At 41.0% G+C, this 121,896-nt stretch overlaps 4 protein-coding genes across 14 annotated transcripts in view; 3 read left to right on the forward strand and 1 right to left on the reverse strand.

Moving 5' to 3' along the window:
- The window catches only part of LOC129168651 (roundabout homolog 1-like), a 174,540-nt gene extending 143,698 nt beyond the window's left edge, over positions 1 to 30,842 (reverse strand). For 2 of the 3 annotated variants that reach the window (XM_054754142.1, XM_054754140.1), the window contains exons 1-3: positions 30,673 to 30,842; positions 27,618 to 28,139; positions 27,417 to 27,537 (exon numbers count right to left, since the gene is read on the reverse strand). In XM_054754142.1, coding sequence (XP_054610117.1) covers positions 27,417 to 27,427 — 11 coding nt within the window. In that variant the 5' untranslated portion in view covers positions 27,428 to 27,537; positions 27,618 to 28,139; positions 30,673 to 30,842. Of the gene's footprint in view, positions 1 to 7,488; positions 7,613 to 7,730; positions 7,749 to 27,416; positions 27,538 to 27,617; positions 28,140 to 30,672 lie in introns of those variants that run through there. The other variant, XM_054754141.1, reaches the window with a different exon arrangement.
- Positions 16,089 to 25,781, forward strand: ppm1db (protein phosphatase, Mg2+/Mn2+ dependent, 1Db). Its single transcript, XM_054754144.1, has 7 exons — positions 16,089 to 16,745; positions 18,613 to 18,841; positions 20,766 to 20,890; positions 20,964 to 21,145; positions 21,223 to 21,450; positions 21,551 to 21,638; positions 23,013 to 25,781. The coding sequence occupies exons 1-6, from the start codon at positions 16,232 to 16,234 to the stop codon at positions 21,632 to 21,634; spliced, it is 1,362 nt and encodes a 453-aa protein (XP_054610119.1). The 5' UTR covers positions 16,089 to 16,231; the 3' UTR covers positions 21,635 to 21,638; positions 23,013 to 25,781.
- Positions 30,843 to 46,422: 15,580 nt separating the features above from the next.
- On the forward strand, positions 46,423 to 55,330 carry LOC129169590 (T-box transcription factor TBX3-like). Of its 3 annotated transcripts, none has more exons than XM_054756151.1 (8): positions 46,423 to 46,537; positions 46,784 to 47,136; positions 48,376 to 48,643; positions 48,714 to 48,860; positions 49,005 to 49,099; positions 49,159 to 49,304; positions 51,189 to 51,625; positions 52,703 to 55,330. In XM_054756151.1, exons 1-8 carry the CDS (start codon positions 46,505 to 46,507, stop codon positions 53,099 to 53,101), a joined length of 1,878 nt encoding a protein of 625 aa, XP_054612126.1. In that variant the 5' UTR covers positions 46,423 to 46,504; the 3' UTR covers positions 53,102 to 55,330. The 3 variants fall into 3 exon arrangements, with proteins under 3 accessions (XP_054612126.1, XP_054612127.1, XP_054612128.1); XM_054756152.1 differs by having other exon boundaries at positions 46,431 to 46,537; positions 49,005 to 49,081; XM_054756153.1 differs by lacking the exon at positions 46,423 to 46,537 and having other exon boundaries at positions 46,661 to 47,136.
- A 1,697-nt stretch (positions 55,331 to 57,027) lies between these two features.
- On the forward strand, positions 57,028 to 115,162 carry LOC129168714 (acetyl-CoA carboxylase). Of its 7 annotated transcripts, none has more exons than XM_054754294.1 (54): positions 57,029 to 57,221; positions 59,591 to 59,852; positions 65,713 to 65,845; positions 65,930 to 66,068; positions 66,695 to 66,804; positions 66,871 to 66,952; positions 67,038 to 67,136; positions 68,327 to 68,433; positions 68,511 to 68,621; positions 68,687 to 68,896; positions 69,560 to 69,730; positions 70,630 to 70,791; positions 70,855 to 71,018; positions 71,790 to 71,940; positions 72,148 to 72,251; positions 72,790 to 73,017; positions 73,096 to 73,246; positions 73,314 to 73,448; positions 74,217 to 74,363; positions 74,444 to 74,632; positions 75,884 to 75,984; positions 76,088 to 76,176; positions 77,631 to 77,755; positions 77,862 to 77,975; positions 78,711 to 78,824; positions 78,892 to 78,981; positions 79,082 to 79,200; positions 83,079 to 83,102; positions 83,444 to 83,545; positions 85,529 to 85,672; positions 85,752 to 85,962; positions 87,100 to 87,156; positions 87,410 to 87,454; positions 90,401 to 90,442; positions 91,738 to 91,953; positions 93,059 to 93,214; positions 93,297 to 93,521; positions 97,211 to 97,366; positions 97,442 to 97,588; positions 97,682 to 97,951; positions 98,486 to 98,583; positions 98,702 to 98,822; positions 98,939 to 99,049; positions 101,727 to 101,870; positions 102,898 to 103,018; positions 104,701 to 104,797; positions 104,878 to 104,974; positions 105,053 to 105,188; positions 105,635 to 105,812; positions 105,871 to 105,983; positions 107,558 to 107,712; positions 108,064 to 108,234; positions 109,966 to 110,102; positions 110,181 to 115,162. In XM_054754294.1, the coding sequence occupies exons 1-54, from the start codon at positions 57,131 to 57,133 to the stop codon at positions 110,305 to 110,307; spliced, it is 7,299 nt and encodes a 2,432-aa protein (XP_054610269.1). In that variant the 5' UTR covers positions 57,029 to 57,130; the 3' UTR covers positions 110,308 to 115,162. The 7 variants fall into 7 exon arrangements, with proteins under 7 accessions (XP_054610271.1, XP_054610269.1, XP_054610270.1 ...); XM_054754295.1 differs by having other exon boundaries at positions 83,444 to 83,515; XM_054754296.1 differs by lacking the exon at positions 87,410 to 87,454 and having other exon boundaries at positions 57,028 to 57,221.
- Positions 115,163 to 121,896: the final 6,734 nt, after the last annotated feature.

The following is a 121,896-nucleotide window of genomic DNA, read 5'->3' on the forward strand; positions in this document are numbered from 1 at the left end:
AGAACGACCACCTCCAGTGGAGCTGCAATATGCTCAATCAAGACAATTCTAAATCTTCTCATGATTGCGTTCTACAGTCGTACTGTACAATCTGCGTGCATCAAAAACTCTGCTTTTACAAAAATAACATCACTTTTTCCGCTGACTTTGTTTATCGCGGTTAGTTGGTTTCGTGGTTAAGTGAATTTCAGCCAAGTAGGATTCCTTATTTATAAATGCAATATTTTCATAGTTAGAGCATAGAAAACCTTTTCTAAATACGCTTTTTAACGTGATTAGAGTCCTCTGGACATGGAATAACACCCCTATAGTCACCTTTACACTCCTATTACACAATATAGTAGACATAATAAGAGAAAATAAGACATAAGACATCAAAAACATGTTTTGGACCATATTAATACGCTTTTTAACATCATTAGAGCCCTCTAGACATGAAATAACACCCCTATAGTCACCTTTACACTCCTATTAGCCAATATAGTAGACATAATGTCATGTACTGTGTTGCTGCTATGGCTGACATCTCTTGCAGTGCACTGCTGACCCAGCTGGGGCGGAGCTACCGGCACACACCTGCAGCCAATTACTCACCCGATCCACTTAAGCATGACTGAGAGGAACACACGTTGCCAGATTGTTCCTTGCTCCTCGCGTATTCTCCTTCCCTGCTTGGCTTACTCCAGCAGCGGATTGGGGCACTACCTGCTTAGGAAACTACCTGCGAAGGATACTATCTGCTAAGGATACTACCTGCGAAGGATACTATCTGCTAAGGATACTACCTTCTAAGGATACTACCTGCTAAGGAAACTACCTGCGAAGGATACTATCTGCTAAGGATACTACCTGCTAAGGAAACTACCTGCTAAGGAAACTACCTGCGAAGGATACTACCTTCTAAGGATACTATCTGCTAAGGATACTACCTGCTAAGGAAACTACCTGCTAAGGATACTACCTGCGAAGGATACTACCTTCTAAGGATACTATCTGCTAAGGATACTACCTGCTAAGGATACTACCTGCGAAGGATACTACCTGCTAAGGATACTACCCGCTAGTTTTTCTGCAGCGCCTTGTGTTTGGCCTGCTTGGATTTCAGCAATGCCTTTAGTTTTTCCTGCTAGCTTGTGCGCAGCGCTTTAGTTTACCTTTTAGCCTCCTGGCACTTTTCCTACTTGCCTTTTCAGTAGAGTGTTGTGTTTTCCTTTCTGGCTCAGGCCCTGTGTACTTTTGTTCTGGACTCTGACTGGTTTTGTATTTCTGTACATCTTTTTTACTTCTCAAGAGTTTTTGTATCAAACCTTTTTGGCCTATCTGTGTTGTCTCTGCATCCTGGGATCAAAATTCAGCTTGTGTCGAGTCGTGACACATAAGATGAGAAAATAAAACATAAATAAGACTTGTGCAAAAAAGTGCTCCTCCCATACCGTGTGGAAGTGGTAAAGCTTTAGAAGAAATAAATTCGAGGCTAACTGGTTAGCTCGCTAGTCTCGAGTACCTGCAGAATAAAAGCTGTGCAATGTGGTGTAAATCAAGAATAACAGGAGCTAAAAGGTGACTACAGGGCTGCTATTTCATTTCTTCAGGGCTCTAATAATGTTTAAAAAGTCATAAATGGCTTTTCTGTGCTCTTGCTACAAAAATATTCCATTTATTAATGTTGAAACCTATCTTGCAGAAATTTGACTCGGTGGGCTCTGGAACCACTTAGCCACCATAAACGAGGGACGACTGTATGATGGGAAGTTAGGCTCCCTTTTTTTGTTGCTAAAGTTGAATTTTTACCAAAATACAGGCTGCCCTCACCAGTTTTCGCTTTGAGTTGTACGGCTTCACTCTATCACCCTTTTTCAAAAATGTATTCATTTATAAATCATGCTGTTTGGTGGTTGAATAGGGCTTCTATTAGTCAAGAACATGCATATTCAAGCTAATGTTACGTATTTTTAGCCTCAATTAAACACTGTCAAGCTTTAAATGGCTAATTAAAGCAAAATCCAAATATAAGGCATTCAGATGATGCATTCGGAGGTTGTGATATGTAGTGTTGTACACTGGTCACGAGGTCTGCTACTGTAATGTTGGCTGAGACACACAAGCACCAGAACAACAGGCTTTTATTGCAGCTTTGACAACAGGCACAATAATTCCCAAACACAAGCTACTGTTGTGGCCGCAACCCACGCCAAGCTAAAACTCAACTCTGAAGGCCCGACGTCACTTCCTGTCTGTGCCACTGGAACCCATTTACAGTAACACACACGAGTACAAGTCTTATTTATGTCTTATTTTCTCTTATTATGTCTCCTATATTGGGTAATATGAGTGTAAAGGTGAGTATAGGGGTGTTATTTCATGTCTAGAGGGCTCTAATAATGTTAAAAAGTGTATTTAGAAGGTAGTAAACAGGTTTTCTATGCTCTAACTACCAAAATATTCCATTTATGAATAAGGAATCCTACTTTGCAGAAATTCACTTACCACAGTTGGGTGTGGAACCAATACCGCTAATAAAAGAGGGATTCCCGTGTTGTGCCTGTTGTGAGATCATTGAAACCTGCAATAGAAGCCTGTTTTTCCCCCCATCAGGTCTGGTGCTTGTGTGTCTCACCCAGCATTATACAGTATCTTTGAATGCCTCATGTTTGCACTTTATTTCATTTAGCCATTTATGTGCTTCATTTAGGCAACACGTACGTAGTTTGCTTCAATATGCAGGTTTTTATTAATAACAGACCGTAGTCAAGCACAAAACAGCATCATTTATTCATATATTTTGGAACGCTTTGACACTCTGTAGCTTAGCAACCCAAGTATGAGAAGTATTATAGCAGAATTTTTGACAGCTTATATTATTTCTTATTGGATTTTGCAGGTGTACCCGACGAAGGGGGCAGTGAGCATTCCCACCAGGCACACTTCAACCCCCCACCCCGCTGAGAGATAACAAAATATCTGTTAGACTGATCTTCTCGTGCGCTGAACCGAGGGCAGAGTCTTCAGATCAAAGGAGACGGGAGAGCTGATTTCCTTCCTTCCTCCGACTGCTGTGGAATAATCACAGCTCCCATCTAACATATTGTCAATAAGAAAGAGCAGGAGCTCCCCTTGTGCCGCCCCACACACATCACAATACTCCAGCAGGCGACAGAGCGTGACCGGAATGGGCTTTCGGGAGCGCCCCCAACCCCCCTCTATGACCTGTGCAACATCTTTTCTCGCTTCCTTTTGTAGATAAACGAATGCACGGAGCACGCTCGCCTTACATAAGGACATTGGTGGCACGCCGTAGCACCTGTGGCGTTATTGATGCACCACTCAACTCAGCCTGTGGCATTTACTGAAAATTCAGCCGCTACGTTTTTCTTCAACTTTGAACCCTTACATAAGGCTGATCCAGCTACTCAGAACTACTGCTAATTGTTGAAATACTGTGCCGCCTGTGAGTCAGTGAGGAAACGGTAGCTCTTTCTTTGGCAGGAGCCGATCAAAGCTATCATTGCACTTACAACGAGCTTGTCAACCCGCTGGACATCGCAGGAGGTCATTCTATACATAACAGTACAACAACATAACAGTAACAACAAATAACACTTTACTAACAACACTAATCTCATCACACAGCAACTTAACACTCATAATAAAATAAATATACAAACATATATCAATATGACTTTATTATTTTAAAAAAACAACCAACATTTTCAAGTTTTCCCATAAGGCATTGCGTCTGAGCAACACACTCACTGGGGCGCTGCAATGACGTCAGCTTCCTTCTGGGCTTTGGGCTCCAAGTCCTCTAGCACAGGACAGAGGCAGCATTGCAACACCATTCACTATTTTCTATGCTCCTCCAATGAAATGGTTTCCTCAAATGAAATGCATTATGGGAACACTCGTATTGGTACATGTTTCTATATTTCTGACGTACAACGTGTAAGGTGTTATACTGAGTAATGACCTCCTGCAACTTCCAATGGGCTGACAAGGTCGTTGTGAGTTTTTTCATAGCTCATGATTGGCGCCGGTCAAAAAAAAGCTGCCTGGTTTTGTTAACGTGTTTTGGACTTCTCGTCCACCGTAGCCAACCCCTTTTGCCTATATAGACTGCATTTAGAGGTGAAAACAACATGAAAACCAGAGCGCTGTTTATGAGTGAACAACACGCAATTGTGAATATGAGAGAAGATGGAAAATCAATCACCACCACTGCATCACAACCAAGAAACAGATGTCTATATTCTTCACAATTACAAACATAACTGCACAAAAAAGGTTGGAAACTTTCATTCTGCCCAAATAACATAACTAGCGTTCATGGCTGCTTGGTATCGACATGTCCGTATTGATACAAAAGTATTCTCAGGGAAAGTGGCAATTTGGAGTCACTGTGTGGTTGTGCTAGGCTAGGAATCCAATGGCAGCTAACGCTAGCAGCTAAACTTAGCCACATTGCTATTATTAGATAACAACAAACATAACTACTGTGTTAGAGGCGGGATGTGCTGCTATTTGTATATTCGAACGTCGGCGCCTTTAGCCTGGTCATCAAGCTAACACTACAACCGCTAACGCTAGATAGCGGTATGTGGCTGGAAAATGTGTTTTCTCCGACCATAATCCTGTCATCACCTCACTGCACGCTTTTAAAAAAAGCTGACTGGAGAAGCTACTGTTGCCGTAGCGACACACAGGGCGTCGCCATCTTGCCTGGTTCTGCTACATCGTTATAAGTTGCAGGCTGGGATAGGCTCCAGCGTACCCCTGCGACCCTAGTGAGGACAAGCGGCAAAGAAGATGGATGGATGGCTGATGACTTATCACATTTTCCCCCTGTGGTGTCAGCCATTGTTGGATGGCAGCAGGGGGCGGAACCAGGAAGTCCGCTTCATGCAGCAGGTGTGTACGATCCACCTGCATGCATCAGGTCTGCTGTCAAACAAAAAAATGAATGTTTCTCGACAGTACAAGGCTCCCGTCATGCTTCTCCTTTGTATGTTGCGGGGGTGGAGGGTGAGGGAGACAGAGGCATTGTTTTCATCAGCATCGCTACGCGCATCAGGGGAGCTATCAGAACACGACAAAGGCTGTTCCAAGTATGACGGCTTACATCTGGAGCTCTGACAGTGCTATTCGTAGCGAGTCAAAGTCAGCTGAGTCGGCATTGTGGAGGAGTGAATCTAGCCTGGGGGGTAACTGATGATTCCAGGAATCAGCCACAAGGGGAACTGACCTCTGGTCCCGGAAGATGAATGACCCCCATATGTCAGCAGCAACGCTCCTAGCGCCAACAACCTTGGTGTGGAACAGGGGTGTCCAAAGTGCAGCACGGGGGCCATTTACGACACATTCTAAAAAATACAATTTTACAAGAAAACAAAAAAAACAACAACAACAACAAAAATGGAAAAATCAGCAGTAATGTTACAAGAATAAAGTCAAAATAGGAAGAGAAAAAAGCGGTAATTTAAGAGGAAGTCATAAAATTACCAGAATACCGTCATAATAATGTCATTTTAGTAGCACAGAGTTGAAAGATTAAAGAAAAAACACATTATTCTTTTTAAAGAAACAAATAAAACAAATCAAGTATTTTGGGGGAAATTAGGTTGTGGAAAAAGTTAAAATGTTACACGAATAAAGTCCAAATATTACGGGAATAATGTCATCATTACGAGAAGAAAATTTACAAGAAGAAAGTTGAAATGTAAAAAATAAAACAGCAGCAGAAATTCTCTTCATTAGCATAGAGTTTAAATATAAAAAAAGACGTCATTTGATGAAAAACAAACAAAACAATGAATAGAGTTGTCTTTTCTTTTTAAAGAGTTATAATGCTATGAGAATAAAGTCCAAATATAAAGTCATAATTACAAGAAAGACATTCATAAGCTGAAAGTTGAAGTAGTTGGAAAATACAAAATAAAAAAACAGCTGTAATTTTATGAGAATTAAGTCACAATATTAAGAGAAAAAAAGAAAAAAGACGAGAATAAACTGGAAAAATGTCATTTTAGTAGCATCGAGTTGAAATATTAAAGAAAAAATGTTAACAAAACAAAATAAAGTTGTCATTTTTTGGAAAAAATGACAACTAAACAAAGAATATTATGGCTGAGCGTGGTGAACTGTCGGGGGGGGAGGGCGCAAGAGGCAGGGAAGACTTTCAATGTAGACCTGCCAACATGTACAAATTTGTGGTACTCGACATGCATTTTGACTTTTGCATACGCTCGTATGCTTACAGTTCTCCATGTTGTTGCATTTTCCTGGTTTCAGTTTCGACCTTGGTCTGTGCAGCACAGGTAAATAAATACATATCATCGCTTTCTCAATGGGGGGGCGTGAAAACATTTCTGTCCCCTGAGGGGGTGTGACGGAAAATAATTGAGAACCACTGCATTACGGCAATAAAGTCAAAATATTATGGAAACAAATCTGAAAATGATTTAAGAATAAAGTTGAAATATTTGGATATGTTTTAAAAAACTAGAAAAGCGCAGACCTCCGCCAAGCACAAAGCTCCCCCCATATTGTGATTCACACCAAAATAATGCTCCAACTATTCTATTTTTTGGATCAGCATTTGATATTTTGTAGATCCTGTTTTTTCCCCAAGAGTTCTGACCATTTTTTGTGTAGTTATATGCAGAAATACGTAGACGGTCCTATGTCGCAACGTTAAAGAGTCCTTTCAAATGTTCCTGGATCCAGATGGTGATCCGGATCACAACCAAAATGCAATCAGTCCTTCCACATCCCACAATTCACACCGGCAAAACCATAACCTCCGCGCTGTGCTTGCACTTTGCGCTGCGCTTGGCAGAGGTAACCAGCAAAAATGGAAAAAAAGGAACAAAGAGTGAAGTTGATGTTAAAATATGCTTTTGTCCCTACATGACAACAATGCACATGAAATTGGAATAACTTCTTAGCATTTCTACATGTGTTGCTTTCCAAAATATCCAAGTGGCATTTTTCACCATGTGGCCCTCACTGGGAAAAGTTAGGACACCCCTGGTGTGGAAATTGCCACGTGTGAATACTAAAAAGGGTAAAATGGTGAGCGAGTGCGTATCATCATGGGCAATTTCCTCCTCTACAGTTGTGGACAATGGAGTCAACACTACACGATGTGAAGTGATGAGTCTGCTTTAGTTTCCATGCATTTCCGACACGTCTAAAGCCTAATCCCTTTTGGGTTCTCACGACCACTGAAGGATTTTCAGTAGCGTGCGTCTAGGAAGTTGAGCGTAGTGCAGTGAATGATCCCATCATGGCTGTAAAAATACACCCAACATTCATGAAAGCTACTGAGTCAAACATAAATTCACACAAATTCACTTTCTGCAGTACACTGGTGGAAATCATCTCTGTTGGGATGCAACAACATCTCAGCGCGTGTGCTTCAAGTGAAATGAGTCCAACTCCCAAGCAAGACAATGTAGAGCACATATACACTCGTGCAACTTCTCAACTTACCCTAGCAGGTTATCCCTCCTAAGGCACGCCTCCCTCTCCTTGCTATCACCAAATTGTTCCGTGTGCTCCTGTCAGGCTTTCAAGCACCTAAAGAGAAAAGGAACAAGGAAGGCGCATTGTGGACCTACAAAAAGAGGAGGAAACCAAATCAAAAGGAGGTGTCCATGCTGAGGGAAAACCCTTAATCCATCTGTGATCCAGGAGACGTTATCAGATGGGGTGCATACAAATTGCAACGCTACCTCTGCAAGCAACCCAGCTCCACTCTTTCCTCAGGGTCCTAAGGCTGCACACCCACATGCGATGTGAATGCTGAAGAGCAGAAGATGACAGCACCCCGCTCTAGTCACTTCACTTATTGATACATTTCAATATTCATTCATTCATTTTACTCTCCAACGTTTCACATGCCACCATTTTTAGGGGGTTAAAAACAAACGGACAAATGGAATGGTGACCCCTATTGCTTAGTGGGTGCACGTGGCACCCTCTCCCCAGCTGATGGGTGCTGGTTCCATCCTCAATCGATTAGATATCATTGTGTGTATTTCAACATTCATTCTATGTTTTAGTTCAGTTTCAGCAGTCACACGCAATTTCTACTCCTTTTTGCCATCGGTTACATCGTTAGGCTTTCCATTACTGGAACATTCTTGTTTCCCAACCCGATGGCTGCAGTCTGCATTTTTACTTTCCAACGTTTCAAATCCCGCAGCTTTTAGTCTGCTAAAAACAAATGAAATGGTGGTACGGTGGTACAGGGTGACATGGCTCAGGTGGCACATTGGTTGCTGGTTCGATTATATATTTATTTTCAACAATTAATACCATTAGACCAGGGGTCACCAAGGTTTGTCCTTGTGAGAGCTACTTTTACAAAATGAAAATGGCCAAGAGCTACTCATTTTTCTAACATTTATTTTCAGAGCTTATTTTAAACCCAAACAAAGCGAATATGCTTGTTTTACCAGAACATGAACAAAATGCTGGTGTCCACAACTCACATGTTGTATTTCACAATGCATTTCTTTCTACTGTTCTTTCATTATTAACTGAACACCTGAATGAAAAGCAGGCTTGCAGGCACCTCATGTGGTCGTGGGGGCTACCTGGTGCCCGCGGGCACCACGTTGGTGACCCCTGATTTATACATTCCAGCAATTGAATGTTTTCCTCCCACATTTCTTTTCTGCTCCAAACCATTCCAGCATGAAAATGTTCAGCTTATTCAGGACATGTAGGACATCTATCAGGACTTTTCGAAAAAATTCCCAATTTTTCAGTGACATTTTTCCACTTGAAAATGAACGGCCAGTTTCAATGTTGCCCCCTATTGGTGGAAATCCATTTCACATTTAGCATTCAGCTTGTTCTGTGCACGGTGGCATGGCTCCGGGCGTAGAGTGGTTGTCTAGCTAGTGATGTGCGGATCAATATGGAAATAGCGATACTTTTGATGCCAGCTCTTCGTGCCCTAAAATCAACTTTTTTTCAAAATTTCGATGCTTCAGTCATTTGAGGTAATGTTTGTCTGAAACATTTGTTTGTTGAAAGGATGGCAGATCGTAAACGGAGTCATGTGTTATTTAGATTACATTTATTTTGATGGTTTTATTATTTTACTTATTTTCTTCTTTATTGTTTAAAATGGGCGGCAGCGGCTCAGGAGGTAGAGCAGGTCGTCCCGAAACTGGAAGGTTGGCGGTTCGACACTTCACCCAGCTTGCCTCCAGTGCTGCCCACACTGGTGTATGAGCGCGAAAGAACGTTGGTGGTGGTCGGAGAGGATGCAGGCACCATTTGGCAACCACGTCTTCCGTCAGACTACCCCTCAGGGCAGCTGTGGGTCCGGATGTAGATTACCACCACCAGTGTGTGACTGAGGAGTGAATGAATAATGGCTTCACTTCACTGTGAAGCGCTTTGGGTGCCTTGAAAAGCACCATAAAACCTAACCATTATTGCTAAAATACCATTTTCACATGTTTTATATGACTTTATCCTTTTTTTTCCTGTTTAATAGCTTGCCGATACCATAAATCAACCGGCTACCTGAATATAAATACAAAATAAAATAAATCAATAAATGACTTTTAATTAACTGTTAAATTATTAATTGATTTTTTTATAATTAATATAAAAAATGTATTAAATACACTACATTTTTAAATTTACCAGACACATGAAGTGAATTTGCACAAAGTATCAGTATCGAATCAGTATCGCCGATACCAGCCTGAATTTTGCTCAATATCGGATCAGAAACAAAAGCAGTGGTATCGCACGTCACTACTCCCAACTTGATGGGTGCTGGTTCGATCCTCAGTGGACAGATATCATCTATTCACACTTCCTCACTTGGGCAATTTGTCATCATTGCCATATAAGGATACTTTGTATGTTAGGTTAGCAGCGGGTTGAGGTTTAGTATGGACGGCCACCCCTGCACTGACAGAAATGCATCCTGCCGAGTCCTGCAGCAAAACAAGCTTGCCTGTCTCGCTCTTTCTCTTTCACTCAGAGACACCGAATTCCTTTCCCAGTCTTACTTTCCTTATGCAGGCACATGCTGGGGGGGGGGCCCAGCATGCTCAAGCCAGGAGGCAGAAACTTCACTCTACTGTCGAGACGGAGTAAATAAACTTAAAAACAGAGATAATTCATAGATTTGGTGTTCAACTCCACGCCTGCGGCTCAGAAAATCAATCCAGACGAGTCTTCCTTTTTCATCGATTGTCTCCTTAGATGTATCCTCATTTTTTTCCGCTGTTCTTAAAATTGATTGGATCACGTTATAATTGATTTTCTTAATTTGATTTTATTGAAAAACCATGGCGGCAATGACTGATGAACGCATCCTCTGCTGTGCAACAAAAGAGAAAAATTGATTGGCTATTTATCCCGTTCAGCCTACCTTACACGCCACAACCAAGGCCTCGGCTCAGCGCTTTCCTTTTCTATCATGTTGTGTCACATTGTTGAGTCATTACAACCCCTTGTGAGAGCTATGTAACAGTATGCACCAATTTCTAAGGCAAAAATATGAACACGTTTGAAGACGTGTGTAAGCGCAAGAGGCTATGTTAGCGTACAGCATGTGAGTATGAACAGAGCTCTGATGAAAACCATTCATCTCACTCAGCAGTGCAGTTTTGAATGAAGCTGAAGTCATCTATCATTGGCTGAGAGGGTGCCATTGGACAGATAATCATCTCCTGAGGAAACACGGCTTTCTCTCGCAAGAATCTCGCCCGACTGGTCAGAGTTGCATGCCCGTTGCAGTTTGAACGCGGGGGGAGGTGCGCAAAAATCAACACTGTTTGACAGCTTTGGACTTGTTGGGCAAATTCCAGCTATCTTGCTCTCTTTGATACCCAAAAACCCGAAAACCTACAGCATGGTATAATTATGGTGACGAAAAGTACAAATGACATGCAGTGGCATGAAAAAGGGTTTGCCCCGTTCCTTAGGTCTTATTTTTTGCATGTTTGTCACACTTAAATGTTTCAGATCGTCAAAGAAATGTAAATATGAATCAATGACGACGCAACTGAACACAAAATACAAGACCTCACAGAACATTGTTGGGGCAGCCCTCCCCTCATTGCAAGACATTTATAAAACTAGAGTCCTACGAAGAACACACAACCTCATCAAGGACAGCACACATCCACAACACTCATTATTCACACTCCTACCGTCAGGCAGACGCTACAGGAGTTTGAAGTCCAGGACCACAAGGCTGGCAAACAGCTTTTACCCACAGGCCATCAGGCTTCTCAACGAAGCACTCACACACGCCGCACGCAACACACGCACACACTCATAGCACTTTATTTATTTATTTATGTATTTGTTTGTTTATTTATTTATGTGTATTAATGTCTCTTCTGTTGTTGTTGCTTAATTTATTGGTATATATGTTTCTTATGTTCTTATTCATTTTCTTGTGTTTTTCTTTTTTTGGGAGAATGAACAGAACAAGAATTTCATTGCATAGCAGAACCACCAGTTTTACTGTGCATATGACAATAAAACTCTTGAATCTTCAAACTTGATTGCCCCCTCCTTAAACCATAACTTAACTGAGATGAATTGAGATCTATCAGTGTGGAAAAGGTTATAAAGCCATTTCTAAAGCTTTGGGACTCTAGCCCACCACAGTGAGAGCCATTATCCAAAAATGGCCAAAACATGGAACAGTGGTGAACCTTACCAGGAGTGGCCGGCCAAACAAAATGACCTCAAGAGCGCAGCGACGACTCATCCGTGAGGTCACAAAAGACCCCACAGCAACATCCAAACAAGTGCAGGCCTCACTTGCCTCAGTTAAGGTCAGTGTTCATGACTCCACCATAAGAAAGACACTGGACAGAAACGACCTGCATGGCAGAGTTCCAAGACCAAAACCACTGCTGAACAAAAACAACATTAAGGCTCGTCTCCATTTTGCCAGAAAACATCTTGATGATCGCCAACACCTTTGGGAAAATACTCTGTGGTCTGACGAGACAAAAGTTTAACTTTTTGGAAGGTGTCTCTCATTACCAAACCCACAAAAACAAAAAAAAGTTGTAATTTTTGGAAAATTAGATTGGCAAAAAAGTTCTAATATCATGGGAATAAAGTCATTAAATTACAAGAGGAAATTTTACAAGAAGAAAATTTAAATAGTTGAAAAATAGGAGTATGGAAAAACAGCTGTAATTTTATGAGAATAAAGTCAAAATATTTGGAGAAAAAAAGTCATATTCTATAGAAGGGGAGAGCAAACTGCGGCCTGCGGGCCATTTCAGGCTGGCCGACTTCATAATCCGGCCCACTGGGATTATTCTATTGTGCTATCGTGGCATGCTTGAGTTCCCAAAACAGTCAGATGCAATCTGTAGCTTGTTCAAAAAAACATCACATCACGTCAACACACACCACGCATAAACTACCCTACCTACTGCACACAATGCCCATGCCAAAATAACACCAATATATTCTCGCCGCAAGGCATGCTGGGTCTTTCACCCAACATTTTTAAAACTTTTTAACCCAACGTCGCCAGCGAGTCAAAAAGTTTGCCCACCCTTGTTCTGGAGAGAAAAAAAAGTAGAAATTTGACTGATCATATGACGAAAAATGTCATTTTAGTAGCACAGAAGTGGATTTTACTGACTACTGATTCTGAAGGCCCTGGGCAGATGAAATTGACATGGGAACACACAAAAGCTGAAAATCTGACCGGACAAAAAACAAAATCCAACACATACCTGAAGCAGTGCAGCCATAAAAGACCTGTTACGAAATGAAGATAATAGACTGATGGGAATCAATGAATCCAGTTTCATGGAGCAAATACTAGAATTGAAGTTATAAATGTAGGCCAGTGCTTCTGATAGCGTTAAGGCCAGCAGAGAAGGTTCTGCTGGCCCTGACTGCACACCACTGGTACATCTCGTCTCCTCCTAATTCATCATTCCAGGTTGCTTTGATGAAAGGAGAAAAGTTTGCCGGAAAGATGGCGTGTGAGACATTGATTTGCTTCCATATTTATATGGTAATATTCAAATCCCTATTTCCACCGCCTCGGCTTTGCTGGGGTTGACTGACACTTCAGCATCGACACGAGAAAGCCAAACAAAGCTATTTTTATAGCCGGGCCATTATGCAAGAGCTGCACGGGGAATGTGTAAGAATGCAATTCAGGTGTCATTGCCTCTTTGTAATCCGCGCCGTCTTCACCGATTCATTTTCTCAGCAGCTTCACTTGAAAATGGCATTGTGACACCATTTACATGGAAATCACTTTGCCTCTTCATCTGTAATGGTGCCCCACGTGCACGCAGCACCCCTCCGAGGACTGGCCTATTCGTGGAGGCGGAAAGAAGGATTGAGTTTTCAAGGCAAAAGTCAAGGTCAGAGCTTGGGTATGTGGGGGATGAAGAAGAGATGAAAGCATTTTGTGGGAAATTTCTGTTTCTCAAGCATACCCCCCCCCCAAACACGTGCACACGTACTGTATGAAGTGCTAAGTGCTACGTATATGCTTACAAGGTGGACGTGATAGGAATACTCTTGTTTTAGTGTAGAGTATTGTGTATGGGAAAGATGCAATCGATTTGACTGGATGAATGCTGCCTCCTCATGGCGCCATTGCAGCACTACTCAATCAAACATCCCAGCAGTGGAAGTCATGCAGGACACTATGATGAGCCTTACTTACATTTGAAACCGAAAGCAGAATATACACTGCATGGAAATGCTTAGAATAGAATGTATGCATCATAACATGCAACAGTGTCTAGAAATTCATTTCATGACGCGCATTTAGAATATGGCTTCCAAGGATTTTGAGAGTTGAACATTTTTACCTCCCCCAAGCGCAGCGGAGGTTATGTTTTTGTCTGCGTTTATCTGTTTGTTTGTTTGTTTGTTTGTTTGAGCTCAAAATAACTTGAAAAGTTCTGAATGGATTTGGATGTAATGTTCAGGAATTGTAGGAAATGGGATACAGAAGAACTGATTGATCCGGATCACCATCTGCATCCAAGATTTTTTTAAGGATTCTTTAACATCGCGAGATAGGACCATTTTCAGCATTTGTGCTGAAAACTCCACCAAAATGGTCAGAGCACTTGGAGGAAAAATACAGGACAAGTTTCCAACAGGTTGTACAAAATATCAAAGACTGATCCAGATAATGGAATCATTCCGGATACTATGATCCAGAATATGAACAAATCGGGGACGTTTGGAATTTTCAACCTAGACAACAAATGAAGCTAAAAAATGCAACCAATACCATTACATACAGCCAATATATATCATAAAAATACATATATACAGTATACTGTATATACTGTATAGCCAAGACACTGTGGAATCTGGATTTATTGTATCTTGAAAAGCGATGGAGAAAGATCCAGAAGAAAACCACCATTATGGAAAATGCCATTTTTGTGAATAACTACTGAACTAATATTGATATCATTATGAACCCAATTGCTAATGCTATGTCTTCATGGTCAAGGAATCTAAATATGTAGACCAAATACATGTAGGACTAATATTTATGCTGTAAATCACAATATGGGGGGGACTATGTAGCAAGGTCTGCACTGTCCGACTGCTTTTCTAGTTTGTTTTTATTTGGATTTGTTTATATGCATAAGTTCACGTTTGTGTGTTTTTGCTGCTCATTTGACCCTGTCGGCCACCGTAGTTTTCACCTCTGACTGATATGCAAGTACTATTTATGAAGAATGTGAGGGTCCGGCTGCTGTTTGGATTTTCTTATGCAACATTAACCAAATATGTGGGCTTTACATCCGTCCAAACGCAGGCCCTGGGCAATTTGGGGTAAACAAATCTAAAAATATAATTTAACAAGAGAACTAAAAAAAAAACACCAGCAAAATCAGCAGTCGTTTTCCAAAAATAAAGTCCAGATACTAAGAGAAAAAAGTTGTAATCTGATGAGAAAAAGTTGTAATTTTACGAGAGAAATGAGGAACAATAATGTCACTGCAGTAGCGTAAAGTTTAAAGTATTCAAAAAAAGATGTCATTTTTTTAAAAGTCTTACTATTTTGATAAACAAAGAAAACAATGCATAAAGTTTCAATTTTTAATTAATTAGGTTGGAGAAAAAGTTATACTATTATGGGAATAAAGTCGCAATATTACAAGGAGAACATTTACAAGAAGAAAGTTGAAATAGTTGGAAAACTATTAAAAAAACATGCATAAACTTGTAATACTTTGAGGAAATATAATTTCAGCAGCATAAAGCTGCTACAAAAACTAAAAAATTTTAAAAGTCGTAATATTATGAGAAACAAACAAAACAAAAACATTTTGGGGAAAAATAGGTTGGCATGCATTCTTCTCCCAATCTAAACGGTCTCACAGTCCCCTAATATTTCTTCCAGTGTCTCACCACCAGGGTCACGCGGTGACCTCGGCCAGCTGGAGGTATCCTAGCCGTGCTTGGCAGATTGTTCTGATTTATTGGTCCTTATCTGTTGTGTATGAAAAGCCTCAGTGTGTGTGTTTCTTCGTCTCGGAGCACTCTTCAGCAGACAGCAACATTGGATGATTGAATTCTCTCTGCTTGATTGGTGCCTTTTCGAAGATTTGATAATAAAATAGATAAAAGAACATTTGTTTCTGTGGACAATATTCATTGAACATAAAAGCATGTTTTTTTTATCATAATATTATGAGAAACAATGGAAACTAAATGAAGTTGCAATTTTTGGAAAATTACGTTGCCCAAAAAGTTATAATATTATGGGAATGAAGACATAATATATGAGAAGTTTTACAAAGATTATTTAAGAAGAGAGTTTAAATATTTGGAAAATTAAAAAAAAGACAAAAATGGGAACATAATACTATGTGATAGTAATAATATGCCTTATCCTTTCATTTTTCAGGATGTGGCCCCCGTTGGAAAAAGTTTGGACGCCCCTGCTTCAGGGAGGGAAAAGTTCAATGTATTTTTTGTTGCGCTAGTGTGCTAGCGGCGGCTAAAGCCGACGGAGCGTGTCATGCGCAGTAGATAACTTGTGGGTCGGCGTGATGACGTCACGACGCACAATGTGACGCGTACAAGAGGATAAACAAAAAAGGAAGGAAGCCTTCGGCCATACAATCGCGGCAAAATCGGTTCAAAAATTTAGCTCCTGAGCTACAGTTAGCCACTACATGCGCCCTTTTGTTGTCTAAACAGGCAGCATTTGGTGTTCGCAGTCATGGACGATGCAATAATATTTCGCATGAGTGCGTTTTCCGAGCAAGGAGGGAGGAAATACATGGAGGATGTTGTCGAGATAAGAATCGAGTATGAGCCGACGTCGTCGCGGAGTGAAGACTACACTAAGTCGCAGAGAGGACAGGACAACGCGGAGAGCGATTCCTCCAAACAGACTGAAAGCGCGCTACGTGGGGGTATTGTGGCCGCCGAGCCTGGCCCTGTTTCGGCTATGTGGGTCGAGAGCCTAGCGAGCGAGGACGCCGGTGACCACAGCGCGCCGCTATCAGACGGAAAAGTCGAGGAGGAGCGCGTCGTCGACACTCGGCGTTCCGTGGCGTTTTTCGCCGTGTTTGACGGTCACGGCGGCCGGGAAGCTGCCCACTTCGCCAGGGAACATTTGTGGGATTTGCTAAAGAGACAGAGGGGCTTTTGGTCCAAGGATCACGCTGAAGTCTGTGCTGCTCTTCGGAAAGGATTCATCGCCTGTCACCATGCAATGTGGAAACAACTACGTAAGCCCCCTTTCATTATTTCATTACATTCAGCATCCTTCAAACAACATTAGAGGCTGGAAGTGGAGGCAGGATTACAAACACACCTGAGGTGTCATCCAGCATGCTTTCATGGAGAGAAATCACTCCATTCGGGTGCGTTCACACTTGCCGGTTTTGCTCTGGTTCAAACAAACTAGTCCGTTTGTACTGTTAGGTGTGAATGCCAACATCAAACAGGTGGACCGAGACCGCCCAAGGGTGCGTTCACACTTGAAGCCGTAAATGTAAAAAGGGCTGCGTTCAGTTCCCTTTTTTTTCCTCACGGGACCTGTATGTGATTTTTCATGTCAGTGTGAACAGTGCAATTCCCATTTGTTCAAATGCGACTCAGGCGCTACCCACACAATGCTCACAGCGATGAAGCATATGCATACGGTGTGTGACGTGTACATTGACCCACCTCGCGTGTCCAAAACAACATGACATCTTCTGGGTCACATAAACTCGTAGGATGTTCCTTTTCTATGGCAGACATTTTACCAGCTGAGATATGACAAAAGGATATAAACTATTTCAACTACTGTTTTTGGTGATTTTCTGTAAATAAAAACTAAATAATGTTGTGATTTCGGGAAAATTACGTTTGAGAAAAAGTTGAAATATCATGGCCCTCGCTGGAAACAATTTGGACACCCCTGGTGTCGGGCCTAACCCGTTACTCAGTGAATGGAAACAACACGCTTAGATGAATCGACGTAGAAAATAGTGGTTAGTTGCAGCTCTAGTTAGCATGATAGCATTTCTACTATGTTGCAAATCTCATCATCCTGCTCCCTCGGCGGCATTCATTTGTTTGAAATGCGCACCCTAGCGGCCTATCCGAGTAGCACCTGACAAATGTATACATTTCTAAATGTATGGCTAACAGACAAGTTTAGAACTGTGAGATCCGCATTTGACACATGTGATGTAGAACACAGAACCATGAGGATGGTATGGAATCTTATGGATCATCTCCAACCGCCCTTTGGTCTGGCACAGGGCCTGGTGCTCTGGTTCTATCCAAGGTAAATTGGCAATTAAGTGCTGTGTGGGAACCACCTGGAGGGGCTGGCTAATTGTAAAGCATTACCGGAAAACCCCCTGCAAGTAAACAAAGCAAAACTGGCAGTTTTTTTTTTATATCAGCTGATATAATTGTGGAAAAGATAATGTCTTTTGCTGTGCAAACAACAATGAAGTCATGCTTGTTGAAAGGTGGAGCTGTGGATGGTATATGCCAACATTCCTGAGACAGGTACAGTGGATCCAGGCAGGTTTGTGATTCAGCATTCACGGCCCCGCAACGTAGCAGATGTTTCATCAAAAATGTTTAGGATTTTTTCACCATAAGTTGGTAATAATTTCATAAATACATAATACCCCCAACCAAACACGTGGCTCTACTGTATGCTGCTATTTAGGGTTTGGCATCAAGCAGGGCTAACATTGCCATTCTCTTGGGATCGTTAAAAGTTTTTAGTTGTGGTTCCTAGTTTCAAAGCCCAGTGTGACGACCGTAAGGAATAGCTGCCATCCTGGCCGGCCTCCCTGCTGCGCTTCCCCGCCTTTCCTGGAACCTCTCTGTGCGTGCCCCAGGCGGAACACCTCGCTGTTATTGCCAGGCTGCGCTCACCATTTCCGGGCTGCATGAAGCCCCTTCCCCTGCTGCACTTCCCCACCTTCCATGGACCCCTGCTGGGTGTGCTGCAGGCAGAGCACCTCACCGCTATGGCCAGCCTCCAGGAAGCATTCCCGGGCTTCTGGTGCCGCCCCCCCCCCATTTTATCAGTATCCTTTACCATATTTTGTGACATTTTTTTTCCCCCATTTCTTTCCCTTCCAGCGGAGTGGCCTAAAACCATCACAGGCCTGCCCAGTACGTCAGGCACTACAGCGAGTGTGATTGTGATCCGTGGTGTGCACATGTATGTTGCTCACGTGGGAGATTCAGCCGTGGTGGTCGGAGTGAAAGAAAATGAATCGGATATCACGCTTCAGGCGCTTGAAGTCACACAAGACCACAAACCCGAACTTCCGAAAGAGAAGGAAAGGATCGAGCGACTGGGCGGCAGGTGAGTGTTTCAAAACCACTGTCATGACGCAATCCATACCGGAAACGTAATCCATTCTACGCATGTACAGAACGCAGTCACATGTTAGGCATGTGTCATCTACGCCATCCGTCCATCTATTTTACGCTACGTGCACTGTTTTTTACATCGCTTTGTGTTGATGAAGAAAGACGATAGAAGCATCCGCATGATGACCCGGTCTTTGAATAAAATAATCCCCCCATATATTGCATATATGAAGTATGGTTATTGACCATTCATGTTCATACGTTTACAATAATAACTACCACAGCACGTGACGTCACAGAAGCGCTGTCATAAATTTGCGAAAGGAGGAAGTGATGTAGGTCTCGTGCATGCGCAGAACTGATTGCGTTTCCGGGACAGATTGCGTAATGACGACCACGAACCAGACCTGACCACTCATGAGACTTCATATGCAGCTGCTGCCATCTTGTCGAGTTGATGCAAAAATAACAGGAGGTTGCCTACAGCCTCAGCTGTTACCGCCAATGTTTTCTTCTGGCCTGGGCGATAAACCAAAAATTTAACGTTACCGAAATTTACCACAATAACCGATGTCCTTTTATCCCATGTCGGTAAATTGTGTTTTAATAAAAAGGAAAATAAAAGTTTTGACTGTGTGTGCTGGTATGCTATGTTCATTCCCCTTTAAGACGAGGTACAGTGTGTGTAGTCACGTGACTCCACCCATCCAGCCTACAGTACAGGGTGTAGTATGCCAGGCTGTTTACCAAAGAACATTATGGAAGTGGGGCGTTGTTGGTGCTTTTTGGAGGTTTCTTCAGAAGGCTTTATAAGCGGAATAGATTCAAGAGTTTTATTGTCATATGCACAGTAAAACAGGTAGTTCTGCTATGCAATGAAATTCTTGTTCTGTTCATTCACCCAGAAAAAGAAAGAAAACACAAGAAACCTTTACCAGCCACTTGAAACGTCACAGTTGGTCAAATGTGTGTTCTTCGTAGGACTCTAGTTTTATAAATGTCTTGCAGTGAGGGGAGGGCTGCCCCAACAATGTTCTGTGAGGTCTTGATCACCCGCTGGAGTGCCTTCCTATCACGTGTTGTACAGTTACCGTACCAAACAGTGATGGAGGCGGTAAGGACACTTTCCATAGTGCATCTGTAGAAGCAACTCAGGATTGTGGCGGACATGCCAAATTTCCTCAGTCTTCTCAGGAAGTACAGTCTCCTTTGGGACTTCTTCAGAATTTGTTGGGTGTTGTGAGACCAGGTGAGGTCCTCGCTGATGTGTGTGCCAAGGAACTTGAAGGTTTTCACCCTCTCCACCTCAGTCTCATCAATAAACAGGGGTCTATGCGGCTCCTTTTCCCTTGTTCTTGGGTCGATGATCATCTCTTTGGTCTTATCTGTATTGAGATCGAGATTGTTATCATGACACGTCAATACAGAGAAGACCAAAGGTGCGTCCCATTACGTGCATTATATTTCATTGAAAGTAATGTGTGCTAGTTGGCCAATAAATCAACAAAAATAAGTTAATTTGCATTTCCTGCGATTATTTTCAGATTGAAAAGATATATAGTTGTCGGGGATTTATCATGCATTTATCGTTATCGAGGTAAAACTGCCAAATTTATCGTGATATTGATTTCAGGTCATATTGCCCAGGCCTACTCAAAGAAGTAGGGGTAGTTACGACAGGCCGTTAATATTGCAGGCAGGAGGGGGGGGGGGGGGGGGGGGGGGGGAGGAGGAGCGCTTGATTTGCTCACCTGCACAGTACAAGTAATCTCGCCACATTTGGAGTGTTTTTTTAATTATTATTTTATTATTGGAGCAATTTTGAATGTTGTGGGATTTATGTCCTAATTCCCTCGCATGGCTATCGTGCACCCCTACTAGTCATGTATGAAAAGTGGTCATTTTCTTCACTGCAGTGTGATGAAGAAATCTGGGGTGAACCGTGTGGTGTGGAAAAGACCTCGACTGACCCACAATGGACCCGTGAGGCGGAGTACAGTTATCGACCAGATCCCCTTCCTGGCGGTGGCGCGATCTCTTGGTAAGGCTAGCAGATATTTCCCCACATAAATGTTACGTGATGACAAATGACACATTTTGTTTTCTGTCCTAAGGCGATTTGTGGAGCTACGATTTCTACAGTGGGGAGTTTGTGGTATCGCCAGAGCCTGATACCACCGTGATGACACTCGACCCCAAACGACATCGCTACATCATCCTTGGCAGTGACGGTCTATGGAACATGATGCCTCCCAAGAATGCGGTCAACATGTGTTATAACCATGACAAAATGGTGGTGCGTGATTGTTCAGCCTTGGACTTACATTTACGTTATTTGTCTTTCTGGGTACTCACACGTCTTTTGCTTCTCAGGGACCAAAGGGGATGTCTTGTGCCTGCCGGTTGGGATGCACGGCACTGCTTTTTTGGAAAGAGCGCATGCTTCGCGCGGACAACACGACGGTCATTGTCCTGGCACTGCAGGAGCGTGGGGGTCCCACCATCCCCATGCATCGAGATGAGATTATGGTGGACATGGCTCAGGGAATCGACCACATTCCCTTCCCGGGAACCCAGTATAACATATATGAGGTTCCTAAGGTCTGTGTCGTGTCTTCATGGCGTCATCCTGCAATCGTTCTAGCGGATGAACCACTGAGACCATGAAGTAGTCATCCTTCTTTGTGTTTGGGGCCCACAGGTGGAACGTGAGGATGGCTTGTTTAATGAAGAAGATGAGATATATGGAGAAGAACATGAAGGATGGACATGCCTGGAGTGGTAGCCAGGTGATTTCTCAGAAAACTCTGATTTTCCAGCTGCGAAAGATTCAAAACATTTATGGAAACGCTTCAATTAGAGATGCATGATATACTGTGTATATGTGTGTGTGTGTGTGTGTATATATATATATATATATAGATATATATATATATATAGATATAGATATAGATATATATGTAGATATAGATATAGATATAGAGTTTTTCAAACCAATACTGATACCAATAACTTTAAGTGTGCTTAATTTAAGTGTAGTTTGTGAACACCTGGACGTAAGAAGGACTGGAACTAATTAGGATTTGTTGATTTGTCCTAATCGGATATTATGACATCACTACTACCACATCACTAGTATCAAGGGGAAGCAGAGTATAGAGGGGGAGGAACCACCTGCTGTGGCCCAACAAGCTGCACTGTATTCGGACACATGCTGTGAGCAGCCGCTCTGGCGTTTCAGGTGGCTGATAAGGATTTTTGTGTGCTCAATGGGCATTTGGTACAACTAGCGCACAAGATGTCTCCATATCATTTAATTTGAGTGCCAAACTGCTCAACTCAATGAATTATTGCAGCCACTAGTTGTCGCCAAAAAACAACCACCACCCCACTTTAACCTAAAGCCAGCACATGTTCAATGATGTATAATATCCAGTGTTCCCTCGTTTATCGTGGGGGATAAGTAGCCAACTTTAATTTGTTTTAAGGCTGTACAAGCTCTCACCATACACTTTATACACTTTTCTCAGACGGGCATTAACATTTTTCTGTTCTTTAAACACTAGAAACACAAGAAATTATTACATGACTTGTGTGCAAGTTGAAGTATGTTTCTCCTGCTGTCGTGTTTACTCCTTCCCCTCGTCCTCCGTGGGCCGAGGATTCCTTTGTTCTGTGGTGGCGTCCTGGAGCCGTGTGTCTTCTGCCTTCCTTCGGTGTGTCCGGGGGTGCGACTTTTTGTGTGGTGGCTGGTTTCCTCTGCCAATTGGGTACGGAGCGTTTCGTCGGCGTTCCTTCTATTGTTTACAGTATTGGCGATTACTCAGTTAGCTAGTTTGTTAGCCATGTTTGGCCATGACCACAACAGGAGACGGTCTTCAGCCAATCAGGACACAGAAGACTACAATGCAACTTCCCACAATGTAGTTCTTCAAGGGTCAGGCTCGGCCTGTAACAGCATTCATACGCTGTAAAACTTGCACTTGCACTTTAAAAAAATCAATGAAACAGCGAGTCCGCAAAAGGTGAACCACGATGGAGCGAGGGAACACTGTAGACACTACCGATCAAAAGTCCCTGGTGTTCTTGAAGACTTGCTTCATCTGCTAAAGTAACTATTTGGGTGAAATTGTCTCTTTTTTTCCTGTTATTTATTTCCGCAGAGCAAAGCTGGGAATGCCTCCTCTCCGCTTCCATAAAGCTCTACCGCTCTGGAGCAGGCATTCAGGCTGGATGAGACACAGCTTTCTGGCCCACCATGCAGTTCTTTCCCAATGTTGACTCTACAGGGGCCAACAGACCCCCCCCACTCCTTATACGGACCACTGAATGTGTTCCAAAAGCACGACTCAACAATCCAAGTGGACCTGACTGCTGTGGCGTGGTCTCCTCTGGTAAAAAGGTGATGCCGCAGAGACGACCAAGGTGGATGGTTCCCCCGACAGATGTGTCACCTTGAGACGTCTCCTCAGAGGACAACAGGCTTTGTTGTGCGTGTGCTGCGTGGGGGTGCACTCTTCCTACATGTACGGACTTTATTTCTAGCTGTTTTTGTAAATATGTGGCGAACTTTGAGATTTTAAATGTGCTTTGCTTTTATATTTTTCTCATATTACTAGACTCCCTACCCCCGTCCTTAAATTCTAGTGTAGATTTGTTCAGCGTACGCAGTCTATTTTCATACTTCTACATGAATATAATGACAATAGTATATCCAAAACTATTTTGACAGGCAACTGTGTTACGAGTTCCTTTGGAATTTTCTGTACGGCTTTAGATTGAATTTCTTAATGAAATGAACGCCTATTTTACATGCTTTGGATTTTATGATCTGTAAAATGACTGTTGTCCATGATAGCTTGTTAGAAAAGACGCCCATGTTCCCAATCTCATGAGAATCTTATCCAAAAGTCTTACACCTTTCAATCAGGCTGCAACTAACTAACATTCTCTTAGTGGGTTCATCTGAAGCTGCTTGTTTGAACTTAGAGTAAGCGGTTGGGCTCTAGACCAGGGGTGTCCAAACGTTTTCCAGCGAGGGCCGCATCGTGACAAGATGAAAGAATGCAAGGGCCACTTTCATCGTTTTATTTCCTAGATATGCTACCTACAGTATTTCTATTTATATTGCAAGAGAAAACTGCATCTCAGCTTTGTGTGAAGAAGCTTTTTATTAGTATCAATTTGACTCTTTGCTTTTTTCCCCATTTTTGCTGTTGGTTTTTTTCCCCCAAAATATTTCAACTTCCTTCCTAAATAATCTTCGTAAATTTTCTTCAGTCCCATATTTTCCCTTTATTCCGAGAACTTTTCCACAAATTCCAACTTGATTTTTTTAAAAGTTTTTTTCTTTAATATTGCGACTCTATTCTACCAGAATGAGGTAGTTTCTCGTCATATTAAGTTTATTCTCATAAAATTGAGACTTTTTTTCTCCTTAGAATATGCCTTTTTTTGTAATATTCTGGCTCGGGCCTTATAAAATTCCAGCATTTTTTTCCCCATTTCTGCTGCTGTTTTCTTTTTTATTTAAACTTTCTTCATGTAAATTTTCTCCTCCTAATTCTGATATTATTTCCATAATATTTTGACTTTATTCTCATAACGTTAGAGCTTTTTCCACAACATAATTTCCCACAAATTATGTATTTATTTTTGTTTGTTTCTCATAATAGCAGGACTTAAAATAACATACTTTTTCTTTAACATTTCAACTCTATGCTACTACAAAGACATTATTTTTCCTCATACTATTACGGCGTTATTCTCATAAAATTCTGACTTTTTTTCTCTTAATATTTGGACTCTTTGCTGCTGCCCCTGGGCCACACATTGGGCACCCCTGCCGTAGACGAGCCAAATCAATATGAATGAAACACACGTTCAAATTTGAAAGGCTGAAATCAGAGCACTTTTACATTTTAGAGAAAAAAACATGCATTATACTGTATATACAAACTTGTGGATTAATTGGATAATGGATTAATTGTTGCAGCTCTAATTTGAATCATTTGACTGCCGCATCGTACTCCACAAGAATGACCATCCAGTGCCACAAAACACTTCATCTTTTCATTGTGATTAAGGATATGGAGATGCATTAGGCTACACTCATTCTGCAGAGTCTACAAGATGAATGTCAAAATTCCTTACAAACCTAAACACAACAGCTACCGTGTCTTCTCCTATACGTACCAGTCGTCGAGTATTTCTTCCCAACAAAGGAGCAGACATCAAAGATTGCACAATCACAATTCATGCTTATCAAAGCACAACTGGAATTCCTCGAAAATTATCATGAAGACTTATGTCTTCATGATAAGCTACTTCAACTATCAACTGTATGCTCGTTCTTTTCAATGGCCTCCTTTCTGCTGTTCGTTTGTGTAAGACTTTTCAAATAACAAGTGTTGGTACTCAGTTGGTATGAGTGTCCGATCCTTGTGTCCGTTATGGCTTGTTGATGTGGCAGCTGTATTACTGTTGTTGATTTGGTTGCCTTTCTGTTACATGAATTGTTGCCTTAGCACAAACACGTTGGTGCTTTTTCATAGGAAGGACCCAAATATTTAAACATGTCCCCAATATGTCCACCTCTATTTATCGTGCACCTTCACTTCTAGCCACACTGACCTCCTGTCCCATGTGGTCTCCCTACTACAGTTGCATTTTTGTTGATTTTGTACAGTATATCATATGCAATAGACGTTTGTACAGTACATTATTATGCAAAGTACGTCTGGCATGCTCAGATCTACTCTGTGTTGTGAAGTGTCCAGAGCTAATGGATGTTAATGGGCATGTGCTGTAACACTTTGGTTTCCCCTCTCAGCCACTTCTCAGGACCAACTGTATAAGAAACATGCTTCGAAAGTGACTGGATATACACTGTCTGTGTTGTAATAAACTTGCCGTTTTGCAATTGGTGCTGTGGTGGGCGTCGAACGTGATGCAGAGCACTTGCAATGATGTCAAGCTCCACTAGGTGGCATTCATGTTAATGGACTAAACCAGACGACATTTCTAGGAGTGCTGTTATCTGCTACGATTATGGCATACACTTCACTGATATTAAATATTGATACAATTATATGATCAGGTCACTTCTGATTTCAGAGGTGCAGGGTGTACACAAGCACAAACTCAAAAGTGATTGTAAATGATATAAATGTGATACAAAAAGCCTTCTAGCTGACGTGACCCAGGCACAACAAACGTCCAACATGTTGACAACTTACAGTGGCAGTCTTGAAACACGGACTCTGGCCCTCTAGGAAAACACGAGCGAGTAGGAAGTCAATTCAGGCGCTCATGGAGTGACAGCAAGAACGGCCAATCACACGTTAGCACAGAAAAAAAAACGCCTGAACCAATCGATGAGCTCGTGGGCTGTACAAAAGGGAGGAGGCTTCAACTTGAGAGAGGCCGTTTTCCTCTTGGTCCTAGCGTCTTGTTTTGATATTATAACATTGTTTTTGGACGGTAGAAACTACAGGGGACCAAAACTATGGAAGCCGGTTTCCGCCCCTGAGAGAAAAAAAATATTCCAATGCTAAGACATAATTATGAGATAAAAAGTTTAAATGATGAGATAAGAGAGTCCTACTTATGAGATTTAAAACTATCCTATTTATGAGATGCAGTCACAATAATGAGGTAAAAAGTCAAAATTATACGATAAAATACAAAAATTATTAGATAAAGTCATAATTATGAAGTAAAAACTTGAAATTATGAGATAAAAAGTTTAAATTGGAGATGAATAAAGTATCTATCATAAAAAGTCAATTATCAGATAAAAAGCTGAAATTATGACATAAAAAGTCATAATTATTAGATAGAAAAATCGTAATTATGGGATTAAAAATCGAAATTATGTGATAAGAAAGTCTTAATTATGAGATACAAACTGTACATGCTCTAATTGCCATGTGACGAAGGCTCCAGTGAAGGCGGCACACTTTTGACTTCTTATCTCGTAATTTTGAATTATTATCTCATAATTTTGATTTCTTATTTTATAATTTTGATTTACCATTGGGATTTTTTTTCTTTCAGTGGCAGAAACGTGCTTCCATAGAAAACTCCCTTTTGAAAAAGAATTAAGATTACTCAACCCAACATTGCTTTTAACACGAGTCCTCGTTAACAAATTCTAAATAATTCAGAGTAGGAACCAAACAAAAGATGTTGTTCCTATAACATACATTTAGCTTCGCAGGTTTAAAAATGCTAATTTTTTCATTCTTTTTCTCAAGCTGCATCGCCTGCTCTTAAGTCCCCCAGCTCGCTGGGGGAGGATTGTCTCACACTGTGAAAAATGAATTGTTTGACCTCCATTATTGCAAGTCAATCACAGAATATACTCTTGTAAATGTCAAATAAGGATTGATAGTATCTGTGAAAGTGAGAAAACTCCATCAGCGATTTGCTTTGAGTTGAAATTGCTTGGAGTTGTTCACCACTTCCTGCCCTTGCAAACATACGGCCAAAGATTACAAAGTGATGATAGTGGTGTCTGGATGTGAATATTTCATTGACTGTCAGCCCAACATCTGCTGACCTACCTCGCATGCATCTTCCCACTCTTACGAATACACCGTGTCACTTTGCATTAGCCGGCGCAGCATCACCGTGTCTCCCACTCCTCTCCTGACCCTCCTGCTCATATTCCCAACACGTACGCATCTGTGGCAAACCGGCAGGGAGTTACTTTAACACTTAATGGTCTTTCCATAACTTCATTCCCACCTGCTTTAGACACCCACCCTATCAAGTCAACCTTTATGTGCTGCTTCCCACTTTCCGTCTCCCCGGCATCCTTAGGTGGAGCCTCGCTTCTCCTCACGTCTGCTGCCCTCCTTCTGACAGTATCAGTGGTGTTTCAACAGGGTTTTAATGGCCTGTCGTCTGACACTCTCGGGAGGCTGTGGGGAAAGTACTAAAAGGAGGAAGACCTCTCCGGGTAATGGGACATGACGTGACCTTGTTTCCTCTCCTGCAGATAGAGCATGTGATTGAATTGGTCGCCTTCATTCCATGTAAAAGATTTTACCACAAAATTCAATGTTTCTCAGGACAATTGTATGTTTTGTCTTGTCTCGTTTCCTCCTACACACACACACACACACACATGCTTCTTGTGATGAATTACAGTGTTGATCCTGATGACAGCAACTTGTTACAAAACAATGACTTCCCTCTGCTGGATGGCTCCATGCTGATGGCTCCAAACTGGCCAGCCAGCATCACATGGACTTCTACAGCACAACACTTCTTCTGTGGAGTCACTAAAGAGGACAGGAAACATTAACATTTTGCCTCTATCCATATGGCAGCTCCCTCCATCAGTGCAGTCCATCAAACAATAGAAATACCTTTACCTCTAAATAAAAGTTATGTGAATAAGTCAATAAATATTACTATTTAAACGTTCTGAATACAGCAATCCACGTTACACACAATACATCTCGATATAGGCAACATTTATGCAATAAGTACACGGTATACAAATGCTTTATCACTTCCGTGTACGCATTTTATACACGCCCACCTGTGCCCATGTGACCAGTACCTCGTCACACGTGCAAACAGATACACTCACAGATGCTTCCCACCAACCAACAAAGCTGTCTCCTCCAGACAGACTTACTTGTTACTCAGATTTGTAGTAATACTAATTGGGCATTGCTTTACGTTTGAATCTATGTGAGTTTTTCCGTTTTTGAGTGTGATATCGTAGCGTCGCTGGAGTGCTTCCGGGATCCCAGCATGCATTGCAGCGCTTGGTGTAACTAGTTGCTGTCATTTACACGTTTAACGCTACTTTATGTTGTTGTTATGATTCCACATGGTATTAGTTGTTGCCCCGTGTGTGTCCTACTTACTTCTTGTGCGTTTATGGCGTTTATTTGACACCGTGACTGTGGTTTGTGTGCTGTGTTGTCACGTCCCTGACGTTGCGTTTTCGTCACTGTTGCCAGGTTGACGTATGTCAGCAACTTTGGGAATATTTTACAATGTAGTGCGTAGTAGTGGCGATTCCAATGCAATACTTAGTAAAAATCAAGCTTGTATTGGCGATACCGATAGTTTGTGCAAATTCATCTAATGTGTCTGACCATTTTTTTTGTCTGGTAAATTTTAAAATGTAGTGTTTTTCATATCATAGTATAAAGAATGCAAGCCTTAATGAAATACATGATTAATTAAAATAAATTAATAATTACATAATTTATTTTAAACCCTGCAGTAAATTGAGGTAGCCGGGTGATTTACAATATAGCCAAACTAAAATACAACAGAAAAACAGAGGACATCATCACAGAGGACAAAGTCACCCGAGAAACTTGCAAATGCTCAACAAGTCCAACTACCCGACTCACTAAAGTTGCGTTACTTGCTTTCCTTTTTCGTTTAGCTAGCGGCTACAGGGTAAGTGAACGATTTAACAGAGACAATTACCCGCAAGTCCTGGTTCAGTAAAAAACTTGCAAGTTTCGAACGACTTGGTCAATACTCGACCATCACTATTGCACAGTTTACTCTTGTTTTAGGCTTGTTTTGAAAGAGCTAGTCACTTGCTTCTCTCACATTGTCGTGGGATCGGTTTTGCTCAATGAAAGAGAGACTTCCTTCATTCTAAGCGGTTCTTTTTACAGACCAGCTTTGGCTACTTTTATTTGTACCTGACAGTTTTGGCTGCCCACTTGCAGTCTTCCTCAGAGCCAACTCTGGTCTGTAGAAAGAACTGTTTGAATGTATGAATGTTCGTAGCTTCCTGTTTCTGTGATGGCTTGTGAGTGCTTGTGACGCCTTGAGCGTGCTTATATTGCCTGGCGAGCAAGCCGGCTATGTACACACCATAATCTAGAGTTAGGTGCAATGGGCGCCACACATGGGAGGTGACAAACGACTGCGATTGGCAAAACTCATTGCACTAGTAAACCCTGCACAAGGGAGGCGACGAACGGCTGTGGCCAGCATATTTGGAGGGAATTTGTGGGTATCAAAGCAGTTCAGAGGAGGAAAAGTGACTGGTGTTGATTTTGCACTCTTGCTAGTACCGGATCTTGCTAGTATTGAAGATAAACGTTCATAAATGTCCTTGTAAACTAATGAAAACATACCTGATATGTTTACTGTGGCGCCAACAAGTTCCCATGCTGTTGCTTTTTTCTTTATATCTCTAGATTATTTTTACAAATGTCAAGCAGATCCAGGAAGACAGAAAGTCCTGAATAGCATCCTGTCCGTTCCTTTGTCAATCAATGAAACTCCCACTGATTGGTCCTCCTCTGGGCGACAGCAATGAAAAGCTGAACATTTTTCAACTTTGTGGGATCACGTCACAAGCCAGCGTGTGAACAATGACGTGCACGTGCAGAAAAGTTAACATGCTTGTCTCTTGGCTGCACGGTGACTCGCCCTGTCGTGCAGGTTCCATTGAAAATGAATGGACTGGAGGCGACGTTGCCTCCTGTGTGTGGCGCCCATAACAAGCTACCTGCATTAAGGCTACACAGGTTCCCTTTCGATGTCTCAGCTGGCACAAAATCCTGTTAATGAGCCGCGTGACGCTCACGGATTGTATCATGAATTGTCAAAGACCTACCCACAGTATCATTTGCGTTCTTTTGTTTGTTCATCAACCCTCCAACCCTCGAGGCTCAAAGGTTTGCAGTTTCTACATAAACATATATATATATAAAATACACACACACAAACATACATATATATAAAACAAATGGTTACCGTCATGCGCTTCAGACGGCTTAAAGCGGTTTTAGCAAGCACCCGGTTCTTGATTTGCATTTGGCTTACCGAGAAGCCGTGATCTTGTTGTTTCTCTCTTGAGTCCAAGTCCACGTTTCAGGTGTGGAAATGCTACAGTCATTGATTTTGCGTGATGGAATGTCAGGCTCACCCATGTAATAACGCGTGAAAGCGTGGATGAGCATGGTCTTCGAGATTATACTCAACGGTGCAATGAAGTCGTTCCATGGAATGAGAGATGCCACCTTTTGGAACTGGATTTAGAGGGTTCCTGAGGTTAAGATTCTTAACTGCCTTTAAGTCGGGTTGTCTCAAACACGTAGGTGAGGCGAGAGGCCTTGGATAGATTTGTAGCATCATTTGGCTTAGTTTGAGCAGAGGTTTGCATGCTTCATTGGTTGGTTGAGTAAAAACAAGCGTCATTATTACATAATAAGTTCTCTTGATTTGCCGACATTCAAAGCTCATACTGCACATTTGTGTCAACATACTGTTTATACTTGAGCGTAAGATGAGATCCTTGGAAGTGAAATGTTCCGGTTCTAAGATGAAAGCTATTTGTTGGTGGTGTCCCAAGAGGTAGCTTCTTTGTATGAACACACTTGTACCGGAATGTGCAACCATGGCTGAAGATTGTCTTTAATCCTCGATTACTGTCGCTTTCCAATCTCACCTCCAGTAGTTTATAATGCTCTTACTCTGATCAAACCTTAGAATCCTGGATTGAAATGTCATCGGGGGCCATCGCTGTGAGTCTAGGCTGACATAGTCCTGTTAGTGTCCCAAGACGAGCACTGTGTTTTGTAAAAAGGTCTAACCCGACTTACCCGATCACTTTATTGATTGATAGTGTTTTGTCCATCCATTAAAAAAAAGGTTGGGGTCGTCCCAAACCTGATGGTTGCCGGATTCGATCCTCCACCCCCCCGTGACACTCACGGTTCTGTCAAAGTTGCTCTCACGTTGCTCAAATACCATCGATCCATCTTCTATGTCTCTTATCCCGATTAGGGGGCATGCTGGAGCTTGTCTCAGCTGAGTTCGGGCGAGAGGCGGGGTACACCCTGACTGGTGTCCAGCCAATGGCAGGGCACATATAGACAAACAACCATTCACTCACATTCATACCTACGGACAATTTACAGTCACCGATTAACCTAACATGCATGTTTTTGGAAGTAACCGGAGTACCTGTAGAAAACCCACGCACGCACGGGGAGAACATGCAAACGCCACACAGAGATGTTGAACCCAGATCTTCCAGATCTCCTGACTGTGTGGCCAACATGCTAACCACTAAGCCACCACCACCATGTGGCCCTTAATTGTCAAATACTTTACCCGGATTATCATTTGCATTCTTTCATATTCATATTGCATATTTGTTCAGTTTCTATGGAAACGGATCATAAACATACTGATACAACATAAAAAGGGTCCTGGAAAATACCTAAAATGAGTGCTGTGTTTTGTAAAAAGGTCTAACCCGATTTGCCAGATTAACTCCACGGCTGTACGCTTTGGACTTTATGAACTGCGAGTGTGCTCTTTTTGAAAAATATCCATCCATCCATCCATCTCCTTTCGCTTATCCGATGTCGGGTCACGGGGGCAGCAGCGTAATACTAGAGGCACAGGCTTCTCTCTCTCGCCGGCTTCTTTGTCCAGCTCCTCCCGGTGGATCCTGATACGTTCCCAGGCCAGCTGAGAGACAGAGTCTCTCCAACGTGTCCTGGGTCTTCCCTGAGGCCTCCTATCGGTTGGATGTGTCCTGAACACCTCCCCGAGGTGGTGTCGGGGAGGCATCTTGACCAGATGGCGAGCCACCTCATCTGGCTCGTCTCAATGCGGAGGAGTAGCAGTTCCAGGGATGACAGTGCTGCTCACCTTATCTATAAGGGAGAGGCCAGCGCTTGTACCCGCCATCTTGTCCTCTCAGTCCCGACCCAATGCTCATGACCAGAAGTGAGGGTAGGAACGTAGATCGATTGGTAAATTGAGATCTTTGCCTTTCAGCTCAGCTCCCTCTTCACCACAACAGGTTGACAGAGATTCCGCATCACTGCAGACGCCACAACAATCCGCCTGTTGATCTCTCATCCATCCATCTGCCCATCCTTCCCATTTGTATTTTGAAATCAAACTATAGGGGTTGTCTCCAAAACTGATGGTTGCTGCTTCGATCCACCACCCCTCCCTCATGACTGCGCTGAAGTGTTCTTGGGCAAGATGCTGAACCGCCAGTTGCTCCCATGCTCGCCCACCGGTAAGAGGATGAGGTCAAAGTGCTTTGAGTGTCTTGTCTTGGTCACGCGTCACTTCCTGTTGTACGGAAAGGACGCTCACGGAAAAGCTCCGTCCACTATTACCGGAATTTTAAACTTTTGCGACCTTGGTGAATACAGTTCGTGATCACAACTTGTGATTACAACTCTGCAAGTGAGTGCTGAGACTTCTGCCTCAACTTGGACCCGCGAGTGGACTAAACTCACCAAAAGAGACAATCAGGTGGAGCCGACAGCCGTTACAAGCAAGCTATCATGCTAGCCGCGGTTTGAAGCCTGATTTCAATAACAGGATAACATTTGGAGTTTTCCTGTGCAGCTTTTTCGGCCCACGAGGACTGGTGGGACTTTGGTGAGATACTGGTGAGAGATAAACTCGCCGTTATAACGAAGATTATTCACCGAAGGCATTGCACCACAAGTCAACGGCTAACTGACGGCGTTACCTAGCAACAGTAACAATGTCAAAGGCTCGAGGGAGAAGAAGCGCAACAAGCGGTGGCTCTAGTAGTTCTGGTCGAAGTACTCCAGATTCAGTCATATATACGGATGTTGAACAGATTCCTGAGACAACTGGAGGTGCTCACCTATTACCACAACCGCCGCCGAGACCTTACAAGGATGACACAGTTAACCAGTTGACACACCTGAGTGGAAATATAGACAAAGCAACAGCGACAGCCTTGCAGAAGGTTAAACACCGCGCAAACAAGCAAGAAAGAAGTTCAATGGAAAAGAGTGAGTATACTATGGCGAAAACCATGGAGGATTATGGAAAACAGATGCAGCAACTTGTGGAGAATTCCAACTCCCTGCATCAACTAATTTACAGTTTGATAGAGACTACCAACGCCATACAAAGAGAAATGCAAGGTCTGAGAGTGGAGAATAAAAAATTACAGGAAAGTTATGATGCACTGGGAGCCACTCTCAAAAAAGAACGTGAAGAAAAGGATAAAATCATTGAGAAGCTGAAAAACACCATAGATGATATGGATCAGAACACACGAATGAATGACGTGGTCGTGACGGGACTTCGAATTAAACCAAGGTCCTATGCCAGAGCAGTGGCGAATACTGAAGAACCAGACGAAAGGGATGTCGCCTCAACAGAGCAACAAGTTGTTGATTTTTTGCAATCGAAGGAGGTGGATGTAGACATCCAATCTATTGATACTTGCATCCCACTGTATGGGAGGAACCGCACTACACCCGTCATCATCGTCAAATTCACCAACAGGAAATACAAGGTTGCCCTGCTGAAACAGGGAAAGAAGCTGAAAGGAACAAATGTCTACATGAATGACCACCTGACCAAGCGCAACGCTGAGATTGCGAAGAAAGCACGTGATCTGAGGAAGCAAGGAAAGATTCAAGGAACATGGAGTGCAAACTGCAAAATCTTCATCAAAGCAAATGGAGGACCAGAGGCCAGAGTTCTTGCTGTCAAAGACATCAAGGACCTAGAAAGATATTGAGGTCTCCCAACATGGAGGAAAACAGCTTTAATATGCTACAAGAAGATCTACAATTGGACACTTTTCACTTTACAGATCACAAACAATTGGATATGGAAAAAGACATTGATCCAGACTCAAATTTTTTCTCTCACATTACAAACGACTGCCGTTATTATACGGAGGAGCAATACAACAACAGTTTCATCAACGACGACAAGTTATCCATCATACACATAAACAGCAGAAGCTTGAACGCAAACTTTACTAATATTAAACAATATTTGAATCAATTCAAAGAACCTTTCAAAGTTATAGCAATCTCAGAAACTTGGATTAATGCTAACAAAGGAATGGACTTCGAGCTGGAAGGATATGAAATGACGTGTGCAAACAGGAACAATGCAAATGGAGGAGGTGTGGCCGTATACGTGGACAAACATTTGAACTACAAAATGGTAAAGAATATGTCATTTGTCATTGATAACATTTTAGAATGTATAACAATTGAAATCTGTAAAGAAAAAAGCAAAAATGTGTTAATAAGTTGTGTGTACAGAACTCCAAAGTCAAAGATTGGAATGTTTGAGGATTGGATTAAGACAACGTTTACAGACATACAGGAGGTCAAAAAACTATTTTTATATGTGGAGACTTCAATATTGACCTCTTGAACTCACACAAGTGCAAGGAAACAGATGACTTTATAGATACAATGTATAGCTTGAGTTTATATCCTAAAATCATTAGACCAAGTAGAATAACAGACCACTGTGCCACCCTCATCGATAATATATTCACCAATGACTTTGATAACAACACCATCAGTGGCCTGCTAATTAGTGACATCAGTGATCATCTTCCAGTGTTTACAATCTACAATGAACATTATAAGAAAAAACAGGCGGAGGCAAAAAAGACTTTTCAAAGATTGCGTACAGAGGACAACATCCGTGCCTTCAAGATAGGTCTAGAAGAACAAAGTTGGGAGAGTGTCTACAGTGCAACAGATGTGGACGAGGCATATGACAGCTTCCTTGGTACTTATATGGAGCTCTACCATAAGAACTGTCCCTGGCAAGAAAAGCCCAAGAAGCAAAAGAAAAACCAGCAGCCATGGATGACAAAAGGACTAAAAAACGCCTGTAAGAAGAAGAACACATTATACAGGACATTTATCATTCAACAGACTAAAGAAGCAGAACAAAAGTATAAGACATACAAAAACAAGTTGACAACTATCTTGAGAGTGTGTAAGAGGGAATATTATAGTCACGTACTAAATAAGAACAAAAATAACATGAGAGCAACTTGGGGCATCTTAAATAGTATTATAAAGAACAACGTTAAGAAAGCAGACTATCCTCCCTATTTCATGGTTGGAAACACTTACAGGAATGACATGAATGCGGTAGCTGAAATGTTAAATGAATATTTTGTAAATATTGGACAAAAACTGGAAGAGGAAATTCCAAAACAAGACACAATTGATGAAGGGATTGATATTATCGATAGGAATCTTAATTCTATGTTTCTCACTGCTGTAACCAAAAAGGAGATCACTGACATTGTTAACCATTTTAAGGCAAAAACATCAACTGATTGTCATGGAATCGAAATGGAAACAATTAAAAGGGTCATCAATGAGATCGCAGACCCGTTAACATATATTAGTAACTTATCATTTCAGACTGGAATATTTCCAAGCAAAATGAAAACAGCCAAGGTGGTTCCAATTTTCAAAAAAGGAGACAAACACCAATTTACAAATTATCGACCAGTTTCCTTGTTACCACAATTCTCGAAAATTGTGGAAAAGCTATTTAATAATAGGTTGGACAAATTTATTAATAAGAATGAATTATTGGCAAGTAGTCAATATGGTTACAGAGCCAACATTTCAACTTCTATGGCACTGATGGAAATCACGGAGGAAATCACTACTGCCATAGACAACAGAAGATGCGCAGCTGCAGTATTCATGGATCTGACAAAAGCCTTCGATACAATTAATCACACTATTTTAATTTCAAAATTAGAAAGGTACGGAATTAGAGGTTTAGTCTTAAATTGGGTTAAAAGCTACCTAGCAAAGAGGAAACAATTTGTAAAGCTAGGAGAATATACATCTGGGAGTCTACACAATACGTGTGGAGTACCACAGGGGTCCATACTGGGACCAAAACTGTTTAACTTGTACATTAACGACATTTGCAAAGTAACTAACAACTTAAAATTGGTCTTATTCGCCGATGATACCACTGCTTTCTGTTCTGGTGAAAGCACACAAGAACTCATTAAAAAGGTCAAGGATGAAAAGGTCATATTAAAGTCATGGTTTGACAAGAATAGATTATCTCTGAATTTAAGTAAAACTAAAATAATGCTATTTGGTAATAGTAGAAAGGACACGTACGACCAAATACAAATTAATGGAACGGATATTGAAAAAGTGGAAGAATATAAATTCCTTGGGGTTATAATAGATGAAAAAATGAGTTGGAAATCTCATATTAAATATATACAACAAAAGGTGGCGAGAAATATCTCTATATTGAATAAAGCAAAATATCTTCTTGATCAAAAATCACTCCACACTCTGTACTGTTCCTTAGTATTACCATATCTAACGTATTGTGTGGAGATATGGGGAAATAACTACAAAAGTAATCTTCACTCACTCACTGTACTGCAAAAAAGATCTGTGAGGATAATTCATAATGCCAAGTATAGAGAACATACAAACCCTTTATTTTTAAAATCACAGATATTAAAATTCGCAGATTTAGTACACTTTCAAACCGCTAGAATAATGTATAAAGTTAATAATAACTCGTTACCCAAAAATCTAATCAAGTATTTCTCAATCAGAGAGGAGAAATATGATCTTAGAGGAAAATTAAACCTAAAACATTTATATGCGAGAACAACGCTGAAAACCCACAGCATTTCCGTGTGTGGAATTAAATTATGGAACGGATTGAGTAAAGAACTCAAACAATGTACAGAGATGAGCAAATTCAAAAAACAATACAAGCAGTTGATGTTTGCCAAATACAAGGCAGAAGAGTCCTGATTGTTCTGTCAGGTTTGTTATTTTATTTTATTTTTTTATTTTTTTATTTTCTATTTTATTTTATTTTATTTTATTTTTTATTTATTTAATTAAATTTTATTTGTTATTTATTTATTTCTATTTATTTATTTATTTTTTTTAAATAATTTTCTTTGTTGTGTTTAAAAAAAAAAAAAAAAAAAAAGCTTTGTTCTTATTTATTTATTTATTTATTTAGTATTGTCATCATATTATCATTATTATGAATGTTCTCTCTTTTTTGGGGGGGACGGTTATCTCACCGTTATCTATTATGTGTTATCCTGACTATCACTGAAAACATGACATGGAATCCAGGAAGTGAACTACATGTACTGTACTAGATGTAGAATGGATGGGGGGTAGGATTAAATAAGCTTTGCTTCTTCCTACTCCTTTTGGACATGTGGAACTGTCAAAAAATGATTCACGAGATGTATTTCATTGTAACCTTCATGTTCAAATAAACTAAACCAAACCAAACCAAACCAAGGTAGACAAGCGAAAAGTGAAAGCAAGTTTACTACATGGTGTCAGCCTGTCAAAGCTACAATCTGGCATCGCATATTTGGTGCCAGTGACACGTCCCAAAACCTCAGGTAAGGAGAGATAAGTCAGGTCCCTGAAAGCCTTCTGCTGGCAGACTCCGAGGGAATTCCCAACACGTCTTAATCCACCGGGGTGGCAGGTTTACAAAGACACGGGGAATTAATGCGACGATAAACTTAATGCAGCAGAGCAGCAACGTCCTCAACCAACACCATTTTGTTTTGGAGTTGAAATGAAATACCTTCATTTCATACATACACTTTTTATACATTGAAGCATGTGTGTCATTATCAATCAGTACGTTGAATGGTACCGTTTCTAATTAGGTGGCACTTGTGTGCTTAAACACAAACACAAGCTTTATGATCCACGCACCGCTCATCATCTGCTTCCACCCGCCGTCCCACTGAAAGCCTGCTAAAAGCATCTGTGAGGAGGCGTGCCTTCTTGTAAATGTCATTACTGTAAACAGGCACCCTAAAGTGACTGTAGCTTCAACTCAATAAAAGCACCGTGCTGTACTGCCCGACGCCGTTTCCCTCTTTCTCCATCAGCCATGCCAATCTCTCAAATCTCTCTCTGCCTCTGGCATATAATCCCAGACACTCTTCAGCGACAACCCAAATGACAACATTACTAAACATACACAACTAAACTCTTGTGGACACACAGGAAAAAAGCTCTATAGGCAACATCCTCTACACATGGGGTGTCCAAAGTGCGGCACGGGGGCCATTTCCAGCCCGCGGTACATTCTGAAAATAGAATGATAGGAAAAATAAAAAAGAAACCTCAGCAGCACTTTTAGAAGAATAAAGTAAAAATATTCAGAGAAAAAAGATGTGATCTAAAAAGGAAAAGTCATCATTTTGCAACAACAACGTAATGTCAGGAAAAACTAATGTCATTTTTAGGAGCAAAAAGCTGAAATAAAAGAAAAAAAATATTTTTTTAAAGTTGTAAGAAAATTAAATAATGTTGTAATTTTTGGAGAATCTGTTTGGGGGAAATTATTTTATAATATTATGGGAATAAAAGTCAAATAAAATAAAGTCAAAATACTATGAGAAAAAAATTGACAAGAAGAAAGTTAAAATAGTTGGAAAATTAAACAAAAGCAGAAAAATAGAAAAAAAACCCACATGTAATTGTACGAGAATAAAGTCAAAACCAAATGAAGCTGTCATTTGGGAAAAATTAGGTTGGGGAAAAAGTTGAAATATTGTGAGAATAAAGTCATAATATTACAAGAAGAATAAGAAGATAATCAAAGAAGAAAGTTCAAATATTTAGAAAATTAACAAAAACCAACAGCAAAAATGGGGGAAAAAAGTGAAGTTGATACTTATAAGTGATTTTCAGCTTATATGGCAAAGCTGAGATGAACTATATCTAACTTGTTAGCATATCTAAGTGTTGATTTACAAAATATCAAAGTGTCATTTTTCACCATGTGGCCCTCACTGGTATGGTCAAAAATAATAATCATGAGAATTGTAAATTGATTTGAGTTGGCATGCAAAACAAGCAAGTATTTGTAGTGTAGCTCTACCGTCTTACGTGTGGGGGCGGCACAGCTCAGGCGAGCGGTCGTCTCCCAACCTGAAGGCTGCTGGTTCGATCTGCTGTCCTCCTGTGAAGAGCGGTAAAAGGGTCAAAGCAGAGTACCATTTGAGCTGAACAAATATTTGTTATGATTTGATGTAGATCATGTATCCTCATCTTGGATTAGTATTTTGGAACAGTTTAGCTTGTTTTCTGCTTTGTGATGTGTGGTTTGAGTTAGTGGCGCATACACAGTCCAGACTTAAACATCTATTAGCCCGGCCTAAGCATACATTAAACATACAAACATTTGGAAATCGTCTGAACGGTTGCCACTTGGCTTGATGTCAGGAGTTATCCCAGTCATGTGACCATGTAATAAATGATAGAGAGCCTGCTCGGGTGTTTTATGTAGAACATTGAGCAGATTCTGTCCCGTCAGTGTGTGTGAATTTCTTGACACAGCTCCTGGCAAAAATAGACTTTAAACATGCATTTTTAACCGAGCAGAGTGAAAGGTCCACTTCTGGGACTCCTGGGAAAGTGTGGCACTTCTTGTGGATTCGTAGTGATTTGGACACATTGCACGTTGCACTGCAGATAGACTTGCTAGGAACTTTCACACTTTGTTTACTTTCAGCATATTTGGTCCTTATTACATAGTACTTGTTTGCTATTTTAATAGGAACCCACTGGTGCGTGTGGTACGGGATTTGGCTTGTGTGGTCTTGTTTTCCCAGAACATGTCCTGTTTTCAAAGAGATGAGTTTCATAGTTTTTCATGGGGCCATTGCATTGAGCTGGAGCGGGGCACTCTGCTGCCCGTGCGGGCGGCTTTTTCAATGAGTGTTCCCATAAAGCTGCAAAAAGCCAAAGAAAAAGCAAGAGATATGCACGGAGCTAATCCGCTGACATTTGTCGAGTTGAAGTCTGGTAAAATTGAGTGCGTCGTGCACATTGGCTGCTAAAATTTCTAGGTTCCTGCGACTTTAGAAGCCTAATTTTTCCTGAAAGTATTGCTTACGTTACAAAACTTTACAAGGCAACTGTTTTTGGAACCATTTTCATGCTTGTTGTGAAAATTTTTCAACGTTCTTCCTTTGGAACTTGTGTTTGGTTATCGGTCCTCCAGTTCTTTTCCCATAGTGAACGCTACAGGACTTCATGCATTCCACACGCCATCCAGCTCTACAATACCTCACCTGTCTGCAAAAGACAATTCATAACACAATTGCATAAAGCTTGTATAAAGTCTACATTTACTTGTATTTAGCATTATTCTACACACTACTAATAAATAAATAAATATGCAAATTTAGTTTATCTTATATTCTTTTTTATCTATCTTATATTCCTTTTATTAGATTTTATTATATTTTAATCGTATTGCATTGCATTTTATTTAGGAGTCTATGTTATTCTTCTTCAATTGAGCTACTGTAACCAAGCAATTTCCCTTGTGGATCAACAAAGTCTAAGTCTGTCTAAATCCAAGTCTAAGGCAGCGTTTTGTAATACAGTGACTGTAAAGTATGAAAATTAAGGAAATGTTTCTCAAAGGAAATACAGTAAATCCAATGAATCTGCTCCGGACACCCAAAAATATGACAAAAAAAAAACATTTTCGAGGGAATAATTATAGTTTTACATGCAGAAAGCAAAGTAAAATAATTATAAATGACGAATGGATGGAACGTATTTCTGGTACATCCTGGTGACATTGAATTCTCACCTTCCTTATCAAATTGCTGTCTTTGGCCACATGGCGGCTTATTTAGTAGTCATACGCAGTAAAACATGCACGGGTGATGAGTCAGCAACGCTAGGGTGCTTTGTTTGGGCAGAATGATACAGTACATGGCAACAGACTACAGTAATCTCATTTCTGGCGGTTTATTGGTTCCAGACCCGACCATGATAAGTGAATTTCCACAAAGTAGGATTCCTTATTCATAAATGGAATATGTTCATAGTTTGAGCATTGGAAACCCGCTAAATACGCTTTTTAGCATTATTAGAGCTTTGTAGACATAAATAACACCCCATAGTCACATTTACGCTCCTATTAGCCAATATAGTAGACATTAGCGGTGTCACGAGACGAGACGATGCACGAGATTTTAACATTCTTTCTAAGAAAAGTACAATGAAAACCAACTTTTTAATTGAACCTAAAATGGTTCCTAGAAGTGTACTGCGTATGGGAGAGTATCAAGTGCATGTATGCCTTGGAAGTATGGGAATGTCAGATGTTGGGTTGTTGCACCCAGTGGCAAGTGACCCTTTTTAGGTATTTCCCGTGGCCACATTGTGTCAATCACAGGAGTGATTTGGCTTAGTTGTCATGCCGGAGGACATGCCTGACGCAACCATCCTATCTGGAACATGGGACATTGGCTGGGTGTTGGGACGGAACCTGCGCCGTCTGCACGAAAGGCAGCAGCGTGTGCCGTTCCACCCCCAGGGCCCCCATGACAAGTGATAACTCACTTTAAAAGCTGGAACAGGACGGCGTCTTTTAGTGCATCTCAAGGTTCTTGGACGTAGAAAAGATAGGTTGAAGCAATATATCAAAGGGGAAGATTGTCTCTTCCAGTTTTTAGAGCCCTTCATGGACGGACGGTCATCTGCTACATCGCTCAGGTCCCACTGAAGTTTTGGCTTCGCTCGCTGCTCAGATCTTTCACACTCACTTTCAACGCTGGATGGGGATGGCGATCATAAAGTTGTAATGATGATACAATCCCCATGTCTGGGGCTTGGAAAGAGCACTCAGGTTTGGGCATTTAGTTTAGTGAATGGTATATCCATACACCACTCCTAAGCACGAACTGAGCTAGCCATGCCGTAACACACGTTAGCTACTATTTCACGAGATGAACACTGTACTGTAACGTCTGCCCGCATGTCGTAAGGATGTTGAGAAGGTGGTCGATCAGCAGTCTCTTTATTGAAGCAAAACTAGTTACAGTCGACAGCAAACACGCCGAAATAACACCGAGCTGTTCTCTCCCAACGCTCCCAAACCTCTACACTACAGCATCATCTGGAGCACTGCACAATCTATATTTATCTCAAAACATGGCAAAAACATACAACTCGAGATGTACGGTATCTTTTTTTTTCAAACCGATAACTTTCTGCTTCTCAAGATCGATATGATACTGATAACCGATAACTTTTCTTATATCTACTTTTTTTAAATGTAGGTGTAAGTGTAGTTTGTGCACACCTGGAGGTAAGAAGGACTGGAACTAATTAGGATTTGACCAACTGTACGTGTTGAAATATGATGACATCACTACTACCACATGACTAATATCAGGAGAACCAGAGTATAGAGGGGGAGGAGCCACCTGCTGTGGCCCAGCATGGTGCACTGTATTCGGACACACGCTATGGCAAACATTTTGCACTTTTCAAACATCGCTGCGCTGGCATTTCAGGTTCCTGGTAAGGTTTTTTTATGTGCTCTATGTTTTTTTCCCCCTCATCACGGAGCATTTGGTTCAACCAGGCCTAAATTTTGCTGGTCGGTAATTGTGGTACAAATTATCAGCAATAATCAATGTTTTCGGCATTCATTTTTTTCCTGAAATATATGGCATAATATAAGCCGGTGTGTCTGGCTCGCTGCTTCCCTCCGCTCACTTTGATTGCTTTTATTGGTTTGTTGTGAAGACCATCGACTTTCTGCTGGTGTATGATCGTCAGGAGTTACTTCAAATCCAGGACTTTGTGGCCGCCTGTGCGAAACGAGTACGGGAGGGGCAAACAAACCGCGTCCCTCTTACCTGGCTGACGTGCCTGCAGGGGGAGCCATTGCTTCCCAGGAAAACGTAGACGCAAGGGGACCCTGGGTGGCAGACTTGTGAAGCTCAAAGCCTGGCTGGCACTTTCTCCTGAGGTGGTGCTGTTCCCACATAATGTTCCGCGGGACTACAAGGATTGTTTTCGCCGCTTTGTCTCTCGGCGCAAGTTGGTCGTGTTCTCCTTCTTCCTCGTTGCTACTTTAGAAAAAATGCAACATATTGGTTCGTCTGTGTTCATGCGCTCACCTTGTTCATTCTGTTTAAAACCCAAATATTCCCACACTGGGGATGTGGCATTCGCCTTAAAAATCATCGCTTCTGTGCCAGCATTCAGGCTAGCGTATGCTGGCTCACGAGGCTAACTTGCTGGCACTCTGCGCTCTGTATCCACTCACTAGTAGCCCCGCCTCCATTCATTCCAATATAGAACCAATGCAGAGTGAACCCTGTTGTCATCCAGCCTGTGTGGAACATACGCATGCATGCACATGTCACTTTCTCGATCGATTCATCGTTCGATGAATCAATTTATCGATTATCGTGACAGGACTAGGTACAACTGGCACGCAAAATGTCTTTCTCTGTAACAGTGAATGTTTGTTTTCAAGTGAGCACAGGGGAAGCTACGACTCTCCGTCAACGTCACAGGCAGGAGAAAAAAGGAGCGCTTGACTTGCTCACCCACACAGTACGCGTAATATCACCTCATTGGAGCATTTTTTTAAATTATTGGTTATTGGAGCTATTATAAATGTTATCAGATGTATCTGTATGACATCATAATTCCCTCATATTGGCTGATAATTATTATACACCCCTACATAAAACCTTGGAATAAAATCCATTTTTCTCCTCCTACGTCAGCCATTGTGGTCGTAAGTTGGCTTGTTTGGCTCGGATCAACCAATCAGAGGACGAAAAAAATGCTGACGTGATCGTTGTGAGGTGAATCAATCGTTGAACCGCGATATAACGAGGGTGACTGTAATATCTGTGTAGCAGAAACTGTGTGCGTATTTTGCAGCACATCAATAACGACCAAATGTATTTCATCATCAGTATACCTCAACAATGTAACAATTTCACCTGCCACTAACAATTTCCAAATGTACATAGAACAGAAGACCCGTGTAAAGGTCTGCGCAGGTTGGGAGAACGTGTCATATCTCTATTGTTTCTCTTGTTGAGCACTTGCAAGAGATGTTGTCACGTCGCCACGCAATCCACAAAATGATTAAAAAATTCATTCACATTCATTATGAGAAGCTCTGTGAAGAACCAACACTAAACGCCTGTGACATCGGATCCCTCAGGCAGCGCTGCATTAAAATCCATCATGACTCTCTCAGGGATACGCTACTTAGGCTGGCAGACACTTTGGAGACACATTGTCAGCAAACACAATCTACATGCGCAAATGATGTGGAGGTAGTCTGCAGACTAGTTTTAAACCTGAAAGCCTCACATTTTCAACTATTCTTGGAAACACTATTGCACACTATTCAGCATGAATTGAATGCATTTCAGTTGGGCGTCACGTGGCAAGATCAAGGTGCTTTCTGCCTTGGTTCAACGCTATCAGTGAATGTACAGTCCTCCCTCGTTTATCACGTCGATTGGTTTCAGACCTGACCATGATGAAGTAGAATTTCTTATTTAGAAATTGAATATTTTGGTAGTTTCAGCATAAAAAACTTTTTTTTTATACCTTCTAAATACAACTTTTAACATTATTAGAGCCCTCTAGACATGAAATAACACCTCTAGAGTCACCTTTACACGACCATTACCCAATGTAGTACACATAATAAGAGAAAATAAGACATATAAGACATAATATAGAGACCTTTTAAATAGGGTTTTTAACATTAAGGCCTTCTAGACATGGAATAACACCCCTATAGTCACCTTTAGACTTCTATTACCCAATATAGTACACATAATAAGAGAAAATAAGACATATAAGACATAATAGAGATATCTTACGAATACAGTTAAGCCCTCTAGACATTAAATTACACCCCAATAGTCACCCTTACACTCCTATTACCCAATATAGTGGACATAAAAAGATAAAATAAGACATATAAGACATAAATAAGCCACAATCCCTTATTTACTTCCTTTTCTACAGTACTTCCTGCGGTGGTTATTGTCTCGTCATTGTAACATTACTGACCAGTGTAGAATGCTACATATCATAACGTCTTTGATTGCATCTTCTGAGTGCCTTCTATTTGTATTTTACTTCATTTAGCCATTTTTATGCTGAAACATGCTTAGTAAATATGCATACGTTTGGACCAGTAGTCTGCCATAGTCGACCACGATGCAGCACATATATATATATATATATATGTATATATATATATATATATTTTTGAAAAACGACTGAAAATTGAGGGTGGCTTCTCTGAGACGGCTTTTGTGTTTGTGCGCATGCGACGGACATGTGTATACGTGTTGACCAGACGGCAGTGAGTGAAAGACATTATTAGGGCTGCGCAAAAGTGTTGACAACGTTTAAGATCAAATTGTGACTTGTGATAGTTGATATATAGATAGTGACTTGATGGATGCATTGTGTGTCATTTGACTGTACAGTCCCTCGCAATATCGCAGTTTTTCAGAAATGACTGAATGAATAAGTGATTGCTGTTTGGTGCTAGACTAGTCAAAGCATCAGGAAATACAAGTGATATGTAGTATTGTGGTCACTGGGTGGCGGTGATGACAAAAAACATTAGCTTACACGGATTACCTTAACACTGCATCATAGAATGAAAAAAGTTCAGTGTGGAAGTGGTAATTTTTTGGCTTCTTAAGTTTAGTAAAAGTAAATTCGAGGCTACCTGGTTCGCTTGCTAGCTTGTTAGCTAGCGGACGTCTGGAGTCCCTGCAGCATAAGAGCTGCTGAATGTCATAGAAACAATGCGTGTAAAGATGACTACAGGCGTGCTATTTCACGTCTACAGGGTTGTAATTATGTTAAAAACCGGATTTAGAAAGTCATCGACAGGTTTTCTATGCTCTAACTACGAAAATATTGCATTTATTAACAATGAAGACTGTAACGCAAGTAAAAAATGCAAATTGAGTGGATGGAATTACTGTCAGCGCCATATTTAACTACAAAGTATGAACTGTCACCCCCAGTGCACGTGGATACAGGTAAAAAAAACCCCACATTTTTATTGACAACCATCATAAATAATAAATTTGCCATGTGAGTGTAAAAAGTGCCCCTCAAGTCAAGGCTGTGAAACTCCGCCCACTTCAGTACGGACGACTGAAGCGCAGCAGAACTATTTGAGTGTTTGCTTCGCTGTCCTGTGCTCGCTTAAGCGTCTTTGGAGTTGACATTTTGTATGTTTTTTGTTGCAGTTTGGGACATGAACGTACGTGCTTTCTGTGTAGGTGGCCCGGACTCTTCCCGCCCACTTTGATGGAGAAGCAGTCGCCATGGCTTATTATCCTTTCCAAGCTCAGCGACCAACCGTGCCCTTGCCCACCTTACTCTCCGCCGCACAGCCTACCTTCCACCCCGCGCTGTGCGCCCCGGACGTGGCGGCGTCCCGCGCGGAGGCTGAGCGCCAGCCGGTGGGCTCCGAGGCGGGGCTGCACGCTGCTCTGAGCCGACAGCACCAAGCCACCCCGCTGCGCCCCTTGAAGAACCTGAGCGACGACCCCAAAGTTACTCTGGAGTCCAAGGATTTATGGAACGAGTTTCACAAAATGGGAACGGAGATGGTTATTACTAAATCAGGAAGGTGAGTCAAGTGGTTACATACATACAGTAGTATCTGCAGTTCTTCACCATGAGAAAGGGCTTCATGTTGGCACATATTTTTTCTTCAAACCGTTTTTATTTTGCCGATTGCACTGCATCATACTGAGAGCTGCTTATAACACAACCGGCTGCAGTTCTAACAATGTATTTTCGCAACTTCACTTTTCATTCATTTTTACTTTCATGGTTTATGGAATGATTTTAGCACAGGGGTGTCCAAAGTGTGGCCCTGGGGGTTATTAGCGGCCTGAAGCTGTGTTTTTATTGGCCGGTGGTACATTCTAAAAATAGAGTTTAACAAGAAATGTAAAAGAAGAAGCAAAAATGGAAACATTTTACAAGAATAAAGTGAAGCTATTAAGAGAAAAAAGTCATCATTTTAGGACAATAACATAATATGAGGAATGATAGGCAAAAACTTGAAAGTTGTTGTTTTTTTTTGAAGTTGTGATATGAGAAACAAACAAAACAAAATAAAGTTGTCATTTTTATATGTGAGTAAAATCAAAATATTATGGGAATAAAGTCATAATATGACCAGAAGAACATTTACAATAAGAAAGTTAAAATAGATAACAATGGCAGAAATGGAAAAAAACAGCTGTAATTTTACATGAATAAAGTCATATTTTTTTTAGAATAAACTGAAAAAATAGAATACTAATAAAGTAAATAAAACAAATAAACTAGAGTCAATTATAAGGCAAAATAATCATCATTTTTGTGGCATACAGTTGAAATATGAAAGAAAAAATATGTTATTTAAAAATAATAATATGAGAAACAAGCAAAGCAAAATAAAGTTGTAAGTTTTGGAAAATTAGGTTGAAAAATGTCAACTTTACGAAGATTATCGAAGAAGAAAGTTAAAATATTTGGAACATTTACAAAAAACAAGAGCAAAATAGGAAGACTAGAGCAAAGAGTGAAGTAGATACAAATAATAGTCTTTTTCACCAATATTACAATGTCTGACTTGCTAGCATACCTACATGCGTTGCTTTACAAAATATCAAAGTGGGAAGTTGCATCCTTTCATTTTTCACTATGTGGCCCTCGCTGGATGAAGACTTTATGTTTTATGGAATGATCTTTTCTGTTGGAATTACAGTGTGTAAATACAGTTGCCTCGTATAATGCAGAAAAAAACAATTTCCAAAAATGGCATATCATCGCCTGAAATAAATCTCATCTTATGAATTGATTCCGTGGGTTACAGGAGGATGTTCCCGGCTTTCAAAGTAAAGGTCACCGGCCTTGACAAAACATCCAAGTACATCCTGCTGATGGACATCGTCTCTGTCGATGACTTCCGTTACAAGTTTCACAACTCCCGCTGGATCGTCGCTGGGAAAGCCGACCCGGAGATGCCGAAGCGCATGTACATCCATCCCGACAGTCCGTCCAAGGGAGAGCAGTGGATGAGCAAGCCCGTCGCCTTCCATAAACTCAAACTCACCAACAATATATCGGATAAGCACGGATTCGTACGTAGTCGTCGTAAATCTGTGATCGTGTCACAAGCTCGTTCTAACGTGCTCTTCTTTGCTTCCTTAGACGATTCTGAATTCAATGCATAAATACCAGCCCAGGTTCCACATCGTGCGAGCCAACGACATCATGAAACTTCCGTACAGCACCTTCCTGACTTATGTGTTCCCGGAGACGGAGTTCATCGCTGTCACTGCTTACCAAAACGAGAAGGTACCTCAGCCGATCCTCCACAAAAAACACACTGAATGCAAGGTAGAACGTCACTAACCAGGACCTTCACTGTCTGCCACCAGCACCGTGCTCTGATAGGCCACAGATCATCAAGTAACTCATCCATTATCTTCTCTTTACAAGATTACGCAGCTAAAAATCGACAACAACCCATTCGCCAAAGGATTCAGGGACACGGGCAATGGAAGACGAGAAAAGAGGTCAGCCTCCTTGGACTTGTAAGTACATAACTCTTGGTTGCCTTGAAAAACCCTCATCTCTATCTGTCTACCTGCAGGAATAATCCTTTAAACATATCCCCGCTGCATGAGAACAAAACAGACTGCGCCGATTCAGACGACTCGTGGGATCAGCCCGGTACCAGTGACCCATTTTATTCTCCTCAGCAATCCTGGGCTGTGGCGTCCGTGCCAAACTGTCAAGGTGACACCATAACTTTTGCTTGTTTGTGTGCATTTTCTACACAACATAATAATGTGCTTGGAACACAGCTTCACTGAACCCAAGAGACCGCCATGTGGCTCTATCTTCAGGGCTCAAGCTAGCTAAGACTGGATAAACAGCACCTCTGCTGGTTGCAGCCAAGTACTGCACTCTGTTTGGCTTCCGTTGCTTAAAAAAGTGACCACTCAACAATCAACTTTAACAGAATTTTTTATGGTTCAGTCAATTAAGCCATTACTATTTTGCAGTGCTGCCACCAACTAATCATTTTCTAATGACTGATCTTTCAACTCATTTTTTAAATTTAACTTAAAAAATTATGCAAATGTTACATTTTTTTTATCTAAATGAAGCATTTTCAAGCATAAAAATGGCTAAATGAAGTACAAGTAGGTATTAGTAGACGCATTCCTATTCATATATAGTATTGTACACCGGTCACTAGGTGTCAGTAATGTTACTGTAATGTTGGCTGAGACACACAAGCACCAGAACAACAGGCTTTTATTGCAGCTTTGAATGATCTCGCAATGGGCACAATAATCCCTAACACAGCGATTGTTGCCGCCGTAAGCCACGGCTAGATAAAACTCAACTCTGGACTCAATGGACGCAATGTCACTTCCTGTCTGCCCCTCCACTCAGCTCTTCTAACACCGGAACACATTTACAGTAACACACACGAGCACAAGGCCCATTTATGTCTTATTTAGGCCTTATTGTCTCTATTTATGTCTACCATATTGGGTAATAGAGTGTAAAGGTGACTATAGGGGTGTTATTTCATGTCTAGATGGCTCTAATAATGTTAATATGTCTTATTTATGTTCAATATGTCTTATTTTCTCTTATTACGTCTACTATATTGGGTAATAGAGTGTAAAGGTGACTATAGGGGTGTAATTTCATGTTTAGAGGGCTCTAATAATGTTAGTATGTCTTATTTATGTTTAATATGTCTTATTTTCTCTTATTATGTCTACTATATTGGTAATAGGAGTGTAAAGGTGACTATAGGGGTGTTATTTCATGTCTAGAGGGCTCTAATACTGTTAAAAAGCGTATTTAGAAGGTGGTAAGCAGGTTTTCTATGCTCCAACTACCAAAATATTTCATTTATAAATAAGGAAGGAATCCTGGTTATTTTTGGTGGCATTCTTGCCTTTATTGTACAAGTGTCACGCTCATGGGGGTGTGGCCGCAGGCGTTGCGTGCAGCGTGAGTCTGGCAGGGTGTCAACAAGCGTGTTTGCAGTAACATGAATGATTTAGTTATTGGGGCCCGGCAAGATGAAAAAATCAACAACAACAGAGTGAGCTAAGTTGTGGATCCCAAGCTTGGATCACAACCACAAGTTGCTGTGCCATGCAGTTTGAAAGTCATTGAACTGTCTGGGTTTTTCACCATGAAGCTGCACGTGTCTACAGTCGTCCCTCGTTTATTGTGGTTAACTGGTTCCGGACCCAAACGTGTTAAATGAATTTCCACGATGTAGGATTCAGTGCTAATAAATTGAATATTTCCGTAGTTAGAGCATAGGAAACCTGTTTATGACTTTCTAAATGTGTTATTCATTGTTTACACCACAATGCCAATCTTATGCTGCAGGGCCTCGAGATGGCAACTAGCTAGCGAGGTAGCAAGTTAGTGAGTTAACCATTTAGCCTCAAATTTATTTCTTCTAAACTTAAGAAGCCAAAAACTTACCACTTCCACACGGGGTGGGAGGAGAACTTTTTTCCCCTCTATGATGTGGGCCATGCCATGGCTGACTTCATGCCTTCATGCAATGTTTAGGTGCCATGTAAGCTAATGTCTCAATCTTTTGTGCCATTACTGCCGCCAATCACATGTTCCCAACAGATGAGAACGCTGGAACCGATTCAGATATTGATCTACAAGGTGACGACGTGGGTGAGGTCAGCAGTTCTTGGGCTGAATCTTCATTCTTCAGTACGACGGACACAAAGGATCCAGCGGTTTCGGCGGGGATCGACTCCTCACGAAGCTCCAGGAGTAAAAACAAGGATGGCCTGAAACAACTGCCTCTTTTGTCGCCGGAAGCGCAAAGCTCATGGACACGCGGCACCGGACATCTGCAGACTGCGGCTCGTTCGAGCAGCCAGCGCTGTTTTGAGCTTGGGCCACCTTTGCTGTTCCACCCAGGACAGTTGTCGGTGAAGACGGGGGCTTTTCACTCGATGGGACATCTTTTTTCCTCTTTCTCTGGATTAAATGACACAGAACACAGATCGCAAAGCCCTGCCTCTCCATCGCCATTCATGTTTCACCTGGCTCAGGTGGGTTTCAACGGGTTTTCAATCCTGTACCAAACTGTGCCTTGTGTACGTTTGCGATTTAGCATTCATCGCCCCACAAATTTGTGGATTTTAGCTAAAAAAATATTTTTTGTTATTTTTTCTCCCAAAATAGGCTGTTTTTACCGTAAGTCGATCATAATTTAGAAATACTGTAAGTAATAATACAGGTAAAATGTACAGCATAGCGCACAATTTTTACACCGTTATGATGCTTGATGCTTCACTGATTATGTTTTGTCATCAATTGTTGAGATTTTGCACATTGTTCGGTGGTCCTTGAACGCACCACAGTTGCTGGCTAAGATGCAAACGTTTGTTAGGCTAGAGAAGCATTGGCTTCCACCGTCAAGAGACAATCAGTGTGGGTTATGTAGACGCTAGTTGTGGTGACCGAGAAGGAGTAAGATCTCGACATGCTTGGAGGACTTACGAAATATCCGAACGTGCGTTGGCCGCACTAATTACGTATGTGGGGTGCTGGTGTGGTGCACGACACACATACGAAGTCCGCAATTGCGATGACACACGTTGGCCCGTACGGACGACACACGAAGACGTACGAAGTGCATAAGTTTATCTTGCAACCTGAAAACGAACGTAAACGCACGTAGAGTTTGTTTGAAATGACAAAGAACGTCTGTGGCCGTTCTACAGCTCGAAAATCAGCATGTCACACACCCGTCCGTGTGTTCCTTGTGTTTTTTTGCACGTAGACCGACCGTAAGAGCCCGTACGACCGGTTGTGACCGAGGCTTAAAGGCTCCATGATTCCATCTGTTCATGGATCATCTTACATTATCATTGATTAGACACGAGTAGCTGTACATGTTATACTTTAAATTAGAGCTGCAACAATTCATCGATGATTAATCCATTATCCAATTAATCTACAATGATTTTTGTATGCCATTAATCATTTTTTTAAATTTAAAAATCTGTTTGTGTTTGGTCCATATTGATTTAACCAATTAATCGAAACAACAAGCTTGAGATGAATCGACTAAGAAAGTGTTGATGAGATGAATGAAGAAATATTTGTTGTATTTCTTCCAACAGGGAATCTCACTGCCACCGTTTGGAGGATTGCTGTCCTACCCATGGAGCTACATGGCATCACCGGCCGCCATGACGGCCGCGCTCCCGACTGCTTCGACAACCTCAGCGTTCTTAAGGAACCGCTCTTTTCACAGCACCCTTCCGTGGTTGCGGATCAGCCCTTATCAGGTACCGGCGGCTGCCGCTTCAAGCCACAAGCCGCTGACAGCGAGTTCTAGCTCAACTAAATCCGAACGGTACAAATCGTACAGCCAAGAGTCCAGTCCGGTGTCTGACAATCAGCATGATAACAAGGCCGGAAGCCAGCAGACTGATCCGCTTGAAGTCAAAGCTTCCTCGGAGGAACTCAAGAGTGTACAAGATGTTGGACTTGATCAATCAATTCCACCACTGCTATAAATATTTCTCCATGTTCACCCAAGCGCAATGAACACCCATGAGTTCTGTGTTGCAGATTTCATGGACCATCAGTGACAACACACCATACGTTATTTTTCAAAGCTCACTCAAAAGTAAAAAAGCACTATAGTGTACATAAGACTCCAGTTTTAATTATTAGGGCTGTCAAAAATAACACTTTTACAGCAATAACTCATGTATTCAGCTAATTATGTGACATTTTTTGAGCGTGATTAATGCATGCGCACTCCTCTCTGTTTGACGGCAGACGGAGGCACTGTGTGCCGTCCCCACCGTCACGCAGAGTCTGACACTATTATAACTTTATTCCTACCTTAACACATCAACAGCAGTGCTCAATTCCAGCTCCATGTACTGTATGTATGTCCAACCCACAAGCACGTCTCTCCGTCCCTCCTCACTACACCACTTCCTCATTCTCACCACACTACCGCGAGGTGCATGCACTGACACTCACATCATGACATTAAGTGTGATTCAAATGTTGTGCCACTAGAGACTAGTGTTTTGAGATATGTGCCTGTCTTTTAGCTTGATTTACATTTTCAGATCACGTGGAGCTGCTGGTGCATATATTGTCCTGTCCTGTCTTTTTTCTAATAAAATACAGTCAAAGTTGGCATATTTCAGACATTTTTGCAAAAGGTGATTAATCACAGTTAATTAGTTTGAAAACTGCAATCATTCTGAGTAAAAAATGTAATCATTTGACCAACCTAATACAGTAAAGAATTGGCATATTTCAGACATACATGTAGTTACAAATGATGATTAATCATGATTAATTCATTTGAAAACTTTAAAAATTTGAATCATTGGACAGCCCAAATACAAACATATATAATCCTGTCCTGTCATTTATGTATCCGGTTCATAAAATACAGTAAAAAATGACAGATTTCTGGCATAGTTGCAAATGGTGATTAGTCACAATTAATTGATTTAAAAACTGCAATAGTCATCGTAAAAATTGTAATCATTTGACAGCCCAAATACAAATATATATAATCCTGTCCTGTCCTGTCATTTATCCTTCTGTTGAGAAAATACAGTAAAAATGGACATATTTCAGACATAGTCGCAAATGGTGATTAATCACAATTAATTAATTCATTTGAAAACTGCGGTAGTGTGTGTAAAAACTGTAATCATTTGACAGCCCTAATGCAAATATGTATAATCATTTCTGACCCTTTTATCTTTCCGACATAGAGTATGTAGTTGCAAATGCTGATTAATCATTATTAATTAATTTTAACAACTGTAAAATAAAAAGGTTTGACAGTTGGCAGCCCTAATTGAGACATAATAACCTGTTATTTATCCTTCTGTTGAAATAATACAGTACAAATTGCAATATTTAGACATAGTTGAAAATGACGATTAATCATGATTAATTAATTTGAAAACAGTAATCTAAGTAAACATTTGAACCATTTGACAGCCTTAATATAAATATATATGCCTGTCATGTAATTTATTTTTCTGTAAATAAAATACAGTGAAAATGAGCATAGTTGAGATATAGTTGCAAACGGTGATTAATCATGATTCATTTATTTGAAAACTGTGATTCACCTGATTTGACAGCCCTAATAATGAAATTTTTTTTGTCATTCTGCACTCTTAGCAGCCTCCACTCTTGTGTGAAGACTTTCTACAAGATTTCTGAAACATTTGAGGGAATCTTTCAGACCATTCATGAGGTCAGTGAGGGCCTCACCGTAATTGTCGCATGCAACTGTGTGCAGACGGTGGAGGTATCTGAGGTAAAAGGTTCATTAGGTCGCATCATGTACATAACAGCCTCTTGCAGCTTTCTGGATCAATCCAAAGCAAGTATCAGGACCTCTTCCCTCAGGTCTCAAAAAGACGAGTCGTCTTATATTTGGGGTCTAGAGATTTATGCCTGCAAGTTTTATACATTTAGTCCTGCCATTTCAGTGTCACAAATGAGAGGGAAAAGGGCACTATGTGTCATGCCCATAAGATGCAGGTTTTTTGGAACATTTTGTACAATGATGTAAATATTTGTATTCTTTAATTTCACATAATAATGTTATTATAACACAGCAACCACTGCAAGCGATCATTGCTGAAACTGCCAAAGAATTGCGAGGACACTTGTACACATTGTTTTGAGCAGCACTGTGCACTCAAAGGCAAACTCAGGCGACTTTTTCTGTGTGTGTGTGTTTCACAAATAAAATCAAGAAGCTCGTGTATTGTTTTGTTGTCATTAGGCGGCCATCACTTAGATTAAAGCCATGGACTGCAGACCGGAGGATGTTGGGGTCATACAGTTTGTACTACAGGCTGGTAAACAAGGTAGAAATGTGCTTATGTGGAATTCAGACACATTTCATTGTGCCTTTCTCTCCAGTTTACGACCGAATATTCATGGCAGGATAGAAAAGTGTAGTTCTTGGTGCCAAGAGGCCGGGCGGGACTCCCAAAAGGCACACTGAACTGAAAAAACCTCCCTTGCATGTGCAGTTGTGTGAATTTTCTCCCTGGCTGAGCATAGCTACATACTGAGAGAACATGTCCACTGGCTTGGAAACGTGGCAAGCAGGTCAACAGCCAAGTTTGGCAGCCGGCAGAAAACCTCCCACAGTTCTGGGGAGGTCTGGTGACGGGTAAGGTGTGAGAGGGGAGGAGGAGGACTACACTTATCACGAATACACCAACTTTGGAGCTGAATGATCATCAAAAAAAGTTACACAAGAGTTGGTCATTAGAAAAATAAACAGTATTGTAACATTCATGAATACTTTCAGTACCGAGGACAGCCACGGATTTTCCTATGTAGGTTTTCAATCAACGACCCTCACTTGTGCATAGGGAACAAGAAAGTTTGATATTTTTTGGGGTGTTATTTGTAGGCATCCAGGCTGAACATAAAGTGTGAGAGGACTTCACCAGTTGAAAGAATTACGAGTTTGTTGACTTATTTGTGACAGTGAGGACTCATTTTAAAGTCAAGCCTATCTAATTTCTATTTGCAGCGTGTTTGAGTGAGTCATTCTACCACCGACCCCAGCGTGCCATCTCGTGGAATAGAACGGTACTGACGGTGCTTACTACATTAACTTGAATGACAAAAAACACAAAATTTCATCGTTTGATACATGAACAGAATATTCCCATAATAGTAACTTTGCAGTATATTTACAACACTATATTTAAAACAAATAAAACAATTGCTAGTTATTATTTTATCAAACGGTTATGACCTCAGACTTTGTTGATTTCTCAAATGTAACAATATTTTTTGGTAAAATGGGGCATGATATTCAAATCTGTTATAAAATACAATAATCCGCAGACATATTGTTTGCGGTTTCGCAGCATTGGAGTATTTTCTGTGGCGTTTCCAAGCACATACTGTACTGTACACGCCGCTCGTCATACAGGAGACTACTTCCGTGACCGCCTCTTGGAATTCTTTTAAAGCCCGCCCACAGAAACGCCTATGCAATGTGATTGGTTCGCTTGAGTCAGGTCTTTCTAGATGTAGGCCAAATAGACGCGCTGAACCTTCCAGAAGTAGACATTTTTATTGGTTTATCCATCGTTCCTTTATCCAAAAATGTTTGCAGCATTTGTTTTCGTACGGTTATTTTTAAAATGTATTCTTATTTCTACTTAAACGGTTACATTATTTTAAATAGTTGTATTCTATTTAAAATGCATAAAATAAACAACACTGTTATTTTGCTTTTGAAATATTTGCATTTTTTTTTGTCTGAAATGCATAAACATATGAAATGAATACATCAAAAGGGGGAATAATGATTGCTACGTAGCACAAGGGCAGCAATATCAAACGTGAAATCATTCTATCTCATCTGTTTCTATACCGGAAGCCGGGGGGGTTAGAGGTGAACGTCCAGGAGTAAACCCGCTGGAGTATCGTCACATCGCCCCACTCTCTGGTGTTTCAAGCCTCTGACGGGGAGCTGTGACCTCATCATGATGTGATTCTTTTTCTCTCCTCCTCATCCGATGCGGACACATGGATGTCTCCTTCGCTCCAGTCATTTACTGAGCACTTTGCTTCAACTGGTCAGCATTGCGTGTCGCTTTATCTCCACCGGTGAGTTGACTTGCTTCTATGAGCTCCCTAATCTTGCTGTCCATCATCTACCAGTACGACACAGCAGTGCAGCTATACTGTATTATAGCAGTATTAGCTCATGCTAAATGCGTATGCTAAACGCGCTCATTATTTCTCGCTAAAACGCTGTGGTTGACAATTTGGACGCAAAGCTAGCCGACAGCTACTCTAATAATTTGTCTAATTTTGAATTGACTGCATCGGTTTCCACGCAACTTTCAATGACGTTTCCCTCGGGTTGGTGACAGTCAAATGCTGGACTTGTTTTTCTGGTCCTTCCAGCCGCTGTCCGCTGCAGGTAGGCAGGTTAGTAAGGCGTCCGTGTGTAAAACCGGAGACCACCGGTGGTAAACTTGCGTTGTCTGCTCGCAAAGTAACACATCGATAGCATAAAGAACGGTTGCCTTGATATCTTACTTTCATCTTGACTGGCAACGTTTGTGTTGATAGCATACACACCATTGGCGTTTTCTGCAATATATATATATATATATATATATGTATGTATGTATATATGTATATATGTATATGTGTGTATATGTATGTATGTATATATATATGTGTATATGTATGTATGTATATATATATATATATATATGTGTATATGTATGTATGTGTATATATATATACATATATATATATATATATATGTGTGTGTGTGTATATGTGTGTATATATATATATATTTGTATGTGTGTGTGTGTGTCTGTGTGTATATGTACATGTATATGTGTGTGTATATTTATTTTTTTTTGCAGACGTTTAGTAGTAGCTAGCCTGTGTAAGTTGTTCTGACTGTCCTTGTCTGACCTCTGGTGTTGCGCCAACTATTAAATAACTTTGAAGCAACCCACTTTTGCAAGCAGACAAACAGCATCCTGGCTGCCAGTTGCTGCTGCTCTGCTGTTCAATCGGGGGCGTCCCATACTGAAAACACAGGAGACGAGACGAGGTTTTAATATTACTTTTAATAAAAGTACAATAATAAATATACGACAATATATTGCAATCTACTCATTTAATTTCTACTAGGTTACACTCTTCTGCACAATGTGTGTATGCTAGCGGCCCCGCCTCCACCCACTGAGGCAGAGACTTGATGACTGACGAGAGGGCTCACTCCGCTCGTGCCGTTGTTGTATGGAAGGTGCTGAAAGCAATGCACAGAGTGAACTTGCTTCCTGCCTGTTTGCACATGGCAGCGTATTTATTATCCACTTCATTTTCATTTATTGTGTGATGAATTAATGAATTCGTTGTCATCCCAGGCTTGGTGCCCACCAGACATTTTTTGGAGGTCTTGTGACAGTTGTTTTGTGAAGTTATATTTGTTTAAAAAAACCCACAGAGCTTTCTGGTGAAAAGGTGAAAACGCATATTATTAATATGAACTTTGGGCTTTTTTCCCCATTTTTGCATTTGTTTGTTTAAATTTTCCATTTATTTCAACTTTCTTCTTTTACCCTTTCTTCTCTGAATATTAGGACTTTATTCTCATAATATTTTGACCTCATTCCCATAATATTGTAACTTTGTCCACAACCTGATTTTCCCAATTTCTTTTGTTTTTTTTCTCATATTATTAAAACTTTGAAAAAAATTTTTTTCTTTAATATTTTAACTCTATCCTACTAAAATGCTTTTCTTCATAATATTGCAAATTTCTTTTTGGAAAATTGTGCCTTTTTTTCTCACAATATTTTGACTTTATTCTCCTAAAATTACAGCTGTTTTTTTTTCATTCATGCTGTTGTTTTTTACATTTTCAAAATATTTCAACTTTCTTCTTTGTAAATTTTCTTCTTGTAATATTCTGAATTTATTTTCATAATATTTTGACCATAATATTGTAACTTTTTTCCCCCAACCTAATTTTCCCAAAAATATTATTTTATTATGTTTTGTTCCTCATAATATCATAACTTGAAATTTTTAATAAATATTTCAACTCTTATCCTACTAAAATGGCGTTGCTTTTCCTCACAATATTACGACTTTCTTCTCATAAAATTTTTTGCTTTTTCATATGAGAATACAACTTTTTTTCTCGTGATATCTTGATATAATTCTCATAAAATTAGAGCTGTTTTTTTTATTTTCTCAATATTTAAATTTTCTTCTTGTAAATGTTCTTCTTGTAATATTATGACTTTATTCCAGTAATATTTTGACTTTATTCCCATAATATTCTAACTTTTTTCCCCTACCTAATTTTCCAAAAATTACAACTTATTTATTAGTTTCTCATAATATTATGACTTTAGCAAAATTACATAATTTTTGTTTAATATTTCAGCTTTTTGCTACTGCTTCATGTTTAACGCGTGTTATTCTCCCTTTTTATCAAGTGGTTGCAGCCTGTGCGTGTCGCGGGGCCATGGCGCAGCAGGAGGGGGCTCCCAAGAAGCACCCGGCAATAGCGGCGCTGCACTCCCACTTCATGGTGGGGTCGGTGTCGGAGGAGAATTCAGAGGATGAAATCCAAGGGAAGCCGGATGTGCAGCTGGAGGAGAAGGAGGGGGGGCGTTCCTCATCGCCGTCGTCCGGTAGCTCCGACAGCATGTATGACATGAGCTTTGAGCACGTTGACGCCGCCGTGCACAATCTAAGGTGAGAAACCACACTCGCTTCCATCATGCATTTCATTCTGCGCTTTTTCATGTGTGCGGGCTAATAATCATAATCATCATCATCATCATAATCATCATTTTATTAGAACAACAGCAACATTCCGTTCTAGGAATGATTTCATTACATGCCTTATGTCAGGGACGTCCAAAGTTTTTTTTTATTGGACTACGGGACATTCGAAAAAAAAAAAAAAAAAGTGCAGCAGAAATGGAAAAATCTGCAGTAATTTGACCAAAATAAAGTTGAAATATTGAAAATTTGACTTAAGTTGACTTTTTACTGAAATGAAAGTTGAAATCAGTCAAACGAGGGAAAAAAGTTGTAATTTTACTAGAATAAACTTGTAACATTATGAGAAACAAACAAAGCAAGAAATAAAAGTTAAGAAAAAGAATAAAGCCAAACATGAAGAGACAAAAGGCGTATTCTCATGAGGAAAACATCATCAGTTTTTGAGAATAATCTTGGAATTCATTTTAGTTGAAATATTCATTTCAAAAATACAGTTTTGAAAGTCCAAATATGATGGAAATAAAGTCCTAATTACTAGAAGAAAATTGACAGGAACAAAGTAGAAATAGTAGAAAGAGAAGAAATAGAAACAGCAGCTGTCATCAAAAGAGAATAAATGAGTAGCATTATGATGTCGTTTTAGTAGCGTAGAAAACATCGATATTAAAATACCGTACATTCTTTTTGTGAAAGTCTCAATACGAGAAACAAACAAAACCAAATAAAGTTGTCATTTTTCAAAATTAGGTTGGCCAATCGTTCTGATGTTGTGAGAATAACGTCAACATATGATGGGAATAAATATTATGCAAGATTATGACAAAGATGATTTAAAAAGAAAATGGAAATATTTGGATCATAAAAAAACAACAAAACAGAAAAAATGGGGCAAAAAGAGCAAAGACTGAAGGAAGTACAACAGTAGGAAAATAATATCTAATTTTTACAAGAACAAAGTGAGAATATGAAGAGACAAAAGTGGTATTCTTACGAGAAGTCACAGTTTTATGAGAGTAAAAGCGTGGAAATAGGAAAGAAGAACGTCATTGTTTGTCTGAAGGTGGTGACGTGATGACAAACAAGTTGTACATTTTGGAAAATGAGGCTGGGGAAACGTCGCAATATGATGGGATTCAAGTCGACCTGTACGAGGGATAAAGTCATAATATTCCTCAACAAAGATTGACAAAGATTATGAAAGAAGAAAGTTGAAATATTTGTCAAAATGGGGGGGGGAGAAGAGCAAAGAGTGAAGTTGACATGAAGTCATTCAATGTCGGCACCTTTCGCGCGTATTAACACACGCGACACACGCGGGGTTGTTTGCCCCCTCCCTCGCGTGTCGCAACCATGCCCAAAAAAAACCCCCAAAAAGCATCAGGCCACAGAAAGCAGCCTGCCAAACTGGCTTGCCCACCCCCACCCCTACCCCCACCACCTTCTGCTCATTAGCACATCCCTCCTCCCTCCACAAGCCTCCTTTTGGGTGGTGCTTGATTCAAAGCACAAGACAAAAGATGACGTCCTCAATAAGTAAGTGTGTGCAGTATCTATACTGTAGATCTATATCTACTGCATCTATATCTATATCTATATGTTCTTCATTGCACTTTGCAAGTGGAGTGGATTCTACTGCCATGTGTGTGGAGTCATATCAAAACACCCCCATGAAACGTCACCATAGCAACTAAAAAGTCTTGACACAGATACGATAAATGCACCACGCGTTAAATAATAATAATAAATAATACCACCAAGCTTTGCTAGAATGTGGAATGTGTCACTGCAGCGTGACTCAAGGCTGAAACTATTTCACTCTCTCACCTGGATGTGTAATGTTTCGAGTCGCGTGTGTGCGTGTGTGTGTGCGTGCGTGTGTGTGCGTGTTCGTGTAAAGCAGGGGTCACCAACCTGGTGCCCACGGGCAGCCCCTCACGACCACATGAGGTGCCCGCAGGCCTGCTTTTCATTCAGGTGTTCAGTTAATAATGTGAGAACACTAGAAAGAAAAGTATTCTGCAACATGAAATGTGAGTTGTGGATACCAGCATTTTGTTCATGTTCTGGTAAAACAAGCATATTTGATCTGTTTGGGTTGAAATAAGCTATGAAAATCATTTCTTCAAAAATGAGTAGCTCGTGGCCATTTTCATTTTCTAAAAGTAGCTCTTGCAAGAAAAAACGTTGGTGACCCCTGGTGTAAAGGCTGACTAGCTGTCGGGCTGTTATCTGAGCAGCCGTGTGCGTTGGCGTCTGTGATAAGAGAGGCCAGTATTGCAGCGCCGCTTCATGTGTGCCCAGTGGAGATGTTCCACATCATTCCAGGCCCGGGAGGGGGCCGGATTGGGCCCGCCATATGATGTAATGCGGCCAGTGAAAGCCTGGAAACAATGCACGTCAAAAAGACACATATTTTGATATTATCTTTAAAAAACGTATTTTAATGTTATTATTTTTATTAATATGATTAAAAAAAAAAACTTTTTCAATATAGTTGTGTTTTATTATTTATTTATATTTTGTTTTATTTATAGCAAATTTTATTCATTATCTTTTTATATTTAGTATATACATTTGTTTAAACTTTGCTAAATATATTTATGTGATATTTACCCGTCAAAATAATATTTTAAATATTTATATGTATTTTAATTTGATAATTTTTGTTAATTTTATTTTTAACTTTTTAATATAGTTAGTTTTATTTATATTTTGAACAATTTATTTGATTCATTACAAATTGTATTTATTATTTGTTAGATTAATCTTTCTAACTTATTTAATTATATTTGTATTATATTTGCACGTCAGAAGACCTTTTTTATTTCATTTTTAAATATATTTAGATTTAAATTGTATTATTCTTATGAATTTAATAGTTTTTAAATATAGTTACACTATAAAAATACACATTTTATGTATTATAAATGTTACATTTTCATTTGTTTTAATATCTACAGGTACTACTCAGAAAATTATATATTATATATTATATTATATTATTATATTATATTATATGTATTATATTATATTATATATCCTGAAAAGGTTGTTGTATTTCTGCAGTTCAACTTAAAAGGTGAATTTGACATATTACCGTAAAGCACCGTGTATAAACCGCACCCGTGTATTAACCGCACCCCCATTTTCAGGCTCACGGCGGGGGAAAAATAAAATTTTAGTTCATAAATGCTTGCCAACTCTTTCATCTCAAATCAACATGCGTAAAGGTACTAAGCAATTTCAAAAACAAGAAGAAGGGAGAAATCTGCCGTCCATCAATTCATCTGCAAAGGAATTCATGTAAGAAAAGTTTGCCGTCAACTTTCCGATGATGTCCGCTCTCCAACGCCGGATGACTGACTCGTCCACACCGTGCTGCCGTCCTGCTGCCCGGTTCCCAAACTCTTCTGCGTACCGGCAGACGGAGAGTTTGAACGCTGCTGTGAAAGATCGCCGTGGCATTTTAGCTTTAGCTGCTTTAGCTTTAGCCTTGATTTAACGGTAGCTAATGTTGGTTTAGCAGTGACGCGAGCGGTGACGCGAGCGGCGTTCTGCGCATGCGGATCAGTTATCCATGTATTGTACATAAAACTGCAATGCTTCAGTGTGAATTTGAATAAACGCCAACGTTATATTGTATTTGAAACCATTTGCAATGTTTTATGGAAGCTTAGTTTAGCTTCAGTGTATATAGAGATCGTTTCACTGTGTGAAAATAAAGACACAGCAGTCAGATAAGTGAAAAAGGAATTGCACTTTCAGCAACTGTACAGCAGAGGGCGCTAAAGTCAAAGCAGCTGTCTGACCCACAGACGGCTATTCTAAAGTCTGCTTCCGGTCAATTTCTGTCTGGTCACAGACTTGTCATCGTGTATAAACCGCATCCCCATTTTTGGTGTCTTACCGGTGGAAAAAAAGCGCGGTTTATAGACCGTGATTTACGGTATATAAACAAATAATATGCAGATCAATATATTTCAAGTTTTTATTTCTATGGATTTTGCTGATCAGGTCTTGCAGCTTAAAAAAACTCAAATTCAAAAACTCACAAAATTAGAATATTACATAAAGTCCATGTAAAAAAGGGTTTTAAATACAAAAATGTGAGGCCTCCAAAGCTAAACTCTTGCACCTGTATTTAGTACTTGGTTAGGACCCCTTTTGCCCGAATAACTGCCTTTATCCGGCATGGCATGGATGCTACCAGTTTGTGGCATATCTCAGCGGTTATGGAAGACCAGCACGCTTCAATTGTGGCTTTAGCTCTTCTTTATTGTTTGGTCTCTTCCCGTACAGTTTTCTCTTGACAATCACCCACAGATTTTCTATGGGCTTCAGGTCAGGTGAGTTTGCAGGCCAATCAAACATGGTAATCCCATGGTCGTTGAACCAGGACTTTGTACTTTTACCAGTGTGAGCAGGTGCCAAGTCCTGCTGGAAGATGAAGTCTGCATCTCCATAAAGCTGTTCAGCTGAAGCAAGCATGAGGTGCTCTACAAAGTCCTGGTAGACGGCTGCGGTTATGTTTGACTTCATGAAGCACAGAGTACCAACACCAGCAGCTGACATGGATGCCCAAGTCATCACAGACTGGGGAAACCTAACACTGGACTTCATGCATCTTCTATCGTGCTCTTCTCCAGTCTTCCTCCAGACTCTGGGACCTTTGTTGCCAAATGAGGTGCACAACTTGCTCTCATCAGAAAAGAGGACTTTTACCCACTGGGCAACAGACCAGTCCTTCTTTCCTCTTGCCCAAGAAAGGCGCCTCAGGCGTTGATTACTATTGAGGAGAGGTTTGACAACAGGAATTCGACATTTGAAGCCCATGTCCAGCATCCGCCTGCGTGTTGTTTCTCTTGAAGCAACAACTCCAGCATCGGTTCACTCCTTATGAAGTTCCCCCACTTTTGAACGGCCCTTTCCTGACCACCCTCTCCAACCTGCGGTCATCTCTCCGGCTTGTACACCGTTTTCTTCCACACTTCTTCCTTCCACTTGACTGTCCAATCTCAACTCTCAATTCTCATTGACTCCCAAGTCAATGAGACTGTCAGATCAGCAGTCCCCCCCCCATGTCTGAACTCTTCTGAGCCAACCTAAGACAGACTTTTGAAAGGCTCAGGACCCTTTTGCAGGTGTTTTGGATTACTTGCCTGATCAGAATTTGACTCATTGAACCTACAAAACTGAAGCTTTTCACAGTATTCTAATTTTCGGAGTTTGTGGGTTTGTGGTTTTAATAAGATGAAAATCTTAATCAGCAAAGTTAGAACAAGGAACTGCTTGAGAAATGTCAATTTGCACGTAACGGCTCAAGAAAACTTGTTGGTTTCATCTTTTATGTTAAATTGCCAAAATAAAACAACTTTTACTTGATATTCTAATAATTTGGGTAATACCTGTGTGTGTATTTAAATTGTATCTTTAATAATTTGATTATTTTTTACTTTTTTAATACTAAATTATTATAGTTTTTATTTATCTTGCTTATTTTAATATAATACATCTATTTTTGTATTATTAATTGTAAATTAACATAACATGTACAATCAATAAAATCATTTATTGCACATTGTATTTATTTTTTTACTTATTGAAATCTATTTATTATCTGAAGTAAAAAAAAATGCAATCAAGTTGTCATTTCATCTTTCCTGCTAAACGTATTTGTTTTAAAAGTGCACTTTTTGGTCGTCAAATCCACTTTGAAATTGTGCTTGTTTGTTGAGTATGAATGAATGATGAATAGAATCATTGATTATTTTGATTGATGATTGGAGTTCTAGAATCAAAGTCACCTTGATATCGTTTGTCCAATCAGGCCAAGCATGTCTGGGCTGCACCTGATGAAGCGAGGTCGAGATCGCCGGCGTATCGACCTGCAGAGGGACTTCACCGTGGCGTCCCCTGCGGAGTTTGTCACCCGTTTCGGTGGCAACAAGGTCATCGAGAAGGTAAAAGTGGAAAAGGACACCCCTTTGAAACTCTGACCTCGCCCCTTTTCATTCTCGGTCCCTCGTCCCCCCTCCCCCGCCCAGGTGCTCATCGCCAACAACGGCATCGCGGCAGTCAAGTGCATGCGCTCCATTCGCCGCTGGGCTTACGAGATGTTTCGGAACGAGCGGGCCATCCGCTTTGTGGTGATGGTGACCCCGGAGGACCTGAAGGCCAACGCCGGTGAGCTTTGGAAGCCGTCTTCTTCTCAGGAGGACAACACGACAGCAACGTGGCTGCGGTGTTTGTTTCGTCTTTGCTGATGATATCATCGCTACGGAATCACACCCGTGTATCAAATGGTGGATTCCAGAGTATTTGCAGATGAAAAACAAACCAAGTCGCCCCAAGTCGGTAAAAATGAAGGCCCGAACAATGTGCACTTTTTGTGACTGGGGAATAAAAAAGTTCATTTTTACATTTTCAGTATAAAAAGAAGACAAAACGTCTGCTTTAGATGGCTTCAATTTACTTGTAAAAACTATTCACCAATGGAGGAGCGAACCAGCGACCACCAGTAACGCCTCCTCCTTCACCCGAAGCCGTGATACGCGTCATGAAGTCACATTTGATGGCTTACGTTTGCTTCCAAACACAAACGTGTAGCGTGAAGGGAGAAAGTCTGACTATTTCCACACGCTTTTATGGGCAGACGTGGTGTGGAGCGACAGCGTATGAAATAAATCCCGAACCCAACGAGCTTCCATTGGATTAGCCTAATGTTGGCCTTCAATGCATTTAGCTTGTTAGCTTACTTGGTCGCGAGCCAACCCGTTGATGAGTTATCTCTTCGGGAATGTTTTGTCCAGAGTACATCAAAATGGCGGACCATTACGTGCCCGTGCCAGGAGGAACCAACAACAACAACTACGCCAATGTGGAGCTGATACTGGACATCGCTAAACGAATACCTGTCCAGGTAAAGTCTTGGACTTGTTAGCTTTAATGGATGAAATCATCATCCATGATTGGTGTTGTCGTCCAGGCCGTGTGGGCCGGATGGGGTCATGCCTCAGAGAACCCCAAACTCCCAGAGCTGCTCCATAAGCACGGCATCGCTTTCATGGGTGGGATACGCTTCGTTTGACTTTGTTCCTCGTTCTGTAGCTTTTTTGTCTTGGTTTCAACTTACGTGTTTTATTTCCCAATCAGGTCCTCCCAGTCAGGCCATGTGGGCACTCGGAGATAAGATAGCCTCCTCCATCGTGGCTCAGACAGCTGGCATCCCAACCTTGCCATGGAGTGGTACCGGTACATGATATCATATGATATCGTATGATCCCTCGTCTTCTCTAACATATGGCAGATGACTGACCTTAAACCAGGGGTGTCCAAACTTTTTCCTAGCGAGGGCCACATTGTGGAAAATGAAATGATGCAACTTTGCCACTTTGATATTTTGGAAAGAAATGCTAACAAGTTATATTTCATCTGAGCTTTGTCATATGGATGAAAAAGCATATTATTAATATCAACTTTGCACTTTGCTGTTCTTTTTCCATTTTTTCTGTTTTTTCTTTGATTTTCTTCTTAAATAATCTTCCTACATTTTCTTTCCATAATATTTTGACTTTATTCTCATATTCTAACTTTTTCCACTACCTAATTCTCATAAAATGACAACTTTTTCTCGTTAGATTACACCTTTTTTTTCTTTTAATATTTTGACTTCATCTGTGTAAAATTACTGCGGATTTTACAATTTTTACTGTTGTTGTCTTTGTTTTATTTCTTGTGAAACTAGAAAAGCACTCGTAGAGCGCAGACCTCCGCCAAGAACCATCCATGTTAATGTTAGCATGCTAACACCTAGCATGATAGTACTAAATGTTTATTTAAAAGTCTACCTATGAAAACAGATAAAAATGCTATTATGCTAATGTTAGCGTCCTAGCAATGCGCAACATGCTAATGCCTAGCATAATAGTGCTGAGTGTTTATATATGTTTCTACCTATGAAAACAGCTAGATGCTATGCTAATGTTATCACGCTAACATGCTAACGATAGCATGGTAACATCTAGCATAATAGTGGTGTTTATGTAAGTGTCTAGCTATCAAAATGGTTAAAAATGCCACTATGCTAACGTTAGCATGCTAGCAATGCTAACGTTAGAATGGTAACACATAGCATAGTAGTGGTGTTTAGTTATGAAAATGGCTAAAAATGCTACTATGATAAGGCTAACAATGCTAACATGTTAATATTAGCATGGTAGTACTAAGTCTTAATATAAGAGTCTACCTATTTAAAAATGGCTAAAAATTATACTGTGCTAACACGTAGCATGATAGTGCTAAGTGTTTATATATGTGTCTACCCATGAAAATAGCTAACATGCTAACTTCCTAAACACCTTCCTTAAGCCAATCATTTTTTTCAAAGATATGCTCACATTTGTGATATCACACCATGTGCATTTTGCCTGTCTCTCCCCCAGGCCTGACAGTGGAGTGGTCTGAGAGCAACCAAAAGAAACGAGTGGTCAACGTTCCCCATGACTTGTACGAGCTCGGTTGCATCCAGGACGTGAAGGACGGCCTGAAAGTACGCGCGTGGTCAGAGGGAACCTTCGGGTCCTCCAGTGCTGCGAAAAGCTGAACGTGTGCTGCTCCAATCCTCAGGCTTCGGAGAAGATTGGCTACCCGGTGATGGTGAAAGCCTCAGAGGGAGGGGGCGGTAAAGGCATCCGAAAGGTCAACTCCGCTGATGATTTCCCCAACCTGTTCAGACAGGTATGTGAAAATGAATTCAAGTGTAAGAGTGAATGCATTTCCGAAATATTGACTTGATTCTCCAGGTCCAAGCAGAGGTTCCGGGTTCCCCCGTGTTTGTCATGCAGCTCGCCAAGCACGCACGCCACTTGGAGGTCCAGATCTTGGCCGATCAGTACGGGAACGCCATTTCCTTGTTCGGCAGAGACTGTTCTGTGCAGCGCCGGCATCAGAAGATTATCGAGGAGGCGCCTGCTACCATCGCCACGTCCGACGTCTTTGAGGATATGGAAAGGGTACACCGGAGATCTTTTTTTTTTCAAACCGACACCGATAACTTTCAGCCTCTTTGTCCCAGGACGTGGAGGCGGGGACTACGAGTGAATGGATACGCGGAGTGCTGGCAGTTAGCAAGTTAGCAAGCGATAGTTTGTAAGCCGAATGTCACAGCTTCAGTGCAGCAGAGCCTTCGTCCCGGCAGCCAACGCTTACTGAGGCACTCACAGACGGTGTCGCTCGCTAAAGTGCAAAAGAAATGCAACCTTTCGATGGGTTTGCAAAGCCAACATTTTGGGAAATGTTAGAAATGTTTGACAGAACGTGCACGCACGCGTCACACACAGCAATTCCTGAAGTGTGCAACCGGGTGGAAGAAGACGCGTTGAAGGTCAATCGGCAACATTGCATTTTACTCGGCCACCGCAGATATGTGGTCCAGCTCCAATACGCTACATAACTGCTTGTAGCTTTTATTGGAGTGTTTTTTGTTCTTAACAGAGGGAGCACTTGATTTGCTCACCCGCACAGAACGGCTAATCTCACCTCATCGGAGCGTTATTTTAAATGATTGGTTATCGGAGCCATCGTTGATGTTATGGGAATGATCAGTATGACGTCCTCATTTCCAATAGTTCTCATGCATCCTAGCATGCACGTCTCTAAAACGTCTCCCTGTCCAGTGTGCAGTGAAGCTGGCCAAGATGGTTGGCTACGTGAGTGCGGGCACGGTGGAGTACCTCTATAGCCAAGATGGGAGCTTCTACTTCCTGGAGCTCAACCCCCGTCTGCAGGTGGAGCACCCGTGCACGGAGATGGTGGCCGATGTCAACTTGCCAGCCGCACAGCTGCAGGTGAGTCCCACACGCAACAGTTCCATGCCCCCCGCAAAAGGAAAGAGCACATTTATCACGCTGCGCCGCATTCGCTGCCGGCCCGTGAGAGGAACCCCCGTCTCCATGGCAACCGACTGCACAAGAGCGAGGCGATGTGCGCTAGCATTGTTGCCAAAGCAGTGAGGCACGCTGCGATTGGTCATGTGACGTACGCCCGCGGTGTGCGTATTTAGGTCAGCGGCAGTCAAGCGGAAGGGCTTCATTGCTGGGGAATCTTGAAGCTGATTGGACGTCGCTGTCGGCCTCCTTTTGCAGGCACCATCTTAGAGGAACATGATGTCTGCCACTTGAGCAACAAGAATATTTGTGTAGCAGCAGAGGCTAAATACATGATTAGAGACCTGAAGTAACACCCCTATAGTCACCTTTACACTCCTGTTGCCCAACATAGTAGACATAGCAAGTGAAAATGAGACATCAATAGAAATAAATAACCTAAGATGCGTGCGTGTTGCTGTCAATGTGTTCCGGTGCTAGCAGAGCTGAGTGGGAGTGGGGGGGGGGGGTGGACAGGAAGTGATGTCAGGGGTTCAGAGGACGTCGTGGCAAAAGGCGTGCTGCTCTCTAATACAGTTGAAAAGCCAGCATTTCAAGAAATGCTGCAAATGTTAGACGGTCGCGAATGCGTGTGAGAAAATACACGTCCGACTGCACAACTTTACATCAGAGAAAGATGACGTGAAAAGAACGCTTGCACTGTTAGCTTGTGTTACATAACATTAGTGGTGTACTTGGCCTCCGCAACTGTTGACAATAATGTTGTTAAGCGTCCATTTGTGGGACAATAAACATTTCAAAATGCATTATTATTATTATTATTGTTGTGGTTCTGAAGTGTTGTTGATATCTTCCTGTAGATTGCAATGGGCATCCCCCTTTACAGAATCAAAGACATCAGGATGCTTTACGGGGAGCAGCCCTGGGGGGACTCTCTCATCGACTTTGAGGGCCTGTCGACGGCCCCCTCCCCACGGGGTCACGTCATTGCGGCCCGCATCACAAGTGAAAATCCAGACGAGGTAAGCTTCTCGCTCTGCGTGATGTTCTGAGATTTCTCCCCACCAAGCGACGTGTGGTTGCAGGGTTTTAAGCCGAGCTCAGGAACCGTGCAGGAGCTGAACTTCCGCAGCAATAAGAACGTGTGGGGCTACTTTAGCGTCGCCGCCGCTGGTGGCTTGCACGAGTTTGCCGACTCCCAGTTTGGACACTGTTTTTCTTGGGGAGAGAATCGCGAGGAGGCCATCTCGTAAGTAGCTGAATTTGGATGTTAACCTGCTCATCGTCCTTTCAGATGTGTGTAGGCCCGTCACCATAATGGATACATCCATTCATCAAACGATTAAATAAAAAAAAAAACCCTCCATCATTTTTGTCAGCCTCAATAAATTGACATGAGTGTTGGTGCAACGCTCCAGTGAACCCCCCCCCCCCGTCGTCTACCTTGTGTGGTAGCAAGTTAGCTTCGTGAGCCGGCATACGCTAACATGAATGACGCCACAAAAGCGATAGTTTCCAAGGCGAATGCCACAGCCAAAGTGGGGGAATATTTTTATGTTTTAAACAGAATGAACAAGGTGAGCGCATGAACACCAACGACCGTCACGGACAGTTTTCTCAAGGGGGGGAAAAAAACTAGCGATGGAGGTGCCTCGGGCAGCGGAGCCTTCGTCCCGACAGTCAGCGCTTGCTGAGGCGTTCGGTCGGCAACGTAAATATCAACAAAACAGCGCAAAATCCAAGACAGTGTCGCTCGCTACATTGCAGAATCATGCATACAGGCTACTTCTGTGTCAAGCTAATGTGGCTCACACGGGTACACCATACTTGAGTGCCATCTAGTGGTTCAAATGGGAAATACACCTCATGACAATTCATGAAAAAATGGTCTGAAAAAATGTCAATAATATCGACTATCGACAATAATTTGTAGCACAGTTATCGTGACAGGCCTAGTTGTTGACCATACTGTTGTCTGATTGGATAGCTGCTGCATGCGATGCCTTTCCTTTTTTTCCAGTAACATGGTGGTGGCTCTGAAGGAGTTGTCCATCAGAGGAGACTTCAGGACCACAGTAGAATACCTCATCAAGTTGCTGGAAACAGAAAGCTTTCAGCATAACAGCATTGATACGGGATGGCTGGATCGGCTCATCTCTGAGAAGATGCAGGTGTGAAAAACTCTGACACATTTCACACTACCAGTCAAAAGTTTAGACACACCTTGTCATTCAACAGCAAGGAAGGAAGTGTATTCAAACTTTTGACTAGTATGGAGTACACTGTTTATGAGTACACAGCTGACAGTTAGCAGGGAACAAATTGGTACTTGCGTTATTCTTGAGAAAGGTCTGGCTTTATGTGCTGCTTTCATTCAGGCGGAACGTCCGGACACCATGCTGGGAATTGTGAGTGGAGCGCTACACGTGGCCGATGTTAATCTACGCAACAGCGTGTCCATTTTCCTGCATTCTCTGGAGCGGTAAGCATATGTCACTCATATCTGTGCTCTTCACACAGCGCTGGTGTGCTGGTGGTCCTCAGGTCACACATGAGTTCCCTTCCTAGACTGTGATGTAAGCCCAGTTTTGGTGGAAGTCGGCTCTTTCTAACGAAATTCTAACGAAATTAACTCCCTAAGTCACCCACACTGCACACACAGAACACAAGAAAGAGATAAAAGCACAACGGTACGGTAACGGGAAATGTGAAATGATTTTCCACCAGTTGGGGGCGCCAAATAAACTGGCCGTTTGTTTCCAATGAGAAAATTATCAGAGAAATGACAGTAAATGTGGGAATGTGTCCAAACACCCTGATAGATGGCCGACGTGTCCTGAACGAGCGGAACATGTTCATGGAGATCTGAATCGGTTGGAGAAAAAATGAGGCGGGCTCAGAAGAATTAGAGGGTGTGGAATGTGATATTTGTGAATGCAGCTCAGCATCACCGTTCCGAGTATTGCCTGAAATTTCTCCAAGGAAAAAAAAAGGCAAATGTGTCCACCGGTTCCCTGCAGGGGGCAGGTGCTACCAGCGCACACGCTGCTCAACACCGTCGACGTAGAGCTGATCTATGAAGGCATCAAGTACGCCTTGACCGTGACACGCCAGTCTCCCAACTCCTACGTGGTCATCATGAACAACTCCACAGCCGAGGTGGACGTCCATCGGCTAAGTGACGGGGGTTTGCTGCTGTCCTATGACGGCAGCAGCTACACCACCTACATGAAGGAGGAGGTGGACAGGTGAGGGGGAAAGTGCTCCATTGTCTTTATCGCTTCTTCAGCCGCACCAGGATGCAACCTGACTCACGCTCCTGATAGGTACCGCATCACCATCGGGAACAAAACGTGTGTTTTTGAAAAAGAAAACGACCCCTCGCTGCTGAGATCTCCCTCGGCGGGAAAAATCATCCAGTACACGGTGGAGGACGGGGGCCACGTGTTTGCTGGCCAGTGCTACGCCGAGATAGAGGTGCGTGACGATTGCGTGTCGTGTGTTTTGTTGCACGCGTTTTGTTAAGCGTGGATGTCGATTGCAGGTGATGAAGATGGTGATGACCCTCACGGCGGCGGAGTCCGGCTGTATTCACTACGTGAAAAGGACGGGAGCGGTGCTGGAGCCCGGCTGTGTCATTGCTAAACTTCAGCTCGATGACCCCACCAGAGTGCAGCAGGTAGCGTGTGGCTGCCACGTGCTCTTCACATGCGACTGTAGCATGCATGCAAAACTATGGTGAACGTCAGGGCCGTCAAATGATTACAAATTGTAATCAAATGAATCTGTTTTCCAATTCATTGATCATGATTAATCACTGCCACTGTGCGTGAAATATGATATGCCCATTTTTACTGTATTTGATGAACAGAAAGATAAATGACACGACATGAAATGTACCATCAATTCCAGCGTATAAGACACACCCATAAATTTAGAGGGAAAAACAGATTTGTACATATATAAGCCACACATATCCATGTCACAAAATGACATTTTAATGCCTACAAGTCCCTGAGGACCAGGCAGGTCTTTGACAGGTGCTAACCATGAGCTATGAGAAAACTCACCACGAGCTTATCAACCCATTGGACATTGCAGGAGGTCAACATAACGGTCTGACTCACGGTGTCCTCTTCCAAAGAACAGTAAAATTATCATGCAGCAATTTAACACTCAAAAGTACCAATCGAAGTTGAAAATAACAAAGAGTAGGTATTTTAACTTCTACCTGTAACGCTTTACCCCCAGCAGAGCAGCTCATGGGAGCTCATGTCTAGCTCTACGTAGAATGTCTTTAAGATTAAGATCCAACAGTTCAAAATCTACTTCTTGCCATTTTTCAACTGGTTTTGAAGCATTTTGATCAGGTGTGCATGTTGAGGAGGAGCCCTGAGTCCATTGACTGTTGTGATGAACAAGGGAGTCTAGTCTGATTGTTTTGCAGGCAGAGCTGTACACCGGGTCCTTGCCTTCGACCCAAGCCGTCGCCCTTCGGGGGGAGAAACTACACAGAGTTTTCCACAACACGCTGGACCACCTCGTTCACGTCATGAATGGCTACTGTCTCCCCGAGCCCTTCTTCAGCACCAAGGTGAGAGCCTGCGCTGCCACGTTACGTCGAGCGCACCAAATGTCGGCTTTGCCTCTAAACCGCAACGTTTTTGCTCGCAGCTGAAAGAATGGGTGGAAAGGCTGATGAAAACCATGCGTGATCCCTCCCTGCCGCTGCTGGAGCTCCAGGACATCATGACCAGTGTGTCAGGGCGCATCCCCCCTGCTGTGGAGAAAGCCATCAAGAAGGAGATGGCTCAATATGCCAGCAACATCACCTCAGTACTCTGCCAGTTCCCAAGCCAGCAGGTACACACACACACACACACACACACACACACACACACACACACTCACACAATTTAAACAGCATTGGATTTCACTACTTGGCAGCAACCAGCAGATGGCGCCACAATGCAGCCATCGTTAGAAAGCAATAACGAGAGTGGAGTTGGACAGTCATTAGAATTCTTATACTAACATTCTTATATTTCTCAGAAAGCATTTTGAGTTATTGGCTGCATGCAGTGTTATGCTTAAAAACATCACTGTGGCCAAAGAGTATTTTTTGAAATCATCTCAAATGTTTACAGCAGTCATCCCTTGTTCAGTGAATTTCCCCAAAGTAGGATTCCTTATTTATAAATCTAACATTTTTAGAACATAGAAAACCTGTTCACAATCTTCTAAATACACTTTTTTAACATTATTAGAGCACTCTAGACATGAAATAGCACCTCTATAGTCACCTTTACACTCCTATTACCCAATATAGTAGACATAATAAGACAAAATAAGACATAGAAAACCTGTTTACAATATTCTAAATGCAGTTTTTAACATTATTAGAGCCCTCTAGATATGAAATAACACCCCTATAGTCACCTTTACACTACTATTATCCTAATATAGTAGACATAATAAGACATAAATAAGACATATAAGACATAGAAAACCTGTTTACAACCTTCTAAATACACTTTTTAACATTATTAGAGCCCTCTAGACATAAAATAACACCCCTATAGTCACCTTTACACTCCTATTACCTAATATAGTAGACATAATAATTGAAAATAAGACATATAATACATAGAAAATCTGTTTACAATCTTCTAAATACACTTTTTAACATTATTAGAGCCCTCTAGATATGAAATAACACTGCTGTAGTCACCTTTACACTCCCATTACTCAATATAGTCAACATAATCAAATAAAATAAGACGTAAATAAAGCCCGTACTTGTGTGCGTTGCTGTAAATGTGTTTTGGTGGCCAACCACGAACCAGCATGATTTATTAATTACTGGTAATTTATTTGAAAAATTGTGATAGAGTGAAGCCGCGAAATTGGAAGCGCAAAGTGGCCAGGGGTTACTAAACACTGTGAATAATTATTTTGGGAAAAGGACTCATTCATTTTCCCCAATCGCTGATCATCCTTGACTGACACTTCTGTTGATGTTTATTAGCACGACATCCCCACTGATGCTGGCATGTATCACAATTAGGACACAGAATAAAGGCGGGATTTATAGTTTATTTCCCACCTTTCCAGATTGCAAACATCTTGGACAGCCACGCTGCAACCCTGAACAAGAAATCAGAGAGAGAAGTCTTCTTCATGAACACGCAAAGCATTGTTCAGCTGGTGCAGAAGTGAGTGGCTTGCATCCTCCTAGATGGATTGATACATTCATGCAACACCTCATTACCTGGCTTTGTTCGACCAAACACTTCATTTCTTCCGTTTTCCCCCCAGGTATCGCAGTGGCATCCGTGGTTACATGAAGGCGGTGGTCATCGACTTGCTCCGGCAGTACCTGAAAGTAGAGATCCAGTTTCAGAACGGTAAGGGACCTGCAGCAGCACACGTACGTGTACGCTCGTCGCTTGCTACATCGCACTTCCATTATTGCGCTCTCACTATATTACGGTTTTTGAAAAAGAATGAATTCATGAACGATTGCTGTTTGTGTTTGAATACGGCCTATTATTATTTTTTTTAAATGCATATTTAAGCAAATTGTATGTATTTGGGACTAAATGAAGTATTTGCATGCATAAAAATGGCTAAATGAACTCAAATACAAATAAAAGAAACATTCTACTTGTGAATGGAGTACTCTACATTGGCCGCTAGGTGTCACCAGAATGGGAGACATGATTGCCAGAACAGGTAGTTCTTGTAGGTAATAATGATAGATAGATAGACACTTTATTCATCTCCAAGGAAAATTCTAATTTCCAGCAACTCTCCAAAAATGTCATAATAAACTTAATCAGGAGATAAAACAACCAAGGCAGGCAGGAGAGATAAGAAAAGAAAATAGAATAAGAATAAATACACATAAATAAATACGGAACACTTCACTCCAAAATTGTAGTGCAATAATACATAATAATAAATAAATAAATAATAATAATATACATAATAAGGTAGAAAGTCCAGCCAGTTGGGTGTGTGTGTGTGTGTGTGTGTGTGTGTGTGTGTGTGTTTTTTTTAATTTTTTTTTTTAAATCGCTCCCTCTCAGTTGTGTTGAAAAGCCGCATGGTGTGGCTAATACGAGTGTAAGCCATTTAAAGGCGCAAATTGCAATACCTTGGAGACAAAAGCCACCGCAGGAAGTACGCTGTCCAAAAAACCCAACAAGGAACTGCTAACGTATGAGTGTTATCTTATCTATGTCTAAAATGTTTTATTTTCTTTGATTATATCTACTATATTGGGCAATAAGAGTGTAAAGGTGATTATAGGGGTGTTATTTCATGTCTACAGGGCTCTAATCATGTTCAAAATCATATTTAGAAGGTTGTAGGCAGGTTTTTTATGCCATAACAATGAAAATATTCCATTTTTTAATATTGAATCCTACATTGTGGACATTCACGTATCACGGCCGGGCGGGTCTGGAAGCTAATAATTCAAAGTAACGATCAGGTTTACGCGTAGCATGAGTTGAGTTGTACTGATTATTTCCATGTTGCTGCAGAAGAGAGCACAGCAAATGAGCATGAAGATCAGTTCCCCACATCTTACCACAGCGGGTCACCGTTTGTTAGGAATAAATTGTACTCAGCAGAAAAATAAGACTTACAGAAGTTTTGTTGTGTGCTTTATGTTTCTTAAGTGTGCTGAAGTAGAAGGTTCATGGCTTCCAGCCAGATTGTGTTCGATTCCGATGCAAGGCAATTACACATTGTCTCCATTGAGTGGCGCCCTTGTACAATGAATGCTGCATCTTTCCCGGTGCAGTACTAGTGCTAGTACTCAGCATACTGTTGATGTGTGATTGTTTGCTAGGTCACTATGACAAGTGTGTGTTTACACTGCGGGAAGAAAACAAAGGCGACATGGCAAACGTGCTCAACTACATCTTCTCCCACGCCCAAGTCACCAAGAAGAACTCACTGGTTACAATGCTGATCGTAAGTGCATGTGCGCAAATGCTCTGTAGTTCTACTTTTTATTCCCATGCATATATCATCCACTAAAGACGGATTGAATGAAAACTGTGGGATTGTTCATCTGTAGGACCAGTTGTGTGGCCGTGATCCCACGCTGACGGAGGAGCTGATGGCCATGTTGACCGAGTTCACCCAGCTCAGCAAGACAACCAATGCCAAGGTGGCGCTGCGTGCGCGGCAGGTTTGTCGGTCACTGATAAAATGTAGCACAGAAATGACGGCAATGTAGTAAGTACGGCATGGCATTCCAGAGCCATGCTAATGGTTTCATTTCTTTTCAACATGCATGCAAGTTACATTGGAACACATCACATAGTACAGCGCACACATGCCCCCTCCATCTGCCTCCAGTTACAATACACTTGTTCACTTCCTGTATTCCTAAGCCTGAGCGGCGACAATCAACATTATCGACAACAATTTTTTCGACCATTTTTTCATTGATTAATCATGAGAGGTGTAATTCATATTTGGCCCACTAGATGGTAGTCAAGTATAGTGTACCTATGTGAGCCACATCGTCTATATATATATATATATATATACATATATATATATATATACACATGACAGCCTGCCTCATGGTGTCATCTTAGATAAGGGCGAGCTCATGAGCTCCCTCTGGTGGCCACCGAAATACATGAAGGACACAGTTGGACTCCAGTATACTAATAACGCCATACTGTAGTGATTGAAATTTTGGCTCTTGTCAGAGAGCTGTTTCGTTTGGCTCGGCTCACTAAAAAGAGCCGAGACTTTTGACTCCCAAGTGGCTCCAGATATTTTTTTTATGATTTAAATGGATTTATTTAAACGTTTAGACGTCCTACCACTTCCGGTGCGCCCCTGCTTGAGTGAAGGATGCAAACATATGGCTGCAGTTGTCTTGCGTCTTGAATTGCCAACTGGTCTACAGGTGTTGATTGCGTCTCACCTGCCCTCCTACGAGCTCCGTCACAACCAGGTGGAGTCCATCTTCCTGTCCGCCATTGACATGTACGGACACCAGTTCTGCATCGAGAACCTGCAGGTAGGCAGTAGTGGTTACGACCTGCACGGGTCAAGCCAGCATTGATGTTTTTTTTTTTCTCTTTTAGAAACTCATCCTTTCCGAAACATCCATCTTCGATGTCCTGCCCAACTTCTTCTACCACAGTAATCAGGTTGTGCGAATGGCCGCCCTTGAGGTGAGATCATCTCTAAGTGCTTGACTCTCATTTATTTTTAACGCGGACAGCGGCAAATCCATTCTGAGTTTTATTTGCCCTGCTCTCCCGACGACGGCAGGTTTACGTGCGGCGAGCGTACATCGCTTACGAGCTCAACAGCGTGCAACATCGGCAGCTGAAGGACAACACGTGCATCGTGGAGTTCCAGTTCATGCTCCCCACCTCGCACCCAAACAGGTATCACTCTTGGTCAGTGTTCCCACAATGCTTTGCTTCACTTTGCCTCCTGCTCCCCTCGGCATCGTCCCCGCAGACGCAGATCAATATTCATAATACAGGTGCTTATTGATTGAGATTGGCCAGTAAACACGTTTTAAAATGAGCAATTAAGAGTCATTTGCCTCCCCCCTCAGCACACATCCCTTTTCCAGGCACATTATATTCCTCAATTGTTCTATTTTGTTGTTTGCTTCATCCTCTGTGCTGCTGCGGTTGCTGATCTCAGCTTTGGAAAAAGCAGTGGTGTCCAAAGTGCGGGGTGGGGGCCAATATGCGGCCCCTGTTTTTTTTTGTTGTTGTTCCGCGGCACTTTCTAAAAATCAAATTTAACAAGGAAGAAATAAATAAACCAACAACAGCAAAAATGTAAAAGTCAGCAGTAATCTTACAAGAATGAAGTCAAAATATTAAGAGAAAATACGAAAAGAGAAAAAACGTTATCAGGAAAAACTACATTTGTTTACTAGCATAAAGTTCAAATATTGAAGAAAAAAGAGGGTGTTTTTAGTAGTAGTAGTAGTAGTAGTAGTAGTAGTACTTTATTAATCCCGCAGCAGGGAAATTCACCTGTTACAGCAGCAAGCAAGTTACACAAGTATAGAATGCATAGTGACATAGTGAATACAAAATGGTTCAGGTGTTGTAGAGCCTGACAGCGGTCGGTATGAAGGACCTGCGGAACCTCTCCTTCTTACACCGTGGGTGTAACAGTCTGATGCTGAAGGAGCTGCCCAGGGAAACAACAGTGTCATGTAGCGGGTGAGAGGTGTTGTCCATGATGGATGTCAGCTTAGCCAACATCCTTCTCTCCCCCACTTCCTCCACGGAGTCCAGCAGCCCACAGCATAGAAGATGGCTGAGGCCACCACAGAGTCATAGAAGGTCCGTAAGAGAGTTCTGCACACACCAAAGGACCTCAGTCTTGCTGTCTACCAACTCTATGTCCGCTCCCTGGATGTTCACCGGTGTGAAGTGGGATGTTTTCCTCTGGAAGTTAATGATCATCTCCTTTGTCTTGCTGGGTCTTTAAAGTCGTTATATGAGAAACACAAAACAAAATGAAGTTGGAATTTTTGGAAAATTAAAAAAAAGTCATAATAAGGTGAAAATATTACCAGAAGAACATTTACAAGAAGAAAGAAAAAAACGAACAGCAGCAATGGGGAAAAAACCTGTAATTTTACGAGGATAAAGCCAAAATATTACGAGAAAATGTTTTATTCTAAAGAGAAAAAAAGTTGCAATATTGTGGGAATAAAGTCGTAATATTAGAAGGACAAATAATGTTGTTTTAGTAGCATAGAGTGGAAATATTAATGACTAAAGCTTTTTTTTTCTAAGGTGTAATATTATGACAAACACATAAAAAATTTTATTTTTTGGAAAATTGTTTGGAGAAAAAGTAAATATTACGAAAAGAAAATTTACAAGATGAAAATTGCAATAATCTGAAAAAAAACCCAAAAAAACAATAATAGCAGAAATGGGAAAAAAAAAGTTGTATTCTGAGGATAAATTTAAAAAAAAAGGTGCGATTTTACGAGAATTAACGTGCAATTTTATGAGGAAATATGTCATTTTAGTAGCATAGAGTTGAAATATTAAAGAAAATATGTTCTTTTTAAAAAAGTTGTAGTGTTATGATAAAAAAGTAAAGTTGTAATTTCTTTCAATTAGGTCGGGGGAAGTTATAATATCATGCGAATAAGGTGAAAATATTACCAGAGGAAAATTTACAAGCAGAACGTTGCTATACTTAATTCAAATTAAATACAAAAATTTAAAAACAGCAGAAATGGGAACAAATACTTTTATGAGAATGAAGTCAAAATATGAAGAAAAACAAGTTGTACTCTAACGAGAAAAAAGTCAAAATTTTACAAGAATAAACTTGTAATATTCTGAGTGAAAATAATGTCATTTTAGTAGCGTAGAGTTGAAATATTAAGGGAAAATATGTTCTTTTTTTAAAAGTCCTAATATGAAAATAATATGAAAAACATACCTAACATAATTTTTTGGAAATTAGGTTGAGGAAAAAGTTATATTATGTGTTGTTAGTTTTCAAGGAGGGAGAAACATTTGGAAATGAAATAGAGAGCTTGCAGAACATGGACTTCAGCCTTAAGACATGGAGATGAAGGTTGGTCACCTTCGAAACACACAATGATACATTTAAATTACTCTGGAGCTGCTTATCTTTCAGTTATTATTTTAAATTGGCTTCTTACTGAGTGTCCAAGGGGTCTTCATAGCCTTTTTTTATTGTATATTTTGCCCCAGTCTTCTCCTACAGTATTGCTGTGAAAAGATGCTTATATCCCATGTATACTCATGCTTTGCAGCCTTGTCGCTATTATGGAATAGTCTTTAGAAGACATCATGTAAACAAGACATAACGTTCTCTGTTCTGTGGCAACTTTGACGTTGTTCTTCTTGTCTTGTTTTTTTCCTGCGTATCAGCGGAATTGAATCCTTTTTCATAATGCGCTTTTACCGTATAGGCCTGTCACGATAACAAATCTTGCTGGTCGACAATTGTGCTACAAATTATGGCCAATAATGGATATCATCGACAACATTTTTTGAGGCCCTAAAATGTATGCCATATAATGGTGAATGGTCATATGGTTGCATTTCAGTTGCAATGTAGCGAGCCACGCTCTCTGTGAGCGCGCACCATTTGATGCTATTTGGTTAATATTTACAGAACAAACAACTCAGTAAGCGTTGGCTGTCGGGAAGAAGGCTCTGCGCCACCTCTGGCGGTATGTTTTTTTTGTGCCAGTTGGGAATACTGAAAGTGATGGTCGTGTGCAATCCAAGTTGGTCGTGTTGCTCTTCTTCCTCGTCACTACTTTCGAACAAGTGCGGCATATCGGTTTGTTCATGCGCTCACCTTATTCATTCTGTTTAAAACCAAACGATTCCCACACTGGGGACGTTGTGTTCGCCTTAGAAACCATCGCTTCTGTGCCGGCATTCATGTTGGCGTATGCTTTCTCACAAGGCTAATTTGCTGCTAGCACTCTGCATGTACTCACTAGTAGCCCCGCCTCCACAAAGAGGCAGAACGAGAGGACGGTTCACGCTCTCCGTTCATTCCACTATAGAACCAATGCGCATAGACATGCAGAGTGAACCCTCTTGTCATCCAGCCTGTGTGGCACAGAGAGAGAGAGAGACGATTATTATCATTTATCGTGACAGGCCTGATACCGTATTTTCAAGCCAAACTCTTCTTGTAAAGGTGTTCCCTCCTAGCAGTCATCAGTGAAATGATCACTACAGAGAACAGAACTTGCGGTTGGCGTCCATCTCTCTCTCATTCTCTGTACTTGCTTGGTCCATTTTTGTCTCAAACCTTCCTCTTTTGGAAAAGAAAACAAACTTACAGTATCACTCGGTTACTGTGAACATCCGGCAGCAACACGACATTTTGGCACGACTACTATTTTTGATGAAAAATATACTGAACCGCCATACTGAAGTCCGCCATCTACCTCGACAAACTATAAATGACATTTTTGCGAGTTTACCGTTCCCAATGTAGAACACAATTGTAAACAACGTAGAACATATTTAAGCAGAGTTGATGGATCATGTCAGGGGGCCTTTAAAGATCCCAGTGATGCATGGTGCACAGGGAGCAGTCAAGAAGTGAAACGTGTGCTTAACCTTCTGACACGCAGTGCATTCGTTTGGACATTGAGCAGCGCCGAGCAAAGCATTGTCGAGGAGAACAAACACATGGCTACTGTACACCTTGACTGTCTTCCTCTCCTGATGCCTGCCACTGACTAACCAGTGTAGTAATCAATGTTGTTTGATTGCAGAGGGAACATCCCCACTCTCAACAGGTATTGTAAACATTCTTTGTATTGCCTAGACTACTAGTGGCCGTAGCCTAGCTGCATGGTCCATGAATACATTCATATGAAGAGTAAGCTTTCTGGGAATTAAGCAGTCTTTCTCAGTTTCTACAATAAAATGGAACTGGCGGCGCACCTGGATAACTCTTTGCCAAGTGCAACGTTTATTGGTTTTGTGTGTGTGTGTGCGTGCGTGCGTGCGTGCGTGCGTGCGTGTGTGTGTTGAATATCACGCATTATTTGGCAAAACATAAAGATGCAATGTGCAGCAAATGAATATAGAACCAGTTCCAATCTCCTGAAATAAAACCATGTGACTGTCCTGCCAGGAAAATGTCTGCTCCTTCAGTCCTGGACATTACAAAAGCCAATAATTCCTCACATTTGGAGTCTCTGGACAGGTTTGACCCCAAACCTCTAAAGTCATTTCAGTGGGTGTACCTTCTGGGATAGCATCAAGCTAACATTCAACAACATATGAACACTTACAGGGTCTTATTGTGGGTTGTGATTTTCTTTGTGGGGGGAAAAACGGTCCCAGTGAATTGACACGGCCACATGGGAGCTGGCCTTGGCTGAATTATGCTACATCAGTGGCGTACCCCTTCACGCATTTGACGTGAAGCCATGTACCCCCTACTCCTGCACACTAATTCACTTTGAAATATTGAGCACCATTCATTGGTATTCCTTTTATAGTCATTTTGGGTCTAAATTGGGTCACGCTTTGGATAACGTTTCACATGAGCACTCATAAATAAATAAGTCATCATCCTGCGTATCTTTTATTCCAGTCTGATGTTGGCATTTTTCTGTTTGAATGGCTTGAATTGGAGTATCTCTTTTTTTTTGTCCGCTGACGATGGCTACGGTGTCAATCTACACAATAATTTATTACCAACTTGAAGTTTAACAATCACGATAAAGCATTATCTGAAGTACAAAGAGATGCTAACAGTGACAGGTTTTCCTCGCTGCCCCGTGCCGGGATTAGGACACCAATATAAATAATGTCTTTGACATTAAATATTGTTAATGCCCAAAATAAACGTACTTATTTGTTCATATGATGCAGACAGAGCAATGAACAACATCGTATGCCGTCTCCTTCCTGCTCTCTGCTCTGTTCTCCATTGCACCGTGAGGCGTTCAGGCACACTCGGAATTGAGTGTTGAGCGCTAGTTGTTTTTCATTTTTATTCACGTACCCCCATTACAATTGGCGTAGCCCTGGGGGTGCTAGCTAGCTGCTACATCATGTACTATAGCTCTCCCAGCACTTAAAGTGCTGTTTTCCACTACAACGCTAGGGGCAGCGTTCTTCCGAGAGCGAGCCAGTCTATTGATGTGCGATACCAGCAATTTTGTTTCCGATCCGATACTGAGGGAAAAAAAATTCAGGTCTGGTATCGGCGATGCTGATCCCCTACTTTATGCAAATTCACCTTATGTGTATTTCATATGTAGCATAAAGAATATAGGACATTTCATGAATAAAACAATAAAATAAATTTCAGTAAATATATTTTAGTATTTGAAATGTTTTTTTTAAATACATTAATAATTTTATTGAATTGTTTGAAACCCTGAAGCATGTCAAGGTAGCAGGGTGATTTATAATATAGCCAAGCTAACATAAAACAATAGAAAAAACAGCACAGAATCATCAAAAATATGTGAAAATGCTATTTTAAACCATTGGAAAAAGGAAAGTAATATGATTATTAAGACCTACTATAAGGATGAAAGGTGTATTCACATATCACACGCGGCTCGTTTACGATCGTTTCAACAGACAAACATTACCACAAAAGACTGAAGTATTGAAAGTATTTATGTTTTGATTTGAGAATTTGAGGACGGAGTGTCGAACCCGCAACCTTTAGGTTGGGAGACGACCACTCTATCGCCTGAGGCATGTAATGTTCCTGTTTCTTGGTCCTCCTGCGGAGAGCTCTAAATGAATCGAGACGCCATGTACTGTATGTAGCACGATTTAGTCATACGCCCGAGCATCAGCATAGATGTAATAACATCAGATGTCTGACATTATTTGCTCTATTTGCCTTCCAATCTCAATCTGTTCCTTGTCAATGTTTCCTTTTGCATCTATAGGATGTTTTGCCCCCAATGATTCTAAGCGTTATTTGACTGAAATGATATACAGTATATTTATTTTCATCACTATGTTTTACTTTTTTGGTCACGCAACGCTCCCGTTGGCTATCGGCCATCACTTGACTGGGACCACAGTTTTCAAGTTTCTGATCAACTTCAACTAACACATAATTGTGCCGGTGTGACAGCAAAAATGTCTTTTTCAAATCATTTTAACGTCACGTGAGTGAGACACAAGGACAGTTTCACGCCGTCAAAACATCAGCAGACTGACGTTCCCGTCCCTCCCACCACAGGATGTCCTTCTCATCAAACCTCAACCACTACGGCATGGTGCACATGGCCAGCGTGAATGATGTTTTGCTGGACACATCCTTCACGCCGCCCTGCCAGAGGATGGGCGCCATGGTCTCCTTCCGCTCCTTCCAGGAGTTCACAAAGTCAGTGGCGATGTTTCTTGGGATATATTTTATATTTCCTAACGATGTGTGATTGAACCAGCCGCTTTTTTTTTCGCAGGAACATCACGGATGTGTTGAGCTGCTTCACAGACTCTCCTCCCCCAAGTCCAACATTTCCGGAGGGAGGGAACCCCGTCCTGTACGGCGAAGAGGACAACAAGAGCAGCCAAGATGAACCCATCCACATACTCAACGTGGCCATAAAGACAGACAGCGACATGGATGATGACGGCCTGGCAGCCATGTTTCGGGAGTTCACCCAGTCAAAGGTTGGAGAGGCCTTTGGGAAAGCTCTGTGCTTTACACCGGGGGTGTCCAAACTCCCTCCAACGAGGGCCAAATAGTGAAAAATGAAAGGATATTTTCTAAAGCAACACATTTCAATTATTTTACCGATTTTGCTGTTTTTTTTTTTTTTTTTCAAATATTTCAACCGTTTTTCCTAAATAATCTTCGTAACTTTTGTTCTTGTAATATAATGTCTATTAGTTTGTTTCTCTGAATATTATGACTGAAAAAATAAGTTGAATATTTCAAGTCTATGCTACTAAGACGATAGTCTTGTTCCTCAGAATATTATGAGTTTATTCTTGTAAAATTGTCATATTTTTCTTTCAATATTTTGTCTTTATTCTTGTAAAATTACAGCTGGTTTTTCCATTTCTGGAATTTCTTTTCCATTTTCTTTTTTTTTTTCTTAAATATATTTTCGAGCTACTTCATCTTTCCTCTTGTAAACTTTCTTGTTGTAATATTAACATTTTACTCCCATAATATTTTGGACTTTACACCTGTGATGTTATGACTTTTTTCTTCTGCATTTCAGCTTTATGCTACAAAAGTGACATTATTTTTCCTTTTTGATTACAACTTTATTCTCGGAAAATTGCAACCTTTTTTTTCTTAATATTTTTACTTTATTCTTGTAAAATTGCAGCATTTTTTTTTTATTCCTTCAATTTTTTCCCTAAGTATTTCAACTTTTTTCTTGTACATTTTCTTCTAGTAATATTCTGTCTTTATTCCCTTAATATTTATAACTTTTCCCCATCCTAATTTTCCCAAAACTAAAACTTTATTTTGTTTAGTTTATTTTTCATAATATTCTGACTTCTTTCGTAAATATTTCAACTTTATGCTACTAACATTTTGTTATTTATCCTCATAACATTTAGATGTCATTTTATTAAATTTATGACTTTTTCCTCTCTTAATAGTTTGATTTATTCTCATAAAATTACTGCTAATTTTTCTTTTAGTTTTCTTGTTGAATTCTAATTTTCAAATGTGCCGTAGATCATTAAAAAAACAGCAACAGGCTGCAAATGGCCGCCAGGCCGCAGTTTGGACACCCCTGCTTCACAGTGTTGTATTCACTCATTGACTTTTTTTCCCTCCAATCCCAGAAAAGCCTGCTGTTTGAACACGGAATCCGTCGCTTGACTTTCCTTGTGGCTCAGAAGGTAACCATTCGTAACGTAGTGTTCACCGTAAATGTCTTCCACTGTTGGCTGCCGTGCATGCCACCACCTGAATGACCTCTATCAAACTTAACTTCAACGTTATTTGTCACACAAATCACTAATATTGCGCTAATGACCTTTATGCAAACTGCATTGATGTTGTTTTTTGTGGTAATTTGCATTTGAAATTCAGCTCTGTCTCTCCTGTATCTCCCTTTTGCATGCCTTGCTTTCGCTGCGTTTATGATGACAGGATTTCAGGAAGCAAATCAACTGTGAGGTGGACCAAAGGTTTCACGTAAGTAGAGACACGTGGGAGAAGGGTTGAAAAGAAATCTAAGTTACCTTGCATGCAATACAAAATGGAAAAATAGGGCTGTCAAACATAGCACGTTAACCGCGGAAACTCGCTTACGTCATGAATTATGTTAATAATGAATGCATGTGAATCACGGTAAGCCACGCCTCTCTTGTTAGAACTGCAGACGGCGGCACGGTGTAGCATCACCGCAAGAGTCACACAGTCTGACGCTCTTTTATGACTTACTTTCTATTATTATGTCTACTATATTGGGTAATAGGAGTGTAAAAGTGACTATAGGGGTGTTATTTTATGTCTAGAGGGCTCTAATAATGTTAAATGTATTTAGAAGGTCGTAAAAACACGTTTTCTATGTTGTATGTGTCTTATTTTCTCTTATTATGTCTACTATATTGGGTGATAGGAGTGTAAAGGTGACTATAGGGGTGTTATTTCATGTCTAGAGGGCTCTAATAATGTTAAAAAAAACGTATTTAGAAGGTCGTAAACAAGTTTTCTCTGTCGTATGTGTCCTATTTTCTCTTATGTCTAATATCTTGGGTGATAGGAGTGTAAATGTGACTATAGGGGTGTTATTTCATGTCTATAGGGCTCCAATCATGTTAAAAAGCATATTTAGAGGGTGGTAGTAAACAGGTTTTCTATGCTTTAAGTATGAAAATATTCCATTTCTAAGGAATCCTACTTTGTGGTCTGGAAGCAATTAACAGTGATAAAGGAGGGATTACTGTGCATCCATTCCTCTCGTCCCCCCATTGGGTCAGTTCCACATGCATACCAACAAACATGAGCAGCATTGTGATGACAGTGATAAGGGTGGCAATTGAAGTCAACACTTTGGAGAAACGTCCCGTGATAGGATTTTGACAGTAGGCTCTGACTGTTGCGTGTCATGGGGGCTGTGATGAGAACTAATCAGCTGCAAAGCTGGCAGTTTGTGTACGCAATTGCCTTCCTGTCGTTATCACGTGGGCGGGGTGAAAAGGAACGTCTTCCCAATCGGGCTGGCATCGTTTGGCCGAGCGGGACGCTTCATTGGATGGTTTCCCAAACAGACGAGCGGGCATTATGTGGAGGTTTAAGAGTTGCAGGAAGAGTTTTATTTCCTAGCAGAGGGAGTAGATAAGAAGAGGAGCCATATCGCATTCTTCAAAAATGAATTCATTAATAAATGATCACTGTTATGTGGTTGAATACGGCCTGTTATTAGTAAAGAAAATATGCATATTGAAGCAAATTGTACTTATTCGTGGCTTAAATGAAGCATTTTCAAGCATAAGAATGTCTAAATGATCTCACCAAATGAACTAAAATCCAAATACAAGGCAGAAGAAGCATTGTAAATGTGAATGTAGCACAGTAATCCCTCATCACCGTTCTAATATCGCTCCCTCGCTGTATCGTTTTTCAAATAATAATAAATGATGGCTGTTTTGTGGTTGACTATGGCCTGTTATTAGTCAAAATATATAGAAAGACAAGGTATATGTATATGTAGTATTGTGGTCACTAGGCACCAGTAATGTCATGAGATGTGACGTTAGATTACATTACCTTTCACACCGCATGGAGACTGGATACTGAGCCAGCAGAGCCCAGCCCACACGCCATGGCTGAGACGGACGTGCCATGGCTCAGCTCAAATGAAAAAAAGGTTTTCCTCTCATTCCGTGTGGAAGTGGTACGTCTCCTTTGTCCTCCTTCCACACTCCATTTGAAACAAACTTTAAGTTTAGAATGAGTACATTGGAGAGGCTAATGAGTTAGCTCGCTCGCTTGCTATGCTACCTCCAAGCGTCTTATATCCCTATTATATCTTAGGGTGTAATAATACATGCATCTATATTGAACCGTTCAATACACAAGCGCAACCCACCGTGACCCCCGTATCGAACAATACGCAATTTCATATTTATTTTATCAACTTCTGGCGCCACTCTGTGCTCAAAGCTCAGTGTATCGGCGATCAACTACTCTGGCTTAGGTTGTGTTGTCAAGCCACTGAGCTCCACCTCCCTACGTTGATACTATGCTGAAAATGTTGAAAAATTTTGATAAGTTTCGATAAAATTCTAATTTAAAAAAGGTAATTTATTTGTTGTATGGAAAAAATATCGAACCGTAACACAAATGTATCAAACCAAACTGTGGACCTCTAATCTTATATCCATAGCCTGTGCAATGTGACGTAAACAAAGAATAATAGGAGTGTAAAGGTGACTGTAGGGGTGTTATTTCATGTTTACAGGGCTCTAATGATGTTAAAAAGCATATTTAGAGGGTGGTAAACAGCTTTATTCTGTTTGTTAATATTGAGTCCTACTTTGTGGAAATTCACTTATCGCGGTCAGGTCTGGAACCAATTAACTGCCATAAAGGAGGGATTACTGTACGCTATTCTACATTGGCCACAAGGCGTCGGTGCTCAAGCAGGAGTTTTATTTGCATCTTAAATGGCTTATTTACTCTTATTCTGTCTACTATATTGGCTAATGCGAGTGTGAAGCCATTTAAAGCAACAAAGAAGTACGCTGTCCAGAGAAAAAAAGAACAAGGAACTGCTAACTTTTCAGTCTGTTATCTCACTTATGGCCAATATGTCTTATTTTCTCTTATTATATTCACTATATTATTATATTATATATTATATTATTATATTATACTATATTATTATTATTATTATATAAATAGAGCATATATTCTATGCACTATTTATGAAAATATTCCATTTAGTAATATTGATCCTACTTTGTGGAAATCATAAAAAACGTATGGCGGTCGGGTGTGGAGCCAATGAACCGCGAGGGATTACTGTGTATAGATGGATTTCCCTTCCCTCCGTAAACACATGGCGCTACATCGGTTGATGTAATTTGGATATGGAGATGTTTATTTCTTGCTGTTTTTGTTTTGTCTCCACAGAGGGAATTCCCCAAGTTTTTCACATTCCGCGCCAGAGACAAGGTAGGTGACTTGTTATTGGAACGCATCCATGCTTTCCCAAGGCTCACGTTGGTTTTGAAATGCCTGAAAATGTTTGTTTCTCTCAGTAACTGTCATGTGCTGCTTAAAGGAAAAGTGCACTTCTGTTTTGCCCATCATGTACAATCCTTGAACCGAACATGTGCGTTCCAAAGATATAAAAATGGCTAAAAAAGAGGCAGCTAGCAGGCCACACCTATTTTGACTGTAAAGCCCTCAAAAAAGACCTCCAAAAAGCAGCAACAGTGTTGTATTGACATAGTGACGTGTGTATATAAGCACCGAGAACTATTTTTCTTGCGTAGCGATGCAGCGCCCCACGCCACTACCGAGAGGTAACGGGCCCACTCCAAAACAAAGCCATAGGGCACCAATCTGTACTGACTAGGGAAAAAAGAACAAGCATATGAACAACTCGGAATAGACAACCAAATGATGTGTCAAGTCTTGGCCCACGTTCCGTGTTTTGTTCCTACACGGCTAGATGGACTGCGTGATATCATGTGCTATGTGCTCCATGTATCACAATCAATACCACAATGACTTACTCCGTTCGGTGCAGCTAGTCCGGGGCGTCTTTTTTAGTTGCAGTAGTATCAGTATGACATTTTATGTTTGTAGTAGTATGTAGTATGTAGTAGTATGGCACTGCTCGGTCACAGCACGGACATCAAACCATCAAAGCTTGTTGGAGGTTTTTTAGTGGGCTTTCTAGTCAAAATAGGTGTGTCCCTTCACGTGCATTGTTAGCTCCCTTTTTTTCTCTTTAGAACGCACAGAAGGATTGTAGATGATGAGCAAAATTCCAAAAACAGCGCACGTCTCTTATTTAGAATGTCCTCCACCAGTTGAACACCAGCGCTCTCGATTACAATGACCATGTTTTTGTTTTTTTTTTTTAGATTGATTTGGAAAGTAACTTTTTACACCCTCAGATCCGTTCATTTCTCTCCATTGCAGACATTGATGATCCCCCTCCCCTCCCCCCCCTCTCTCTTAGCCCTGGTAGTTTGACTACAATGGCACCAGCAAAACTCATTAAAGTAATGAACTCTTTAATTATGTCTCCCATTTAAGAGAAATGACACCCATTAGCGTCTCTCTGAGATTGAGATTGCCGGCGATTTCATTGACTTAATACTGTGTGTAGCTCTCAGGCATCTTTCCACTCCTGTTGGAAGTCTGTGTTCTTCAAATAATCCTGCCTAATAGCAGCCGTGCCTTGCCAAAGAGGGTATGAGTTGCATTGCTGATGTGGTGCTTTTTCCCCTCAACAGTTTGTGGAAGACCGGATCTACCGCCACCTGGAGCCGGCTTTGGCCTTTCAGCTGGAGCTCAATCGCATGCGCAATTTTGCCCTGACGGCCATTCCGTGTGCCAACCACAAGATGCACCTCTACCTGGGCGCCGCCCGCGTGGAAGTGGGAGCGGAAGTTACAGACTACCGCTTCTTTGTGCGAGCCATCATCCGTCATTCCGATCTAGTAACTAAGGTGGGAGTACTTCCTCCACATGCCGCGTCGGCTCCCGCACTTTATTCCGCAGATTCATCATAACTACATATTGGCTTTCTTAGCTGTATCCCAATACTGTCTAGCATTTCATTTCCCATACCGATATCAACCAATACTGACACACTGTAGGAAGCTGCTCTTCCCTCAAACTAATGTCAGGTCATAATGTGCTGCTTCTACTGTAATACCACAAATACACACTGCAAGTTTACACATCAGGATTTCTTATCTATAAATGGAATATTTTTACATTTAGAACCAAGCAAACCTGTTTACCACCTTCTAAATGTGGGCCATTTAGCCAATTAGAGCCATTTAGACACAAAATAACTCCCCCCAGTCACCTTCACACTTATTACCCAATACAGTAGACATAATAAGAGAAAATAAGACATAACATTGACTCACACTTTACAGTTTTTAACATTATTAGAGCTTGCAGTCATGAACTAGCACTCTTATAGTCACCTTTACACACTTGCTACCCAATATAGTAGACATAGTAAAAGAAAACAAGACATGAAAGACATAATGGATTGACACATTACAGTTTTTAACATTATAAGAGACCTCGACATGAAATAACACCCCTTTACTCACATTCACACTCTTACTACCCAATATAGTAGACACAATAATAAGACAAAATAAGACATATAAGGCACAATTGACATAATACAGACTCTCACTTTACAGTTTTTAACATTAGATCCCCCAGACATGAAATACTGTCCCCGTAGTCACTATTACACTCCTTTTACCCAATATAGTCGACATAGTAAGAGAAAATAAGACATAATAATTTTTTTTAATTATTAGAGCCCTCTAGACATGACATAACACCCCTATCGTCACCTGTACACCTGTACACTATTACCCAATATAGTCAACATAGTAAGAGAAAATAAAGTGGCGAGGGGTGGCTGTACTGAGATAGCTAGCTTGTTGCTGTGTGGTGCACGTAATCACTTGCGTGCCGATATCATTAAAGCAGAAAAAGCGACATCCACATGTGATTTTTATGCCAACTGGCGATGTGCCTGATGGTAACTGCTTTTCACTGTTTTGTGTTTTCCGTCTCCAGGAGGCCTCTTTTGAGTACCTTCACAACGAGGCTGAGAGATTGCTTCTGGAGGCCATGGATGAGCTGGAGGTGGCTTTCAACAACACAACTGTAAGAACTGACTGCAACCACATCTTCCTCAATTTTGTACCCACAGTCATCATGGACCCTTCAAAGGTACTGAATGTCAAACTGCTGCTCTGAGTTACACAGCAGCCTTAACATGCGTATATGAAAGTCATCTGTCTCCATTTACCAGATTGAGGAGTCCGTGCGCTCCATGGTGATGCGTTACGGCAGCCGTCTGTGGAAGCTGCGCGTCCTGCAGGCCGAGCTGAAAATCAACATCCGCCTGACTCCCACAGGAAAGCAAATCCCCATCCGGCTGTTCCTCACCAATGAATCGGGCTACTACCTGGACATCAGCCTCTACAAGGAGGTCACTGACTCCCGAACGGGACAGGTGGGGCCCAAAGACCGCCAGGTGGGGCACTCACACATTTTCCATCGCATCCGCCCGCCAAGTAGTCACAGGCAAAGCGCTTCTGCTTCATCCTGGATGCCTCATTTTTCAAGCTGAGATCTCACAGCCACCGTAGTTGAGCTTTTTTCACAGCACAACATTTTTGGTTGAAATATGTTCAGTAATCCCTTGCCACGTCACGCTTCCAATTTTGCGGCTTCACTCTCTCGGTTTTTCAAATACTAATTAATAAATCAGCGCTGTTTCGAGGTCGACTACAGACTATTATTAGTCCAAAAATATGCATATTTAAGCACATCTTACATATATTGTGCCTAAATGAAGATTTCCTATCATAACAATGGCTAAATGAACTAAAATCCAAATATAAGGCATTCTAATAATGTTAAAAACTGTAACGTGTGAATATATTACGTCTTATATCTCTAATTTTCTCTTATTATGTCTATTATATTGGGCAATAGGAGTGTAAAAGTGACTATAGGGGTGTTATTTCATGTCTAGAGGGCTCATGTCAATACTGTCTTATTTATGTCTTTTATCTTATTTTCTCTGATGTCTGCTATATTGGGTAACAGGAGTGTAAAGGTGACTATAGGGGTGTCATGTCATCATCTAAAGGGCTCTAAAACCGTAACATGTGAGTCTATATTACGTCTTATGTGTCTTATTTCTCTTATTATGTCTACTGTGTTGGGTAATAGGAGTGTAAAGGTGACTATAGGGTGTTATTTCATGTCTAGAGGGCTCTAAAAATGTTAAAAACCGTGTTTGGAAGGTCGTGGATAGGTTTTCTACGCTCGAATTATGCTAGTATTCCATTTATAAATAAGGGATCCTACTTGTCGTCAGGTCTGGAATTGATTGAGCGCGATAAACGAGAGATGTCTTAACTAGGAGATGAGGTCCAGTATGTTGCCCAGCAGTTTGCCTGCTTGACAGTTCTTTCTAGTAACATGTGTTTCTCCTGTCAGCTGATTAGGTAAGTTTATGCCTCCTGCTTCTAGTCATTGCCCCACCTTTTCAGCACAACGGCCATCCTTGAAGCAGCAAATATACCCAGACCAGGGGTGTCCAAAGTGCGGCCCGGGGGCCATTTGCAGCACAAGGCTGTTTTTTCATGAACCCTCGGCATCTTGTAAAAATACCATTAAACAAGAAAACATCAAGACAAAATATTAAGAGAATAAACTCATAATGTTAAGAGGAAAAAATAGCATAAAATTGAATAATTAAAGGAAAAAAGTCATTCTATGCGACACAAACAAAACAAATAAAAAGCTGCAATTTTGGGGGAAAAAGTTAGAATATTACGATAAAGTCAAAATATGATAATAAAGTCATAATTTTACGAGATAAAAATGTAGTAGAAGAAATTGAAATTGTTGTAAAAAGTTCAAAAACAAAAACACAATTTTCAGATATTAAAGTCATAATATGAAAAACAAACAAAACAAAAAGTTGCAATTGTTTTGGAAAATGAAGTTGGGATAGCGTTAGAATATTACGATAAAGTCAAATTATGAGAATAAAATCATAGTATTATGAGAAAAAAATTTACTAAACAAAAGTTGAAATATTGGTTAAAAAATGGAAAAAAAACAGCAAAAAAGTGTCATGTAAGAATAAAAGGTTCGTCCCAATACAATATGCTTTGTCACTGATCAAAACAAAAGTGAGATGCAGGCTTTATTCTTATAGAATATAGAAAACGTCTCAGCATATTTACATGGATTGGTTTTTAAAAATCTATATGAAAGTGTCATCCTTTTGATTTTTCAGTACAATGGTAGGACACCCCTGATCTCCACCAATTATGCATTTTGTCGGAGAAAAAAATAGTTTTGTTGGTTTTTGTCTATACACTTAGTCTCCAACTAACGAACACAATTGGTTCCAGACGACCGTTCTTAAGTCGAATTGTTATTAAGTAGGGAAAAGGTAATATTATCAATGATATAGGTACTACATGTACGTGTATACATATACAGTATATGTGTATGTATGTAAATATGAGTTTGGATGCAGTAGTAATATTAAACCAGGATAATTAATGAAAAAACAATAATAAAAGTGATATAATAATACGTAATGATAAATGTTATTTACCTTTGAAGAGGAGTGGTCGAGCATGGAGGAGGAGGAGGAGGAGATATTGATAAAAAGGACAAATGGTCGTCGTCTTTAGACTCTTCTAAAAGAGGTCGTGTTCTGTGGGTGGTGTAGAATTAAGCAGGCCTATTAACTCTTATATTAACTCTTCATAACTTTAATCACAAGCTCTGCCGGGTTGCATGTACAGCTACAACTTAGCTTTTCTTCACGTCTCCTCCCCCGGTCTTCATCGCCTGTTGGTCCCATTAGCAGTGTCACAGTCCCCTCTACTGGTAAAGCATGTGAAAGATGGACTTAAATATAAATAAATATGGACTTATAAGGCAAAACACATGAAAACATAGACCAGTCGGCTTGTGTTTCGTATCTCCGAATGTTTGCTAGTCGGATGTTCGTAAGTTGGGGACTTAGTGTACTAGTCATGAGGTGAGACCTATTTCATTTATATTTTTCATCATATTATAAAAATAATTATTATAAAATCATGTTTTTTTCCCCTCATCACGGAGCACATGAAAATGAATGCTTCCTCAGGGGAAGTTACGACAGGCCGTTAACATCACTGGCAGGAGAAAAAAGGAGCGCTTGATTTGCTGACCCGCACAGTACGGGTAATCTTGCCTCATTGGAGCGTTTTTGGGTTTTTTTATAATCTGTGATCGGAGCTATTTTTAACATATTTATAAGTCTTTTACGTTGTTTTGCTCAAGAGGTAAAAAAGTGGTGATGATTCCAGTGCATAATATAAGAAGTCACGCTCCATGCAGTTTTAAGCCATAAAAATGGCCACAAGGTGGCAGAAGTGCATTTGATAAGAACTCGGCAGGGATCTTTGGCATGTATTAACACGCTCGACAGTAATGATGATGTGAGAGAACGTGGAGGAGTGTAGCGTGCAGAAGGTTATGCATTCTAGGGATATTTTAATGCACACACACACACGCAGTGTAGTTCCACATGTGAAAATTGTAAGTACTTTACAGTGTTATATTTGTAAATAAATGGTTATTTTCATGTTTTGTGTTGTTGATGTTGGTGTAGTTGTTTAGATATTTGAGCTGTCACAAAAGCAAAACATTTCTTTGGGAATGAAAGTTATGCTTGAAATGTATCTTTTCACAAAAAGCTGCTTTTCTCCCTGTTTTAGTCAGGAACTGATATTTCCCTGAAACTTACCTATGTTCTACTGCTGATTACTAAAGAACAGAAAAAGGTAGAAACAAACTTTTTTTCTGATGAAAGACGGGAGTCTAATCTTTCTTTTGGTAGGTTCCATGTTTATATAACCATATGACACAATATTCTGTGTGCCCTGAAAGATCAGTCAAAATGCTCTAAAATGACCGCTACTGAAGGGGTTGTCTTTTGAAAAATGGCTGGGATTGAATGAGTGAATGTTATCAGACTTCTGGGTGACATCAAAATTCCCTCATATCGGTCTGATAATTATCGTGCACCCCTAATAATAATAATAATAATAATAATAATAATAATTGCTTTTGACATCAAATCAATCACCTGAATATCATAGAAGCTGGTGTATTTGTAAAGACACGCCCTCCCTCTGTGTGCAGATCATGTTCCAGGCCTATGGAGACAAGCAGGGTCCGTTGCATGGCATGCTCATCAACACACCCTACGTCACCAAGGACCTGCTGCAGTCAAAACGCTTTCAGGCACAATCTCTGGGCACCACCTACGTCTATGACTTCCCAGAGATGTTCAGACAGGTAGTCCAAAACGATGTCTTCACTTCAACCCGTGGATTTAGATGACAAGACTGACGATGATGTCTCTTTAATCAGGCTTTGAAAAAGCAGTGGCACTCCAGCCAAACCCACACTTATGTGCCTAAATGCCCTCTCCCCTCTGAGCTGCTGACCTTCACCGAGTTGGTCCTTGACGCTCAAGGTCAGCTGGTGCAAATGAACCGACTGCCGGGCGGCAACGAGGTTTGTCGTGAAATAAAAACATCACATTTGCGAGGCGATTAGTCATTCTCGAGCATATCTCCATTTTCCTTTTTTGTTGATGTAATAATGTAGATCGGCATGGTGGCATGGCGGATGACCCTCCGTACGCCGGAATACCCGGCAGGACGCGAGATCATCGTCATCAGCAACGACATCACACACAAGATCGGCTCGTTCGGGCCCCAGGAGGACGTGCTGTTCCTGCGAGCCTCGGAGATGGCGCGGGAGAGCGGCATCCCGCGGATCTACATCGCAGCCAACAGCGGCGCTCGCATCGGCCTGGCGGAGGAAATCCGACACATGTTCCACGTGGCCTGGCAAGACCCGGACGACCCCTACAAGGTCAGCAAACCGAGTCTCGTGTGAAGTTAGCGATACGGTGCTCTCCAGTTCCTTTATTTTTGCTGGAGACTGAAAAGATTTGGGTTTGACTTGGAAAGATGAAGCCACCCATTTTGGAACATGTGACTCACAGGTCTGTCCTGTTACACTGCCTGGAATAAAACTGCTACTGAGCACAGACATTCAGTGCTGTGCATTGATGACATAATTAGGGGTGCGATGTCTCGTGACATCCCTGTAATAAGCAATGTCACAGGACACGACAAAACACACGTTCCAATAATTTGCTCACATGAAAAATGGCTGGCTTTAAACAAAAGGTGATGTAAATAAAAGCTGAAATGTTGCTGTCTGGTGTCATATTCATCTTTTGATGTCAGTCTACAGCAAACATAAAATAATTGGCCTCTCAGTCTTCCAACACTTGTGGAGGACATGGCATCTGGATCAGTGGTGATCTACCAATCCAAGTCCAGTGGCACTCGTGTTAGTGCCGTACCATAAGTGAGCTGTCTCTTCTCTTTTGCCCTGCAGGGTTTCAAGTATCTCTACCTCACACCTCAGGATTATAAGAAGGTCTCAGCCCTGAACTCTGTGCACTGTGAACATGTGGAGGACAAGGGGGAATCCAGGTACATCTTAAATGGCCTCACGGTGCAAGGAAAGGATCACGGAAGCTATTGTTGAATCATTCCAGTATGCATACTGCTTAAGAAAGAGCACAGGGTGAGGCTGTGGGCTCTCATGCAGGTACAAGATCACCGACATCATCGGGAAGGACGAGGGTCTGGGTGTGGAGAATCTGAAAGGGTCTGGCATGATTGCTGGAGAATCCTCCCTGGCTTACGAGGAGATCATCACCATGAACCTGGTAAGAGCACACACTCGTGTGTGTGTTTGTGTGTGTACGTGCGTGTGTCTGCAAAATCCAAATAGCTTTTAGCGGCAGCTTCAAGAAGCCTTAACCTTGATTGTTTGCTTGAAAAGGTAACGTGCCGAGCCATCGGGATCGGAGCCTATCTGGTGAGACTTGGACAGAGAACCATCCAAGTGGACAACTCGCACATCATTCTCACTGGAGCCGGAGCACTCAACAAGGTATGACCACAGCTTAGACAAAAGAAACGTTGAAATATGATACATTTGTCTTACAGTAATCCTTCGTTTATGGTGGTTAATTGGCTCTTTTAGACTTTGAATATTTTTGGAGTTAGAGCGTAGGAAAAAAAAAACAGTTTACAACCGTCTAAACATGTTTTTTAATATCATTAGAGCCCTCTAGACATGAAATAACACCCATATAGTCAACTTTACACTCTTATTACCCAATATAGTAGACATAATAAGAGAAAATAAGCCGTTTAAGACATAGGTAAGACTCATAAATGTGATTCCGATGCTAGGGGGAGCTGAGTGGGTGTGTTCAGGAAGTGCCGTTGAGGTTTCAGAGTTGAGTTTTAGCTTGGTGTGGCTTACGCCCCCAACAGTAGCCGTGTTAGACATTGTTGTGCCTGTTGTGAGATCGTTCAAGGCTGCAATAAAAGCCTGTTGTTTCACTGTTTCAGCCAACATGATGTATTAATAGGTTTTTGAAAAGCCGTGATGCAGTGAAAACGCAAAATATGCAGCACTAATCGGCAAAGGTTTTCTTGTAATGACCTCATAACGATGCATTTGCTTCCTTCGCTGCGCAGATTTACCCGAAATGATTGACACAGTGGATAAGTGAATATCTGTGAATATCAGTGAATATCTGGCTTTTACTAAACAACTCACAGTACAGTTTTACATTCTATTAATACGAAATCACAGCGGAGGGAAGCATTCACCTTTTTATTGCTTACACGATGTCATTGTCCACTGCCATGTGAAGAATTGTAGGGGGGGCAAAGATTTGAGTCCCGACTCTGCAACTCGCGTCTGCTTAGTTCCGTTCCACGAGGACCCCCGACCCCTCCCCCACATACCAGACCCTTGCCGCCAGTGTTAAATCATTGAAAGCAAAGCATGAAGTTCTATTTGCTGGAGGCTGCAATGCAGGACATCCATACTATTTGCTTTCCATTACAATGCTTGTTTTGCTGAGGCAGGTTTTCTGCTTGCTGTTGATGGGTGTGTGTGTGTGTGTGTGTGTGTGTGTGTGTGCGTGTGTGTGTGTGCGTGCGTGCGTGCGTGCGTGTGTGTGTGTGTTATCACGCTTCACTGCTTCTCCACATCTTTCCCCCCATTCACTTTTCCTTGTCAGTGTAATAAGATGTCTCCATTTCAAATTAATTGACAGGCAGCAACATGAGAAATGATGCAAATGGTGCATTGATGGTCATCTAGAGTATCTGCAGAAGCCTCTGTTGTTTATAGATTGCTCTATGTTTAGCAGTACAGGACACTCATAGTAGAATATTTAGGCTTTTGCTGTAAAAGTTGTGTTTTTTTTAAGCTTTTCAGCAGCGAGCCCCTCCCCTCCGTTGGTCATGTGACTTCCTGGCTATTAACTGAAACTTAATTGAGAGCAGGAGGCTGCCACCCCAAGATCATCATTTAATTAGCCTCTAGAAAGCTGCCATATTTTCACGGGCTCTGGATAGTAACTACGAGCGCAAATGCCCCACTGAGCTGTTCCATCCACTCGGACTCTCTTTTCCCTCTCCCGGCCACCTCCCCCTCCTCCATCCCCTCCGCTCCCCGCCTCTGCGCCGCGGAATCTTAATGAAGCTGCGATGGCCAGAGGCTGAGAGGCTTTGTGTGTGTCAAGGTGACTGCAATGTTTCTTGGGGCTGCAGGCTTTCCTGACAGCTTTAGGAGAGCGCCCTAGATTTGTAGCCAGATACATAACCATTAATGGTAATAAAGAAAGTAAATGATGGCTGCAAAGGTGAACGCTGAGGCGAGGGAGTGGTGAGCCCCTCTGATTTTTTTTACTGAGCCATGTCAGGACCCCGCCACCTGTTCCAGCCTGCTTAGGAAAATAAGCTTTGCTGAGGGTAAGAGTTTATGGCATCAGTTTAGGCGTAAAACTAGTTTGGTTGCATATACAGTAGTCCCAATTTATTTTAAATACATATATATATATATATATACATATATACATATATATATATATATATATATATATATATATATATATATATATATATATATATATATATATATATATATATATATACTGTATGTATACTTTTGTCTGGTCAGACGAGTATTTTCCCAAAGGTCTTGGGGATCATCAAGATGTTTTTAAGCCTTAATGTTGTTTTTGTTCAGCAGTGGTTTTGGTCTTGGAACTCGTTTTTGTCCAGTGTCTTTCTTATGGTGGAGTCATGAACACTGAGGTTAACTGAGGCAAGTGAGGCCTGCACTTCTTTGGATGTTGTTGTGGGGTCTTTTGTGACCTCACGGATGAGTTGTCGCTGCGCTCTTGGGGTCATTTTGTTTGACCGGCCACGCCTCAGAAGGTTCACCACTGTTCCATGTTTTGGCCATTTATGGATAATGGCTCTCACTGTGGTTGGCTGGAGTCCCAAAGCTTTAGAAATGGCTTTATAACCTTTTCCACACTGAGTTTCATTTAAAAACTGCATTTTGTGTTGAGTTGTGTTGTCATTGACTAATATTTAAATTAGTTTGATCTGAAACATTTAAGTGTGACAAACATGTAAAACAAATAAGAAATCAGGAAGGGGACAAGCACTTTTTCACACCAGTGTGTGTGTGTGCGTGTGAGAGCTGATTTATCTGCAACCTGATGAAAGTGAGCCACTCACGTTGTGTCTTCCACCAGGTGCTGGGCAGAGAAGTTTACACATCAAACAACCAACTTGGTGGAATTCAAATCATGCACAACAACGGTGTGACCCATAGTACGGTTTGCGATGACTTTGAGGGAGTCTTCACCCTCCTGCAGTGGCTGTCTTACATGCCCAAGGTGAGAGCGAAACCACTCATGTCCAAAGTGCGGCCTGGGGGCCATTTGTGGCCCGTGGTTGGGATTTTGTATTGTGGCACATGCTAAAAATAAGATTTAACAAGAAAACTTAAAAAAAAAAAAAAAAAAAAAACAGCAAGAATTGAAAACTAGGGCAATTTTACAAGAATAAAGTCAAAATATTAAGAGAAAAAAGTTGTAATCTAATGAGAAAAAGTCGTAATTTTCTGAGAGTAATATCATGAGGAAATATAACGCTGTTTTTGGTAGCATAAAGTTGAAATATTGAAAAAAAATGTTTTTTTTAAGTCATAAAGAATAAACTTGTAATATTTAAAATTTAAAAATTGTGAGAAATGAAATTAAAGTTGTATTTTTTTTTTATTACGTTGGCGAAAAAGTTGCAATATTAAGGGAAAAGGTCAAAATATTCAGAGAAGAAAAGTTACAAGAAGAAAGTTGCAATAATAATAATAAAAAAACAACAGGAGAAATGGGAAAAACAGCTGTAATTTTACAAGAATAAAGTCAAAATTTTAAAAGAAAAAAGTCCTACTCTAATGAGGACAAAAAAAAGCTGTGATTTTCCAAGAATAAACTCGTAATATTATGAGGAAAAATAATGCCATTTTGGTAGCATAGACTTGAAATACTAAAGAAAAATATATGTTCTTTTTTAAAGTCATTATATAATGAGAAAAAAACCTAAAGTTGGAATTTTTGGAAAATTAGGTGAGGAAAAAGTTCTAATATTATGGGAATAAGGTGAAAATCTTACCAGAAGAAAGTTACAATAGTGGGAAAATTAAAAAAATGAAATGGAAAAAATAGTTGTAATTTTATGAGAATAAATTGTAAACTTTAAAAGAAAAAAATGATATTCTAATGATGAAAAAACGTTGTGATATTCCGAGATATTATTGTAATAATATTAAAATGAGTAGCACAGAGTTGAAATATCAAAGAAAAAATTTTGAAAAATTGCAGTTGGATCATTTTCCTTTATTTATTTATTTTTTTTGTCCAGTGCAAATTTAGCCCGGTGCCCATTGTGAGTGCCAAGGATCCCATCGATCGACCTGTTGAATTTGTGCCAACGAAGGCGCCCTATGACCCTCGTTGGATGTTAGCGGGGCGCCCCAGCCAGAGTGAGTGCCTTGCTTAGGTTTTCCAAGCTTGTCTTTTACAAAGGTTTTCATTCATAACTATTAGAATTACGGCTGGCAAAGCTAACGGAAGTGTCCTTTTAAAGGCACTCTTTTTTGACGCCGCACGCCCGTCCTGTTTAACACCGTAGTGTGATGAACTGCTGCAGCGGCAGCTGTTGGGGAGATAGAAGCGGGGACAGATATTGAGCAGAAATGGGCAAAGGAAAAGGGTATTTTGGATGCTAATTGTAGTTTCAAAGCCCTGGCAGACAAAATCCAAGTTATTTGTGTCGCTGGGAGAAGAGGGAAGTTAATGGCACACTGCAAGTATTTTTTAAATTGTCATTTATATAGCAGTACCTTGTCTAACAAGTGATTTTTAGATGAGAGCTGTCTCGCGACAGATTTCGCTTTGCTTTGCTAGCTAAAATTTGGGCTAGGAGCTGCTAGTTACCGGCATAGCCGATGACAGCTATTTGGGGGCTTGTGTCAATGACAATAGCATTAGCTAGAAACACTTTCAACACATCAGTAAAACATACGTACATTATAGCGATCTATTTTATCTTATTTATTATGGATTGTCCAAAACATGACGGGAGTAACATCAAATTAAAAGCACTAAATGAATACAGAACCAACATCCACCAGTACCAGCCTGGACCACAAATACGCACATTAGCACTCAATAAGGTCATCAAATCTTACCTTTGTGCATTCCTACATAGTATCGGCATTTGCGAGCAAATATGAGATAAAAATACAGTATAGTAGTCGATCTGTGCAGTGTGGGAGAACGTAGGAGGTGTGTTCAAGAACCGTCAAACAGTGGGACAAAATTGTCGCTCACAATAAACATAAAAAAAACTGGGGGATTTCTTACTGTATATTCTTTTTGAATAAAATAATATCCCATATTTCCAAAATTGTTATCCGTCTAGATGCGCAACCCTACTTATGATAGAAAAAACCTTATTTCTTTCTGCGATTAAGTGTGGTTAATTGTGAGATAACTCTGGACAAAATGTGATTAATCACATTCAAATATTTTAATTGATTGACTGCCCTAATTATATTAGATAGTAGAAATGTCAGCATGCACATGAAATATAGTGTATACACTGAAAGCTCCAATGGTTCACACTGTTTTACTAAAATATTAACCTTTCTTACTTTGCATGGCAATGATTCCATTTCTCTTAGCTACCTAAAATAAATCATCATTATCATTGCTGGTGAAGTTGCAATGGATCTCAGAGAGCGTCTGCGTATCTTCTCTGGAGAAAGCGTTAAGTCTCCAATCACGCTGTGAAAGACCAGATGACGATAGCACCAAAATGGATGTGGATGTGTTTCCGCAGTGCGGGCCGGGCCTGAACAGGTCCGGTATCAGTGTAATTATAGCTCGGGCCTGCAGAGATCTTGGGGGATTGTGCCGGTAGCGGTACACGTCTGTGGCAGTGATGAGCGACGAGGCGTAATTGAACAGTAACCTCGTAGTAGTGTGGCGTGTTTCTCGGGGTTAGCAGGCAGAAAAACAGCTTGGCAAGCCTTTTTATACCATCATCCATCATGTTTCCTGCCAGGATTACTCATCCAGTCAAACACACGCACAGCCTCCCACTATGGTACAAATGCAGCAGAAAAAACACTCCTAAATGTAATCATTTATGCACGTGAAGGTCCAAAAGGCTCCTGGCAGAGTGGATTCTTCGACCACGGCTCCTTCATGGAGATGATGCAGCCGTGGGCTCAGAGTGTGGTGGTCGGCAGAGCACGGTAAGCACCCAAATGAAACGCAAACACATTTACAGTTCCCTTGCTGTGAAGGCGTTGTTTTCAATGGTGTCTGTCCACAGGCTGGGTGGGATCCCTACCGGGGTGGTTGCCGTGGAAACAAGGTCAGTGGAGCTGTCAATCCCAGCTGATCCGGCCAATTTGGACTCAGAGGCCAAGGTTAGGCGGGTCACTCGCCGCATACGCTCAAGTATGAGCCAAGTGTTTCTTTGTTCTCACGTCCTTGTGTGTGTTTAGAGCATCCAACAGGCAGGCCAGGTGTGGTTCCCCGATTCTGCTTTCAAAACCGCGCAGGCTATTAAGGATCTGAACAGAGAGGGGCTTCCCCTCTTTGTGTTTGCCAACTGGAGGGGTTTTTCTGGAGGAATGAAAGGTGTGTCACAAACATTTCCTCAGCCCGTACCGTGCAAAGAACCCCACCACACGTTATATTTGTTTATATTTGGGAGCAGTCTGTGTAACCGCCTGTGTAAAGTTGAAAACAGGCCACTTGATTAGGAACACCCCTTCTGCCCTGTTATGTAAGGGGGGGGGGGTTATGTTTGGCAACGTTCTGTGCAAAATATGAGTAACAGGAGTGTCAAATAACATTTTTCATCGGATTAACTACACTTTTCAAATGAATTAATCGTGATTAATCACTCATTTGTAACTATGCCTGAAGTGTGACGTTAGTGACCACGTTAATGTGTCATTTTGCCGCTCTTATAAATAATAATGCTAAAACTGGCTTATGAATACAAAGTAAATCAGGTTCCTGTTCACGTGCCGTGCTTAAAGACATCACTCGATGTTTCCTTTTAAACGCTTCCTGTTTAGACATGTACGACCAGGTGCTGAAGTTCGGGGCCTACATTGTGGACGGGCTGCGGGAGTACAAGCAGCCTGTCCTGGTTTACATCCCCCCGCAGGCCGAGCTGAGGGGGGGCTCCTGGGTGGTCATAGATCCCACCATCAACCCTCGTCACATGGAGATGTACGCCGACAAGGACAGCCGGTGAGTTGGAAAGATGGGCGTCTTCTGTTTGTTTGACTGAAACCCTCCTTGTGTTCAGAGGCGGCGTGTTGGAGCCTGAGGGCACGGTGGAGATCAAGTTTAGAAGGAAGGACCTGGTGAAGACCATGAGACGAGTAGATCCAGTCTACTCAAGCTTGGCTGAAAGATTGGGTTAGCCACCATCTTCATTTGTAGTCTTCTCTCTCTCTCTCTCTCTCTCTCTCTCTCTCTCTCTCTCCCATCCCATGTCAGGGAGGCGAAGGTGAGGGGGTGCTGTGTGCCTTCACCCTTCTTTATCTGGTGTTGATAGCATCATCTTCACCGTGCTCCCGTGGGAGACATGCCAATCACAGCCGCCTCAGATCAATCGCCGGCTCTCCCGTCTCCCCGCCGCGGCCTATCGATTTACCTCCGACGCTGTGTGCGTTTGGTGCTTTGGGCCAAGCGCTGAAGCGTTATTGAGGAGGGTTTGAGAGCCAGCAGATTGGAATTGACAGAAATCAGTCTTTTAGTGACAGCAGCTTGAGGGCTTGTGGGGGTAACGCTGAGTTAAACGCAGTTAGCGCGGCTTAGCTAACCGCTGCATTTTGCAACCTGCTGTATATTTGTGTGAATGGCGAGAAGATCCTCCGCGCCATTTTCCGCTTTTTTATTCCTCCACGCCTCATTGTTTTTGTCCGCATTTCTCCACCGATTCAAACCAATCCGACGTCAAATGTTGAGCTCATTCAGGACACGTTGGCTGTCTAGCAGGACTTTTGCAAAAACTCCCACATTCACTGTAATTTCATGTTTTCTCTGAAATTTTCCCCATAGAAAATGAACGGACGATTTATTTGGCGCCCTCCACTGGTGAATAATCATTTAAATTTCTATTACTGCTTGTTCTACCGGGTGTCATCGACTGGTTGTTGGTTGCTGGGTCGATCCTCCACCATCGTGTAATCCTTCAATTTATTTCCACATTCAACCTGCATTTTTACATTCCAACATTTATATAACTATATAACTATAATTTATAACTATACATTTTTTATGACAAAGTTCAAAATGCGATGAGATTGTTTTTTGTTTTTTTTCTACAAGTCAATAAAGACATTGTTACAAGGAAATTGTTGAACTTTCCCAGGATTAACATTTTTTTTAAACATATATGTTGTATGTTTACAATTTTACAAGAATTAAATGGATTTTGGGGAATTTTTTTTAAATAACTAAAAAGCTAAAAAAAAAAAAAAATAAAAAGCTAAAAAAACCCCATAGATATCTTGGATCAAAATGGTCAAAAATAGCCATAAATAATAGGGTTATAGCCATAATAAATAATTATTTTTTATACATGTCGTGTTGCAAGCAAAAAATTAAGTAATCATCCTTTTACGAGAATAGCAACATTTTTGGGCGGGAGAAAAAGCTTATATTTAAAAACAACAACAACAAAAAGTCCTTCCCCAAGAACGACATTCTCAGTTTGAGATTTTTTTTTAATCGTTACAAAAAGCCATTTTTACAACGACATAACTTAACTTCCACAGCATTTTTAACGTTTTTTTTTTCAAATGTAATAAGAATGAAATCTGAATTTTAAAATTGTTTTGTTTCAGGAAGTGAACAAACGCAGAGGGGGTAGCATTAAGCTTTGCTTCTTCCCACTCCTTTTTGGTCATGTGGAAGTGTGAATTGTACTATGTGATGTATTCCAAACCAAACCATTAATGCATTAATACTCTTCCTCTAAAAATAAGGAACTCCCGAGTTGAGCCCCGCTGATCGTAAAGAGCTGGAGACCAAGCTGAAAGAGCGGGAAGAGTTTCTGCTGCCGATCTACCACCAGGTGGCCGTGCAGTTTGCAGACCTCCACGACACCCCCGGCCGCATGCAGGAGAAGGGCGTCATCACGGTGAGTTTTTATTTGAAAGGCGGCCTCGCCTGCACGTGTTGCTGCAATGCGAATGCGCCGTGGCCGCGTGGGAGGAGTCTTGCCGGCTGCTGAACGTTCCTCGTGTCGGCCGGCTGTGAAGTTCGGTGTGACGAAGCACGGTGGTCGCTTTGAAAAGCGCCGCTTGAGCAGGCTCGCTTGTGGGCAAAGTGTGGACTTGTAAGCACGCTAATCCTGAAGCACCACAATTAATCCTATGAATGAATGTTGTCATCAGATTTGAGTTGTTTTTTTACACTGCATCAAATGTGCTGCATGTCAACATGTTATTCATTCATATTGATCGAAATGCCTGTGGGTTTCCCATCTCAGGATATCCTGGAGTGGCAGACGTCCCGTAGTTTCTTCTACTGGCGTCTGCGGCGCCTCCTACTGGAAGACACGGTCAAGCGGAAGATCCAAGAAGCTAACAGCGAGCTGACGGACGGGCAGATCCAGGCAATGCTGCGCCGTTGGTTTGTTGAGGCGGAAGGCGCCGTCAAGGTAACGCGACCCATTTTTAGGCTGCACTGCGAATACGGCGCAAACCTCGGTTAGCGTGCGATACTTCTTGTCGTATTAAAGCACTGCAAGTGTCCAACTGTGTTTTTAATGTATTTTTGTCACATCGTCTTTGCTAGCATCTTGCTAATGCATGGAAACAGAAACAGGAACAGGAAGTCAGCTCCGTCGCCCGTCTCTGTAGCACAGTTACGCCGCAAGTCTCAGAAATGTTAATGAACGCTGAAGGTTACTTTTACCTTCGCTGAAGACGTGATTGTTGCCAAAGACACGATGTGGCAGCAAGATCAACACGGACACCACCTTCTTGTTTTGCTATGAGTTTTTTTTTTTTTTAATTCAAACGTATTTCTCATTTCTTTGGCTCAATTTTGGCTTATTTTGCTGCTGTGATCAAAAGAAAATCAGATGCTTCAGGTGTATGTATGTATATGTATGTATGTATATATATGTGTGTGTGTGTGTGTGTGTGTATATGTATGTACTGTATGTATATATATATATATATATATGTATGTATGTATATGTATATTTTGTAATAATAGGCCGTATTCAACCACAAAACAGTGATCATTTAGTAACTCAATCAATCCCAGCCATTTTTACAAGGACAACCCCTTCAGTAGCGGCCATTTTAGTTGCTTTTGACCGATCTTTCAAGGCACACAAGCATTCTGTTCTATGGCTATATAAACATGGAGAATACCAAAAAAAACTCTCATATTTGATCAGAAACAAAAAGTTAGTTTCTACCATTTTCCATTCTTTAGTCATCATCAGTAGAAAAAAGGTACGTTTCAGGAAAATATCAGTTCCCAACTAGAAAAGGGAGAAAAACAGCTTTTGGTGAAAACATTTGTGCGTGTGCATGCGTTAAAATGTCCGTACAATGCGTAACCGTCTGCACACTACACTCCTCCACGCTCTCCCACTTCCTCCTTCCTGTCATGTGTCATTTTTCCATTCACACGGTCCCTGCCGAGCTCCTATCAAATGCACTTCTGCCGCCTGGTGGCCGTTTTTATGGCTTAACATTTCTCGGAAGTGAAATGCATTAGTGGAGAGTGCACCATCACCTCTTTTTGCCTCTTGCGCAAAACAACGTAAAAGATGTATAAATGCGTTGTTGGGATCAGGCGTTCGGGATTCTAAAAACGTCTTTTTTCATTTTTGAAAAACCGCCATATAGCGAGGGAGCGATAATCAACCTGCGATACAACCTTGCGAGTGATTACTGTATATTATAAAATAGATTCTATTAAGGCACTTTGAGAGTGAATGTTGCCCTCAGAGGAGCGGGGAGGCGCCACGTCTCCTGCGAGGTGGCCTCCTCGTCCACGAGAACATGAACCCAATCAGATGAGAGGGTCTTAAGCCACAATTAATCACAGCCCTGCCACGTGCAGATAGGAGAGCAACATGCTGTCTCTTAATTAACAGCAAACAGATTAAAAATGATTAATAAGGGCATGAAATGTTCTGGTGGACCTCAAGCAGGGCTTTTCATATAAAGGCAAAGGAGCCTGTTAAAGCCCTCCACCCCCAAATCTTTGCTAAGCCCCTCCAGGCTGGCTTTGTTTGGGATCAGAGATGGCGGCGCTCATGAATACTAATATTCCTATCAGGCCCAAATCAACGAGACGTCAGTGCTGATATTGATTTGTGTAGTACAGTTTGTTGTGTTGAGTCATACGTGACGACGCCTTCACGCAGGCGTATCTGTGGGACAACAACGAAGAGGTGGTGGGGTGGCTGGAGAGGCAGCTCACCGAAGACGAGGGCGCCAGGTCCGTCATCGACGAGAACATCAAGTACATTCGCCGGGATCACATCCTCAAGCAGATCCGCAGGTGATTTGAATTCCCCATGATTCCACCACGATATCACTCCACACACCCATCATGCACCTCTTTTCACCCCCCCCCCAGCCTGGTGCAAGCCAACCCGGAGGTGGCCATGGACTCCATCGTGCACATGACCCAGCACATCTCACCCACGCAGAGAGCCGAGGTGGTGCGGATTTTGTCGACGATGGAGACGTCCGCCTCCTCGTAGCGCTCGGGCCAATCAGAGTAGAAGGTGAGGGTGGGAGGAGCCAACGTGACGGCGCCCACCAGGGTACTCATGAATCGTTGGTTGTGATCCTCAGATAGCTGACTACTTCTTTTTTTCCAAGTCGTCTACGGCCCTTTTACCAGTTTTCATACATGAGCATATTTTCTATTGCAAAGAAGTGGTGACCAACTTCACGTCATAAAGGGGCAGCGCGGCTCAAGGTCTCCCAGCCTGACGGTTGCTGGGTCGATCCTCCGTCCCCCCGAGACCACCGTGTGGAAGTATCCTTGGGCAAGATACTGAAACCCCCCATTGCTCCTGATGCCGCATCATGAGTGGGTAACCCCGCTAACCGTGTCAAACATGAATGTTTCGTTATTACCAAAGCTTCTTTTAGACACGCAATTTAAGTAACTGAATTTTTTGCAGTCGAATTTTGTGAATTGCATTTTTTTTTTCAAGATTTTATAATGAAAATTTCAGTGAATAACAAAATTGTACGCAAAATGTGTGTTCACTTTATTGAAATACAAAGTTTAAAAAATCATTTTGCCAAGATAGTGTTTTAAAATTCACTTAAAAAACGCAGTGCATATAAATTTGATGTTTCCAAACTGACATATGTACACCTCCGGGAAATGAAGCCTCAATCTGTTGATGGAGTCTCTGAATAGTCAGCCAATCAGGTATAAAGTGCATAGTCACGTGACACGGGCCAAGTACAGTCTAAGTGTACAGTATGTGTGAGTTGGAGCATCAAAATTATTTTCACTTTTTTTGCACTCACTGAATATCTCTAAACTCAATTTTAATGAAGTGAGTTTTAAAACACCAAATGTTAAACTGATTTTTTAAACGCTTATGAAATTTCATTCAAGGAAATGTTTAGCATAATTTGATGACAACAATGAAATGCAATAAATTCAGTTACATAAATTCAGTCTAAAAAAATGTTTGCTAATAAAGGAACGTATGAGCCGTCACAGTCAAAGCGCTTTGATTACTTTGAAGACAGCAAAGTGGCTATCGGCATCATGGCGTCACACCGATAAAAATACCTCTGATAACCGATTTAAAAATAAAAAAATAAAAAAGGCTCCAGTGAGGTGAGATTACCCGTTACTGTGCAGGTGAGCAAATCAAGCGCTCCCTTTTTCTCCTGCCTGTGACGGTAGCGGCCTGTCGTAACTTCCCCTGATATGATATCGTGCATCTCTACTGACAACGTAGTTCTGAAGCCTTGGTGAGAAAGTCTTTCAAACTGCCAACATGGGTGGACTTAGGCACTGAGCAGAGAAAAAGATAAAAATAAATAAGAGGGGGACAGTATGGAACACATTTGGACAGAAGAGCCCAGCAGGGAGCACAAAAGGAGCCTTTTAAGACCCCGCCTGCTTCCCGGCTCCCCTGCAGTGAACACAAAACTACAGCTGTCTCGTCTGTTCAGACTTGACGCTGCTCCAGATGCACTTTATTCCGCTTCTTTGCTGTTCACATTGCAAACGCAACCAAACTGCCACAGCTCGCTCGCTCTGTGTCGATGCATTTATATTAGCTTTCATTCTTGTCTGTTGTTGCTTCCCCCCCCCCCCCCCCCCCCCCCAAAATAATGTAGAATACAACAAAAAAATATATGTGTATATCTAACAATAAAAAAAGCATACATACATGTTTTTTTATCATAGGAACATATTTTGTAATACATGATGAGATCGTCTCAGTTCACGTAATTAACCCTGTTTTATTTATACTTTAGTCAATGTTGCTTTATTGATTGATTATGTCTCTACTTGATTTCTGTTACTGAAAGCCAGCTACCTTGTGACACGTCTTTTTTGGGAACTTTGCCCATCATCCTGAGTCCTTACGTGAGACACGAACACACGTCTGTCTCTTTTCTTTCTTTTGGCCCTTCTAAACATATAAAAACAGATAAAAAGAGGCAGCCAATTAATGCACGTAATGGGACACACTCCACCTCCCAAAAACGCCAGCAAGGCTCCATTTCTAACATGTGAGCTGCATATGAAGCACATTGTTATTATTATTGTTATTAACATTGTTACACCCAAGAACTACGTTATTGGCGTAGTGACACCTCGCCACACCACAGCAGCTAGCTACTAGCCGGCTAGCGACTAGCTTCACCACACATGAGCGAAAGGTAACGCTACTATTATTATATATATTATATACTGGAGCTGCGCCACTGCTGCTGTGTTTTTGTTTTTGAGTTTGGAAAAGTTAAAGGGATAGCTCACAAAAACGCTTGGCGTTATATATTTGGCTCCCGCTGTACCATTTTTGTGAAAAAGTGTATCTAAAAACGCATATTGTTTTTAGAAGCCAAACTCTTGACTTAACAGTCCCCAGCAACTAAGCGGAACTACGTTCTCCATCACAGAAATCTGACCACAACTGGACTTAGGAGACCAAGTGGCGGATAAGTCGCTGTTATTGGACTACAATGCTGGACTACAACTTTATGTCAAAAAACCCAACTATCCCTTTAAGTTTAAGTTCCTGTAACGCTTAAAACTAGGGGTGCTCTGATCCATCAGCCGACTTCCGTGAAAAATGACGAGATGGGCCTTTGCCAATAAATGCCTTGGAGTGCCGATCACCTGTGGCTAGCACTGTTGCAGCTCGCAGCAATCCTTTCATGCAGCGTAGTGTCTTGACATACCTAACAGCATCGTAGGTCCCACTTTCCCCACAGTAACAATCATGTCTGCTGTGTGGAAATTAACCACCAACACGTGCCACGGACACTATCTTGCAGGGGAAAAAGCTTAAATACGCCGTTTGAAGAGCAAACAATTGACGTAGTACGGTGAGTTTTGGAGGCTCACGGTGTGATCATCAGTCATACGGCGGCTAATCGGACGAGATGAGCAGCCCTTGTCAGCGGTGGGAGACACGGAGTTCGCCGAGTGTTTTCTGGCGTACCTGGAAGATCCACCGATGTGCTCTCACCTCCAAAGTCTCCTTAAAGAAGGCGTGTCATCCTCTGGAAGTTTCACCAGTGATATGTTCTCTTCAAAAGTGTTTACGTCGAAATGAAGGTGATTTTATGCTTCCTTTTTCATATCATATAGCCAGAAGCAGGGGTGCAGCCAGGAGAAAAGCCACCCCTTTACTAATTAATTACTAATTTTATTAGTAATTACCTATATTTTGGGTCCCCTGGCAGTCAAGGGATGTTGGAATTGTCCTGACTTCTCCCCTTGATACGGCACCCCAGGCCAATAGCACTATTAAGGTTAGCATTATTAGCATTATATCAGTATTATGTTAGTTTAATGGCATTTAGAGCAACAATACTAGCTGCTGTAATGGCTGGACAGGACAAAAATAAGGTATTCTATTAGTTTTTAGCCAAAAATTCATCCAGTGTGACTGTGAAATAAATACCTGGACGCTGGACAGTGCAGGTGAAGTTGTGTTTTGTAAGGGAATCAGGTATACATGATTAATAATGCTGACGTACTTCAGGATAAATGATCAATGAGTTAAAATGCAATAGAAAATCAGGATGACTAGAGGGTGGTATAGCTTGCCATGATGGACCATTGCCATGGACCAGTGCAATCCAAACCTGCACTTTGCACCCAATCAGGGGCGTTACGCAAATGAATGTGGTATGGTATCTTCAATTAGGCGTTGAAACCCTCTCACCTGTACAGCCGATGGAAGCTGGGGCTTTTATTGGGGCGATAGTCCTCCTGATCCGAGCAGCAGCAACTAGCAAGAATACACTTTTGCAACGCACACATGTTAGGAATGTTTGTAAATGGTGAAATGTGTCAAATCAAGTCTGTGATTTCTGTCTTATAAAACATGACCGACTTTAATCTGATACGTCATTCACGTCTGTACCCCAAGTATTGACGACGTTAGAGCACATTTCATAGCGGGAAATAGTGCCTTTGGTTCCCGTTGCTTTTACGTTGCGATCCACCCACGGACCTTGGCAAGTACAACCGCACTACAAAACACATCATAGCTTGGGCTGTGACATTGGTTTTAAAAGCCAACAGAGTAGCCATTTACTGTTTTTTTGATCAGCAAAACGTCCAGGGAAGCAAATCAAGTGTCATAAATGCTGCAGTGCCCAATAAAGCGAATGGAGTGACCAGAAGAAGAAGCGAAGCAACTATTTCACAGGTCATACCCGCAAACGATGATAGATGGATGTACACGTCTCCTGTATGGAATCTTGAGAACCCACATCCATGTAGTTCAATCGTAGGGATATAAATCGATGCATCCGTGTAGTGAATCGTTACACGTTAAAAATGTATAGTTCATCCATGGGATTGGTATCTGCGTCAGCCGATTCCAGTTCTGGATGATCGGTATCAGAATCGGCAGCATTAACCACTGATCGGAGCATCCCTACTTAAAACAACCAAAGCACGGCAACATACTACAAGTATGATATGTTGTCATGAAGGTAGCTGTTAGCACACGCTCACAGCACGCATAGAAAACCAGAAACCCTTCTAGTCGCTTTTTGGACGTGTTTTCATAGGCGGGATTACTGTAGGTGTGTCCCATCACCTGCATTCTTAGCTGCCTCTTTTGCCCTGTTTTTATATCTTTAGAAGGCACAGAAAAGAGAAAGACGTGTGTTCATGCCTCACGTAAGGATTGTGGATGATTCCCCCAAAAGTGTACTTTTCTTTGAAGTGAAGAATGGAGTCGTTTGCGACGACGTGAAAGGCGCTTGGCTTCGTGCTCAGCGCTCTGCCTTTTTTTCTTTTCTCATGTGACTTTCCTGTCGTGACAAGCAGGCCAGTTGCTTGGGTCTAATATTTACTTTTGCAATCTAAATAAAGTTTAACCCTTTGAATTTTTGCAAGCTTTTTATTGTTTTTTGTCCAGGATGGTCACCGAAAGCCTCATTAAATTGAACCGAGTTGTTTACACCAGGGAGTCGTTTTCCTGATGACTCCAAAACGATACTCTCTGCATTCCTCAGCCCAAAGACGATTAAAGAGTCCCCCCCGCCCCCCCGCCTTTTAAACTTCAACAGTCTTAAGAAGGATGAGAAGGATCAAACAAATACTGGGGGAGCTATCTCATCCTTTTTATTTATTTCATTTTGCTTTTAGATCATTCCCTCGGCTCTGTCAACTTTGTTATCGCGCCAGCAACAAATATGGAAGACAAATTGAGTTGCACGTGCCCAATACCCACAACAATTACAAGAGGAGCAGAAAGAAGAAAAAGTCATTTGGTGCTATAATTGGAAATGCGTGTTGCGCCCCCCCTCCCCCCGTCTCCCATAGGCTTTTGCTCATTTGTGGCGGTGGCGTGCACGGCGGGCTAATTCTTTTTGATCACAGACAAAATGCAGATTCACTTTCTTGGAGTGGACGAAATTGGATTGTTTGGCCAACTTGCACAAAACCGATATCCTCTTCCTGTATCATTCCAATAATATCAAAGCTTTAAAAGACAGTAAAAATGGTTTGTTGTGCAGTCAGATTTTTTAAATCTAAAATGAAAATAATCCATGTATGCTTTTATGTTCCAAAAAGTGTGCATAGAGTATAGAAATATGAATTCATCCACAAATGCTGCTTAGTGATACTGAGGAAGTCCTACACATGCCAACACCCACCAAACACTGTGTGCACAATCCTCATGCAAGTCAGGGTTTTGAGCGTGTTGTCATGTTGATGCATACTTTCCAAGCCCAAGCTGAATAAACCTGAATGCCTTTTGGGTTTAAGCGTACCAGCTGATGCATGTGTACCGAGGGAGGGTGTGGCCTTTCAACAGCCCGTTCAGAAGACCGGGATTCTTTTGCAGGACAATCTTCATCTCATGCATCCAAGTACTCCACTGCATGGTGGATAGCTAGCAAAGGTCTCCAAAAACAACGACATGACCCCCTTGCTCCTCTGACCTAAACCCTGTTGAGTGCTTAAACGTAAGATTTCCAGTGAAGACAGAAGGTCCACCTCTCTGAGCAGCGTCTGGGAGGCTTTGGTTGCTGCTGCACAAAGCCTTGATGGTCACATGATCAGTCAAATGTGACAGACTCCATGGATGGAAAAGAAGGGTGGCTATATCGCTCACTCATTCATTTTTGGAAATGCCAAATATTTATTAGGGAAGTTTGTGTTTATGTTCATTTCTTGAAAGTCGGGATGATAAAACAAAGTCGTGAGATGGGAATCGTTTTGTTTTCTTTGAGCTGCCTAATAATTCTCAACAAAAGCCACAACCTCACTTTCACTTCCTGGAATATTCAACTTTCAGGTTTATTAGCATCCTGGATTGACCAAGAGCACGGCTGTTGTTCAATAATAAAACTAATCATCAATAATGCAAATTGCCTCATAATTGTGCACACAGTGTAAATGTCACTTTTCATATTCATTCATTACGTCACCATGGCCGTATGTCCCCATGAATGATGTCTAAGTAATTGGTATCGGTAGTCTGATCCGTGTTGGGAAAAAACACCAAAGTACAGTAGTGTAATTGGTGTAGCTCTTTTTAAAAAATACCCCAAAAGTTATCAATTTCGCGTTGGTTTTTTTTTTAAGTACAGTGTTCCCTCATTTATCACAGGGGATATGTTCCCAAAATAGCCTGCAATAAGTGAACTCCGCCAAGTAGCCAACTTAATTTGTTTCCAATGATTGTATACGTTTTAAGGCTGTAAAAGCCCCCACCACACACTTGATACTTTTCTCAGACAGACATTAACATTTCACACATTTCTCTTTTGTTAAAATACTCTCAAAAAAGTTCAAACCTTCGTTTGAATTTCCTCTGACCTTGCCCCGTCACCTCCTGGCGCCGTTCTGCTGTACTGTAGCATTCTTGTGTCCTTGTTCAAACATATCTCTGCTGTCGTCGTATTTTCCTCCTCGAACGATGGCGCCCAACAGCCGCAACTCCTACCTTCCTCCAGCAGATCCAGAGGTCCAACTTTTTGTGCGATGGTTAGCATCCTCCTCTGCCTTTCGAGTGCGGCCGCAGGTGCCTTTGACAGTGCAGAACATTTTCGTGGCTCCGAGGGGATTGATGGACAATGAGCTACAGTTCATACGGCATAAAAAAAAAATCAGCGAAACAGCAAGTCTGTGAAAGGTGAATTGCGAAGTAGCGAGGGAACACTGTAATCAGTAACCCATCCATCCATTCGTCCATCCATTCATCCATTCATCCATTCATCCATCCATCTTCTACCGCTTTTGCAAGGTCGGGTTGCGAGAAGCAAAACTTTCCTCCCCCCAGCTACTTCGTCCGGTTCCGTATAAACTCTTCTACATGCTCGTCATTGCAGAGCAAGCATACTGCAAGGTTGAGTATCGTATACTGCAACATAAACATACTGTAAGGGTGAGTATCGTATACTGCAACATAAACATACTGTAAGGGTGAGTAGCGTATACTGCAACATTAACATACTGTAAGGGTGAGTATCGTATACTGCAACATAAACATACTGTAAGGGTGAGTAGCGTATACTGCAACATAAACATACTGTAAGGGTGAGTATCGTATACTGCAACATAAACATACTGTAAGGTTGAGTATCGTATACTGCAACATAAACATACTGTAAGGGTGAGTATCGTATACTGCAACATAAACATACTGTAAGGGTGAGTAGCGTATACTGCAACATTAACATACTGTAAGGGTGAGTAGCGTATCGCAATACGTTGTTCTTAAAGCCTTTTGATGTGATACCGATGACAGGATGATGTTGCTGTTTTTCACACAGAAACCAAAAAAAAGTTAGACTAGCAAAGAGAGAGGTCTGCAATGAGCTTGAAATGGATTTATGAAGATGCTGCAGAGGGGAGACTCAATCATGCGTGGGGGGGTGGATAATTCCACATTGACGCGTGTGGATGGCTTGACAGCACTTGAGAGACAAAGCCTCTGACCCACATGCAGGATTCTAATTAGCCGGCTGCATGCAACAGTTGAGATGAAACGCTAACGGGGTCTTTACACGGCCCCCAGGCTGCCTGATTACTGCCTGAAAACAAAAAGTCTTTTTCCCACGACAAAGACTAGACGTCCACACAGGGAGGTGTGGGGGACCCAGCTGTTCTCCGTCTCTCTCTGCGGGCTGACGATTGGAAAGAAAAGCTCTTCTTTTTTGCTTTTTTACATTCACAGCACATTGCAAAGCCTGCACTCCCACAAAGATGCTTTATGACTTGAATAACTGCTCAGACACGTTATTACCTTTGCTTCTGGCACCCTTCCACATCTCTCTCTACACCATATACACCCTATATACACTATATACACTATATGCACCGTATATACACTATATACACACCATATATACACCCTATATACACTATATACACCCTATATACACCATATATACCATATATACACTGTATATACACTATATACACCGTATATACACCATATACACACCATATATACACCCTATATACACTATATGAACCGTATATACACCATATATACACCCTATATACACCATATATACTGTATATACACTATATACACCCTATATACACCATATACACTATATACACTATATATATACTGTATATACACTATATATACCATATATACACCGTATATACACTATATACACCATATACACTATATATACCATATATACACTATATGCACCGTATATACACCATATATACAGTGTATATACACTATATACACCGTATATACACTAGATATACACCTTATATACCATATATACACTGTATATACACTATATACACCGTATATACACCATATATACACTATATGCACCGTATATACACTATATACACCCTATATACACACCATATATACCATATATACACTGTATATACGCTATATATACACCTTATACACTGTATATACACCATATATACACTATATACACCGTATATACATCATATATACACTATATGCACCGTATATACACTATATACACCATATATACCATATATACACTGTATATACATTATATACACCGTATATACACTATATATACACCCTATATACACCATATATACCATATATACACTGTATATACACCATATATACACTATATACACCCTATATACACCATATATACACCATATACACTATATACACCATATATACACTATATACACCATATATGCACCATAACACTATTAACACCATATATACCCTATATACACCATATATACACCATATACACTATATACACCATATATACACTATATACACTATTAACACCATATATACACCATATACACCCTATATACACCATCTATACACCATATACACTATATGCACCATATATACACCATATACACTATACACAACATATACACTATATACACCATATATACACTATATACACCATATATACACCATGTACACCATATATACACTATATACACCATATACAGCATATACACTATACACCATATACACCATATACAGTATATGCACTATATACATCATATACACCATATATACACCATATACATCATATACACCATATACACCATGTACAATACTGTACCTACAGTAAACTACTGTATATACACAAAGTATATACACTATAGCTCCATACATGAGCACTGTACTGTATTGTTGTTCTTATTGTTCATCATCCATCCTTAATCATTCGTATCGATCGCCAACGGCACAATCTAGGAGTTAAACGGAGGAAGCCAAAGTACATGAAGGAAGTGGACAAACTGAAGATGGAATCATCTGGACTCCCATGAAAGACAAAGAATTCATGCAGCTGGAAACAACAATACATTTGTCATTTACTTTTTATTATGTCAATATTAATATACAATAAAAATAAACTAGTCGTAAATATAACCTATGTATTTAACATAATGACTAAATAAAATAAAAAAAGAATAAATAATATAATATAATCATAATAAATATATATATAAGCGTATTTATTATTTCCTATTTATCCTCAATGTTTTTGATTTACTTGTTAGATATAACGTCTCCACTTATTTGAACGTTTTCCTATTAACAATTTATCCCTAGTTTATCACTTATTTTTTATTATATGCAATTATATATGATAAATGATAATAATATACTATAAAATATATTACATATGAATGTATGTATGTATGTATATATATATTGCATTATATATTGCATTATTTATTATATATATATATATAATAAATAATGCAAAAACATTTTTTAAAAACTACAAAGAATAAATATTATATTGTAATAATATGTAATTATTTATTTTCTATTTATTCTCAATGTTTTTATTTGCTTATTTTAACATCTTCACATTCTAACTTATTATTAACTATTTATTCCTATTTTATCCCATTTTTATTATACATAATTATATGTAATTATATATGTTATATAAATAATAATAGTATTATATAAATATATTTTTATTAAAAAAATAATTCGTTTAAATATATATATATATATATATATATATATATATATATATATATATACACAGTTAAACCTGTCTTAGTGGCCATCCCACAGCAAATTTACATGTTATAGACCCTGTGTATAGCAGTCACCTGTCCAACGCGGTCAGGTATCGCCTATCTGACCGCATATAGCGGCCAAAATGCCGACTCAAGCAGAAGCTTCACGCATGAAAACGTTTGTTTTTTTAATCAATGAAGCCGTCGTGCGTAGACTTTAATTACTGAGTCCTAGCTCAGTCACAATCATTCGCAAGATCCACACAAACTGTCAGTTGGTCCACATAAAAAAGCCATCTTCTTTTGAGCTTGTTGCAGACAGTGACACCGTTTATTTCCTGGTGTGAGACAATGTGCACTGGTCAATACTGTAATCCTGCTTGTTGTGGGGAAGGAGAGACTCACGTCGCCGATGCACTTTAATGGCTTTATTAACAGCGGTTTATGAACCTAGTAGTTCTTTACAACTTTTATCCGCAGTCCCACAGTGCCCTCTACTGGTCAACATGTAACAGTATAATTATATGTATCTGCAAACACAACAAGCTTCTAATCACAGGCATGTTAATATGTGCGTGCACAAATTCAAAATGGCCACCAACCTGTCTATAACGGCCACCTGGCTACAGTGGCCACTTTTGCCGTTTCCCTTTAGTGGCCGCTACAGACAGGTTAGACTGTATATCTTTAACGCCTTCCTTTCTTACCGTAGACACCCTCACTTACGTACTGTAGGATTATTGTTATGGGATTTTGCTGATGTTGTTTTGTGAGATGAGTGTGTAGCAGTGGTAACGTGTAAAGTGATTATTTGCATCATCTGCTGCCTCCTTCTCGTTAGAGTGTGCACTGCTGACTGCAGAAACAGCGGCTCATCTCAAACACGGCTCTCCTGTTTATTTGTTGAAGAATAAATGAAGAAGAAGAACATGAAGCGTTTCATCTCAAGGGTGTCCATGGCACAGGCTGCGTACTAGAAAGGCAGTTAGTGTTTTTACAGAGAAGGATCTCGGGTGGTGGGGGCGGGGGTGCGCCCTGTCAGCCAGCTGCACGGCAGGCTTAATCCCCAATCCGTGTTTAAAATGTGTCACGGGGGTCAAAGATTTCAACTCCCGGTGATGATCAGCCACATAATGCG

This window comes from Dunckerocampus dactyliophorus, chromosome 16 (assembly GCF_027744805.1).
Source record: "Dunckerocampus dactyliophorus isolate RoL2022-P2 chromosome 16, RoL_Ddac_1.1, whole genome shotgun sequence".
In the NCBI taxonomy this organism is placed as follows: domain Eukaryota; kingdom Metazoa; phylum Chordata; class Actinopteri; order Syngnathiformes; family Syngnathidae; genus Dunckerocampus; species Dunckerocampus dactyliophorus.

Coding starts and splice junctions, on each gene's coding strand:
- ppm1db (XM_054754144.1), top strand. CDS start 16,232: ATGGACGATGCAATAATATTTCGCATGAGTGCGTTTTCCGAGCAAGGA. Junction 18,842..20,765: donor ATCGAGCGACTGGGCGGCAG/GTGAGTGTTTCA, acceptor TCTTCACTGCAG/TGTGATGAAGAAATCTGGGG. Junction 20,891..20,963: donor GGCGGTGGCGCGATCTCTTG/GTAAGGCTAGCA, acceptor TTCTGTCCTAAG/GCGATTTGTGGAGCTACGAT.
- LOC129169590 (XM_054756151.1), top strand. CDS start 46,505: ATGAACTGTCACCCCCAGTGCACGTGGATACAG. Junction 47,137..48,375: donor GTTATTACTAAATCAGGAAG/GTGAGTCAAGTG, acceptor CGTGGGTTACAG/GAGGATGTTCCCGGCTTTCA. Junction 48,644..48,713: donor TATCGGATAAGCACGGATTC/GTACGTAGTCGT, acceptor TTGCTTCCTTAG/ACGATTCTGAATTCAATGCA.
- LOC129168714 (XM_054754294.1), top strand. CDS start 57,131: ATGCGGACACATGGATGTCTCCTTCGCTCCAGTCATTTACTGAGCACT. Junction 74,633..75,883: donor GCCAGTTCCCAAGCCAGCAG/GTACACACACAC, acceptor CCACCTTTCCAG/ATTGCAAACATCTTGGACAG. Junction 97,952..98,485: donor ACCCGGACGACCCCTACAAG/GTCAGCAAACCG, acceptor TTTGCCCTGCAG/GGTTTCAAGTATCTCTACCT.